The 126,765-nt window shown below is 29.9% G+C and overlaps 15 protein-coding genes across 19 annotated transcripts; 6 read left to right on the top strand and 9 right to left on the bottom strand.

The window, feature by feature from the left end:
• The first annotated feature begins 2,525 nt into the window (after positions 1–2,525).
• Positions 2,526–5,840, top strand: LOC137820645 (uncharacterized). Its single transcript, XM_068624828.1, has 8 exons — positions 2,526–3,120; positions 3,220–3,369; positions 3,548–3,727; positions 4,399–4,490; positions 4,572–4,636; positions 4,740–4,842; positions 5,355–5,465; positions 5,546–5,840. Exons 1-8 carry the CDS (start codon positions 3,003–3,005, stop codon positions 5,675–5,677), a joined length of 951 nt encoding a protein of 316 aa, XP_068480929.1. The 5' UTR covers positions 2,526–3,002; the 3' UTR covers positions 5,678–5,840.
• A 1,188-nt stretch (positions 5,841–7,028) lies between these two features.
• On the top strand, positions 7,029–9,287 carry LOC137820644 (cationic amino acid transporter 5). Its single transcript, XM_068624827.1, has one exon. It carries the CDS (start codon positions 7,224–7,226, stop codon positions 8,997–8,999), a length of 1,776 nt encoding a protein of 591 aa, XP_068480928.1. The 5' UTR covers positions 7,029–7,223; the 3' UTR covers positions 9,000–9,287.
• Positions 9,288–11,579: 2,292 nt separating this feature from the next.
• On the bottom strand, positions 11,580–15,424 carry LOC137821743 (Haloacid dehalogenase-like hydrolase (HAD) superfamily protein). Its single transcript, XM_068626481.1, has 4 exons — positions 15,216–15,424; positions 13,064–13,427; positions 12,616–12,822; positions 11,580–12,078 (listed from the first exon to the last, which is right to left on the bottom strand). Exons 2-4 carry the CDS (start codon positions 13,319–13,321, stop codon positions 11,782–11,784), a joined length of 762 nt encoding a protein of 253 aa, XP_068482582.1. The 5' UTR covers positions 13,322–13,427; positions 15,216–15,424; the 3' UTR covers positions 11,580–11,781.
• A 9,069-nt stretch (positions 15,425–24,493) lies between these two features.
• On the bottom strand, positions 24,494–29,301 carry AAH (allantoate amidohydrolase). 4 transcript variants are annotated; one of them, XR_016515511.1, is made up of 12 exons: positions 28,901–29,168; positions 27,869–27,960; positions 27,508–27,611; positions 27,352–27,436; positions 27,148–27,264; positions 26,852–26,961; positions 26,668–26,773; positions 26,480–26,566; positions 25,903–26,008; positions 25,525–25,650; positions 24,885–25,046; positions 24,494–24,801 (listed from the first exon to the last, which is right to left on the bottom strand). XR_016515511.1 is itself a non-coding variant. In XM_068627623.1 (12 exons), the coding sequence occupies exons 1-12, from the start codon at positions 28,992–28,994 to the stop codon at positions 24,679–24,681; spliced, it is 1,449 nt and encodes a 482-aa protein (XP_068483724.1). In that variant the 5' UTR covers positions 28,995–29,301; the 3' UTR covers positions 24,494–24,678. The 4 variants fall into 4 exon arrangements, 3 of the variants coding, with proteins under 3 accessions (XP_068483724.1, XP_068483725.1, XP_090151282.1); XM_068627623.1 differs by having other exon boundaries at positions 25,766–26,008; positions 28,901–29,301; XM_068627624.1 differs by having other exon boundaries at positions 25,766–26,008; positions 27,869–27,913; positions 28,901–29,276.
• A 20,133-nt stretch (positions 29,302–49,434) lies between these two features.
• Positions 49,435–52,220, top strand: LOC137822695 (polygalacturonase QRT3). Its single transcript, XM_068627640.1, has 3 exons — positions 49,435–50,081; positions 50,179–50,415; positions 50,911–52,220. Exons 1-3 carry the CDS (start codon positions 49,818–49,820, stop codon positions 51,934–51,936), a joined length of 1,527 nt encoding a protein of 508 aa, XP_068483741.1. The 5' UTR covers positions 49,435–49,817; the 3' UTR covers positions 51,937–52,220.
• Positions 52,221–54,943: 2,723 nt separating this feature from the next.
• On the top strand, positions 54,944–61,558 carry LOC137820433 (cellulose synthase A catalytic subunit 4 [UDP-forming]). Its single transcript, XM_068624529.2, has 12 exons — positions 54,944–55,230; positions 55,581–55,779; positions 56,162–56,280; positions 56,375–56,441; positions 56,536–56,686; positions 57,347–57,959; positions 58,063–58,200; positions 58,774–58,899; positions 58,997–59,209; positions 59,316–59,834; positions 59,985–60,335; positions 60,679–61,558. Exons 1-12 carry the CDS (start codon positions 55,162–55,164, stop codon positions 61,258–61,260), a joined length of 3,147 nt encoding a protein of 1,048 aa, XP_068480630.1. The 5' UTR covers positions 54,944–55,161; the 3' UTR covers positions 61,261–61,558.
• A 371-nt stretch (positions 61,559–61,929) lies between these two features.
• On the top strand, positions 61,930–65,384 carry LOC137820434 (Pectin lyase-like superfamily protein). Its single transcript, XM_068624530.2, has 4 exons — positions 61,930–62,369; positions 62,754–62,981; positions 63,958–64,534; positions 64,839–65,384. Exons 1-4 carry the CDS (start codon positions 62,196–62,198, stop codon positions 65,297–65,299), a joined length of 1,440 nt encoding a protein of 479 aa, XP_068480631.2. The 5' UTR covers positions 61,930–62,195; the 3' UTR covers positions 65,300–65,384.
• A 3,460-nt stretch (positions 65,385–68,844) lies between these two features.
• LOC137820435 (RING-H2 finger protein ATL78) lies at positions 68,845–69,522 on the top strand. Its single transcript, XM_068624531.2, has one exon. The coding sequence runs from the start codon at positions 68,856–68,858 to the stop codon at positions 69,354–69,356; it is 501 nt and encodes a 166-aa protein (XP_068480632.2). The 5' UTR covers positions 68,845–68,855; the 3' UTR covers positions 69,357–69,522.
• A 5,867-nt stretch (positions 69,523–75,389) lies between these two features.
• Positions 75,390–80,635, bottom strand: LOC137822059 (choline-phosphate cytidylyltransferase 1). The gene is made up of 8 exons (XM_068626954.2): positions 80,276–80,635; positions 79,873–79,986; positions 78,725–78,820; positions 77,804–77,846; positions 77,342–77,497; positions 77,125–77,205; positions 75,907–76,017; positions 75,390–75,791 (listed from the first exon to the last, which is right to left on the bottom strand). The coding sequence occupies exons 1-8, from the start codon at positions 80,404–80,406 to the stop codon at positions 75,669–75,671; spliced, it is 855 nt and encodes a 284-aa protein (XP_068483055.1). The 5' UTR covers positions 80,407–80,635; the 3' UTR covers positions 75,390–75,668.
• Positions 80,636–82,948: 2,313 nt separating this feature from the next.
• LOC137822058 (S-adenosyl-L-methionine-dependent methyltransferases superfamily protein) lies at positions 82,949–85,722 on the bottom strand. 2 transcript variants are annotated; one of them, XM_068626953.2, is made up of 9 exons: positions 85,353–85,722; positions 85,085–85,201; positions 84,792–84,860; positions 84,670–84,689; positions 84,536–84,588; positions 84,389–84,419; positions 84,197–84,275; positions 83,353–83,492; positions 82,949–83,178 (listed from the first exon to the last, which is right to left on the bottom strand). In XM_068626953.2, the coding sequence occupies exons 1-9, from the start codon at positions 85,519–85,521 to the stop codon at positions 83,146–83,148; spliced, it is 711 nt and encodes a 236-aa protein (XP_068483054.1). In that variant the 5' UTR covers positions 85,522–85,722; the 3' UTR covers positions 82,949–83,145. The 2 variants fall into 2 exon arrangements, with proteins under 2 accessions (XP_068483054.1, XP_090150866.1); XM_090294740.1 differs by lacking the exons at positions 82,949–83,178; positions 83,353–83,492 and having other exon boundaries at positions 84,389–84,436.
• Positions 85,723–86,290: 568 nt separating this feature from the next.
• On the bottom strand, positions 86,291–89,671 carry PDE320 (pigment defective 320). The gene is made up of 5 exons (XM_068626951.2): positions 89,148–89,671; positions 88,494–88,740; positions 87,942–88,305; positions 87,236–87,564; positions 86,291–86,679 (listed from the first exon to the last, which is right to left on the bottom strand). Exons 1-5 carry the CDS (start codon positions 89,405–89,407, stop codon positions 86,482–86,484), a joined length of 1,398 nt encoding a protein of 465 aa, XP_068483052.2. The 5' UTR covers positions 89,408–89,671; the 3' UTR covers positions 86,291–86,481.
• A 1,244-nt stretch (positions 89,672–90,915) lies between these two features.
• On the bottom strand, positions 90,916–93,455 carry LOC137822056 (uncharacterized). Its single transcript, XM_068626950.2, has 3 exons — positions 93,233–93,455; positions 92,227–92,294; positions 90,916–92,134 (listed from the first exon to the last, which is right to left on the bottom strand). The coding sequence occupies exons 1-3, from the start codon at positions 93,330–93,332 to the stop codon at positions 91,217–91,219; spliced, it is 1,086 nt and encodes a 361-aa protein (XP_068483051.1). The 5' UTR covers positions 93,333–93,455; the 3' UTR covers positions 90,916–91,216.
• Positions 93,456–94,710: 1,255 nt separating this feature from the next.
• Positions 94,711–98,911, bottom strand: GCD1 (ribosomal protein L20). Its single transcript, XM_068626949.2, has 3 exons — positions 98,238–98,911; positions 97,947–98,136; positions 94,711–95,134 (listed from the first exon to the last, which is right to left on the bottom strand). Exons 1-3 carry the CDS (start codon positions 98,825–98,827, stop codon positions 94,916–94,918), a joined length of 999 nt encoding a protein of 332 aa, XP_068483050.2. The 5' UTR covers positions 98,828–98,911; the 3' UTR covers positions 94,711–94,915.
• Positions 98,912–103,799: 4,888 nt separating this feature from the next.
• On the bottom strand, positions 103,800–104,730 carry LOC137822053 (uncharacterized). The gene has a single exon (XM_068626948.2). The coding sequence runs from the start codon at positions 104,653–104,655 to the stop codon at positions 103,957–103,959; it is 699 nt and encodes a 232-aa protein (XP_068483049.1). The 5' UTR covers positions 104,656–104,730; the 3' UTR covers positions 103,800–103,956.
• Positions 104,731–114,055: 9,325 nt separating this feature from the next.
• Positions 114,056–121,950, bottom strand: LOC137822052 (copper-transporting ATPase RAN1). The gene is made up of 9 exons (XM_068626947.1): positions 121,063–121,950; positions 118,906–119,520; positions 117,826–118,255; positions 117,333–117,658; positions 116,549–116,607; positions 116,105–116,447; positions 115,623–115,811; positions 115,266–115,523; positions 114,056–114,725 (listed from the first exon to the last, which is right to left on the bottom strand). The coding sequence occupies exons 1-9, from the start codon at positions 121,333–121,335 to the stop codon at positions 114,249–114,251; spliced, it is 2,970 nt and encodes a 989-aa protein (XP_068483048.1). The 5' UTR covers positions 121,336–121,950; the 3' UTR covers positions 114,056–114,248.
• Between the last annotated feature and the right edge of the window lie 4,815 nt (positions 121,951–126,765).

The raw sequence follows: 126,765 nt of genomic DNA, 5'->3' as shown, positions 1-126,765 counted from the left end.
TTATGTGAATAGTGTATAATATGCAAAGAGAATATTAATAATGTGTAATTGAGAAAGTGGAAAGAAAACACATGTGAAGGTATATCTAAGTCATTATTGCAGAAGCGAATTTTAATTACATTAGTTAAACGGCTCAATTCCCTATTAGCACAATTTACATCTTTATTTTCCTATCTAGCACTTTTTTGTTTTTATTTCCCTATCTAGCACTCTTTTATTTTTTATTTCCTATCTAGCACCATTTTAAAAATAAATAAATAAATAATAAATTATTATTTTTTTATAATTTTAATTTTGAATGCATTAAAAAATAAATATTTTTAATGTTTAAAATAATTAGAAATATAATTAATGAATAAATAAATGAGTTTTTACAAAATAAAAATAAAAAAGTAATAAATTAAAAATGTTTAGTTTAAATTTTTTTTTTTTAAAATGAAGAAAATAAAAAATTAAACTCTACAACAACATAAAAGTTGAATCTATAAACATAAATTAGTATTTATTTTTATTATTATTGATTATGTAATCATGTTAATTTCAAGTAAAAAATACATGACATATTTATAAAAAAAACCAAAGTCAATTAGTATTAATTAATAGTGGACACATAAATAATATTGAAGTGTTTACCTAAATGCAAAATTCTAAAAAAAACTAATACAAACGTTACACTTAATGCTTAAAAATGAGAAAAAAAAATGCAAACATAAATAAGTCTAGAAAATAAAAACAACAACAATAAAATAAAAACAAAAACCATAAATAAATAAAGATTGACAGAAAAAATAATAATAACTAAAAACATAAAAGGTATAAAATAAAGGAAAAACAAAATAAGATAAAGATAAAAGATATAAAAAAAAATCAAATAAATCAAAATAAGATAAATATAAGAGATATAAGACGATACTAAATAAGTATATGTTGATCATAAAAAGGAAAATAAATGAGAAATGATCATTCATTTAATATGTTCTTCAATGGTACATTAAATAGTTTGTGCGAAATGAAACATAATTAATGACGAAAAGTAGACGGTCTAGTAATGTTGGGACACGTTCTTTTTGTGTGTCCTAGTGTTTGACAATATTATTATTTTTTCTGCCATTCTTTATTTATTTTTATTTATGTTTTTATTCATTAATTATATTTCTAACTATTTTAAATACTAAAAATATATTTTTTTAATGCATTCAAAATTAAAATTATAAAAAAAATTACTGGATTGTGCAATTCTCGTCATTAATTATGTTTCATTTTGCACAAACTATTTAGTGTACCACGAAAGAAAATATCAAATGAATGATCATCTTTTATTTATTTTCCTTCTTATGATCAACATATACTTATTTAATATTGCCTTATATCTCTTATCTTTATCTTGTTTGAATTTTTTTTATATCTTTTATCTTTATCTTATTTTGTTTTGCCTTTATTTTATATCTTTTATGTTTTTAGTTTTTCTGTCATTCTTTATTTATATTTATTTTTTGTTTTTATTTTATTGTTGCTGTTTTTATTTTCTATACTTATTTAGTTTTGTATTTTTTTGGTCTCATTTTTAAGCATTAAGTGTAGCATTTGCATTAGCTTTTTTTTAGAATTTTGCATTTAGGGTAGACACTTTAATATTATTTATGTGTTCACTATTAATTAATACTAATTGACTTTGGGTTTTTTATAATTATGTCCTGTATTTTTTACTTAAAATTAACATGATTATATCATCAATAATAATAAAAATAAATGTTAATTTATGTTTATAGATTCAACTTTTATGCTGTTGTATAGTTTAATTTTTTATTTTCTTCATTTTAAAAAAAATAATTTTAAACTAAACATTTTTAATTTATTACTTTTTTATTTTTATTTTGTAAAAACTCATTTATTTATTCATTAATTATATTTCTAATTATTTTAAATATTAAAAATATTTATTTTTTAATGCATTCAAAATTAAAATTATAAAAAATAATAATTTATTATTTATTTATTTATTTTTAAAATGGTGCTAGATAGGAAAATAAAAAAATAAAAGAGTGCTAGATAGGGAAATAAAAACAAAAGGGTGCTAGATAGGGAAATAAATATATAAATGGTGCTAGATAGGGAATTGAGCCTAGTTAAAAAGGATTTTAATTAACAATTTTTTTAATTAAAAAGGAACAGAAAGTATGTTAGTAGTTAGTAAAAGTAGTTCGATATTTAAAGTCTTTAATGAAAGTTTGGGATTGGATTTTTAATTTAAGTATGAAATCAGGATTCAAGGCAAAAATTCACTTCCAAGTTAATGGAATGAGTGAGAGAAATATTAAGTAAAAGTTTCAATACTTTCTACACAAAAATATTGTAATTAATTTTACTTTTAAGTTTTGTTTACATCTAAATAACTTTATCATTTTGATTATAACCAAATTCAGGAATCAATTTCAGAAAAAAAAAAACTTTTAACCTTTTAAGAAAAATGTTTTTTCAGTCAAATTATCTTATCTATAATGTGATGTCGTGTCATGATAGTGTGTGCTGCTATGTAGTTTCAAAGATATTTTAGATTGCTTGGTTGGAAGTCAGAAATGAAGTGAGATGTAAGAAAATATAATATCTTTTACAGTTTATATTTCTTAAATGCAAATGAAACAAAATTATATATCATAAAATAAATCTATTTTATTTTATTTTGAAACTCAAATTGTATTCCTTTCATTTACAAAATATGTACTAGAATATACAATGTGAGAAAAAACTATGCTAAGAGTTTAACATGTCTCATATTCAATCATAAATAAACATGTAACTTTGTCAGTAATTTTTTATGTTTGCACTTGATAGTTACCCATAGTTTGAGTTTGATTTTCAGTGATGTTCTTTAAACAAATCATATTGAAAAACTTGATTTCACCTACTGATTATGTCCAAAAGTAATGAGTTTGGATTCTGTTTGATGGTTAATGCTGCTATAATAAGAGTAACCTGTTGAGAGGGGTGAGTTACTTAGAAGAATGGGTGATGGAGCATCAACACCACCAACACCTTCAGCCAAAGTATCAGCCATCTTCATATACCCAGTTAAATCATGCCGTGGAATTTCTGTTTCTCATGCTCCACTCATTCATACTGGTAAGAAATTTTCCTTCTTTTCTTTTTTCCACAACAATTTTGCTTCTTTATTTGTTTATAGTGCAGTGTGTATACTGATAGTTTTGAGTAATGTGACAGGATTTCGATGGGATAGACAATGGATGGTGGTGAATCCTCAAGGAAGGATGTACACTCAAAGAGTTGAACCAAAGCTTGCTTTGGTTGAGGTTGAACTTCCACCTGAGGCCTTTCTTGAAAACTGGGAACCAACTCAAGACTCCTACATGGGTAGATTGCATAAAATCCTAGCATAATAAGTAGTAAACATCATCAGCTTATGGTCTGAATCAATTTTTACTTAGCATGTATTTGTGTTGGTGTGAAAAGATGGGAATTTTACATTCTTCATCATGATCATGGTTGTTTTCTTCCTTAGTTTAATGTTAAGTGCCACTTAATATTACAGTGGTGAAAGCACCTGGGATGCAAGCTCTCAGAGTTTGTTTGAGAAAACAAGGTCAGGAAGTAGCAGATGCTGTCAGTGTATGGGAATGGACTGGATCTGCCTGGGATGAGGGAGCTGAAGCATCTCAGTGGTTCTCAGATTATTTAGGAAAACCCTGTCAACTGGTCCGCTTCAATACTGGTAGGTCTTTGAAATTTTGAAACCTTGGGGAATAAGACAAGGAGAACACAAAAATGTTTAGAATGGTGTTACTTCAGGCACGTTATTAATTGTTAAACGACTAAAGCTTTTTTCATGCACTGATTCATTAAGATTAGTGCACATTAAATTGTCTAGAACTCTTTTAGTTGCTGTAGCATGGTCCATGGAAACAAAACCTATAATGTTGTGAATTAGAGGGCGTTAGCCTGTTCTGGCAGACATTTGTGGAGGAAGGATTTTAGTAGCAGCTGCTGTGGCAACCAAGGAACTCTGTTGACATGTTTTCACATTTAGTATCTTGACTGACCCAAGAGCAAAACTTCACTATTAATTGTTAGTCCTTAATTCACAAGTTACTTATGGTAAGACTAAAAGTTCATTCAGACTCCTTACTCCTAATTCCTGAACTCTTCCAACCTTGAGCTTTTTATGGTGTAACATTCAATAATGTTGTGTTTATGCTTAATATATTTGGAACCTTGGATGATTCTAGGAGTCAATGAGATACTATGTTTTATGTTTTAGTAGGGTTGAAGTTTTTCAAATAAATCTGTTGGCTTGAGAACCAAATTACTTCCAGTAGTAATACATACAGAGTTCGAGGTGTTTACTTTGAGATTAACAAATTTATCTAATGTTTCCAAATGCAGCTTCTGAAGTTAGACAAGTGGATCCTGATTATGTCAAGGGACAACATGATACCTTATTTACTGATGGTTATCCATTCTTACTCGCATCTCAGGTCATTCTAGCTGGGAATGAAGTCTGTATTTTACTTATTTGTAGAATCTTTTACTCACTATTTGTCATTTATGACTTTCAGGAATCATTGAATGCAATAAACGAGCATCTGAAGGAGCCCATTTCTATAAATCGTTTTAGACCTAAGTATTGATTTTTCAAAGTGTTTTTGTTTACTCCTGAAATTGTATTGTTTCATTGTTACACCAGGAAGGTGCTGAATTGAGTTTTTGGGCGTTTCATTGTGCAGTATTCTCGTTGAAGGTTGTGAACCATTTTCTGAGGATTTATGGACAGACATCAAGATAAGCAAGTTTTCATTTTTTGGTGTCAAACTCTGCTACCGTTGTAAGGTACTTTATAATGTCCCACCCATCATTATGCACCTCAAGAACATGACTTATCCTGACATTGTCCATCCATCACTCATCTACTCACTACTCTTTAATGCATTTCTAACTTGGATATTTATCACATGGATTTGACTCTTCTAAAGTGAGCAAGCATTTAAAGTGGGGGAGCTTTGTTAGATATTTTGTTTTTTCTATTTCAATTGTTGAATAAGTCTTTCTAAGTAACTGTTACTAAACTTTAGGCAAAAGCAGTTCAGAGTCATTACTGCAAGTATTATAAATGTAATTATTAGTGAATATCTTATTCTGTTTTATTTCACTTAATATATTTTCCTCTCCTTTTATTCTACAATACCAACAAGCTTGTACTGTTGATTTGAATTGAAGTGCCTTGTTCACTTTAGAGGAGCTAGATTCTAAAATGCACATGCCATGCCAATCTAATTTTTCCTGTAATTTCTTAGTTTTCTTGTTTATCCAACTGGCTTGATTGATTCTGTTTGTATGAACAGATACCTACAATCAATCAAGAGACAGGAATAGCAGGGCCAGAAACAAATGAAATTCTCATGAAAACTAGGTCTGGAGAAATCATAAGACCAAATGATAAAAATAAAAAAAGGGTGAGACATTGAGTCGTCAAGCTTTCAATAAAAGTACTTTGGTGTAATGATGTAAAATGACATGTGAACTGCTTCTGCAGGTCTACTTTGGTCAGAATATGACCTGGAACTGGACGGAATTTTCAGCTGAAAGGAGTGGTAAAATCATTGAAGTGGGGGATCCTGTTTATGTTCTTCGGAAAGTCTCTTCTTCTGCTGAAGCAGCTGCTTGAACTGTGTATGTGGAATGATATAATGATATAAAATGATCAAACATAGTACTAACTCCTATGAAGTTTGCTCTGCGTATTTGTAACTGGATATAAAAATAATTACAAGTTGGGGCATGTATAAGGCTTGTGCAATGAATAAAGAGGTTTTATCTTTCTATTTCAACTAATGGTAAGTGGTGCCAAAGATAGTTTCACGCACAAACTCTTGGTTACTCATTAGTTTCATGAATCCAGCCGTGTATTCTGTCAAAAATCAATGTGGTTAAGTAAAACACAGCTAAAATTGTCTTCAAAAATATCCAAAGAATGAATTGCCAGCAGTGTTGCTTCGTTGATGAATGATTGGATTCTATCGTTTAACTCATCCAAAAAAATAATATAGAAAATGTTTGATTTTGATTTTAGTTTTTTTTGTATACTTCAGGCTACATTTGGTATGAATTATGAAAGGCTACAAAAGAAAAGAGTGTAATTTCCCATGCATTATCGATTGAAGTAAGTTTTTCCTTAGCAGTGAATGTGAAATGTTGTTTGGAGGCGTGCCAATGTTAATACATGAAAGTACCAAGCACTTATTTGTTTTGAAGATGGTGTAGTGTAACACCACTTAGTTGTTTAAACCTCTTGCTTTTGTCTGTTCAAAATAGTAATATTTTGCAAGTTACAGGGTGAAATGTGTTCGACTATCTAACCATGTAAGGATTTATCCGTCAATGCTGTGATGGTGTTGACTAGTAATCTTACAATAATTGAAGAATGAATGATAAGTATTTTCAAACCATATGGCCCAAATAGGCATGACTTTCAGCATCTGGCAAACCAATTTGTCTACGTTCATGCACTGTTAATATGAAGAAAAACAATGGCTAGTCCTTAATTTGGACCAAAATTGTGACAATTCATGCAATCTTCACCTCAGCAGGAATAATGTGAAAACTTCCATTGTTTTTCCAACTTGACTGCTGATTTGATGATGATGAAAATGCCAACTTAGCTTTAGCATGCTGAGACTTTCACAATTATTGCAACCATATGTGGATAAGCTTCTTCAAATACTCATTCCAAGATCCAATTATTAGATATACTCAGCTTGACTTTTGATAAGATTTCTACATTACAAATCAGTTAAAAATTACACCTACTACTTCGTTTCAAATAATAGTTATAACAAAAACTAATATTTTAAATTTTATAAATATGTAACACCCTCTTGTATATCATGTAATGATGCCTCCTATTGAAGAGTCAAATTTCCACACCGACTGACAAAATAATGACACTTGGAAGGACACGAGTCTATACTTCAAAAAGATCTACTTATGCTTGTTTTCCTCTTAAGTCCTCCACTTCCCAAGAGCTCAAGAAAAGAAGCAATATTTTTAATGGCTTACATAAGAGACAAGGATGAGGGGAGAAATTTCCACACAAACTGACAAGAATTTGAGACAGTTGAAAGGACTTTATTCAGAACTTCTAAATATCTGCTCATGCTTGTTTTTCTCCTCAAAATAACTCGATAGCTACAGAAAAGAAACTATATTTTTGAATGGCTACTGCAGCAAGAGACAATTATGAGGCAGAACCTCAAAGAGGGTATTGGAGATGGAGCAAACAAGATTTCTTGCCAGAGGAGTCCTTCCAAAGCTGGAACAACTACGTTTCTGCCCTTTCACAATCATGGCCAAGGTTCAAGGACCGTCTCCTCAGCAGATCAGACGATGCCACAGAGACAGAAGAACTCAAGAAACAAAGTGAGCATGACATGAAACGTTGCCTCAACTGGTGGGACCTGATATGGTTCGGTTTTGGTGCAGTGATTGGAGCAGGAATCTTTGTGCTCACTGGTCAAGAGGCTCATGACCATGCTGGATCAGCTATTGTCTTATCCTATGTTGCCTCAGGCTTCTCAGCAATGCTTTCTGTTTTCTGCTACACAGAATTTGCTGTAGAAGTTCCATCAGCAGGAGGCTCATTTGCTTATCTGAGAGTTGAATTAGGAGACTTTGTTGCTTTCATAACAGCTGGAAACATTCTTCTTGAAAGTGTCATTGGAAGTGCAGCAGTGGCCAGATCATGGACTTCTTACTTCACAAGCCTTTTAAACCGTCCCAAGGATTCACTGCGCATTAAAACAAATCTTCAAGAGGGGTACAACTTGTTGGACCCTATAGCTTCTGGGGTTCTGCTAATTGCTGCAGTAATTACAATGATCAGCACAAAAAAAACTTCATATCTCAATTGGATAGCATCTGCAATCAATACAGCTGTTATTATATTTGTGATTATTGCAGGGTTTGCTCACGCTGACACATCAAATTTGACACCCTTTTTACCTTATGGGGCTAAAGGGGTGTTTCAAGCTGCAGCAATTATTTATTTTGCTTACGGAGGATTTGACCATATTGCAACCATGGCTGAAGAAACCAAGAATCCATCAAGGGACATTCCTATAGGTTTGGTTGGGTCAATGTCCATGATCACAGTGATTTATTGCTTGATGGCACTCTCACTGAGCATGATGCAGAAGTACACAGCAATAGACACTGGTGCTGCTTTCTCAGTTGCATTTCAGCATGTGGGGATGAAGTGGGCAAAGTATGTGGTAGCTTTTGGAGCACTAAAGGGAATGACTACAGTGCTTCTGGTGGCCAGATTGGCACAGGCACGTTATATTACTCATATTGCACGATGCCACATGATCCCACCATGGTTTGCTCTTGTGCACCCTAAGACAGGAACCCCTATAAATGCTACACTCTTGATCACCATTGCAAGTGCCATCATAGCTTTTTTCACAGGCTTGAAGGTGCTGTCAAGCTTGATATCTGTTAGCACACTCTTTGTCTTCATGATGATATCTGTTGCCCTTTTGGTGAGGAGGTACTATGTGAGAGGAGTGACACCAAGGGAGAACCTGGTAAAGCTAGTTATCTTCTTGGTGCTCATTATTGCTTCCTCAATAGGAATTTCAGCCTACTGGGGGCTGAGGCCGAATGGTTGGCTTGGATACACTGTGACTGTTCCTGTTTGGTTCTTGGCAACTCTAGGTATGTCACTGTTTTTGACCCAGCAAAGGGTGCCAAGAGTTTGGGGTGTTCCACTTGTTCCATGGTTGCCATCTTTGTCAATTGCAACAAATATCTTTCTCATGGGGTCTTTGGAGTATGAAGCCTTCATAAGATTTGGAGTGTGCACAGTGGTAATGCTGATATACTATTTTCTCTTTGGACTCCATGCAACTTATGATATGGCTCACCAACAAGAAAAGCTGCAATCAAAAGTTGATCACAGAGAAACCATCAAGAATGAAGAAGGGCCATAGATCTTGCGTATTTGTTTTGAGTATTTTGAATCAGATTTCCCTTCCGCAAACCAGTTTCACAATTTACATGAAATTATTCAAGCTAGTAGTCCTTGAATAGTTGAATCAAAAAATGCAGGTCATAATATTATGTAGCAGAATGACTTTTAAATTCATCTGTACTTGCAGTGTATTTTCTCTGAAGGTTATCCAACACAAGGTGCTACATGGGCACTGAACAATACTACAGGAGCAACTGAAAAAGGATTAAGGTTTTTTAATAAAAATGTTTACTATGTCAATATTCAACATTTCAGTCCAGACACGGTTAACATCACTAAGAAATGTTTTTCCTGCATCATAAACAAATTGCCAATATTTAATGCCAAATATATCACAGCCCTCTAATGGTAGCACTCTGAACAATGTATTTACTGAAAAGACTCAGAAAGAATGTTTCAATAACATACATAATTTTCTTAAAAGCTTTGCATACCATTATCAAATTCATCATACAGTGTATCAGAGCATACTTTTGACAGATAGTAAAATATTACAGTATATGGTTTGGACAGAAGTTAGTGTTATACTGAATTAGGTTGTTTATAGTGTTATACATAATCTTCATTGTCGGATTTAATAAAAGTAAATCACTTCCATGCAACCCCTCTTACAAATTAATGTGAAGTTTATGTGTGACAACAAATTTATTAAGTAATAACTATATTTAAATATAAAAATATTTAGTTACTGTATTAATTAAATTATATATTATTTTAAAAATTAAAAAATTTATTGATATTTAAAATAATTTTTTATTAGTTTTTATTTAATAATTTTTTTATAATAATTTAAGACTTAATTAAGTTTTAAAATTTTCATAAATTTAAAAAAAAAAATCAAAATACTTTTTATTAAATATTTAATTTTTATTTTATTTTTTAATTAAATATTTATCATCAATAGGATGACTTCACAGTTTCAAGTAGAACATCATAGACGACTTAAACAATAACAAAATGAAATTCTTAAACCATAATTATACTTACTAGACATATAAATTAAAATACTGAAACAAAAATTACATCAATCTTATAAAGATACGAAACAATGACGTTTAGTAAAGATAATTAAAGTTCTATAACTTATTTTTTTATTGTTCAAAGTTATGATGTTTTTCCTTAAAACTCCAAAATAAAAAATATCAGGTCATCCCAATTGATAATTGATAGTAGAGACTTTATTAAAAAGGTATAAATATTTTATGCATTCAATAAAACAATTTTTTAGAAGAACTCTATTAAAAAAAGTACTCACATTTATGAGATTTTTCATGTGCTCCAATTAACAATAAAACCAAATTAAGACTCAATTGCAAAATATAAAATTTTAAGTATTCAATAGAATTAATTTTTTTCATATAAACTATTAAAAATACTCTCAAATATATGAGGCACTTAAAATTTAATTAACTCTAAATTTGAATATAAGTATGTTTTTAAGTCTTAACAAAATAATAAAATTTTAATTTTAATTCTTATAAATTTTCTTTTGTTTTTACTTCCTTAAAAATTGAAAACCATTATTTTTATTACTATTACTATGTAATAGTTTATTATCTATCAAGTGTTTTATGTGTAGAAGGAAAGATATAAGCATCATATGATGTTAATATTTCACTCTTTAAAAAAATTAAGAAACATAAAACAAATAAATTTTATTTATCTTTATTAAAATAAAGGTTAAAGGTAAAAATATTGCTTTAAAAATTTACAAAATGAAAAATTATAAAAAACAAAATTAAAACTCACTCATTTACAAATACTAAAATTGTATTTAAACCTCTTGTTACATTTTTAGTTTGACACATTCATCCTATATATGTTGAAAAATAAAACACATTCATCCTATATATGGTGTAACAAAAATTTGAAATTAAAATTAATTATAACCTTAAAACAAAGGTTATTTAATTATTATATCTCTAACCTAATAACTTTAAATTCAATTTGCTACCCTTATTTTTCCTTTTTCAGAATTGTTCCTTTCACTCCTTTCTCTTTTTAAATAATCAATTTCTGGCATTGAACAATAAGTCTACTTCCATAAATAAATTGTCAGAGTTTAATTGGGTAATCTTTTTTAAAAAAAAAGGTTTATTTGAAAAAAAGTCAATTTGAAAAAAAATATGAAACGTAACAAGTGTAATCAGTGAGACCTGAAAAAAGTTGGCATTATGATTACTACAATCCAGCTGCAAAGATTCATCTCCCTCATCATTATTTCTTCAAAATAACAGATACAAAGAAAGATAAACAGAAAAACTTTGACATGATGAGTTTAATCATTATGTGTTACCATTAAAATATAATTTAATCCCTTAAAACTTGATTGCATTTGTTTTTTAAGTATTGTAGAATACTTTTTTATAGGAAATACAGAAACTATTTTGAGGAATTTTGTAGTTTAATAATATTCTCAGATATCAGATACTACCTTGAATCTGATATGTCCTTTTAAGGACCAAATATACCATTCTACCTACAAACTTTTAACATACTTGTAACCAAGGAAAACCACAGAACCCTACGGAAAAGAATGTAAAATAAGAATAAATATTGAATAGCAAATTACTGTTTGAGTTTGAGCTACATCTAACTCTAGCCTTTAGATTCTCAAGCATGGCTCTAGAGAGAAATATTCAGCCACATGCATTTGGTTGAATGTCACAAGGCAAAGTAAATAGTAATATGATTAGGGAGGGGATGATAACACAAGTACTAGTTCAGAAACGTTAGAGCCTCTAGAAATCTGACTCAGCTGAAGAAAGCCATTCTTGTACTGCAGAGAGATCAGGAAGAACAACTGCCCCAGTTTTCTTCCATTCTGCAGCTTCCGGAGTCTTAAATCTGTCCATCAACAGTGCATGCATCCCTATGCTCTTAGCTGGCTCATAGTCTTTGCGTATGCTGTCTCCAATATGCAAAGTTTGTTCAGGTGGAATGTTTCCAGCCCTCTCAAGTGCAATCTCATAAATTTTTGGGTTTGGTTTCTCAATGCCTTCAAGACCAGAAAACACACCAAAGTCCCACTCAGATCCCTGCATCATTAAACATCATACATAGCAATCACACATTATTGTCTATGGGGTAATTATACAGGACAACAAAAAGACCTGTAGTGATTAGTAAGTCTTAGTTCTGAAAAGTTGAGGATGATGATGACAACAACAACAAAACTTTGTCTCATTAATTAATATCAGTTACAAAGATAGCATGACATTATTAGACTTAGTTGAAGACAAACAGAATCCTGAAAGATACTATTCATCATGAGATCCCTCTTAACAATTTCCACCAATGTCTTTCTTGCACTCTCTCTTCTTCTCTTAAGGCTAAAATTCAGGTGCTTCTGGCAGCCTTTACTAAGATCATGAATCAATAACTGCATTGCGTTTCAAAATGGAAGTGTACCATTCTCTACTATCTTTTCCAACATGTGCACTCACATAAATTTAAGAATGTGAAATTATGCTACTTCTGGCTAAGTATCTAAGTAGTCTTTGAATGTTAATTTATCTTTCGATGTCATTTACAGATCTGAGATAGCAAGCTTTAGAAAAACAATGGAAATTTACCTCGTTTAATCCCAAAGCTGGAAGAATCACATCTTGATATCGATACTCAGCATTGCTCACAATACCAACCTTGAGACCCTGTTCACGTAGCCATCTAAGAAATGGTTGAGAGTCTGGAAAGACAGTATATGGGGCAGATGAACCAAAGGATGCATATATGCGTCTGAAAATTTTCTCAAATGTCTCCTCATCATAAACATATCCAGCCTGCCAAAAAACAAACTTTCTGCATGAATTTTCACAGGTGGGATTGCAAATATTATGAACTTCTAATTCAATGCTCAATTTTGGTAGCTTAAATGCAGCTGAACACATCAATAAAGAGTGGAGTTAAACCTTTCTTAGCTCAGCAGAAGACAAATTTAGAACCAAACTAAATACCAAAAACTTAGCTATTATGACATTTAATACATCATACAACCAAAGTAATGACTTTCCAATGTCTTACCCTGACAAAAGAATCTCGCACACAGGTTTTCCACCACACAATGTTTGGCATTTTGGCTGCATGCCCAAAACAGGGATAGTTCTTTGCCATTTCCTTATATGCAAGCTTAAAGCCTTCGTGCATACGTTTGTAGTCTGGGCAAGGATGGCCTGCAGCTTTGGCTGCCATGCAATAATAGTCACCAAGCTCCCCTTTGTAAGCCATCAGGGTACCAGTAACATCTATAGTGACACAGCGTAACTTAGCCAACAATGTCATGGTTTGTTACGGGATTGTTTAGAACAATTTCCGATACAACAATACCAATATAAAATACACTGAACCTAATTTGGTAAAGCAGAGAACTCCTTCAAAACTGACAAGCCTGCATATGTGATTCCAAAATTACCTTGTTAATTTTAAAACAAAATTAAGTAATGAAAGAGCTTACATGATAATAAGACTTTGCAAGTAGTATGGTTGTTTATGAAAAGGTGGAGACAAGAGCAAGGGGAAAAATTGATACTATAAATGATATTATTGTGCAAAAAGAAATTTTCAAAATAACTATTAAGCTTGTGATCTACTAGATAAAACATGATGTGATATAAATATGAACAAAGTCAGGGATGCATACATAGCAGCCAGAAACATAAAGAAATGTATTCAATAGGCTACAAGTGAATATAAGGCATGCATACCAGCAAGCAAGCATTTTCTCAGGAAGGAAAAACCGATTTAAATAAATGAGTATTTTATACAAATATGAAAGTAGCAAAGTTACACCATGATATCCTTGAAAGATACTGTGTTTATGAAGGCAAATGAAATTATTCCCATATATCTGTTACAAAATCTATTGTATATATTTTATTCTTTTATCAGCACAAAAATCTCTTACAAAATCTATTATATATACAGAGAAAATATAAGGAAACATCTCAAGCAGAACTCATAACATAATTTAGAATGAACGAGGAACACACAGATTCAGGAATATTAAAAATATCTAGAATTGAAGCCTTTTTGCAGCTGGAAATGATTTAGGACATTCAATTACTTGCCAATGTGGTAAAACAATAACAAACAACTGAATTTAGTCTTAGATAGTAAAACACCACATTACTTCATCGTTCGATTCAAGCAACCACCACAAGTACCAACCCAAACAGGATCTTCAGATCAAACATTGCAAGGAGTGACGTATATTTGGTCATAATTTCACAAAATAATGATAGTAATAAGTTAGATTCCTGAAAAATGGTAGTCAAACCCAGCTTTCAGGAAGTTAACCGGTTCATTTTGAAGATCATTTCAGAAAAATATCGTACACTTTCATTCATGAACAAATTTTTTTATGGTTGGGCATCTAAGTAATGTCTTAATTTTGCATACAACTCCCATGATGAAGATAATATTTACACAGTTTCCAAAAACTATATTGTAAACTTAAAATCTTTTGTTACAATCTACAATCATCCAACCCAAGTCAAAAAATAATCATTATTTATCCTAAGCACAAGAAGAATATCTCACACAGACCAGCCCAGATTCCTCCCTAGACTCTTCAATCACCCAAGATCCATAATGAAAAGCCAAGATTGTATCAATGCATGTACAAGATTTCTGCAACAATTACCAATTACCAAAGAAGTACAATCTTGAAATCAACACAATCTTAAATTTGAATTAAACCACCCTCTGATTGCTGGTTAAAATACACATCAAAAGGATGTTCACTTCTGAATCTAAACCAATGGATACAATAAAACCCAAATCCTTATTTCTAGGCATGTCTGGCAAGAATAAAAGCAAAATCACAAGTTGGAATGTGTCAAATTGAACATGGGGTAAACACCGAGGCCAAACCAGCTCAGAGGTTAGAATAAGAAAAGAGTACTCACAACTATTAGATTTTTCATTTGTGAAAATGCCCAACAAGACATAAATTCAAAACAGAGCTCTGCAGAACAATAACAAAAGCAAGATCCAATCACCTGATACCACCATTGAAAGAAAAATATTCCATCCAAAACACACATGCAAACCAGAGTGTGCTTAGGTCAACACCCCACCAAACATATCACAAAAAAATTATATCTTTACAATCACCGAACACAAATGATAAAATTCAAATTCTGACTATCATATGCCCAAAAAATAAAATTCTTACCAGAAACTCAGAAAAGTGAAAAGTTCAGAACTTTGTGTCTAAATCATAAATGCTGCAGAAGATGACCGAACTCTCTCTACTATCATGAGAAACAAACATTGGGCACATTTTCATATGTTTTTTTTATTGGTGGGAAACAGAAGAGAGAGAAGCTTTAGCCGGTGATGGTGTTTCTTCCTTCTCAAACCAGAGGATCTTATATATGCATTGAGGAAAATCATCATATCTCAGATTTATTATTTAATAAAAGTTCTGTTCATTTTCTTTTCTTTCTACTTTTTTAAGCATCACTACTTTTGATATTGCCAAAATTATGTGTTAAGCAATTTGGTGTTGTTTTAATGAACTATTTTTTTTCAGAAAAAATGTTATTTCAGATTATAATAAATGTATGTTTGTAGATTAACTATAAATTAATTGAAATGTGTGAATATGAATGATAAAAATAATTAATGCTATTTTCTATTTTAAGATTCCATTTAAAAAAACTTTCAACACTGTTACTGTTACAAAGAGAAAGAATATATCTTTCTATAAAATTTAATTGAATTTAATAATTAAAATAAAAGTTATAGTATTAAAAATAATTAAAAACTATTCTGGTATGAGTTATAAAGTATTTAATATAAAAAAACAATAATTTTTACATATAGAAATTTAAAATTAAATATCTATTGCATACCTAATTTATATAATTAATATGTATATTATTGATTGAATTAAATAAGTGTAGCTTATGAAAAAATATTAATTTATAAAAATAACTTTGTAATAATTAAATATCCCTTCACACCTCTTGATACCATCTTTAATATTTATTAAACTTCATTAACAAAATTGTATAAGTCTCAATTAAATAATTTAAAACACTTAATTAATTAATCACTGATAATGCATTAATATATTTATGAGAATATACTGAAAATATTTCTCATGTAAAAATAATATGAAATTCTTACACTACTTTAAAATTTAACTTAGAATGTTCACTCTCCATGGGATGTTTCATGTTACAATTTGTTTAAGTAAAATACATTGTGCATTATAATCAGATCATAAACTTAAAATTTAAGTGTTATAAAACATTATATTAGAAAATATTAATAAAAATAACTCTAAATATTATAATTAAGACAAAAAAAATAAAATAAAACTTCTTGATATAACTATTGTATTAAAATAACAACTTTATGTTCATACTAGACATGTAACCTGCATAGATATTATTATTTTGATTAACTTACTTTAAAATTTTCATTTTATTATTTATTTCTAAAAACAAATATTATTTCTCATACCTCATCCATAATTTTCATTTTCATTCATCCGATTTTAGTCCTTCTGAAAGAAAAATCTACAATTTCAATTAAATTACCAAATTTACATATATATATAATATATTTTAATTTGATCTAGTTGAATTAATCAAAATATATAAAATTGAATATAGATCAAATTATGAATTATGTAAAAAGATTTTAAAAATACAAAACCAAAAACATATATAAAAAAAAATATAATTTAGTTTTGAATACAGATTATAAAAATATTTTCTTACGCAATTATGAAAAGATAAACTATTCATGTTATTCTATGTATAAAATTAAAATTTATTTCAATTATATTTTCTCATTATTTCCTTGTTGTACTAATTGGTACAAATGGTACTAGTACTAATAATACCAAAAAAAAATATTTTCATTTTTTTTCTTGAAGTTTACATCACTAAAGTATTTAACCATTTAAAAATATTTGTATTAAGTAAATTAATTGTGATATACTATTAAATTAAGTGTTATTAATTCTTAAACTACATAAGCAAATTCCTTCAAGACGAGAATGTTAGAATGGTAAAAAATGGTTTATTAAAGGATGATTAGTGTAAATAGATAAAATATGAAGGACTAGAGAGTAAAACATGAATGGTAGGAGAAAGAAAACCATGTACTGTGGTCGCGGTTTTGCTGCGGTATTTAGTGAAAAAGCAATGTTCGGTGAAAGAAAACCGTTTGCTGCCAAAACCATGACCTAAAGAACAAACCCAACTCTTGGAAATACAAATAACTTTTTGTTTTTTGTTTTTTGTTTTGATTGTTTTCAAAATCTATGACATTTTCACAGCTTTAAATTATTGGTTATCCAATTTCCAAAATGTATTTTCCTTTCCAATTTCCAAATGTTTAACCAAATTGGTTCTCATGTTCAATATTTTTAGGGACAAAAGATTCCGTGTAAAACTAAGGTTGTTATTACCTAAAAAGTTTCTGATTAAGTAAATGGATATTTTTGATCAAATATTATATTAAAGTTAAATAGAAATACACTTTTTTTAATACTATACAGAAATAAATAAAAGATGTAGTCTATAAAATGTTTATTCGAAGGATTTGAGACATATTTTCGTCCTCATCATCACTGCATCTTATGTATTGTTCGTTTTGGAGATGTTCCGTCACAGTTTAGTCTATAAAAAACGCTTCAATGGGTTGAAAAAAGAAAGAATATATAACTTATCATTGAACTCGTGAGATTATATTCACAAAATAAATATATATATATTATTCTCTATTACAAATAAAAGATGCAAAATAAAAATATATTATAGGATTTTTTTTTAAAAAAAATTGCATATTTATAAACATATCTACATAACTTCTTATTGATATTTTTAAAAAATATATTTATCAATACATATATTTGGTTAAGTTAGAAGTTATCATAATCATTATTGTTGTATATTAACAATTATAGTTTAAAAAATACAAATTGGATAAATTAATCATTAAAAATATTTTACATCAAATAATTATATATATATATATATATATATATATAAAAGTTTCAAAAGAAGTCAACTAAAATTTTCAATTCAAAAAATCAAATTTGGTACGAATTGGGTTTATGTTGTTAAATTTATGTAATATATGAAAATGCAAACAATAAAATAGAATTTCACTTTTATGAAAGTAACATATTTATAATTCACTAAAAAAAGCTTAGGATAAAATAATTTAATCAAATTTACAATTCAATTGATCATCTAACTACATAAATAATTAAGTTTCAAACATACCTAATTTTCTTAAAACTCACCTCATTACCTACCCTAATTCAAAATATAAATTAACCACTCTTATGTGAAATCATCTTACTCTCCAAGACATATAACTATAACTATAGAGACAAAAAAGATAGAAAATACTACAAAATTTCTTAAATAACTCATAAAAAGTCAAACATAACAAATAAATATATTACCACAAACCATATTAATAAGAATTAATCTTTCCTAATTGAGCATGCATGAGTCAAATTGAGTACCATATATAAAAACAAAAAGATAAGAGATTTGAAATACAAAGAGAGAGAAAAACTTACCATTCTAAATGGGGAGGTGTATTTTAAATATATATATATATTCACAATTATTAATTAGAAGATAAAAAAAATTAATAATTATAATGAATAATATATATATAACAAAAGTTAAACTCAATTGTCAACTTCGAGCATTAATATTTAATCAATAACTATTTAAATTGATAATTAAGTTTCAAATTAAAAAACTAAACCCTATATCCTAAACAACACTAATTTCTTAGAGAAGTTTTTAAGATAAGTACTGTGTTTGACAAGTCTTCAAATCTCATATCCACTCATCTTTATCCCTTGATCAAGAATTTAAAAGTGGTAATTTATTTTTATAAAAAACTGAAATTTTTTTATAATATATATTGTTTGAGTAGAAGAAATTTAAAAAATTGAAATTTTAAATTTGATGAGAGCAATCGTATTTATTAAAATTACAAATTTTCAAATTTTACTTAAAAGTTAAAATTTTCAATTTTTCATATTTCTCAAATTCATATTACTTTTCTTCACATTTTATCTTTAATTTAATTTTCCTTGGGACTTAACGTGAGGTTATTTTAAGTTGAGAAATTACTTCATAGCATATATGTCAATATTATTCTTTTCTAATAGTTTATTATTTATTTTTTTACCAATACTAATTATGTTTTTTCAATGTCAATTAAAAATATTTTTTTGTCCAAATCAATAAAAAAATTGGTAAAATTAATCCTCAAACCAATGACAGTATAAAAATAAGTAATAAGTTTGATCGATATCATTCTTAATAATTATGGTTGACACCAACTCAGATAAATCTCAACTCTAAATTACCCATTCATGGAAATAAGAACATATAATGAAAAAGAAAGAAATTAAAAAATAAAACTTATTGTGTCTTTTACCATTAGACTTTTACATTTTACCGTTGAAGTTTTATTTTGATGAGTTTTACCACTAATATGTTTTAATTAATGTCATTTGTTTGATGTGAAAAATAGATTTTAAAATATGGTTATCAGATTTTAACTTTTAATTTAAGATTTCAATTTAAAATAATTTTAAAATAAAACTTTCTAAAATTATATAAATATTTGGATTTAAACAAATAATTACTATCCTTATCTTAGCATGAATAACTTATCTGCCGTTAACAATACAAATAATAAACTTTTATTATTATTTTAATTTCTTATAGTGAAAAAACATTATTATCGTATTAAATTTTGTTATTAAAACTTCACATAATATAATTAATAGAAAAGAGTAGTAACGAGTGTATGAGATTAAATAAATTAAAGAAAAAGAGATGAACTTATAAATAGAAAGAGACAAAAAATACAAGGTTGAATGGATACGTCTAGATGATGTTTGCTCTGCTGCTTCTTCATCCTCATCCACCTCCATAGATTTTCATATTTCCAAAAATGCTCCTCTGTAATATTTTGGATTACATAATCCGGAAGTTATTTTTCAAATTTGTAATTAGCTTTCAGATTATATAATCCGAAAGTCTTTTTTCAGATGCATGATTACTTTCCGGATTACATAATCCAGAAGTTTTTTTTAACTTCTGGATTATGTAATCCGGAAGTCTTTTTTCAAATGCATTTCTGGATTACATAATCCAGAAGTTATTCTATGGGGGTGGCACAAGAAGGATAAAAATGTATTTTCATGTTGTGTATGGAGGTGCCAGAAGAAGATATGGAGGTGCAGGAAGAAACAGTCTGTTTGCTCACTAAAGAAAAAAATATTAAGGATGAGAAAGTGGACTGCACTCTGCGGGCCTGCGGCCTGCTGAGAAAAATGTAGGGTATTGTTGGCTTCTTTTTCTTGCACCCATACGTTTTTCTTCCTGCACCTCCATAATTTTTAAAATTTCAAAATTGACCCTGACCTATTATTTGAGAAGGAGCACTGGAGTTTCTTTGCCACTGTTTATCTTCTTCACTCATCTCAGGTGTTGGTGCAGGATTTTTGTAGTTGTGCGAAGCATGGTAGAGGAGTAGGCTACGTTGTTGAAGTGTTGTTTGGGTTCTAGAGATAAAAATTAAGTTTTTTTTTTAAATCATTGGTGATTATGGAGTTTTTGTGGTTACTAAAAATCGAGATTGAGTAATGTGCTATGGATTCATCAATCCATAATTAAATAATGTGCTACGGATTCATCAATCTAGAATATTACCAAAAACAACAATTCGAAATATTACCAAAATTACCAATCCAAAATTTTATCGAAAGCATCAATTCGAGATTTCTGCGGATTTCATAATCCAAAATGTGAAAAAACATATACGGATTCTTTATTTGTTAAAACTACTGGATTGCATTATCTGAAATATTATAAATGAAGTGTGGAAACGAAAATCCGAAGAAAAAATAGAAGTACATATCCAAAAATCATAAGTTCTACTTACTTCAGGTTGTCAAGATCACCCTAAAGCATTAAGAGATGTGGAGTTCTAGAATGGCGTAGCACGAAATGGAAATCTAACGAAAATACAAAGAAAAAATAGAAGTGCATATCCAAAAACCATAAATTATACTTACTTCAGGTTGCCAAGATCACCCTAAAGCATTAAGAGATGTGGAGTTCTAGAATGGCGTAGCACGAAATGGAGACCAGGAGTTTTGGCTGCGTTGGGAAGAAGAAAATGAAAGTGAGATTTCTAGGGGTTTTAGGAATTAGGGACGTTTTAGGGTTTTTAAAAAAATAACAAGTTTTAGTCTTTGCATACCGTTGTGGGGGTGCAGGAAGAAAAACGTAGGGGTGTAGGAAGAAACTTCCTAGATTGTTTATTCCAATTCACTAGCCTGCTTAGGCCCGCCTCAAATAACTCGCAGCCCTTGGGGGCCAAGTGCGGGGCGGGTTGGCCCGCATGATCTCAATGATCAGTAAAACTTAAAAATTTTACAAATTTCTTTTTGCATCCCCATATTTTCTTTATGCAGCCTCATATTTTACATTATGAAATTTTTACTCCCATCTTATCATGTGTCATGAGAATACTATTGTGAGACCATTTACCTAATGCATCTAAATAAAAATAATTAAATTTATTCAAAATTTCTATTTAAAAATTATTTTTTATTAATTTCTAAAAAATTATGTGGATTGGCCCGCACGCTCGTAGACCAACCCTTATGCGGGGGTGTTAGTAAAACCAGTCCACATATTCTATGCGAGTTTGTAGGCCAAATGCGGAACGAGCTAGCCCGTATTGTCATCCCTAAAAAAAATCCTAAGAGATGTTGGTGCAACAACCATAACATCTAGATACTTTTATTAAACAATACTAATAAATTGAAAGAAATGAATAAATTATATATATTTCAATATAACTAGTTATATGAATAGTAACAAAACTTTAAACTTTGACACTTCTCCTTTAATTTTAAGGTTGCATCTTTATAATTTGGTATAATATAAAGCAATTTTATGATTTGATTCTTGAACAAACTTACTAGACGATTGGGACAGGTAAGAGTATTAAATTTTGGAATGATTTATGGTGCTCCCCAATTTGCTTGTCTATTTTTGTAGGTATACCTTATAGGGAGAGGGTCAACTTGGTCTTTAATGTTCTCAAGTTTGGAATGGTAATTCTTGACATGAATTTGTTTCTCTTCTCCCTTTTGCATATCTTTTTAAAGACATGATCATTCTTCAAGATGATGATGTGCCTAATTGGACTTTAGAGGAGAATGGTGGCTTTTCCTTGCAAGTTCCTTTCTCACCCAGGTAACTCTTGTAATTGGGGTAAGTTAATATGGTCTCATTCTATTCCCTCTACTAAATCTGTAATGCTTTGGAAAATTCTTCGTTGGAGGTTTCCCACTATAAAGTGATTTAGAGTAGATCTACTCCATGTGTTCCTTGTGTGAAAAACATGGAAAATCTATTTAGCACCTCTTCTTTGAGTGTCCTATTGTCACATACATTTGGAGTAGGCTTCAACAGATTTTTCCTACTGCTAATTTTTCTTCAATGGATGATCTTATTATGCTTATCAGAAAATTACTTTTAAACTTTCTCATATTTTCAGAGAAGTAGGTTTTATTCATCAGCATGATCAGGTTTGGCATAACAGTATGCCTCCTAGTATTCTTTTAGTGTTTTTTCATAATAGGTGTAAAACTCCTATGTTTCGCTTGTTTAATATTGTATTGCTTTCTTATATATGGGTCTTTGTTTAGTCCTTCCATACTTGCTATGTATTCTTTTTTTTCTTTTTTTAATAATTTTTTTCTCTTCGTATGATGGTGGATAAATGTTGAAATCTAGTGTGTCAGCCTAACATGACAATTTTGATAATGATGTCTAACATATTTTTTTTTTTAAAAAAACGAAGTTGCAACTACGCAAACAATTCCAATAGAATCTATTAAACATACGAATCTCTCTTGTTTTAAAATCTTAATAATTATGTTTACAAACTAAATTTCAGTTCTGCAAGATTTAACCTAGTGATTTATTCTTTCATTAAATGAAACCTTACTTCTAAATTAAATGAAACCTTACTTCTAAATGTTTGATTTTTTTCAGATTTGTTGGATGCCTTGCTAGATAATGGCAGATTTTTCACCTGTAATTCTTCCGTCAAAGCATCTAATCAAACTACATAACATATAATTTTAGAGGCTACAATATATTCAATCTCAAAAGATGACAATGCTAGAAAATGTTCATGTATAAAGGACAAAATATTTTTCATGAATTTCTTTTATAAAATGTTAATGTTAAGACTATGGTATGAGCCTTTGGGTACCTAAGCATTGAAGAACATGGGAGGATATCCAAAGTTTATACTAATGACCTAAGACGAATCCGAATAAGATTTGGTTCTTGTTCCTTTCTTTATTGTGACAGTTACATTTGAACTTTGACCACAAATCTTCATTCCCATTCCTTTATGTTCAACCATTGTGAATGGACATAACTCAATCATTCTCATAAACTATTTTGAACCAAGACAATCCATGGCCAAGAGTTGCACTTGCACATAAACTCTACTTCACAATTCCACCATATAGTTTGGAATCAAATATGGTTTACCTTGTCTTTTTCAATCTCCTCCAAAATCAATTATATCATCATTCAAAACACTACTAAAAAAATCATTAAATAAAAACCAATTTTAGAGACTAAAAATAATTAGTCACTATATTAATTAGATTAGATACTAATTTAAAGACTAAAAAAATTATTAGATTCTAAATTAATTTTTATTACTAATAAATAGTCTTTAAATTAGTATCTAATTAGCTATCAAAGTTTTAATTATCAATTATTTAGATTTTAAATTTAGTAGCAAAAATCTTAATAACTAATTAGATACTAATTTAGAAACTATTTATCAATAATATAAACTAATTTAAAAATTAAATAATTTTTTTAATTTCTAAAATAATATCTAATTTAATTAATATAATTTAATTAATATAGAACTAATTATTTTTAATCTCTAAAATTGATTTTTATTTAATAATTTTCTTGTAATATTTAATAATTTAAAATAATATCTAATTTAGTCAATATAGAACTAATTATTCTTAATCTTTAAAATTGATTTTTATTTAATAATTTTTTTTATAGTATTTAATGATTTTCTTGGGTGAAAGACAAGATTTTTTTAATGATTTGTTACTTTTCTTTTAACTTAAAATACAACAAAATATATATGCCATGAATTTGATTCAACAAAGCAAGGATTAAGAACCAAGCATTTGTGTGGGAACAAAAATCCATGCATTCACCAACATTTTATATTATCATCATCTAACATGAACTCCTTGTGTTTTTACTTTGACGATGTATGATAAACATTCTATAACGATTAGATGACATTTACACTAAAATTATATACCTATTAAAGTAAAAAGTAAAATCAGTCATAAGCTTTTTCCGACAGTGACAAAGAAGATGCAGAACAAGTTGGAGCCGTTTCCTGATAACAGGATAACTAAAACCAAAAATTCAATTACACAACTATAAGAAGACACAAACAACTAAAGAAAAAAAGAGTTAACTCATGAATTAACTCAATAAATTAACCTATAATTACAAGCTATAATATCTATTTATTGCTTTACACAGTTATCATATCACTCATGATAGATTTTCCAGAAATGACAAGGTTGCTAAACCAGCTGCCCAGACATCATTATCTAGCACATGCTCTTGTGGAGAGTGACTGATGCCTCCACGACATCGCACAAACAGCATTCCCACCTGTTCAAATCCTCATTCATTGTCAGATTCTGCAGAGTAAATTACATCTCAAAACCTACAGTCAAGGAACAAAAATGTGTCACCTTTGTTAAGTGGGATATTGCCATTGCATCATGGCCTGCTCCACTCATCAATGTTGGCACTTCATCCTGAATGTCACCCTCCATCTTCTTTAGTGCAGAATAAGTTGCAGACTTGAGCTGAGAACTCAGATCAGAATCACAAATCACAGCACCTGCATCATGCTGAAGTCAACACAACAAAGTCATTGATTGTTGTTAGTTAGGTAGCATAGACACTGATATAATACGGATGCAGACACAAACACAGAAATACATATAATTTCTAAAAAATTATGTGGATAAGTACGTGTCAGATTATTTTGTAACAGAAAGATGTTTTTCATGGTTGGTTTAAAAGGATTTGTTCCTTATTTTTATAATCATAATAAAAATTTATACAATAAGTTTGAGTTCTTAGAAAATTAATGTATTTCTCCTTTTTAAAATTGTGTTAGAACCGTGTTAGAATGGTCAGAAATCCAATAAATATTTTTTAAATTAGACACTTCATCGATATGTGTCTTATGAGTGTCGTACAAGTGTCGGTGTTCAATACGTATGTCGGACACGAACACGCCATTTAAAAAGAGTGTTTGAGCCTCATAGGTTGTTAGTACAATTCATAAAACAAGTGAGGAAAACAAAAGAAGGCCAGCCAAACCTTGTGTTCAATAATGCAGGATACTGAACGCTTGTCACATATTTGGTAAATTTGTTTTGATAAATCATAGATAACAGCTTCACGTCCAAGGTCATCAATTGCTCGAATGTCCACGGTATATGTAACCTACAACAAGTAAAAAATTCAGTCATCATGAGCCTCAACTACACAAATATGAAATGATGAGACACGCCCACTTTGACATTCCAGGGTCAGCGCATTTTAGAAATTCATCGCTTGCCTGGCCTGGAATGACATTACTGGCACTTGGCCATGTTGATATCTCTCCAACAGTACAGACAAGTGAGCTTGACAGTGATTTCACTGTTGAATCACTGCAATGAGCATCATAAGAAAGGAATTCTTCAGGATGTTTACAGAGGCTTTCCAAGACTACAATTTGTTCTGCAGCAGCTGCCATTGGATCCTGGCGCATGGACATTGGCACTGTTCCAGCATGGCCTTGTGATCCTCTAACTGTAACCTGCATGGTTTGTTTATGTATGAATTATAAACCAACATATATAGATATGAAAGTTTATTTAGATACACCAACTTATAATAGGTAGTTGAGTATTGGATTTGACTCCTAAGTGAGTAAGGATACAATGCACAATCTCAGTCAGTTGTTGATAAGAAGATCAATAGTTGATATTCCAACACATTCATAATTTGTTATGCATGTGCATACAATATTAACCATTGATGTTTTTATCAACAACTAAGACTACTTACTTTATCCTCTAATGTGAGTTACTTTAGATGAGCCAAATCCTTGGTTGACAAGTTCAGATCATATGTTTCACACGCATGAAAGATTAAAGTCTTGTTTGTTAGAAAGACAATTTAGCAAATCAGTTGTATCTTGTTGGGTTCACACAGAAGCAACACCACAACTGATCCAAGTAACAATGCACATTAGAACACACGACAGAAAATTTTAATTGTAACATGCCTTCAATCGTGTCTGCCCAGCTATGCCTTTAACCACTCCAAGTGGGAAACCAACTTGTTCTAGCACAGGACCCTGCTCAATGTGAACCTGCAACATGTAATAAACATCCAAGCAAATTTTCATGAGCTTATTGGTGAAATTATTGAGAAAAATAGCTCAAAAGATGAACAATGAAAATTTTATCACACCTCAACATAACCCCAAACGGATTTTGGGTCATACTTGAGCTTTAAAAGACTTTCCTCTGTAATGTCTATCGAGTTCTCCTTAAGAAAATCTTTTATCATTACATCCCTGAAAGAGGTATATGAATAAATATAACGATGATACAAAATTTATTATAAATGTAACTAGAAAGTTGCAAGGTGAAACCTCTTATCAGATATCTCCAATGTTGTACCAGGCAAAATACCAGCAATAGCACCACTGCCCAAGAATGTAGTTTGAAATCTGACACCCTCTTCATCACTAAATGCAATCACCTGAAGCATTAGAAAGATAAGATGGCATCAATAAAACAGTAGCATAGTTCCAACATTTCCATATATATTTCTGACTATCTTTTTCTCAGTGCACATCATTATTACCAAAGGAAGCAATAAATTAATGTGCAGTGAGCACAAACATGTACTCTTTTACTGCAAACTTATATCAGTTACTTGACTAACCTCAACGGGGCGCTTTAGCTTTTCCAGTTTTCCATTGAAATGCATGGCCTTCAAGGCAGATATTGCAGAGACTATTCCTAGGGATCCATCAAACATCCCAGCATCAACAACAGTGTCCTAATATCCATCATTAAAATGGATCATCACTATTGTCAAGGAAAGGTTCAATTTTATTTAAACAAATTGAGGGAACAAAGGCCTCACCATGTGAGAACCAATCAATAAAGCTTCAGCATTTGCGTTTGCACCATCGACTCGACCATGTACATTTCCCATTTGGTCCACCCAACTGCAAAGAACAAAAGTATCAGTCATGTCTTCAGAAAAACTATTGAGAGTTGAAGAAGTTAGAAAGCTAACGTTCTCAAACCAGCATCCTCCATCCATTTACGAATAAGAATAATTGCCCTCATGGATGCAGGACTCAAGAATGTCCTCTCCAAATAACCTTTGCCATCACTCACCTGTATATCCAACAACAACATTAACTTCCAAGAATAAACAATTTACAGTGAAGTGTAAGTAATGAAATAAGCAATATAGATAACATAATGCTGCACGTTTCTTTCAATGATATACTTTAAAACTGACAGACACTGATGTTATCTGCATTTTCCTGTATGGATATGGATCATTGAGGTCAAGAACAGAAACTCATTGATGTATGAGTAGAAATATAAATGAAAAATTATCAAGGTAAAGCTGAGTTCAGATAAGTCACCTTCCCAAGCTCGTAAAGCCTCGCCACTGCCTCGTCTCTTAGAATCTGTGGAAACAAATCATCTCTTTTTTCTAAATCTCCTGTCTCAATACCTAATCATTTCAAATAGGTACTTAGCACATTCACGCAATCAATCACATCCATCGACAAGAACAAACAAAACTACCTTGTGCTTCCCGTTTTCTTTACTCCTTTTTTCTAAATTAACTTGCGCCAGTTACACACAATTTTCACTACAAATTATGAAGAAAAAAAATCCCAATTGCCATAAAAACCAAGATTGTTACATCATCCTCTTTCTCTTTTATATTGACTAATTTTAATTTCAAAATCTGACCGACAAGAGTAGCATACCCCTCCTACCAACACCCTACCCATTTCAGACACAACTTGAACTCAGATGTCCCAATCTGAATAATAAATTATTATAAATCATCTTGTCAACACAAGCATCTCCAGTGAACTAACAAGTGTCATGAATAGACCCATTAGCACCACGCAACATACAGCAACCAAACAAAACACAAATTTTTCTGATCTCACTCTCCTCAGTCCTCACACAAACGCCATCTCCATGTGAATCAGGTGTCAACTCATCCACAGGCCCAACACAAGCCCAGAAAGGCACACCCAGAGAGATGGTCAAAGGGAGAATCGCAATACAAGGACCCACATGAATATTTTATCAAAAAAAAGACTCCTTTTTGCATAAGCTGGCTGAGAGAGATTCAAGGTGACGCCAGAAACGGGAGAATCTCAACCGTCAACACGCTGAGTGTGCCTTTTCTGGGCTCTGTTGCATCGAAATCTGAGAGAGAGAGAGAGAGAGAGAGAGAGAGAGAGAGAGAGAGAAAGAAAAAAGAGATCTTGTGCTAACATCATGGAAACGGAATCTGAATCCTTAAAAGGGTGACTTATGTCTTTGCACTTCATGCAGAGACTCTACCGCAACAACAAAAGCAAAAACACAACAACCTTATTTTTGGTTTTTTTATTCTCTGAGACAACTGTAAAGGAGAAGAAAAGAATTACCAGAGAACATGGAAACACATGAAAGAGCTGAGAGGAGGCAGAAGAGAAGGAAGCAAGAGTGAAGAGAAGTGGTGGTGGTGGTGGTGTAAGACATGGTGGTGGGTGGTGGTGGCGGCTGTTTATGGTTGGAGAAAGCAAAAGCAGAAGAAGCTAAGCTAAAACTGAAGGGTTTAGCTTTAGCTTAGCTAGGCACCAATGCTTCCCAATCTCAAGGACCGAGTGAAGCACAGGGAATAATATGAATTTGTGGTGGAAGTGTTGGCGGCTCACCAACGAACCCGTGACATGCACGAGCGATGTTGCATTGTGGTGGGGCCCCCTCACTCTCTTCTCTCTCTTCTCTCTCTCTGTAACTCTAAAGTGTTAGTGTTGCTTTTGCATCTCCATGTGTTAGCAGCTGCAATTATCCCTTACGTAACTCCTTCAATTATATTCATTCATTCATATTTACTTCAACCACATTATAATTTCCTTTCATTTTTATTACTTCAATTACATTCAACTTTTTTTTTTTATATAACTGTTTATGAGTATTGAATACGTGTCAACACAAACACAAACACACCATTACACATCATTTAAAAGACGTGTTCGAACTTCATAGGTTATATAATAAAAATATAATTTTTATTTTAAAAATATATACATAAATTATCATTAAAATAAGTGAATAATGTATTTTATTACTTTTGGTTTGATGATTTTGTTTCAATGAAATTGTGTTGGATGTAAAATCTATACACATTAAATTTTTTCGGTTTATATTCTTGAATTGATCATTCTGATTTAAACTAATAAGACTACTTAAATTTTAACAAATTTTCTATTTTGGAAAAGGTTTTTAATTCTAAGGAGTCATTCATATCCTAACGCATTTTCTACTTAGTATAAGTTCATACATTCTAATACATTTTCTGTTTTCCTTAAAAAACACATTTCCTATTTTAGTATAATCTATATCAAAGTTAGAAAATAATAAATGAATAAGGTTATGTTCTTAATCCTGAAATGACTTCTTACCTTCTAAAGTTAATAAAAGTAACTGATGGAAAAAAAAGTATGACATACCAAAGTTAAAAATGAGTTTTATTTTGTAAAAAAATAAACAAAAATTTAAGATTAAACACTATAAGAAAAAATGATTTTATAAATTAATTTATTAATTTTTAAAATAATAAAATTCATATTAATTTAATTAAAGATTAATTTAAATATATACCGGTTGGTATTGTACAAGCCATTCACTTAGCTTCGGTGACCGACCGACCACATTGATATGCATTAAAGATGCTAAATAAATGACAACAATAATAAATATGAAAATTCCCTGTGAATCGTGATCATATCTCATCAAATCCGGTTAACACCTCTCGAGAAATCAACTAACAATGATTTAGTAAAAAATATTAACTCATTACAGATATTCTAACATTATCCAAATATACCAAAATATCTTCTTATGAACCAGGGATCATGCTAGAAATCAGCAAACACTAATTCGGTCAATTACAGGAAAGGTTCATAATTAAACACTATAAATTAATTCTTTAGAGAGATGTAACACTTTAATCAGTTTTCATTATACACTCTTTACACAAAGTACTTATTTGATCGAAATACCTTTTTCAGGTCAACCCCGACTGAATACCAACAATTAAAGGAAGAAACTTGAAGTGAGGAATGAGAAGCTAGCCGTCATATCAACAATTGTACAACAAGTTCCAAATACTATCTAGACTCACTTTGTCTATATAGGTACAAAATATAAAATAGTAAGTAACTAAAACTTGATAAGAAAAAATTAATAAAAAAAATAAAATATAAAATGTTAGAATTTTTTTCAAAATTAAAAAAATTATAAAATTATAAATAATTAAAATATTATTTTTTATTGAATTATAAATTGTAACGTAGTGAAATAAACATTTTTGTTTTATCAGATAAATATTTTTGTTTTAGTAAAGTGTGTGAGGTAACTTTTCCTTAAAAAGGAAAGAAAAAACTATAAAAAAAAGTTAGTTGGAACACTGCCCAATGGTAAAAGTTACAGAAATAAATTCTAATATTAAATAATATTTTTTACTTTTATGGAGACTTTAAACAAGGAGTGGAGGAAAAGGATTTAACAAAATCTTTCAATTTTAAACAAATTTAAGAAAACAATAAAGAGTATATTAAATAGTATAGGTGGGCAATATTTTATTTTTATTATTATTATTATTATTATTATTATTATTATTATTAATTCACACTCTTATACACTTTCTTTTTAAATTAAATTTAAGTGAAGTTCAAGCTTTCATTTTTCAATTGGTAAGTCTCATTCCCAAATTAAACGAATAATGTAAATTTATAATGTCGTGATAGAGATTGTGTTGGTGACGGTTTTTATTACACTTTAATTTAAATCACAAGAAGTGTACAAATATTTATATTACTAATAAATAAAAATGGCCATGCATAATAAGATTATTAAATTTTATATTAAATACTTTAAATCTCATGTTTAAAATAATTTGTAATTGAATAAAAATGTAAAAATCTAAACTTTGTATTACTAATTAGATTTAGCGACCTCAATAAATACTTTTTAATGTATCAATAAATAAATACATTGAAAATAACACTATTTTTATAATCTTTTAGTTGTAGGAAGCATTTTTATAAAGAATGTAATTAATATATATTTTTACAATTTATTAACTTATTACTCATGTTTATGATATATTATATTAATTAACTATTTGTTCTCACACGCGCTCTCATAAAGTTGTAATTAGTGTTTAGAAAGAAAATAGTAATTTGTATTCTCTTTGTATTATTTATGAAGCACACGGCTGTTGAAAATAATGTTTCTGGTCGCGTCTTTCTAATTATTTGGTGTAAAAATTTGTCCGTTAGTGGTAGTTAGGTTAAGTTTATAATGTTATATATATATATATATATATATTATTTTTTTTGATAAATTTTATTTTCTTTAGTTTTACAAAATATATACTTTAGTAAATGGACATAAATATTTAAAATCCATTTAAATAATTTTCAGTTTTATTGGATGTAAGATAATGCAGGTGAATATTGTGTATTTTCTTTCGCTTTCTTTTTATTTATTTTTACTTTTCCTTTTCGATTTTTAGTGGATTTGTATAAGGATTGAGATAACTTTAAAGTGAAGGTTACGTGTAATACTAAAAAATATGTCTTCTATGACAATAGGTATTTGATGTTAAAAAAAAATACGATAATATTTTCATAAATAAAAAATATATATTTGGTTATAAATTATAGTGGCAGTAGCAGAAGGAAGGTTTGTTGTGAAAAGAGAATTTAGAAATTGGGACATTATTGCATGAGGAGAGGGAGGGGACGATAACAAGCATGAAGATGCTGACTTTTGATTTGGAGGATTAGAAATAGTGTTCAAGATTTTTTTTTTCAAAAATAAACTCTCCATGATGTAGTTTCTCCAATGATTGGGTAGAAATCAACCTTACAATAAATATAGAATCTCTAAAATAATTAATATAGAAAAATTATCTTATAGTAAAAATGTAAGAGGGTATGGGAAGAAAATGTGTGGTGGTCGAAAAGAGTTGATGTTCGTACTAATGAAGAGTTAAGTTATTGATGATTAGAAAAGACGATGGTTCTAACTATTGTTGGTTAATATAGAATGTAATGTTTTATATTTTTTTTTTCTTGCATGTTGGTTTTCTTTCTTCTTTTCATATTTGATGTTGCATGAAAGACTTCTATAAACATGATTTTAAATGTTGTCCTTGCACCAGTATTGATGTAATTGGTTTATTGTTGGCGTTGTTTGTCATGTTCATCGTCATCGTTTGTTATTGCTCAATTATTTGTCGTAATAGTTTTGTTCATTGTTGTGCTACTACCACCATTATCACACTACTAGTTCGTCTTTTGACATTTATTTGATCTTTGACTTTTATTTGATCTCTGGCTTTCAACTCCGAGCGAAAAGTGTATTTGAAAAGGTTATTTAACGCTTAGATAAGTTATCATATTTGGATACAAAAGTTTGTGATAATGATGTACATTCTTTTTGACAATTGTGTTTATCTATAGGATCTTGTTAGACTCTATTACCTTTGGACGTGACTAACATGTATATGAGAATTCTCATTAACATTACCTAACTTTTTGTAGAATTTATCTTACCTTAATTCGTATTATCTTAACATGAATTTTTTTTTATAGAAGTCAATCAATAAAAATATGTCCTAAAATCATCATATCCCAATCAATACAAGTACTAACAAAAACAGATGATTCTTATAGTATGGTTAGAAAATGATTTATTTAATTTAATTTTAAAATTTGTTAGAAACATTTTAAGATATAGTATACTATTAATAGTAAAATAGTTTAAATCAACAAATAAATATATGCTTGCAAACATGTTTTTAGTCACTTGAAGAAGGAAAATGGCTGGCGTAAAAACACATTGTTATAGATCATAAATATTCCAATACCCTCAACATTAGAAAAGTGAAGTTTATATTACACTATAATAAATACACCATTATGTATACAAGTTAAAGTAGTCCCCTTCAAAGTTCATAAATGAAAGCCTTGTCCATTCATTTTGGTAGTTAATGTATTTTTTTTTATAAATAAAATCAACAAATTAGATATCATACATGTTTTCAAATAATGACACAGTGGATTGTATCAATTATTTAAATAAATAAATAAACTGAATTTTTTTTATAATTATGATTTGAATTTTTATTTTATTTTATTATAATAAATATAGAAAAAAAATGTTAAAGATATAATTAATTAATCATATCATTATTATATATGTCCTCAATTATATTTGTTATGTTAAAGACATAAAATATTTATATTCAAATTTTCGTATAAGAGCGAAAAAAATTAAATTTTATTTTTTCTTTCTATTTAAATAGTAAAATTGCGGTTTTTTTAATTATTATATCGAAACAGTCTTAAATGGTATTAATGAATTTTATCGTAAATTTATTGTATTAAAGAAATAAGAATATTTTATTGTGGAAAGGTAGTACTGGAGCAAAAAATAAAAGGACATAATCGAGGCACAGTGTACTGTTTTTGTTATTAGATTAAAAAAATGATATAAAAATGGTGTAAAATAATAGTATAATAAAAAAATGATTTATGGCATGAGAGGAATATGCATGTTGACGCGTTTTCCACAACCGGAATCGGTCTGTTGTCAAATTCCTAAAGATACGAATGGACCTACACAGTTTATTCATCTCTCACTTCCTCCACATATTCATATTCATATCCTCATCCTCAACTTTTCATTCACACAATTTACTATTTTAGAGCCTTTCTATAATCACTATCATCTCCACACTTCCTAGATAATCTTCCATCAAAATCTATTTTTTTTTTATTTATAAGAAAATTTGTAATTAGAGTTTAGAGTTTAAGATTTAGGATTTTCGATTTTCGTAAGTTTTATATATGTTAATATAGTTTTATAGTCTTATATTGCTTAGGAACTGAGATTGAGAATAATTTATATATTTTTTTTGTTCTTTAGTCTACTGTAGATGTTTTGTGACAGAGCACCGACAGTCAAAACAGATAGTATCTCATATCTGATAATTGACCCTAATAATATTATCTTTTAGAATTGTGTTTGGAACAACTTGTTTAACACATTTTTGAAAATTTCAAAATTTATTTTTTAAAGATAAAATTACATTTTTAATCATAAATTTAAGGTGTAGGTGGATTGTGTTAAACAACGAAGTAATTTTGGATGATAAATTTAAAATCACAAATCTAGAATAATGTTTTGGATGAAGTAAAAATATTTTTCTATATTAAAAAGAATTATATTAGAGAAATGTTTTATAATGAAAAATAAAATAAAATATATATATATATATATAAGTTGAAGTGTAAATAAAATATAATATATAATGAGATTTACTTTTGTAAATTAATATAATATATTGCAATGAGAATGAAAGTGGTCTAATTGAAGTAGTATATATAATATTATATGATGTTATATATCATTGTGTTTCTCTAACAAATGATGACTTAGGTGTTATGAAAGAATTTTAATTGGTTAACGTTATTTATAGAAAATACTAATATGAAAAAAAAGTAAGAAGCTAGAAAATAATTTTATAGTAAAGTTGGTATTATTAAAATCACATTTCAATATTTTATTATTAAAATAAAAAATTTATAAAAATAGAAAGATCAGTTATTCAAGTTTTATTTAAAATAATCATTGTTTTTTTAGAAAAAAAAATTCTTCTCGATTTCCTCTCTGAATTTTTAACTCAATCTTTCATTAGATTGATGAACGAATGTCACAGTTGGAGTCTTGAAATTGAATAAAGAAAAATTGCCTAATTAGATTTCTGTTTAGAGTAAGTTTCTTTATGCTTCATTTTTTTTTGGAGTTAGTTTTGAGTTGACTAACCTGGTAGACATACTTTGGATGTAATGTATGTGACTTCAGAATTAGCCTTTGTTGGTTCAAATCGTTGATCAGAATTATGTGGTGCAAGTTAGGATATTCCTGATCTCTTTAGGAGTTGGATCTTTTTGTGAGTGTTAATCCTTCTAATCATGTAAGGAAAGCTAATTTTATATTTGAATAGAACTCTAGGCTAGGATATGGATGTGAAGGTGACGTGGTCACAAATGTTCTTTGATAAAAAAAAATGGTTTGGAGTTAAACAATTTAATAAGTGGTTGATTGTTTAGATTGATTGTGAGAAGTATTTTGAAGTTTAAGTCTTCAATTTACTTGTAAAAGTGTAATTTAAATGAGATGTAACCTTATAGATTTTAGCAAATTTTTACTTTTGAAATGCTCTTTGTCTCAAATTTGCTCAGCGTCAACTTTCTGCACTTAAGCGAAATGAGGTGCAATATTTTGAGGTGCTCTCTGCCTCAAATCCGCTAAACGCCAACTTTCTACGCTAAAGCAAAATGAGGTGTTCTCTGTCTCAAATCCTCTCAATGCCAACTTTCTATGCTTAAGTGGAATGATGTGTAATTCTTTTGTGTGCTCTTAACCTCAAATCCACTCAACACTAGCTCCAACTCCCTGAGTTTGAGCCAAATTACTAACTGTAGTCATTTTTGTGCCTCTTATTTTTGTATGGGTTGTTTGATGATTATTTATTTATTTTATTTAAATTATATGTAAATTTGAATTATACATGTATTTAAACATTTACATTAAGTTTTTATGTGAATTTCTTTTATACTTTGAATTTTTGTTAAAAATATAAATTTTTGAATGATTGAGTGGTATTTTGAGGTGTGATATGAAATACAAATCATGTGAAATTATGACCGAGACATGGTATTTTTAGAAAAGGAAAAGAGACGATCATGACTCTTCTGGTACATTAAAATCATATAAATAAAGGTGTTCAATGGTTGAGAGTTGAAGAAGGTTCATATGTTTTATCATATGGTGTGAATGAAATATGTATTAGGTGGATCATAAGGAATTTACCAATGTCATATGAAAATGGATTTTCTGATGTTGAGACGATATTGTGGAGACAACTTAATGATATGATAGGTACATATCTCTAAATTTAATTTTAATACACGAATCTTCTGAAAGTAGAGTCAGATGTTTGTTGTTGTATTTTAGTGGATTTCTAACATGAATGTTGAATGTGATATGAGAATTAATAATAGACACCTTATTGCTTAGTACATCGGAATTGATGAAGTGTGATGATTAATATATTGTGATGGTGAGTGTGATATGAGAATTGATAATAGCCATTTGATTGTTGAGTAATGTGTTGTGATGTAAATTAAGAGATATGATAAAATCATTGAATGATTATTAGTTATACAATCATTGATTGTTTATGTTTTTTTTTTAATTTATAATCATGTTTTACACCAGATAAAAAACTATATACAATGAATATCAACATTAACGTGTTGAGAAGTAAGTAGAGAAAATATTTTATTTTTTTAATATATATTTAAAAAATTCTTATGAAAAGGATAATATATATTTTATTTTACTCTTTAAGATACATGTTTTTTCAAGTTTTGTGAGTTTTATATTCTTAAGAATTAGTTTTTCATCCATTTATAATTATGGATATTGTGGTCTAGTTTTATTTTTTTACAAAACTTTAGTTTTAATCTTTTAGTTTATTTTGATTGTTTGATCTGTAAAAATTTATTAACAATTTTTATCCTTGAAGTGTAGGTCGATTTTGTTTCTCTCAATTTATAATATTATAATTTTATTTAGTCATTTCGGGATATATAATTATAATAATTTTGTTTCATTAACGATTAAATTAATCCAAATTTTAAAACATGACCCGACTAAAAGACTCCGAATGAACCCTAAAAGTAAAATTGATCTGTTTTTATTTTATTATTGATGAAAATATATTTGAAATAAAAAAATGTTATAAATCTTATTTTTTTACTTATACTTTTGAGATTATTAGCCAATCGTTTTGTCTAATAATAAGACAAATAATTTGATTAGTGTATAATAGCTTTTGATGGTCAAAGATTAGAGCATATTATCGAAAAAGGACACGTTATTTAGGATTAGATCGTGCTGCTCCAACCATCACTCCCCAATAGGGGGAAGTGGATTCTCTTTTTTCTTTAATTTAATATTTTTTAAATTACACATTGATGCAACCATTAATTGATTTTAATTTAATGTATCAATGTCTTTCTAAATGTAAGAAATATAATATAAAGTAAAATATTTTATTATATTATTTGTGTTTGAACGTGACTGAAGTCAAAAGAACGATTGTCTCTTTTCTTGATCTTCCTTCCTTCTCAGAACGGTTTACTTACTCTCTTTTCACTCTGCTCCTCCTTTCTGTAAACTTCAAATTTGAATGGTACTTGCAAAAGACACTTCAACGTTCAAATGAGATCTCGTGTTTGATGTTATTAGTATTCAATAATAACGTATCTTAATCTATACTTATTTATATGATTATTATAAACTTTTTGTTATTAGTATGAAATGAGATTTTGAAACGTGATTAAAAATATATTATCTAATGTTTAATTATTCATTAATTTTATTAATTTTTTATTTAAACATAATGAATCTACTCGTATCGGTTACCAACTTTTCGTAAGGACCCGATCAATCAGTACATTATTATTCATGAAAAATATTCATTAACTCTCTTGTTAGGAATCACAAATAATATTCGAACTTGTCCCAAATATAATATTCAGTATGTTACAATGGTTACCATTAAGATGATGAATCTGTCTGTATTTTGTTTCATATTCATCTTAAATTATTAAAATATTCTATTATAAAATTTATATAACTATAATTATAATTCTTTCATTTGATATTGAAAGATAAAAACATGTGTCTTTTAACATTAAAGTCTAAAATTAATTTTTATAATAATGTCCAAAGGACATAATTTATGAATATCTAACAAATTTAAATTGACATTACAATAAAAATTTTAAATAAAAATTAATTTTAAAGATAAAAAATAATTATTTGTTACACTGACTAAATTAGAAATCATTTATAGACTAAAAAAATTATTAATTTTTAAATTAGTTTCTATTATTGATAAATAATTTTTAAATTGATATCTAATTAGTTATCAAATTTAGAATCTAAATAATTGGTACTTAAACTTAGGTAGCTAATTAGATACCAATTTAAAAACTATTTATTAATAATAGAAACTAATTTAAAAATTAATAATTTTTTAATTTTTAAAATTTTAAAATATTTTTTAATTTAATTAATATAACAACTAATTATTTTTAATTTCTAAAATTAATTTTTATTTAATAATTTTTTTAATATGATTTCTAAATAACATAACACTTCACTGTAAAATTGATCCCTAATATTTACATTTGAGTGTCAAAATACTGAAGTTAATAATATATTGTAATACTTTCACAGAGGATTCTTTAGAAGAACTGAATAAATATTATTTTTAAAGATTAAATTAATAATACCTATATTAAATAGAGAGATATATTTTTTTAATTATTTTCGCGTTATTTTTTAATAAATAGAAAGAATTATTTACTTAATAAAATACATATTCTTTATTTAAGAAAATAACATCGCGTATTCTTGTAACCATTGTCACAAAATTATATTTTATTTTTCTCGAATTGTATTATTTTAATACAATAAAAATGTAAATATACATCCATGTTGTTTTTTTTTCTAGTTTAAATGAACCATTGATGAAGGAAAATGAGAGATAGTGGAGTATCTTTTCAAAATAATTATTTTATTTCTTATGTTCTTCTTCTCTCTTCATTTGTTTTCCATTACCTCATTGATTATGCAAGAGAATACTGAAAAGGTGGAAGCAAAAATGGCCTTGGACCTATAGAAGACCATGGTCAAATGAAGCATGCACTTTAATTCTTTGATTAATAATTTTTAAGATTAAAAGATACAATTAGGACCCTTTTCATTGGTCAATTTGTCAATAAATTTAAATTACATCTTCTTTTTGTCTCTGTGAGCTCACTGTTTAACTAGTCCAATCCAACTTGAATGCGTAGTGCATGATCACGGACTTGTCCTTCTCTTATATTATAAAACATTTTTATTAAAAAACATCATTGACCCCACAAAAAGCACAAAACAAAAAATAATGATAAATTCACATGTGCTGTGTAAAATATTATTTTTCTCTTTCTTTCTTGAACACAATGGTCCATTGCATTCTTCTAAATTGTGCCCATTAAAAAAATAAATATCTGCCGACTTAAAAGCAACAGAACAATTAGTAAAATAATCACTTTTTCTTTCTTTCATTAAAAAAAATAATCAATGGTTGGTATATTAGATTGTCAACTGTTCATTATAGATTCTGGGATCATTTCTACACTTAATCTTAATATCTACCTAAGCATGTTACTAATTATTATATAATTATTGAACCATCCAAAATTTACGGTTAAATATATATAACGAGTTTAATCCATAATTTATATTATTATATTATTGATTCTGTTATTATTTTTATATAATAAATTTAACTTTATATGAGTATATATATCAATTTTATATTTTATATTTATTTTCTTATTTTTAACATGGAATCTAGAATTTAGAGTTACTGTTCATTGTCAGCCGTCATCCACTGTTATCATTGTCAGAGTTGTCGCCGCCGCACCGTCGCCGGAATCTCATGTTTAAGATATTTATAGTGACATTTAACATTTTATTAAGTGAAAAGTGTTAGGTTATTATATATTTATATTCTTTAGAATTTAACCAACATATAAAAGTGGAGGTGCCCACTTGAGGAAAAAATAAAACATGGCTGAGTTGTTCAAGGTGTATCATTCATTATTGCGGAAAGTGGATTAATTTATTTGCTTGAGTGAATCCAAATGTTTGATATCATTTGGAAGAAAAGTTAAAATTAATTTATAACAGAATTAAAAATGTATAATATTGAATAAATTTTATTAACATATTTGTTATGAAGTGGACTTTAAACCTAACTCAATCTTATAAAATTGGCTCATGAGGTTGAAGTTTGCACCATTTATATATAAAATGAAAGACTCTAATGCGTGAGACTATATATTATGGGTAGTCTGATAGCGGCCCGATAGTGGGTGGCACGATAGGCTCGAAATGACTCTGATACCATGTTAAGAAGTGGACTTTAAACCTAACTCAACTCCATAAAATCAGCTCATGAAGTTGAGGTTTGCACCCACTTATATACAATGAAAGACTCTAATACGTAAAATCTCCAACAATATTTAAAATATATATTATTAATTAATATGAATTTGAACTTTAGTTCATTATATAAGATAGTAATGGTTGTGAGATTTGATGATTGGTGAGTAGAGCAATGGCAAATTCTGAAAGGCAGGGTTGAAATTATCTTCAGCCAAGATCCACCCAGCAAATAGGGTTTCAAGCAACTAGGGTTTCAATTTCAAGCATGTTCTGATAATGCAAATGCTTGGAACAAACCAAACTATGGCATGTTACATGAATCATACTCTACTCTACACTACTCTACAAGATCATAATCATAATCACAGCCACAACAAATGTGTATGAGAGTCACAACTCAGCAAAACCACAAAATCACTTCTCAAAAGCATTCCATTGGCCATGAAAAGCTCCTGTAGGGAATGCTGTCTGGGACAGCACCACCTAAAGATCCACCTGATGAAAGCCATAAATCAGAAAAAGAGAAACATCACCATTCATTATGATGCATTAATTATGGACCTTCCCTCTTGTTACCATCTTGGTCTTTCTACAAAGTCTCAAAACCATTCAAGCAGAACATTTGTGAAAAAGGTGAACAAAGTTTCTCCCTCCTTCTGCTGAACATGATTTTCGCTTTCAAGAACAAAATGTTCATCATTGTGGTGAAACCAGGTATGAAAGACAAATTCCTGCTTTTGGAGGGAACTAAGGAAGGAATCATACCTGGTGATGCTACACTACCATAATACAACACAAAACCATCCTCAAGTTTATAGATATCAATGGTATCACAGTAAAAAAACATAGATAGTGATCATTTTTATGAAAATGACAGATTATGAAAACTTTTAAATTATTAGGTATACCAAGTAAAAGTTAAAAAGATAAGACGTAATATTTGACTTGCATAACTTGAGATCTTATTGAAATCTGGATCCTAAAGGTAGGGAGCAATATTTAATTAGAAGTTAGGTCTGATTAACAACAGCTTAATTAAGCTATGTGACCACCTTCCAATACTAATGTTTGGAATCAACCAAGAGCCAAAAGATTTTAAGAAGTTTTCTTTTATATAAATTCTTCATTTAAGACACCATTATATAACTTAACTTTTTCTTTTGATAAAAGTTTTAAACTATTATTATGCAACTTAAGATCTCAACTATAATTTACGAAAAAAATATTATTAAAAAAATATGGAAAGATTAAACAAAAATTCATATATTAACAAAAACGATACATAGACCGATCTTGACATTTTAATTAGACTGAAATCTCAATTAGATTGATATCTTAATTAGACTGACAGCCTAAATAACAACAATCATCTGACATATAAAAAAATATCATTAAAATAAAAAAATGAAAAATAATATGATAAATACAACCAAAGTCATTCAAATATTGGCATCTGTCACCTTCAAAAATATATTGGCATCTGTTTGTCTCATGCATGATGAAAATCAATCAGAAAGAATCTTCAAATGGTTTTGTTTTTCTCCTTCTGTACTTTTTAATTTTTAATTTTAGGGAGTAAGAATCTTTTGTTGAGAAAGGTGCACATACAATACAAAATGAGTTGCTTTGATTAAGAGACTAAATCATCTTGGCATAAAAAGAGACAATAAAATATTGAAGCAATACAACTAGTAGTAATAACACATTCTAATGTGTTTTACACACTTTTTTTTTTTATTTCTGGTTAGAATTTATTAATAATTTTGTGACCTTAATATATTTTAACCAACAAAAAAGACATACATGTAGAAGAGTTTGTTTTATCAGTAAACAAATAAATAGATAAGTGATATATTAAAAGACTAAAAAAAATTAACATGAGACTTATAATCCATGAAAATCTCTACTAAGAAAATAATTAGTAATGTCATAAATTTAAATTTTATGCCAAAAAATACTCATTAAAATAATTATTTAGTGATAATTATATTTAATAGCAGCACCAGGTTTAATTCCAGGGATATTTATTCCTGACAAGCCTGACTTGTATTACTAATGATTCAGTGAATGCATCACTTCATGAATAAGTAAGGATATCATTAATAAATGTCACAACAAATAACATTACAATAAAATCACTTAATAGTTTCTGAAAATATTTAATAATAAGAATCAAGACTCATCCAAACAAAACAAAGTATTAAAATATTTATAAAAAAATAACTATCTCTAGATAGCCATTTATTATATAATACATCAATAATATGATGATTCGTAACAAGTTTTTCTTATAGAATACATTCTAAGTAAGTGTCAAAACATTTACATATAAGTAACGCTGATAAAAAAAATAAAAATAAAAATAATAATAATAAAATAATAAAATAATAAAAAAAAAATAATAAAAAAAAAATTTACATATAAGTAACTGGTTATCTAAATATTTTCCTAAAAAGTAACTATGCAAATGTAAAATTCTCCAATAAATGTCAAAAATAGAAAGTCTCGTTAACAGTTACAATAAAAGAGATATTAATATTTTATTGATTAGTATCTAAATCCATGTGACAATTCTGATCGACACATGACTGCTACTCTTGTGATTTTTATATGTTACCATCCATCATTGTTTTGGAATTCAATGGATTATTCTGTTTTGATAAGTAAATATATTGAAATTTCATTGATGTTTGATTATGTTTTTGAAAGGGAAATGAAAGAAAAAAAATATTGATGTGAAATGTTTTATATCGATAGTAAATATAGGTTTAATTTTTTATTTGATTATAATTAATTTATATTTAATTTTTTATAATTATTAAATTTTATTATTTATTTTTTCTGTAGCAATATTGAATTCTTTTAATTCTTTAGTAATAAACATTTTTAATGAATATTTTTAGAAAAAAAAATTGTATGCAGACTCGTGGACTATGCATGACGAGACAGAGAAATTAACCTGTGTTTACTATACGGGGCGGACCAACCCGATTCGTATTTTACGGGTCAAACACAGAACTATGTAGAACGGATCAATCCTCATTATCATCTATAATTTTCATATTTTTATTTCTAACTTGGGTATTAACTTATTTTGTATTTTTTTAAAATTTGTTTGTTAGTTAACTTTTCTAGAAAGAGAAGAACTGAGTTAATCAATGAGTTATACTCTCAAAAACAAAATTAAACAAAAATATCATGACAATAAAATAAAATATATTTTAAACATATTATTCAACAAAATCAAATGATAGAATATTTAAAATTATAAAATAGTATCTTAAATATTTAATAAAATAATTTTCTTTAATAAAAAATTGAAAATATAATTTAATGAACTGTCACGTCAAATTTATTATAATATTTAAAGAAAATATCTTAAACTACACCTATTTATTTTATGTCGGAGTCAAAAAGCATGGCCGCAGCACAAAACTATAGAAAATTACGCAGTCGCCCTGCACTTTCTAAGTTAAAAGCAATCGCACCTTTTCTCATCAAATTTTCTGTGTCTTTCACCTTGCTTTTCCCCTTTTTTAATTAAAAAAATTAAAAAATCATTTTGAACAAAATAGATACCCAATTCATAAAACAATAAGTCAAAATCCTTAAAAATTAATGTCATTTTGAACATAAAGATTTAAGCTGAACCCACAACGACTTATCTATCCAATATAAACCCTGTGTAAGAAAAAAACTAAAAATAGTCATATTTTGGTTTTGAAAAAAAGTAAAAAAATAATAAAAATATATATTTTTGAATAAATAAATAAAGTATTAAATTTTATTTATTTATTTTTGTTATTATTATTATCATTATAAAATAACAATCATATATATTATGATTATTTATTTTATATATGTATAAAGTCTGAGAGATAATATGAGGTCAATTATCACATTGGGGTATTATTTATTTTGCAGGTTAATGTTTTGTCACAGTTTTATCTTTAAAAGATGTCTCGTTGAATTAAGAAAAAATTATTTAAACCGTACTTGACCTCGATTTCTAAAGGATGTGAAACTATATTAATCTTATTGAAAAGATTATTTAAAAAAAAAATGTCTTATCATGGTATTTATGTTTTTTAATTAAAATATTCAGACTTGAGTATTTTTGTCTATCGTGGATGGAAAAGATAATTTTGTAAACTTTTACTTTCTTTTTTCTGTTATCCTCTTATTCTAAAAAATAATACTTATCCTTTTAAAGTTTTTATCATCTCTAATTCATACAGGTGATTATTTCATACTTTTAACTTAAGTTTCATGGTGATTATTTTTAAGAATGCATAAATGATTAATAAGTTATATAATCGATAGATTATAATTAGTTATAATATTTAACAGAAAATCATACTAACTGCTATTAAAATAAAGATAATTGATTATATATTATAAAATAATTAGCTAGACTGTCATATAATAAGTTATTTTAGACCATATAATTTGATTATTTGTCAAAAATACTAATTTTTCACATTGTTTATAAACGGATAAGGCCCATGGGCCAATTCATATTTCTCAACTCATGTAATAACATTTACTTTCTTCACCCTTATACTTTCTTCTCTCACCTATGACTATAGTGTTTTTACTAAAATATTTGTATCTACTGTTTATTAAGAAACATATTATAGATTTGTTGTTTTCAGAAGCTTGAAATTATTGTTTAATAATTTAAACAAATTAGATATTCTATTAGATTTTAAATTATTAATCCAAAACTTATACATTATAAAATATATTTCAAAATTACATAATTCAAATCTACATTTTCCTTATATTGAAATGCATGACCTAAAATTTACGTAATCAATAACCATATTTTGGATTCTAAAATATATAATTTGAACTAAAATTCTGAAGTAGGGAATTTAAAATAAGAGTTTTGGACTTTAAAATCTATAATATAGTTTTGAATTATGTAGTTTAAAATATAATGATTTAGGAAGGTTATGAGAAAGAAAGAAAATAATTTTTATATTATAAGGATGGTTTTACATTTATCTTATTTAAAAAAAGACATAAGAAAAAGTGGTTGACATTAATTCTTTGTTGGATGAAACATTGTAAGAAGAAGTAGAAGGTTTGTCTCACGGCTCTTCCAATATAGGTTGTTGCGTAAAATGAAAAGGAAAGCAGCGAAAAGCATGATCCAATTGTTTTCAACGGTTCTCTAACCTTAAGGAATCCAATCTTTTCATGCTTCTTCTCTCTCTTTACATGTTTTTTGTTTTTTTTTATAAAAGTTTTCTCTAACATCTCAAATCTCAAGTAACAACAATCATTTGTCATCACGTAAAAAATATATTATTATTAAAAAAAATATAAAAATATTATATTAAAATTAAAAACGATACATACTTAAACTATATTTATTTATAAAGAATTCTAATAAGAGACTAGATAAAAATCGATTAAATACCAATAAAATGATTATTTATGAAAAATCTTAAACATATTTTTCCCACCGTACATGTTTTATATTCTTACTTTTTTATCTATTATTTTCCTTTCTTTAACAAAGAAAATTACACCATAATTTCAGATTAAGCTAATCATGCTAACTATTTCGAGATTATATTACAGAGATTGCATTTTTTATGAGACCAAATGCATTTAAATATGATTTATTCTGATTAAGCTCTTAATAAATTCTAACTAATCAGCATGACTTCGTTTTCCTGGATATCCTAGACGCGGTGACAACTATATATATTCTAAGAAAATGATTAAATAATAATTAATTTAGAGAAAAATAATAATTATATATATATATATATATTTATATTGATTAAATTAAATATCATTTTATAAATTAAAAATTTATTAATATCTAAAATAATTTATGTTATTAATATAAATTTATTAAATAATTTTAAAATTAATAATTAATATTAATTATTTTAAATTTTAAATTAATTTTTATTATAAATTAATAATTAATTTAAAATTTAAAATACTTAATAGTTAAGATTTAGGTAACTAATATTCAATATCAATATATAAATTTTTATTAATAATAAAAACTATTTTAAATATCAATATTTTTTAAATTTATAAAATAGTATTCAGTTAATATAAGTTAATATAGTAATTAGTTATTTGTAATCTCTATAATTAATTATTATTTAATAATTTTTTAAAATGATATAGATAATTAATTTTCACCATTCATTGTATAGATGTGTTTAGAGGTCAAAAGTATGATACTCAGTTTTCAACCACCAGTACAGTGTTTGGTATACCATTAATTAGTATTTTATTAATTAATTTCTTAATTAATACTTTGTTGATTCCCGCAAATATCTTTCATTCAAAAATAATATTCAATACCAAATATTCACAACCCTTTATACTAAACCTAACTCTGTCATGTTAACCTATCATGCTAAACCTCTATTAGTATAACTCTCTCTATCTAATTCATAGTGTAAAATTACAGGGCGAACGCCCAATTCCATACGTCGGTTCATTCAGGTTGATCAACTGATATTTTCGGTTCAATTACGTTCAATTAAAGTCAGTAAAATTAAACCATCACTATAAATTAGACAATACACCTTTAAACACAACTCACTAAGCTCAATAAGGTAAGTCCATTAAAATAATATAAAATAATGCATATTTTAAAAAGATGGTACGTCATTAATTACCATACTCTGACATCCGAGTGTCGAGCGCCCTTTCTGATTTGAGCGTCAGAGTGCCTTCTGTAGATACCCCATTCGACATTTCCCAAGTGGCCGAGAGATCAAGCAACCGAGACCCCCGAAAGAGTAGTAGGAAGACTGAGAGTATGCTGAAGTGTGAGCTGACCGATCGATAGAAAAGAGAAAAACGAAGTCAGTCAATAGTTCTTTAGGTCTCATCTTCCTAGCAGAAACACATAAATATCAAGGCTTTAATTTAAATTTCAAACTTTGTTAGTCACCAAATAGTTTTCTAGCGCATATTTTACTCATTTTAAAAATACAAAAAATCATTAATGTGAAAAATAAAAAATTAAAGTAAAAGAAATCAGAAAAAATAACAAACAGTAAAAATAATAGAGCAATAATTATTATTTCTATATGATAAACAAAATTACGTAGAATAAATAATAATAGTTTCGAGATTTTCTTATTTAATATATCTAACTTTTCTTATAACTAAGTTATTTAATTTAATTTTATTATTCCTTATATTTTAATATACTTATTTATTATTTTAATTTTTTTACTTAGTATTACTTATTTTTAATTTAAAAAAAAAGATAAAAACATTTTTTCTTTTCATATTTTAATTATTACATTACAAATTGAAGTAACTTAATTATGTTTTATTTACGATGCTATATGGAAATTACACACAATAAAAATTATAAAAAAGAAACTTATATTATACAATTGAAAAATAAAAAAATAAATTTATAAAAATGAATAAAAATAATTTTTTCTTATTAATGATTAAATCTACTAGTAATTATTCAAATATAAAAATGTAACTTTAAAAAAAAATAGAAGCAATAAAAAGTCTAATAAGAATTTAATTATTTATTTAAACAAATTAAAAATTATGGTTACATAATAATATATTGTTGACAAAAAAAACAAACTTTATTTATCAAATAAAACTTATGTATTATGTTTTTTTACGTCATTTTGCATTTTAGCAATTAACTTTTCCGTTATTCTCCTAAACACTATCGACTTAGAAATTATAAGCTAAGAATTTATTAAAAGTAGTGCAATAATGTTGTTTATATAAAACTGAAATTATAGATAAAAAAGTTAAAGATAATAAGAAATATATTAAATTAAAAAGAATTAAATAAGATACAAATTAATGAAATAACTTATAATTTATAAGCTAGGCGAGAGACAAATAATTCATTAATTAGTCTCACTAAATTTAAAGTTTTTAACGTGACACTCTGGGTTTAACACGTACGCGTTTGCATGTGATTTTTGCTTAGTGCAATTGCACTGTGCTACTTCACGTAAAAAAAAATAACTTAAATGCAGAACTTATTTCACGTGCTTAATTCTTGTTGGAGATTTTAATTATGATAAACTTTATTACAAAGTGAATTTTAAGTTTAACTCAACCTCATAAAACCGGTTCGATGAGGTAAGGTTTGCACCCACTTATATATCATGAAAGACTTTAATCTCTAGTCGATGTGGGATCTCCAACACACTCCTCATGCTGAGAGTGAAAGTTCGTGCGTGTGACTATATATTATGGATGGTCCGATAGCGGGTGGCACGATAGGCCCACCAAATACTCGCTAGGATAGGTTCGAAATGACTCTGATACCATATTATGAAGTGAACTTTAAGCCTAACTCAACCCCATAAAACCGGCTCATGAGGTTGAGGATTGCACCCAGTCGAGGTGGGATCTCCAACAAACTTATTTCACGTTCTACAAAATGATATTGGATAGAAATATGCATGTTAAACCACACATAAAATAAATAGAAATACCCATATGTAATATTTTAATATCTTTATTTAGATATAATATTTGTATAAAAGTGCTTATTACAAACATACATATATATATACACTTGAGATTGATCTAACAAGTACATTGCTGAATTTCTAAGGTTTACCCTGCTTTCTTGGTAAACCTTTTTCATTTTCATTTTCAGTTCTAGCATTGACATAATTTCTTGGAAAGTACAATAGTCCTTTTTATCACAGCAATAAATACATACCTAACAATTTACAATTTCCCTAGTGTTACCATCATGAATCAATGAGAGCTCTGTGGACCCCCTCAAGCCAATAATTCCACACTGCATAATTTAAGATCACCACAGGTGTGCTTTCTTCCTAGTCCAAAATACCTTTTACACAATGTAAAATTAGTGAAGGTTCCAAAAGTAAGAAGTTGGTAAGTGCTTACTTTTGTACCAGGTCAGGGAAAATGAAAAAGTTTCATGAAAAGGTTACACAGCAATCTTCTCTAATATCATAATAGTCCAAATGATGGAGGGTGTCATGTGTATGATCCAATATCAAAATGTTCCTACACTTTTTCTCATCAAGACTTAGCTACCTCACTTTTTCCCTTCTCTTCCTATTAATCACCCTTCTTTATCTCCCTCATCAACCTTTTCCTCTGTCTTATTTAAATGTCCACACAACTGGAATGCTTTTCTCCAACATGTTAAATTTAAGAACCTCAAACCTCTCTTAAACAGCAGCAACAACAACAATGACAACAATGGCAAGAACATGTTTTACCTGCTCCTTGCTTTTGGGGATGGCTTGTTCCATAGTAATTGGTGCATATGAAGAGAGCTTGTATCCTAGGAAAATTTCTAGGGGCAACTATCATGAGGCAATACAACGGTTGCAGTCATTTAAGGCCTCTCTAACTACACGTGATTCCATTGCTTCAGCACCATCTTCCTTATCACCCTTCTCAAGCCCTCCTGCTCCTGCTCCTGCTCCTTCTCCTTCTCCTCTCTCACTTCAGGTAACTCAACTCAACTATGAACACACCCTTTTAGTCTTTAGTCCATTTTCCATTTTTGTGGTAAAATATCAAATGTTTGATATTTTTTGTGATGCAGGGAGTGAACTATCCACGTGTGTACCATGTCACATCTTATGGTGCAGATCCAACGGGTAGTTCAGATAGCACTGAAGCACTCCTTGCAGCCATAGCAGATGCAGCCAAGGGTCCCAGTGAAGGATATTTGATGCAAGGCATCAAAAACCTTGGAGGTCCCCAGATTAATCTCGAGGGTGGAAATTACTTGATCAGCCAACCACTGCGGTTGCCGGTGGCTGGAGTGGGGAACCTTATGGTATGCCTTCAGAAACCGTTCTAGTTGTTAACTTCATTCATGAACTGCTTTTTCTATGACAAATATAACTACCAATAAGTTATTTGTTAGTGTAAAATATGAAAAGTATCTTCCAAAAGTTTGAATGCTTGTCATATTTTGCCAATTGGCACTTTGTTAGTGTATTGTAATACTTTATGGCTGGGCCAAATTTTAATTTTTGAGGCTGCTGGTCCATATTTTGGTCATGATGGTGAAGCAGTTGGTCTAACTTAACCAAGAAAACAAGATTTTTGAAAAATAACTTTCTTCTTCAACCGTTCCTTTATTGTCACTACTTTCTGTTTTTTTTCTGAAATGGTTTTTTCTTTAGTTTCAACCAATGTATATATTACTTTAGATTGCAGAAAAGTCATGGAAAACAGCACTTTTTTCTATTTTGTTTATTTAGTAAGGCATCCATAAAGAGGCCACAAATTTTTGACAGCTTAGTTTGTATTTTGATGTAAAAAACAGATACATGGGGGGACTATAAGAGCCTCAGATGGTTTTCCAGCAGATAGCTATATCATTGATTTGTCACCCTTTTCCAATGAAGGAAACCGAGAGAGTTCTTCAACATCCTACAATTTTGAGTACATAACTTTCAAAGACCTCTTGCTGGACTCAAACTTCAGGGGTGGAGGCATTTCAGTCATAAACTCACTTCGGATTAGCATAGACAATTGCTACATCACACATTTCACCACCAATGGAATTTTAGTCCAAGGTGGCCATGAAACCTACATCAGAAACACTTTCCTTGGTCAGCATATAACTGCTGGTGGGGACAAAAATGAAAAAGACTTCTCAGGGACAGGAATAAACCTCCAGGGTAATGACAATGCTGTCACAGATGTTGTAATTTACTCTGCTGCTATAGGAATAATGGTTACTGGTCAAGCCAATGCTTTTTCTGGTGTACATTGTTACAACAAGGCCACTGGCTTTGGAGGCACAGGGATTTATTTGAAAGTACCAGGTTTGACACAAACAAAGATTGTGAATTCTTACATGGATTTCACCAATATTGTGGCTGAAGACCCGGTTCAATTCCATGTCTCTAGTTGTTTCTTCCTTGGTGATGCCAACATTGTCCTAAAGTCTAAGAATGGGGTTATAAATGGTGTTGATATTGTTGATAACATGTTCTCAGGTTCAGATGATGGGGTTGAAATTGTTGAGCTGGACCAATCCAACAATCCTTTCCATCAAATTGAACAAGTCATTGTTGACAGAAACAATGCAAGAGGGATGAAGTTAAAGGCCACAGTTGCAAAAGGGTCCATGCAAGGGAATGGAACCTCATGGACTGTTGATTTTAACAATGTTTTGCTTTTTCCTAACCTTATAAAACATGTTCAGTACTCTGTAAGCACCCCTGGCAGCACCTTCCCAAATCATATTCTGAGGAATGTGTCTGAGAATCGTGTTGTGATTGAAACAAACAAAGCAGTGCCTGCCAGTGTTTTTGTTTCTGTGGATCAAAGTGAGGCAAGTTGAAGAAGGTTGGAAGCTGGTGACCAAAGTTTTTGGTCAAGAGTCTTCTTCACTCAAAGGGAATTGTGCATACCTTAGTTGTGAACTCTTTCTTTCTTTGGATCAATTTAAAGTAATAGCATACACTGAACACAGCTATAAGTTTAGAAGATTGTAATTGAATGAAAAGCATACCATAGAAGTATACCTTTTCAACACTTTGTTTTTGTAAAACTAGGCTAAGGTTGAATCTGTACCACCATCTTTTTCATATTAACTATCTACTACATGAGATTCATCCCCTCTAACGAGTAATCAATTTTTTTAAGTTTGAAATAAGTAAAAGAATAACTATAAAACTTGATACTAACAAATTTAAGAAGTGTTTCGGGTAATTTAAATAGAGTCCCACATTGTTTAGGAATCGAAATTAAAGACAATTTAAATACATTTTTTTTCCTTCAATCTTCTAGAGTGTTTATTAAAAACAAAACCATGACGACTTTGTCGCAACAAGAACAAATTAAGATATTTTCTATTTTTCTTGAGAAGTTAAGAGGAAAAGAGAAGGACAAACAATAACTTCATTTTGATACATTGTTGATTTAAAAAACTTTATAAAGTGAATAAATCACTTCATGTTCTTTTAAGAGAAAGTACACTCTATTGATCAAGTCACATATTTATAGTACTTTATTGGATTTTTACTTTTTATATCTTATATTTGTTAAATGTATTCTTAATATTTTGGACTTATCCATTAAGTTTTGATACAATATCAAAGTTGTTTTAGTCTTTTATATTTTTTTATTTACGTTTGATTTTGTGTGAGATGACAGTCTCTTGATTTTTCGATATTTCATATAAGCATTTCGAATTTTATTATTGAATTTTTCCTACACATCACACTTCATATATAATTTTTGAAGTAATAATTACAAATCTGGATAACTTTTTATTATATGAGAATTCCAATGTGTCTAATTTTTTTTTAACTTTTATTTTTACAAATTACTTCTTTACGAAAATTAATTTATATTATACAAAAATATAGGGTAAAAACTACTTTTTATGGTGTATTTTGATTCAAATACGTGATAGCAGTTAATATTATTCATCGACAAAGACTAGTTTTTGTAATGCATAAAAAAATTACGTTACAGAAACTAGTTTCTATAATCTAATTTTTATATTATAGAAATTAATATTTAAGTGCAAGATTTTGTAAAACGAAAATACTTTCCATAGTCTATATACATAATCGAAACCAGTTTTTGCGAAAAAAAGTCTTTATAAAAAGTAAAAAGAAAGAGGCTGTTCAAATATCAATCTCCAAGTTTGACAATTGATGTGTGAAATTTAGGATTACGTTATCTAAAACAACCATATTCTAATTTATAACTTTATTTTAAATTGTAGAATTTGAAATATTATATAATCCAAAATTTTGTTCCATATTACACAATCATATAATCATGTTACAGGTTACCCAATTCAGAGTATTATTCTACATGTAATTTGGAATAAAAATTCAATATAGAAGATGTGATTCAGAATTATATGTTGATTACATAATCTAAATGTTTGACATTACATATATGGATAAATTATGATGCGGTATATACTTTTTTTTTTTTTTTTTATATTATAGGGGTGGGAGAAGAAAATAGGGAGGTGGAGAAGGAATAAAAAAAGGCTATTTCTTTTAGCATCCCAAATTTTGGCAAATTCTTCCTACACCCAATCATTTTGAACCTGCTACACAATTTTAAATTTCTGAAAATGCCCTTCATTCACTACAAGAAAATCATGAAATAGAAACCAATTTTTAGAGACTAAAATAATTAGTTGCAATAGTAACTAAATTAGAAACCATTTTAGAAACTAAAAAAAAATTGGTTTCTAAATTAGTTTCTATTATTGTTAAATAGTTTCTAAATTGGTATTTAATTAGCAACAAAAATTTTAACTACCAATTATTTATTTTCTAAATTTGATCTCTAAAATCTTGGTTGCTAATTAGATACCAATTTAGAAACTATTTAACAATAATAAAAACTAATTTAGAAACCATTTTTTTTTTTAATTTCTAAAATGGTCTCTAATTTAGTTACTATTGCAACTAATTATTTTGGTGTCTAAAAACTGATTTCTATTTCATGATTTTCTTGTAGTGATTCCAGAAGGAAAAATCCTTGAAAAAGTAGATTCAGAAGAAACTATTGTGTTCTAGAAATAAAAATCCAAAAAAAAAAAATTAAAATTCCATTCTAGATAAAAGATCTGTAATACAAAAAAATTGTTCCGAAAAAAGAAATCCAGAACATGTTCCGAAAAAGGGTATTTTTATATATACATCCATTTTATATAAGGACATTTTCGTCTTTTCATAATGTAATTGGGTACTTATGGTGCAGAAAGTAATTGCCACAATTTTTCCTCCACTTTCATCAATGAGAAAAGTCCAAATTGTCCATGGACTAAAAACATTTTAGAATATAAATTTTTAAAATATATTTAAATTGCATAATCTAAAATTCAGAAATATATTTTAGATTTCACAGTGAAAATTTAAAAAATTCCAAATGTAGATGAAAAAGTGATAAGGTTAGAGGAAGAAAGAGCCTAAACCGAATTGTACTCTTATACCATTTGGACCATATATTTGAATCTCAAAGATGCAAGATAAATAATATTTTCCAACAAAACTAAAACAGTACACATAACACAATTCCAAATGAGTCACAAAGTGACATATATGAAACATTGGATTGACTGAATGTCCAACAAATAGTATTGCGTTTTGTTGTTAGCTTTGGAAATTTAATGTGACATTGGAAGTGGTGCAATGTGTAGCATGTGGATGAACATGTTAGAACTAGAAACATTTGAGATGTTACATTGGGTTTAATGTTAGTATGAAGTTGGACGTGACATGATAACCATCTGGTGTGAGAAACCAAACATGCACCTAACTTGATGGTGTCACGTATTAAGAACTACAAAAGATGGTTCTCCTTGGAGTCGAAGCAAACAATGAATATAGGAAAAGCCCTTCACACCTATCGCTCCTTCCATGACGTCTCTTAGACTCAAACTCACCACCCTCCAACTCAAGGTTTGGTACACTCTCCTACATCTCCAACCACGACCCTGATGTTTCACTCTCAACCTACCATTTCTTATAAACCACCTTCTCCTATTCCACTCTTCCCCACCACTCTTTAACTTCCCTTCCCTTGCCTTGCCATGGCCTCAAACTCCATGGCTGGCTTCATCACTGGCTCTCATGCTCATTTCTCACCTGACTCCGATGAGGTATGTGCTCATCTTTTTTCATTATTCTCATTACATGTCATCGACTAGAGATTAACATATTTCAATTATTTATAACTGAACTTTACTCTGTTGAGTTAGACTTAAAATCTACTTACTTCTTAATATTGTTGAAGATCTCACATTCTTTATAAGTCTCATAAACTGGTTTTCTTAACATTGTTGAAGATCTTACATTTTTTATAAGTCCCATAAACTGATTTTATAAGGTTGAGTTAGGCTTAAAATTGTACGTCTTGATAACATGTTTTCCAATATTTGTTTAACATGAGTGAACTAACATGTTCCATGTTGGTGGTTGCTAACATGTCAGCTTATGTTATTTTTTGCAGCATCAGGCCCCTACTCGTCAACCTTCATCAAAAACATGTCGTGTCTGTGGTGATGAGATTGGATATAAGGAAAATGGAGAAGTGTTTGTGGCTTGTCATGTGTGTGGATTTCCTGTGTGTCGACCATGTTATGAGTATGAGAGGAGTGAAGGGAACCAGAGCTGTCCTCAATGCAACACTCGCTATAAGCGCCACAAAGGTTAGCTTAGTTCGATGTTTTTGTATGTGTTATTGTAATGGAAGGCTTCACATATAGTGTTTCTGATAGTTTTGATTAAGATTGTTCTGATACTTTTAGTTTTTCCTATAAAAATTACTGTTGTTTGGTCCCATAAGACATTTTCTCAAATGAACTTAAGAAGTTATAAGAGCAGTTACAATTTTGTAAAAACATAATATTCTGAAAATTTTCCATGACATTATGTATTTTTTTTAGAAAGCTGTAGACCTTTATTATGACACTTTGATTACTACTGAAGTTCCAATTCTGAATTTAGAATAACAGAAAAAGAATCTAAACTCATTTTGTAAGTTTGAAATAACTTGGTTTTGCTAAAACTTTGATGGTGGCTTCTGTGTAGGTTGTCCTAGAGTGGCTGGAGATGAAGAAGAGACCTTGGATGCTGATGATTTTGATGATGAGTTTTCAATTAAGAATCACCGCGAAGATCTAGATCGGCAACATGATGCTAATCATGTGGTAATTTCTTTATACTTAATGAAGCTTCTAAAATTAAGTGAATGTGAAAATTAATAATCTTTTATGTATGAGAGACATTTTGTGATTTTTTCAGGGAAATGGGGATTATAATCAAGAGAAATTGCATCCCAATGGTCAAGCTTTCTCTTCAGCTGGAAGTGGTAAGAAACTTGTTAAATTGCTAATTATCCATAATGATGATTTTTCTTTTTGGGGTATTCTGTTTTGTTTATATGTTGATCTATTGTTCTGTAGTTACTGGCAAGGATTTTGATGGGGAGAAAGATTTCTACAGCAATGCAGAATGGCAAGAAAGAGTAGAGAAATGGAAAGTCAGGCAAGAAAAAAGAGGGCTTCTGAACAAAGAAGATGGAAAAGAAGAGCAAGGTGAAGATGATGATTACATGTAAGTGATCACTTTCTTCGATTGCTTTTTCCAATGATAACAAAAGCCTTAAAATGTGTACATGAGATTGTTTCCTTATGTTTCTTTTGTACATGAGATTATCTATATGTAATTTTTCTAAAAGAGATTATTAAAACTTCCACCCTAAGTTTAAATATTGCTGTTATTAGTAGAAAAAGTGTCCATTTGGAGCAAAAACATTTACCATTTTGTTCATATTAAAAGCAGAGGATTTAAGAAGAAAACAAACAAATATCAAAACTAAATGTTGCACATTGTAAAGTGAAAGCTCACTACGGACACTTCAAAGTGAGCAATCATAATGAACTCACTTGAGTCACATGGCTCCTAAAATATACAATGCAAAAATTTTGATCTTCATGTGTATTTGTTAAGGAATGTACACAAAAATAATGTACTTTTGTTGTCGCCTTACACCGAAGGAAAATGTTACTTTCACAACTCCAAATTAAAATGCATAAAATGTTACTTTCACAACTCCAAATTAAAATGTACTAGTTTACAACAGTGATTTGATCAATATAATTTTAAAATTGTTTCATTTTAGTACATAATTGTTTCTCTTTCTAGTTTCAACATATCATCACTCTTCACACAGCATATTTTAACTGGAACTGATGTAGTTTTGTGACCTTACAGTTTGGCTGAAGCTAGACAACCATTGTGGCGCAAGGTTCCAATATCTTCAAGCTTAATCAATCCATATCGCATAGTGATTATTATGAGGCTGGTCATCCTGGCTTTCTTCTTTAGATTCCGAATCTTAACTCCAGCAAATGATGCATATGCCTTGTGGCTAATCTCTGTTATATGTGAGATATGGTTTGCATTGTCATGGATTCTTGATCAGTTCCCCAAGTGGTTCCCCATCACACGTGAGACTTACTTGGATCGCTTGTCCTTAAGGTTTGAGCGTGAAGGAGAACCTAACCAACTAGCTCCAGTTGATTTCTTTGTGAGTACTGTGGACCCTTTGAAGGAACCTCCCATTATAACAGCCAACACTGTCCTTTCAATCCTCTCTGTTGACTACCCTGTTGAAAAGGTCAGCTGCTATGTCTCAGATGATGGTGCATCTATGCTTCTGTTTGATTCCTTGGCAGAAACTGCTGAGTTTGCAAGAAGATGGGTTCCCTTTTGCAAGAAGTATAACATAGAGCCAAGGGCTCCTGAGTATTACTTCTCTCAGAAAATTGATTACTTAAAAGATAAGGTGCAACCTACATTTGTGAAGGAAAGAAGGTCCATGAAGGTGGGATATACTTGAGATAAACAAGTTGTTTTTGGTTTTATTTTTCTAGTGTCAATGTGCATCAGAGGCTTGTGATAAAACTTGTGTGTTTGCTCCACTGCAGAGAGAATATGAAGAGTTTAAGGTGAAAATTAATTCTTTGGTGGCAAAGGCTCAAAAGAAACCTGAGGAAGGGTGGGTGATGCAGGATGGAACTCCATGGCCTGGGAACAACACTCGTGATCATCCAGGAATGATTCAGGTTTGACTATTAAATCCTTAAGTTAATACGACACGGATACGGATACATTGATACGACACGGATATGGACATAGAAATATGTATAATTTCTAAAATGTAGGATACGGGGAGATGTATCTATATATTATATAATTATGATTTATATAAATTGATAATAAAGATTTACGTGCATAAGCATGTTTTGTTTTTTTTTGTAACAAAAGATGTTTTTCATGGCTGGATTAAAAGGATTTGTTCCTTATTTTTATAATTATATTAAAAATTTATATAATAAGTTCGAGTTTTTAAAAAATTAATGTATTTCTTCTTTTTAAAATTGTATTAGAATCGTGCTAGAATTGTCAGAAATTCAACAAATTTTTTTTGAATTGAACACTTCACTAATACGTATTCTACTAGTGTCGGTGTCCAATACGTCACCATTTACATTTAAGAGACGTGTCGAGCCTGATACTTCTTTCTTTTATGTAAATTTTCGTTATCTTGTTATAAAGGAACAGAACAAAGCAAAACAGAAATACATTGCATTTATGCATTGTCATCAACTGATATGGCTCCTGCACTTGCTTTGCAGGTATATTTAGGAAGTGCTGGTGCACTAGATGTAGAAGGCAAGGAATTGCCACGACTTGTGTATATTTCACGTGAAAAACGACCTGGATATCCACACCACAAGAAAGCTGGTGCCATGAATGCTTTGGTAAGAACAAAAACTTGATATTGTATTGTTTAGCTCTAATAGACCCAAATGTTAGAAATTGATTTTTAACTCTTTTACTGTTGTGTATCCTCCAAAGGTTCGAGTTTCTGCTGTGCTTACCAATGCACCATTCATGTTGAATTTGGATTGTGATCACTACGTCAATAATAGCAAGGCAGTAAGAGAGGCTATGTGCTTTTTAATGGACCCCAACCTTGGGAAGAAGTTGTGCTATGTTCAATTTCCACAAAGATTTGATGGTATTGATCGCCATGATAGATATGCTAATCGCAACACTGTGTTCTTTGATGTAAGTATCATTCTCCTAAAATAAAAACTAACTTCACAAATATGTGCAAATTTCATCTCACTGGCTGATTTTGAATGGTTTGTCTTCAATGTTGCTTTCATTATAGATCAATATGAAAGGGCTTGATGGGATTCAAGGTCCAGTATATGTTGGTACTGGAACTGTGTTCAACAGGCAGGCATTGTATGGTTATGATCCACCAGTGTCAGAGAAAAGACCAAAGATGACATGTGACTGTTGGCCATCATGGTGTTGCTTTTGTTGTGGTGGTTCAAGAAAGTCCAAGGCAAAAAAGAAATCAGGAAAAGGTCTCTTCAGTGTATTCTCCAAGAACAAGAGCAAAAAGAAAATGATGGGGAAAGACTATGTTAGAAAAGGATCAGGGTCCATGTTTGATCTTGAAGAGATTGAAGAAGGGCTTGAAGGGTATGAGGACTTGGAGAAATCATCCCTCATGTCCCAGAAAAGTTTTGAGAAACGATTCGGGCAATCACCAGTTTTCATTGCTTCCACCTTGATGGAAAATGGAGGACTTCCTGAAGGAACAAATAGCAATTCATTGGTCAAGGAGGCCATTCATGTTATAAGTTGTGGCTATGAAGAGAAGACTGAATGGGGAAAAGAGGTAAAGCCATTAATCTCAAAACAATGCAGCATTTGGATTTTCTTTATTCTTTTACACATTAAATGGGCTAATACATTTTAGTTCAAACTATTCATTTCATCTTTATATTGATGTCCCTGTTAAGTTTTGGCAAATGTGTTTCTTCTACAGATTGGGTGGATTTATGGCTCAATCACAGAAGATATTTTGACTGGATTCAAGATGCATTGTAGAGGATGGAAATCAGTATATTGCATGCCAAAGAGAGCAGCTTTCAAGGGATCTGCCCCAATAAATCTATCAGATAGGTTGCACCAAGTTCTGAGGTGGGCTCTTGGTTCTGTTGAGATTTTCCTTAGTCGCCACTGCCCCTTGTGGTATGGTTATGGAGGAAAACTTAAGTACCTAGAGAGACTAGCTTACACTAACACCATTGTTTATCCATTCACCTCCATCCCTCTGCTTGCGTACTGCACAATTCCTGCTGTGTGTCTTTTGACTGGAAAGTTCATCATCCCCACAGTAAGTACCACACAACACAACTATGAAGGAAAAAACTTACATGACGTTTCTTAGGTGTCTTTTGGTGTTGCTCTCCATTAGATAGATTGATCTTTTATGCAATCATATATTATGAAAATTACCATATAAAACTTCAACTTTTTATTGGAGAATAGTACCAAAGATACCTATAGAATGCATCTAGTTTTGTCCAACTAAAAATTGCTTGTGATTACTAAGATTGATCATGTGCTTTCACCTAAGATTAACATAACATTTAAAAGAAGAAAATGGAAGGGGAAACAGTAATGTTTCCATTAGTAATACATATTCTGAATATGAGCTTGTTTTTTCTTGTGTACAGCTGACCAACCTTGCTAGCGTTTGGTTTATGGCTCTTTTTATCTCCATCATTTTAACAAGTGTGCTTGAGCTCCGATGGAGTGGTGTTACAATTGAAGCCCTGTGGAGAAATGAGCAATTTTGGGTCATTGGAGGTGTTTCTGCTCACCTTTTTGCTGTGTTTCAAGGTCTCCTCAAAGTTCTTGCTGGAGTAGACACGAATTTCACAGTGACATCAAAAGCAGCAGAAGATGCTGAATTTGGAGAGCTCTATCTCTTTAAGTGGACCACTCTTCTCATCCCTCCAACAACTCTGATAATCTTAAACATTGTTGGTGTTGTGGCTGGAGTCTCTGGTGCCATAAACAATGGATATGGTTCATGGGGACCTTTATTTGGGAAGTTGTTCTTTGCCTTTTGGGTCATTGTTCACTTGTATCCTTTCCTCAAAGGTCTCATGGGAAAGCAAAACAGGACTCCTACCATTGTGGTGTTGTGGTCAATCCTTCTAGCATCTATTTTCTCATTGATTTGGGTCAGGATTGATCCCTTCTTGCCCAAGCAAACCGGTCCAGTGCTAAAACAATGTGGGGTGGAATGCTAAGACTGTGGATGCTCCAAACTCATTTGATGAGTAATTGCACTTGTGTGCATCATTTTATTTTCTTATTGCTATTGAGTGGTTTGCTTTGATGACAACAATTATCTGTGTACATAGTCTTCTTGAAGGACAAAATTGAGTCTGATTGGAATGTGTTCATTTCATGATACAACACAGAACCATATATAACCATGTCATTGTTTGGAAAAGCATATATTGTTCAGTTTTGGTTCTAGTAGTTGATTTTTCATCTATTAGAACTTGACTATTGAGAATAAGACTCAGTTTTTTGCCAACTTCATATGAATTTGCAGCAGAGGGTCAAAGCAAACTCCCAATTATCTTTTCCATCATTTATATCTGAATTAATGATGAAATCCTATGTTTTAAAAGATTACTTAATCCTAGTTTTCATTTTTCCATCAGTTGGCACACCTACTTCATCAATGTAATTAATTAATACAATGAATGAATGGACAAAATGGTTGCCAAGTGATGTATTTTTTATTATTGTTGTGTTGCGAATATATTTTTGCTTTAGTTTTATTTTCAATTTTTTATAAATGAAATGATAAAAATAATACTCAAATACTCAGATTGTTATAATAAGATTGTATATACAAAAATAAATTTTTTCAAAACTGCATAACTCAAGAAACAATAAATTTTTCTGGAAGAAAGAGCAACTTACAGTTGGAATGGTATGCATTAAATTGTGAAGCATGACTATTAACTTTGGGTATCCGTGTCTTTATAAAGGCTCATGGAGAACATGCAGACAGAGACAGCTAATTCAAAAGCATATTATAGAAAAGAGGAAGAAAGGAAGTGTCTTAAAGTGCTTATACCTACCCCTTCATAGCTTCTATCTGTTCCTCTTAATATTTGTTTGACAAACCAAAATCTACATTGTAAATTTGTTTCCACCATCCAAAACTATGAGATGCTCAATCTTGGTCTTTCTCTTACCACTGATAATAGCACCAGAAGTCACATGCTTCAACAAACATGCACCACCATTGTCCCATTTCAGGAACAAATTTAAGGATAGAATGGCCATGGCCATGGCCATATCATCCCAGCCACCCTCTCCATCTCCATCTACCAAGATGGTATGTTACAATATTTCTTTCTTTCTTTTTGTTATGTTGAGGAAATATAGAGTATACACATATTATACAGTGAAGAGAAGTGATATTTGACAACTTGCATCAGTCTACCATCTCATTTCTTTGCTTAAAATTTCAGTCTTTTTGTATTAAACAACAAAAATATTCTTTCTTCATATCATGAATGAATCACAGGTTATATACTGAATCAGGTTGTCAATGTATCATTACTCTACCAACCTGGATCAGGTTGTCAAATGTATCATTACTCTACAATCAATGTCAGTTTGACAGTGTACAGATTTTGGACTGAAAGCATAGAAAGTGGTTTTTTTTATGTAAATATTTTGTGATTATTTGCATGGTGGTGGTTTTGGATGTGATTAGAGTGGGAGAGTGGTGTATCCAGCTGAGTATGGTGCAGACCCCACAGGGGCACATGAGAGCAGTGATTCAGTTATGAAAGCTGTTGAAGATGCTTTTGGGATTGAGAGTGAAGGTGAGTTGGTGGGAGGAGTTAGAGACCTTGGAGGGGTTGTGATTGATCTGCAAGGTGGAAACTACACAATCAGCAAACCCATCAAATTTCCTTCTTCTGGGGGTGGCAATCTTGTGGTCAGCATCTCTCTCTTCTTCCTCTCTTCATGCTTCACTTTTTGGTATACTTTGCTGCCATTCTTCTATTCTCTTCATTTGGTTACTGTCATTGAAATGTATGAAGCTTCCATTAGCATGAAACAAAATTGAGAAAAAAGAACCATACAACTTTTTGTCAAAGGATAGTTCAAACCAACCATTACATTTATTAAACTATAAAACACCTCTAAAATAAAAATGGTAAAAGGTATTACTACTTATAATAATGTCACATTTTGTTTGACTTTTGTAGGAATAAAGGAAAACTTTATTATTAATTTCACTTTATATATTGCTGATAAAACAATAAATGTTTTTTATTATAGTGAGAGAAATTTAATTAATATAAAAGACAAAAATATTTATTAAAAAATGATAAATAATATTTATAAAATCTAAAGTATTAAGAACATATTTTAATTTTGATAAAAAATTAAAATAAAATGAAATAAAGGACGTATTTTTGAAATACTTTCTTTAGAATAGGTGTTTAAGGTTTTTATCACAAGAAATAAAAATGTAAGTAATATTTTAATTTTTCTAAAAAATTAGTGGGAAATTTTCAATATATACCTCCTTCTTCAGAGACATTTCTTTTCATTTTTATCATAACATAATAAATTATTAAGAACATAATAAGAAAAAAATGAGCATTCTATTGATATTATAGAATGATTTCTTTTACTAAAATATCAAATAAAATAAGACATTAAAAGTAGTTAGTTTAAATTTTAGAAAGTCCAAAACTATTATGATATAGAAACGAGTAAATTATTAAATGAGCAATTAAGATGATAAACTGTTATCTTTCTTTTTTCAGAAGGTACTTATAATATATAATTACTTAACATCACTATATAAGAGGGAAGTTAAATTGAAGTCATTTTCCTTGCTTAAAATGTTGCAGTCCTATGCTTAATCTTGTTGCTAAGCATTTACATAAATGATTAATCAGGTAAAAGGAGGAACATTGAGAGCTTCTGATTCATTTCCCACTGATAGACATCTTGTTGAGTTATGGGCATCTAATTCCCAAAAGCTTTCAAAAACATCAGTTTTCAACAGCATGAAACTTCAGCAACCTAATGGTGTTTACTATGAAGACATAACATTCAGAGACATTCTCTTTGATTCTGGCTACAGGGGTGGAGGGATATTCATTGTTGATTCTGTGAGAACAAGGATCAACAACTGCTTCTTCCTGCACTTCACAACAGAAGGGATTCTGGTTGAAGGTGGCCATGACACCTTCATATCAAACACCTTTCTTGGGCAACACTCAACAGTTGGTGGAGACAAAGGGGAGAGGAATTTCTCTGGCACAGCCATTGATCTTGCCAGCAATGACAATGCAATCACAGATGTTGCAATTTTCTCTGCAGCCATAGGAGTTCTCCTGAGGGGCCAGGCCAACATACTCACAGGGGTGCATTGCTATAACAAGGCCACAGGTTTTGGTGGCATTGGCATTTTGGTGAAACTAGCAGGGAATTCACAAACTAGAATTGATAATTGTTACATGGACTATACAGGTAATGGTTATTATATTCATATACTCAATTTCACTTGTTATAAAACTTTCATGTTCGATATTACTGATATTACCGTACAAATTGACATCTCAGTTATACTGACACCTCAAATAACAACAATCATCTGTAAATTCAATTTCAATCATCTGTAAATTCAATTTCACTTCTATATATGTAACTTTCATTCTTATTTTCTTCTTATACTCAAACTATCATTTGTCACATCACTGTTTTTCTTTCTCTATCTCCTTATTCTGCTCTCACACACCAAAATTTGGGTGTATGTTTAACTTTTTCCATACAGCAATAGTGATGGAAGATCCAGTTCAAGTTCATGTCACTAATGGATTTTTCTTAGGAGATGCTAACATAGTTTTGAAGTCAGTTGAAGGAAAAATTTGTGGTTTGAATATAGTTGACAATATGTTCAGTGGGAACCCCAATAACAAGGTTCCAATTGTAAGTCTGGATGGGGAATTCAGTAACATTGATCAAGTGATAACTGATAGGAACAGTGTGATTGGTATGAGGCTGAGATCAACTGTTGGGAAGTTAATTGTGGGAGGAAATGGCACAAAGTGGGTGGCTGATTTTTCAAACGTTTTGCTATTTCCCAATAGGATTAGTCACTTCCAGTACTCATTTTATGCTGAAGGGGAGACCAAGTTTTTGGCACATTCTGTGACCAATGTGACTAACAATGTTGTAGTTGTGGAAAGTGAGAAACCAGCTCAAGGGGTTGTTTCCTTCTTGGTTGAACAATGAGTTGTGTAGGCTTTTTGGTTATGTCCTTCTCTCATCAATCAAATTGTGATTCACCAAAACAAAGGTAACACATTTTTTTTATTGGAAAACATATTGTAGTGTTTATAGAAAAAAATAATCCATAAAAACAATCAATTAACCACTCTAAATCATCATGAAAATGTTCAATCCCTTATTATGTATATACATACATGCATACACACATACATACGCAAACATAAACGTGTATACACGCAAACACAGACATATACGCAAACAAATATATTTGTGTACACATAAACACAGACATAAACACCAAATTTTCAAATTATAACTTGAACAAGGAACATTGATGATAAGACTTGATCAATAATCATTTATTACAAATTCAAGCGATATTTAAAAATTACTCAAACAACAACTCCATACTCAAACAAATACTCAAACAACAACTCCGCATTCAACCAAAATATGAAAAAAATAATAATAATAACACACCTTATACATAGTCTATATCTAACAAATTCTAATTTATCTATCATTATAAAGGAAATGATTTTGTTAGACAAAAAAAATAAATATACTTGATAAAACATTGTAATAATATAATAATATTTTAAATTAAAAAATAATTAAAATATTAATTTATCTATTTGTGAAGAGTATACTACCCTAATATAAAAATCCAAAACGACTTATTTTAATTATGTTTTCATTATTAAATTAATATTCAGTATTTAACAACAAACGATAATAATATTAGTATATTCATATTGGCATGACACCTTATTGTAGTATGATCGTGTTAATATTTTTATTTCATATTAAATAAAATTAATAAAGAAACAAAGAAAGATTACATAATTAAAATAGAGAAAAAAATAAAATTTACAAAAAATACTTAATTTTCAATTAGAATACAGCAAAAGACCAAATATCAGGACAGGATACCGTACATTTTCAGTTAATTATAAAATTGAATGAATAATTTTATGACGTATGTTAATAATAAAGTTATTTGGAGGGAAACTTAGATTATTCATAAGTGTGAAGAAATTTTGGCTGACCAAAATCATAAATTTATTCAATGATTTATCAAACCATTAACTTGTAAATAAGGCCATAAAGAAAGCACCCAAAATAGATATAAACTATTTACTGATTTTACCGTACGAAAAATTGGCAATTTTATTAATAATTAATATTTAATCAATTTAAAACTTTATTTAAAAAAAAACTCAAAATTCAATTCTACTCATCATGTCGCAAGTAACAATTGTAACAAATACCAACGTTAAAAAGAAAACTAGCATTGATACAATCATTTATTTATTTAGTTAATCAGTACTTAAATTCAAATTCTTTAAAGTTAAAAAACCTTTAATTTTGATCTTCCTTTTAATTAAAATTTTATTAAACATCTAGATTTAGAACATTTAACACTTGATGTAAACTAATTTCTTGGACGATTTTATGAAATCTAACTTGTGAATTTCATCATTAAAGGAACAATTATTGTTTTATATTTTTTCATGAGTTTTTTTGGCATACTTTATATAGTAATATACATATAAAATTTTCTTTAAAAAAGTATTATAAAATAATCAACTTCAATCCATTTTTTATCTTGAGGAAACTGAAATCATATATCATTACTATTATTTTTAAAATTATAATTGAGCTTAGGTGAACCACAAAATACTTGAATCCTTTTGAAGCCTTATCTTTAGTAAAATTTGGTCACACTCATAGACAATCAAATTAATTCCAACCATTAATCAGATAATCACGCGGATAGTCGAGAAGGCCGACATGTCTGAATGGTCGGGAATGTCGAATAACTCTCTTAATCCAAACACAACTCGTAAATCGACAATTAGTCAATTCAGTCAGTTTAGTTGTAGGCTCTCTTTTGAATCCACGAGCAAACCTATGATAGCTGAGGCCCATCTAAATGGTATAAATACCAGAGGAAAACACCAGAGGTAATTTTTTTCTTTCGACTCACCTGCATATTGTACTCGGACTAACTTGATCGTTGGAGTGTCTTTGCAAATTCTCCCCACTCATTCGACAAAAAGAAGAACCAATCGGGGACTATCACACCTCGAGGTCAGAAAGAATGGAAGCAGAAGACAAAAAAAAGTCACTATAAAAGGAATCCGACCTTGTAAGAACAACTTATACAAAGCTAAAATCAATTGAAAGGATATATCAGAAGAAGGAAATGGACAACATCACTTTTTTTTAAGATAAATGAGACAAAGAAGATGATGATGAGAACATTTTATGAATATTGTACAGAATTATCCACTTCAATGTCTGATATATCAGAACCTCAACATTAATGAATGAAGTGATAACCTAGACTTCAATTCATGGTTCCTCCACACACACATAGAACAAAATAAGAGTTCATAATTTGACTTATGAGAGATATAATCATTCACGTATCTTACTAGACAATGAGTCCAAGTGCACTAAAATCCGCAAGCTTAAAATTCATATCATGGAACCAAGGAAAAATGATGAGTTGCTTTTTTGGTGTGCTTTCAAACGCATAAACATAAAGGAAGACAGTGGATTATCAACTCAGCAATATTCCATGTCCTTCCCTTGCCCCACCAATCTCCACCCTCTCTTTAATTACCATTCCACCACTCATTTATCTTAATTAGATGATAAATATATTAACATTGTAAAGATGTACAATTTTTTCTGGAGAATTAAGGCTAAATATCACTACATGGAGGGTGTTTGAAAGCAAGATTCCTACCAAAGTCAACCTGGAGAGACGAGGGGTTCATATTGATAACAATCTTTGTTGTTTGTGTAGGGTGTCAAAGGAGTCGACAAGTCATCTGTTATTCGGTTACAGAATCACTTGGCTAGTTTGGAATCTTTGTTACACTTAGTTAGAAGTGAATTCGATAAATCTTCTCTCTCCTAGGTCACATTTCGAACCGTTTAAAATTCTTGATACGATCACTTTAGTTAATCTTATTTTGGGTAATGTTTGGATTGCATTGGTAAGTGATATGAGATTTGGAGACATAAGAATAATTTTTTATTCAACGGAGGGATGATAGACTATTCTGAAGTCTTCTCCTTGACACATGTTAAGGTTTGACCTTGAATCTCCAAAGGTACCATTAGCGAGTTTCTCGTTCTCTGATTGGTGCTTAGAATCCCTAATATGTATGTATTCAATTAATAGTTGCTCATAAGATGACAAGGTTGGTCTTTGAATTTTAAGTCGTTTTTTAGCTAGTTGTAACAGGATAGACAGTTGAAGTTTTCTTGAGATGTATGTCTCTTTTACTCTTTAGGAGGGTTGGACCACCCCTAAAGTGGATCACATTTATTATATTTTTTCTTATTGATCAAATTAAAAAATTGTAAAGTGTCATTGGAAACACAAATCACTCTATCCTAATATCACTTTTTCTTTGTTATATTGTTTAACATTTGTATATCATTTAGTAAATTTGTAATGATTGTAATGTAAATATTAGTTTATATATATATAAGCTACATTTCCTTGAGGTGATGGAATGTGTCTAAAAAATTGTGAAAGATGATAGGTGAAACTGAGGCTGAGAGTCCCTTAGGTGCACCCAGTATGAGCCCTATGACAGCAGCCAAACCATGCACACCATCTCCATCTGAACACAGCATCAATTTGATGGTTATTTTGGCAGCCATAGTGTGTGCTTGTCTTTGTGCTCTTGGTCTGAACACAATGTTGCAATGTGTGTTCCAATGTGCCAATCGTGTTCTGACTCAACCCTTTCAATGGATTGCCTCAAGGAGACTGAATTCTGGCCTGAAGAAGACAGAAGTGGTGGCTCTGCCAACCTCAACCTACACCCATTCTGGTGGCTCTCCATGTAACTGTGCCATTTGCTTATCAGAGTTCTCTGATGGGGACAAGATAAGGTTCCTCCCAAACTGCAATCACCCTTTTCATGTTCATTGCATCGATAAGTGGCTGCTTTCTCACTCTTCTTGCCCAACTTGTAGGAACTTCCTCAAGTCTACTCATTCACTACACTCCTTGCATATTCTAGTATCATAGTTTCATCCACCTTCACATCTTTTGATACTAGCTACAAGAAAATTATTAAATAAAAATTAATTTTAGATATCAAAATAATTAGTTACTATTTGAGTAAATTAAAGACTATTTTATAAACTAAAAAAATTATTGGTATCTAAACTAGTTTCTATTATTAATAGAAAATTATAAAATAGTTTCTAAACTGTTATCTAACTCTTATAGTTATCAAAGTTTTAGCTACTTACTATTTTATATTCCAAGTTAGTCTCTATTAGTCTTTTAGAGACTAATTTAGAATCTAAAATATTAGTAACTTAAACTTTACTAAACTTAGATAGCTAATTTATATATCAATTTAGAAACTATTTTATAAATTTTTATTAATAATAGCAACCACTTTAGATATCAATAGTTTTTTAGTTTCTATCTAATTTAGTTAATATAGTGACTAATTATTTTTTGTCTCTAAATTTAATTATTATTTATTGATTTTCTTGTAGTGTTTGGATCACTCTTATTCATGAGTTCAACTCATAAAATTTGAGAGAGTTTTTTATAAATTAAATTATGTTGTCTTATTCATGAGTTTAACTCATAAAATTTGAGAGTTTTTTATAAATTAAATTATGTTGTTAGAAAAATCAAGATGAGTTAACAAGACTCACATGGCAAACTTTTTTTAAAAGGTGTATTCTTCTTTCCTTATTGTGAGATGTTCTTTATTATTCTCTCATGAGTGTGTCTAAAAAAAATTATACACTTAAAAGTTGATTGAAATATGAAATAGATAAAAAAATATATTTATTTTTAAATTTTTTAACTATTTATAATATTTTAATAAATTTTTAACTTAATAAAGGTGTTTAAGTCATCTTAATACTTGAGCATATCTAAAAAATAATTTTGGTTTATGAGAAAAGGTTAGTTTTGGTTTTTTATTATTTTTATATGATTAGTAGGAAGACTTAAACCTATTACCCTACATAAACCCTATGATAAAAATCCTATTAATTAAGATTTGAGTTTAATATATTAACAAGAGTTTTGGGAATAGGATGAAAATGGACAACATTGATGAATGTTTGGTTAAATTAATCCTTACTCTTAAATTAAAAATCATATTTATATTTATGTCTCATTCTCGTATCTACGGAATCATCTATGTTTACACTGTCTTCTCTATTGTTCTAAATATTAATTAAATAACTTTATTACAATATAAATCACTGTAAAGAAAATATGTCATTAAATAATAATTATATATAATTAAAATTTTATAACAATTACAATATTTATTATTTTTACAATTTTGAGAGGAAAATTATTTTAGGAATTTGAGTGACTTTGTGAATATGGAAAGATTTGAATCTTTGGAAGAGACAATGAAAATTTGTGTATAGAATGAATTCTTCAAGTGAAATAAAATTAAGAACCAAAGAAAAAAAGAAAATATACAAATTTTATGTTACCTAATAAACTAAAGGTTTATATAATTTAATTCAATAAAATTATAGTAGTCCCATATTTTTGTATTTTTTTTTAATAATATTTTTTTTCATGTGATGGTAGATGATTGTTGTTACTTGAGGTATTAGCCTAAATGAGATGTCAAGTTGCATAGTGATGCTTAACATGAAAACTTTTTTATAATACTAATTCAATAAAATTAGAGTTTACGTCTATTAGAATGCAATACATCGTTTGAGAACAAAAATTACACAAAGATTAAGTTATTCATCCTCATATCCAATTTAAAACATTTGGTATTACTCATACTTATACATTTATGTAATTAATTAATGAAAAAAAAATTCTATCAAAATTGGAAGAAATTCAGAGAATATACTTAAGGACAAATGTATTTGTCGTTCGTATTCACACAAAATGCTTTATGTCATTGGAATACCATGGTATTCTTATGCTTCATTTTTATATGTATATATTAAAATGTTAAATATAGTTTTACTCTTTATGATTATAATTATTAAAAAAATTACTTTTAGTTTTAAAAAAAAAATTATTATTCTTTAAGTTTACTTTTTTTTCTAAAAATGTTTAGTAATAACTTACATTCTAAATTTAGATGCATATAATTTTCTCAGTAATTACTCTTTATTAATAGGATGTGTAAAACCCAATTAAATACAAGAAAATAGAATATTGAATTATTCTATCAACACACCAGATTTCAAATCTTTTCACTTAATATTTATTTTTATCTCTATAATGTTGTTAGTTCGTTCTTAAAATACTCAACCTGGTTTATTATACCTATGTCATACGATTCTTTATTTTATATTAAATAAAAGTAAAGTAAGTTTTTTCTAATTAGTGTTATCTGATGTTAAAAGTTAGTTTATAATTATTAAGAAATTGGTTAATTTAGTTAGTAATATTATATTTATTTGTAAATATAATATTTTTTTTTTCAAAATTACTCTTAAAAATATAGTGAAAAGAGAATAATATGAGTGGAGATTTATTTTTAAAACTTAACTTCTCAAATTTTCAATTCTTAAGAAGAGAAAAAATATACCATCCATAATATTTACTATTTATAAACTAGAATAATTAAGGATACTTTGATTAAAAAAAATATAAGTTTAAATTGCCATTTGACCCTTATATTTTACAAAATCTACAATTTTAATCCATGATTTTTTTTCCTCTACAATTCCATCCCCTTAGTTTTTAACCATACATAATTTTCGTTTCTAATTTTTTTTACGCAATTTTGATTCTTTTATTTATTTTAAAATTATATGTAAGTTTGTTCAATTATCCATAATTTTATTCCCTCAATTTTTCTTATTCATGACTTTCTTATATATTTGGAAAGGGCGTCAAGTTATTTAATTTAACAATAAATGTATTTGTGAAACTAAATATTGAGTAAAGTTATTCTTAAGAAACTCAAATTTCAATATTATAAACACTTATATATTATAAATTTAATTTTATATTTTTTCAATAATTATAAACAGTTAAGATATTAAAACTGTGTGAAAAAAATTAAAACCCAAAACTAGAAATAATTAAAAATAAAAAGAAAACCTAAAATATGGGGAAAAATTTGGACCAAACAATTGTACATTTTATAAAATATATGAACGGAAATTACAAGCCAAAAATTAATTAACGAAAAAATATAAAAAATGTCATACAAAAAGAAAAAAATTTAAAATAATATCTTATCAATAGAAACAAAAGATATAAAATTAATATTTAAAAAAATAAAAATTATTCTAAAAACAATTAAACAATAAAAAAATATTGAAGCACTGAAATCATAGATTCTGTATCTAAACACCTACAAAGATATAAGCCCCATTATTCATTTAGTTAAATTTTATTTAATTATACTTTTTTTTCATATGTTTGTAATGCCTCATATTTTTTTATTCTAGGTTTCATAATTATTCAAATTTAGTCTTTAGGTGATGCTATCATTGATTCGTATAAATTAGCAAATAAAAAGGTGATAAATGCTTACAATTTAAAAGCCTGTTGAATTTTATTATATTTGAAGCATCCAATATGTTTTAAATACTTTTAACACTCTAATAACAATTATAGTTGATAAGTAAAAAGGAATATTAATTAAAAATGATTTAATAATTTAAGATAATATTTATTATATTTTTTATTGAAATCCTTATTATTTTAAACTAGTGGACGCTCCCTACCTATGCATTCGCATTTTTTTATTATATATATTTATATTTATCTAAATAAAATATATATTTATGTGCTTCTGTATGTATGAGAGATACAAAGAGAACATGAGAGTCATGTTATTGGGTTTCAAGAGATTTGAAGAAGAAAATAAATAAAGTGAGTAAGAGCGAAGAGAGAAAAAACGGTGATAAAATTTCAAAAATTTAAATTGAAAAGCAGTAACTATCCGCGAAAATTGAAAAAATGGAGATATATTTCAGAAAATGAAATTAAAAAAAATGTTTTACATTCAAAACTGACTGTTTTAATATGTTTTAGAGAAAATAGAAAATGATGCAATGTTCATAATACAGTAAAAAAATAAATACTGAAATAAGGATAAAGTAGGAAAAAAATTTGATAGCAATTAAAGAGGAGAATCCCCTGTATAAATATATAGGGATAGATAATAGATAAATTTGAAAGAGAAAAGTTGAGGTATAATTTTAAAGTGTGTAAACTTGCAAATTTAGTTGGAAGTGAAAAGTAGGTTTTATATAAAGGCAATAAGAAGATATAAATTATAATACAATATTCTCATCTCTCAAGTAAGAGTATTAAAAAAACCTGAGTATTCAAAAAGATATAAATTTCCCAAAGAATCTAATCACTCTTAGAAAAACTTTAAAAACAAAACGTAAAAATAGTTATACTTTTTTATTTGATTTAAGTTCAATTTAATTTTCCATATTCAAGTTTAAATACACAATGCATACTTTTGTCTATTTTGTCACTCCTAAACCTAAAGAATCAATAAATATTTTTTATTTGAATTAAGAATATATTTAAATCAATAACTCATAATTATTTTTTTAAAACACATTTTTATCTAAATAAATGTTTTTTTCTCATAAATAAAAAACAAAAATTAATCAAAAAGTATATTGTGGTCCTTATCTCTAAATGCATATTCTCATTTTGTAAATGCATATTCTCTTCCGACATATCCAAGTGTGTGATAAAGCCACATTTGTCCCATCACTTTGTTCATTTCGTGCCTTTACAACAAAACTATAATTTACAACTTACTTGTGATAAATAGAATTATCATGTGCCCCAATTGTTTCAATGCTTTAATTTGTACAAGAGTTTAACAGTGTTGTAAAATAATAATAAATATTCTTACAATTTATAAGATTATTCTCTATACAAGGTTATGTCTCAACTTCACACTTCCTGTTTTTCAATCAGTTGACTTCTATTTTCGATCTCTTCTTCTTGATCAAGAGCGTACGGGTATTTAAAACAAGTATTTCAATGCTAAAGTCAGATGTAACTGAATTATGTTATATATGAGAATAAGAAACTCATTACTTTACAAATTAAGGGTGTTCACATCTTTATAATTTTGGTTATAGATCCCTACTATAGGGGAGGTTAGGACAGGTCCATGGAAGTTCATATCTTCTTAATCATGCTTTAAGAACATAATTGAGTTATGTAGTCACTAATCATTTTGGTACACTTATTTGATTAGACCGAGAAATCAAGTGATTATTCTTACTTGTTAACTATTTTGTTTAGTTGATGTGCCGAGGTGTCATGAAGATTTCACTTTACCACTCGAGTCAGCAACTCGATCTACTTGGTAATACAATAAAAATATTTTTTATGTATCTAATAATATTTAGAATAAATAAAAAAAATTATAAATTCTATTTTAAAACATTCAATAGTTAATGTGAAAGGATCAAGTCCAATCCAACTAAGTAGTCTAACCAATAATGACAATATGAAAACACAACCAAGAGATAAGTATTCGTTTTTAATATTATTAAACATCATATTATAATAGTAGAACTTTTTGAAATTGAATTGCTTTAAGATGATGATCCATGAAAGAAAAAACTAAGAGGAAAAAAAAAGGAAATTAAGCTAAATAACAACAAACAAAATTTTATAATATGCTTATTTTGATTTTTATAATCTGCTTATTTTCAAGCAAAAACTACCTCTTAAAAGGAAAAATTATCTAAGTAGTATTCATTTAAAATTATCTTCTTAACATGATATTAATACACTTAAAGTCCTCCTCTTCTTAACATGATATTAATACACTTAAAGTCCTCCTCTTCTTAACATGGTATCAGAATCATTTCAAACATATCTTAACAATAATATATAGTTCCACGCACAAGTTGGTAACCTCGACATGAGAAAGGTATGTTGGAGATCTCACATCGATTAGAGATTATAACATTTCATAATATATAAATGAATGCAAACCTCATCTTATAAATCAATTTTATAAAAAAGAAACAAAAACCATGTTCCTCGTTCAGAAACTAATACTTTTAATAGATGTTAATTCCTTGTGAAGAAACACACGTGTGATTTCCTTCCTTGTGAAGCAACCCTTATCATAGCAAACAGAAAACAAAGAGTAAAGAAAGGTCTCATTGAAGGTGTACCAGCAGTATTATAAAAGTTACCTTCTGGTTAAACAAGAAAATATAATCAAATCAAACTATGTACAAAGGAAAACAATGTACAAAACCATCTTGCATGTATGACAATCCAGTATCCTTCTAGTAATTCTCCTTGCAGAAAGGGTAGCTTAGTTACATATAGGAATGATCCTTAATCTATAAACACACAAGTTTATTTGCCACTTTAGTCGGTGTAGTATTCATCATCATATAATGAATCATCATCATCATCCCACTCATCATAAAGAAGAGATTTCAGCTGTTGTGCCCTTAATTGTTCTTGTATTCTGTCTCTGATTGCTGTTCCCTGGGATATCAGTAAACTAACCAAATTAGTACATTACACATCAGAAGATCACATGCAAAGACTAGTCATTTGTTATTATAGTAAGATATCTATTGGAGAGGTAAAAGAAATCTACCATTTTGTGGCAGCCTTCTTCAAACATCTCAAGAAATCCAGCAACCAATCGATCTGCATTTTCAACCCATTCATTAGGGTGCATTCCAGCAATTTTTCCCACCGTTTGAATCTGCAAAGTTCAACATCATAGTCATCCTGCGAGAATTACCAGTATATTGAATAGGAAAATATGCTTATTTAGAAATGTTCAAGTCCTATATCAACCCCAAAATAATATATATAAGTGAGAGAACAATCTTGTCCTGACAAATTGATTTTATAAAGTTTAGACTCAAACTCTAGTAATAATACATAGAACAAAGATTATAATTATTACAACAATTTGACACGTTTTACTGTCCCTTCAACAAGGGGCAGAAAAAAAAGGACAATAATGTATATAGTAGATTGCTGTGGTCTAATGAGATTTAAAACCTCTAAAGTGAAGAGATGTGTAAAGTGAGAAAGTGATGGCCTATCCACCACTAATTTAAAGAAATTTATGCTTACAAAATGCTTTAGTTTAAAAGAATATTGGTGGATATGGTCTCACTTTCTTTTACAGATATAACTTTGCCATAATATTAGCGTATCACCAATCACTTCAGTTCTCCTCTGATCTATAGAATGTATTTACACATTAGTTCTATGACGAGAATAGACCTTACTAATGACAAAAGATGTTTGGCACAAGATTCCTAGAATATCATTTGAACATTAGATAATTTATGTAATTTTCATTGTGATAATTTCTTGATTGTATCAGTAGAGAGATAATATTTGGATAGTCTAGGATGTTTTAATTTTCCACTTTAAAAAAGCACAAGGTTCAACATTAGCAGTTCTATACGCTTTTGTAAAAATAAAAGGAGAACTAAATCAAGGTAATGAAGAAATAACTAGCACTTCTTCAGAGGGTTCCTACAATTTGACACCAACCATCCAAGGAATATCCAACAACAATCCGAATTCAAAAGGTAGTTAATAATGTTTCCGTTGCGTCTTTACAAGTTATTTTTGAGTCTCAAACTTCTTCATATATTGAATTAGAGGGCGGGGAGATAATCAAACATAGAAAGATTTAAAATTAATTAACTGTTATACAAAGATAAAAGCAAAACAAAATTAAGAACAAGTAACCTTTTATGGCCGATGGCAACCTCACTCAAAGACTTGGCAAACAGTTACCAATGCAAATGCTAAGATTTAGTAGGATATTTCAATGATCTATTGTTACCTTTTTTCCCACTTTCTCTTGTTCTTTCTTCACTCTCTCCTGCAATTTTTTAAGTCCCATGTTCATTCTCAACCTCTTCTCCTGTGAATAAGAGATTTTGTAACAAAGATAATTTCCCCCACTAAGCAATAAAGCAAACCAATGATGAAACTGAATACTAAAATTCATGAAGAATTTGAAAGAAAGCAAAACAAAGATGCTAACCAAAAGAACAAACCTTGACATAGCTGACACCTAGCTCCTTTCTTGAATAACCACGGTCCAAATTACGTATTACATATTGATTATAATCTTTGATAATTCTCATTATAATATCAGAAGTAGAAATTCCGTCAGTCCGCTTTGTTTCCTTAAATTTTCCAACAGACTTAACCTAGATAAGAAATTAAAAGGCATAAGATCAAAAATTGCAGCAGAAAAGTTTAATATGGTTACAAGTAGTCTTAATTTGATAAAGAATAACATGGTTAAAGATGTAAGAGGAAACTGATAAAAAATCAAACAAATAAAATGCAGCCAGCTATAGGCCAATCAGCATATATTTGGAGAAAAAAAAATGCATAAAGAACTGAAAGATAGGAGAAACAGATGTGAATGCTGCCAAACAAGGGGAAGAGGAAGAAAGAACATTCAATTAATGGAAACTAAATTAGAACATAATTCTATCGCTTGAACTTACATATTCATAGACATCCTTTCCAGCTCCACTTGCATCAGCATAACTATGACAATAGAATAAGTGATAACATATATGAGAAGAACTTGAAGAAAATGGTACCAGTCAGAATATACTCAAGTGTTGCAATCCAAGCAGAACAGAATCACATGGATAGAACAGAAGCATCACAAGACAACCAAGTGAAAATAATAATAATATCAACAAGAAGTCAACAACAGTGTAACAATGAAAATTCTAATACACAGATATTTTTAATATGGCAACATATTCATATTGTATGGTGGCCTCCACATTAGAACTTGGGTTTGTTATATTCTAAACCTCTTTTTTCTCTTCAATAGAGATGAAATTATTATTATTATAACTGAAATGATGGCATTTTTATTTAAATTTGACTATAATAATGTTTTATAATAAATTCTAAAAAAGATTAAAGGGTAGGAAATATGTGATAATGGTGAAAAATCAATATAAAAACCAACTATAAAAAGAAATATAAAGAGAGAGAGAGAGAGAGAGAGAGAGATAAATTAAAAAATATAAGAAATACATAAATATGATTATATTTTATTTAACATGCATTGTTGTACCCAAATCTTAATTTTAAAATATTAAGTGTTGAAATATACTTGATACTTGTATCCATATCAGTGCAACATAATGAAAGCAAAAATACCCGTCCAACAAAAGACCTAATTTCACCATAGATGTAAGCAAAAAATTGATTAAATTGTCTGTGTCTTGCATTGTATCCATGCTTCTAACTTAAAATCCCTAAACTTTTCACATCACAGCTGCAAGAACCAAGAATGTCTGCACATCCATTCAGTGTAAAGTTATTCTATTCTGGTGTTGATAATTTTTCATCAAGTCACAAATTTTAAACCTAGATCAAAATAGCCTGGGGCTGGTTAACCTTACGGAAGACTATCATGTGCCACATAGTCAATTTGATGCTTGTCAAGGAACTCCTTGGTGATGACCCATGGCGCATCTGGAATAACTTCATCAACCCACCTGGAGGAAGTACAATTCAAATGCTTCACACACTCTAATATATAGAGAAAGCAATAGGATTCAAAATGCAGAGGTCTAATATTAATGTAATCAGGAATTCAAAACCAATTTAAGTGAGATGAACAAATGGATTGAATTTTATTTTTATTTTTTTAAGATTTCAAGTTTCAACCACCAGTTAGATTTTAGGAGACAACTGGAAAAAAAACTAGGGAGCTTATCCAGGATGAAGCCAACGATTTTCGAAGTAAAATGTATTTGAAGTCTATTCATTAGAATAGGTTCTCATACCATCTTATAAAAATGGACTTGAAGTTTAACTCAACATTACAAAATGGACTTTTAAGGTAAGATTTGCATTCACTTATACATTATCAATTGGTCATATTTCTAGTCGACGGGAGCTCTCCAATATAAAAGCACCAAAGAACTTGGACACTACAAATTAGCACAATCACAATTGCAATCAATTAGGCAGCCATATGAGTTAACAAATACTAGTTTTAATAATGGAAACAAAAACTTGACATTGATGACTTGCCTATACTCTAAAATCAAAACTATAACCTTGTATGCATACTTTTAAAGTTCCAATCTCACCATTCATCAGATTACTCTGAAAAATAGTCAACAAAAGTATCATATTCATAGTCAGAAACCATACAATCAGTTTCCCAGAAAAGGGTAATGAAAGAAAGGGCAGGTAAATTTCAACAGCAACACATGCCATCAAATTATATACTACCAAAACCTGACCTGAAGCAAGTATAATTCATAACTGTAAAATCTATGCACTGACACTGTAAAGAGAGTATCAACGACATCAACAAATTACAAATCATAGTAGAAATGATTTTTAAGATTGTAAATCCAACAAAATTGTCATACTTGACAATTTTTTATTGGTTGACTTGACACCCTTCACAGTATATTTATAATTTACCCGTAATTCTTTGATAAGAAACAAGCTTTCTCAGCAAGTGTACAGTAAAAGTGGGAACATACGCAAAAACGAGTCAAAATTTAAACCGAAAAAGAAAAGAGAACAAAACCTGCAGTGGCGAAGGGACTCGCAGCGTTCCTTATCAGTCATAACAGTTTTGCCCTTATACTTATGGGTGATCTCATCATTGCAGCATCCAACAAGGAGATAAGTGTTTGGAAACCTTCGATCAAGAAAAAAAACTAAGTCTGAACATTTCCTCTCAGACAACAACTAAGTCTAAAAATAGAAAAAAGAAAAGTAAAAAATAAAAAGACTGATTCAGCAAAACACACAAAAACCCCGTTTTGAAGTGGGAAAATTAACCAAAATGGGGGTTAGCAGAGTGAAGTGAAGTTTAGTCCATGAACATGCACCAACCAACCCAAAAGAAAAAAAAACATGGTGTTGAACTACAAGTCATAAAAACGTGTCCTTTTCAGATGAAAAAAGAAATAGAGAGTATGAATTACAGTTTCTTAGCTTGCTCAAGAGAACGGGCATGGCCGAAGTGAAAGAGATCATAAATCCCATCAGCATAAACTCGAACAGGAGTTTCCTTGCACCCCTTTTCCATAACTTTGAGTTCTTCTTCTTCTTCCATCACTCTCTCTTTCTCTCTTTCTCTGAGTCTGAACAGTGAGCTCCAAGATCTGTCCACGATCTTATCAACCGTTCGTCGGACCCGCCTGAGACCCGCCCGACCCGATAGCCCGAACGGACAGCAATCGGACTTTTACTTCAGCTTTGAATGTTTCTTTGATATAAGAAAAAAACAGGAAAGAGACAAACACTTCTTTTACTTTGTTTTTCATTTATTTTAAATTACTTTTAGCTTTTTTCTGTTACACTAACAAAAAAAGTCTCATGTAACACAAAAGTTAAGGTTAAAAACTACTAATATATTTCTTCCTTTTTTTTTAAATTGTTGGAGGCAATTTTAAAGATCAAATAACAAATATATATATATATATAAAGCGAATAATATTTTAAATATAATTCACTCAATGTTATCTTAATATATTTAAAATTCAAAATTAATATATTTAATATTGAAATATTAGTGTATTTTTCTGCTTTTAGGTAGAGACTCTACCTATGAAACTCAAACACTTCTCTTAAATGGTGTGTCGGTGTCGGATACTCATATCGGACACTGACACTCTTATGACACCTGTATGACACGTATTCGTGAAGTGTCCAATTCAAAAAGTATTTATTAAATTTCTGACAATTCTAGTACGGTTCTAATACAATTTTAAAAAGAAAAAATACATTAATTTTTTAAAAGCTCAAACTTATTGTATAAATTTTTATTATGATTATAAAAATAAGAAACAAATCTTTTTGAACCAGTCATGAAGAATATTTTTCTCCTCAAAACAATAATCTGGAATATACTTATGCACATAAACTTTTATTATCAATTTATATAATTCATAATTATATAATATATAGATCCGTGTCTCTGTATTCTACATTTTAGATATTATAAGTATCTTCGTGCTACATAAGACTCTAACCAATAGAATTTAAAAAAATTAAATAATTTTTTTGTTGATGGTCAATTGGTGATTTTTTTAATTTTTAGAAACTTGAGGTATACTTGAGACTTTTAGACGTGTTTGACTAAGTGGTTATAGTTAGACATTTTCTAGTGATTGTGTTTCAAAGAAACTAAACTCAAATTATATTCTTTGTCTTTTTTTTCCAAATTCTTCCTATACCCAGTATATTTCAACCTACATCCAACACAATTTTAAAATTTCAAAAATATTTATTATTTCAAAAATAAAATTAAAATTTAAAATAATACATTTCAGAAGAGCTTTTTGTGTTTCAAAAATAAAAATCCAAAAAAAAATCAAAAGTTAATTCCAAACAAGAAAATCTGCAATAAAAAAATAATACACTAAAACATTTTTCTTTTCTACTAATATATACAAATAAAGATTTTTTTTATTGCTGTGATAATGATAATAATAATTAAATAAATGAAAACACAAACTTTGACTGTGATGGTAATTATTTTAAAATTATATTAAGGATTTTAAAAAAGTAACAAAGTGGTTGTGTGTTTTGAGAAAGTTAAGGAAATATTGAATTGTAACTGTAAAGTGGAAAAAAACTCGAATCATTGTATTTATGCCTTGGTTCCTCTGTAATACTACTTCTTCTATTTTAATGTTATAATAAACAATCTGCAAAATAGTAAAATCCCAAGATAAAGAAGAACTAAACTTATTGAAATGGAATTTTAAATACAAATTTATAATTGATAATTACATTTCTATAGATTTTGTAGTTATACACGAATATCATCAAAATATGTACAAATTTATATTTTCATTTACATTTTGTTCAATTTCAATTATTTAGGGATTTCTCTTTCATTTAGAGATGTATAAGGGTTATTGGATTCATTATTCAACTCAATCAAAAGATTTTAGTTAAGTCAAATGGGAAAAAAAGTGAGGACTAGAAAAATGACTGCTCAAATTAGCTAAAACTTGTGAATTATCTTCAAAAATAATTTTTTCAGTTCAACTAAAATTATCTTCAAAAGGATGAGAAAATCTTAAATGTGAGATTTGAAGTGTATCTAAGAAACAAATTAAGAATTTCATACAAAATTAAACCCACATGATAAATTATTGTATAAATTATTGAAAAAATGCATACAAAGATTCTATAATGAATTAAAAAATCTTTAAACACGTGTTTCTTTTCTTTTCTCTCAATGCATGTGTTCATATATTTCTTATTTTTTCATTATTTAATTAATAAGCTTTTTATTCTCTTATAGATAAAACACATGTGTCCACTTTTTTTCTTACAATAACAAAAGATAAAATAATTATTATTAAAATAAAAATATCTTAATTTATCCATAAAAAGTAATTATAAAAACTAGTAAAAACATTCGTTATTCTGTGCATCTATATTTACATTTGTATTCCGTTAAAATATATATAATTTTATAATTTTAATAAATTTATTAATAATAGCTTGAGATTTGGGTGGCTACATATGAAAAAGCCCATAATAATGAAAAGCTTAAAATATGATACAATAATGGCAACAGTTAACTGTAAGAGAATTTAGAAGAATAATAGATTGGTTCAGTTAAGAAAAGAGTCATGAAATAGAATCAATCAAATTTGAAATTAAAGAAACTTTTGTCTTGATATCACACTGAGAGATCATATTAAATATTGTTGCATAGAACAAGTTTTTTCTTTGGAAACAGCATTACAATCTCTAAAGATCAACTACAGTAAAAAAGTGGCAACATGAATTTGTAAATAGTGAAAATGCAGGCCTCCTTCTGTAATAAGCTCAATCATGCATTTGTGTTTGAATTAGCAGAAATTTCCTGACAGAAGCATTAGAACAAAAATGGTTAGTCCAAATGGGCAAAGGATGCACTGAACTTGAGTCAGAAGTCTTAATTACAAAACATGAAGATTAGTTATTCAAAACAGTGACATGTGACATGTATTTGACCAATGACATATAATAAACATAGGCACCATGAATCATTGATTACCTTAGTGCAAATATATATAAAATGGACATCAGGACTCCTTCCTAGGGTTTCCTCCACAGAGCTTCCATCATCATTGAGAGGAACAGGTTTTGTCAGCTCCCAAATTGGTTGATCAGATTTCTCTTCTGAGGCAAGTTTTTCTGCATATACCATGACAGTGGTTATAGTCTAGGACTTAGTTTACATACCAATTTTTAATGCATAAGACTAAGAATGCATAATACACTTTACAAGGGTAGCAAATTGGCAATTTAGAAAGGAACACTTAAAAGGACACTGTAAGGGGAAAAGACTAAAAAAGCATTTGCTACATATCTAAAGCCAATTGATAATCCCTCATGCTTTTAACCAGCAAGACACCAAGATTCAGTAAACTTCTAATCCCAGGATATTTTAGTTTACAAGCATTATTGATAAGAAGCTTATGGTCTATTTAAATCAAATTTCTCATTAAACACTTGTATGAGAAGAAAATAAAAAGATAAAAAGTGAACTAAAAGTTTCAAATATCATAAAATTAATTTATGTAGAAGTTCAAAACAAGAAAGCTAAATGATAGTGTTTATATATCAGTTGACACTTAACTAATTTTAACTTACAGCATAAGTTTAATTCATTTTATTCTCTCTTTTTTCCTCTCCTATAAGTGCTTATTTAGAAGTTTGTCCAAACAGAGCCAACGTCTATTCTAAAGTTTGTGTTATTCAAGACTTCTGAATTACAAAATTAAATGACAGAAAAGGCAAAACTAGAAGCCTGTAGTAGACACGTATCTGAGAGATATAAGACAGAAAGTGTGTAACTTGGAATACAAAATGACAATGAGATTAAGATTGAAGCCAACCTATGACATGGAGTTTTATTGTCCATGAGCATGATTCTCGAAGCAAATGTAGGCGATATAGTGGAGCTCCATATGTCACCTACAGATTTTACAACCATTCAAGCCTGCTCAAGTGAAATGCAAAGACACATGCTATCCATTGGAGAGTAAATCTGAATGCAGATTGATGCTTAAATAAAGAGGTGCAATTACCAGAACATAAACTCCTTTATCCTTGAGGACCCTATAGTGTGTCATCAACTGCTTCAATAATGGTGAACAGATCAAGAATAAAAAAAATCCAAAATAAAACAGAACCTGTAAAACAATTATAGACTTTTGTTCATGGTTTTATTATACCTCCAAATCTCCTCAAGCATTTTTGTAGCGTTTTCTCTTGACTTATTTCCACACTACAAACAAAAACATGCAAAGACCAAACTATAAGACTTGTCAAACATACTAGCATTTCAATGAACCATCACTACACCCACCAAGATAGAGTCAAGAGTCCCTGAAAAGCAAAACCAAACAGTATCAGCACAATTCATTGTCCAATATGAACCTCTTATAATAAAAACAGATAAAAAAAACTAAAATTAAACAGTAAGCACACCTTTGTCAATAGCAGCACCAAAAGACTCTGATTCAAAATCACTCATATCTCTCACATCCATTTTCATATCTGGTCAATCATTAAGGATACATCACACTCCACATTATTACCATCTTTGCTAAAATCTATAAAGTTCAATACTTTATAACGAATTTATTGACATTTTCAATAACTAACTTAAAATTGATAGATAATGTAAAAAATTATCCATAGACAGGTGCACCATTAAACTCTTCAACGATTCCATAACATGTAAAATTGACACAGATAAATCAAAAAAGCAGAAAGGATACATTTCAATTGGGGACAGTCCTGGTATTTGCTTTTCATAGCTTCAATAACCACTGAGGATATATCAACGTTGACAACATCTGTGTAACCGCCATCAACCACCATGCCTTCGCTGAAGGCTGCAAACACCGCAAAAAAATATTTTTTTCAAAACATAAAAATCTATTTTTTGATTGAATCCAAAGAAAGAGGCATGTACCCATGAAAGAGATCTGAATAAAAGAGGAAAAAAAGAGAAAAGGAAAAGAGGGGTATGAGAAGAAAACGTGCCTGAGTTGCCACAACCAACGACGAGGATGCGGTGGGTAGGAGGGACATAGAGGTTGATGATGGGAGCCAAAGTGAGGTACTTTTGGTACCAATCGAAGGGACCAGGTTCGTTGGTGTAGCGGTTGTCCCAGTACCATGGTTCACCGTAGGCTTGGGTACTTGACGTCATAACTCTCTGTGTTTGGAAATTGAATGATGTTAGTAAAATCCAATGGGTACGAGGAAGATGTTGCAGTCACAAAGTTTGTTCTGTTACAAATCTTGAAATGGAAGACTTGTGATGGAAAGAAAGCAACTTATACTAGCCTAAGGTGCCATTCAATCATGTCTCCTTTTGCATCACCCAAATGCAGTTTCAATTTTTCTTTCTTAGTAAATAAATTATTATAATCATCATGTTTTAATACAGATTAATTCCTTAAGTTCATGTAAATTTTGTATTTTTTTCCTATTTATGAAAATGTTTTTTATTATATTCCCGAGAAAATAAAATATAATTTGCATATGTTTAATATAATCATCCAAACTTTGATTAGTTAATAGTTGGGTGATTCACGCCATGTTTTTCTAGCTATGTAATAATATTGTAGTAATGACATCCAAAATGTGTCTCTGTCTCGCCGATAATCACGAACAGTTTGCCAATAACAGGTAACCAAATGTTATTGGTTTGACCATTTGGATGTGATGCACACCATGTGTCTGATTAATGTGCCCTCTGCCAACACACAAATTACGACAACCAATGCTTCCTTCTCATGTCAATCTGGAGACTTCTGTTGTTTGGTTGTTGAAAGCTAAGGCGTGTCACAAAGTAGTTAAAGACAGTTGTTTGGTTAATTTGGTTTTCGGTATAACCAGTTTCATCTTGATTGCACGTTATAAATGAAATTGAAAACTTTCAATGATTATGCATGCTGAGATCAACCTTAGCTGAATTTGATGCCCGGTAAAATCGGGAAGAGAAGAGTTTCACGTAAGTTTTGCAAAGAATTTGTTGTACAAAATGTTTACATTGAAAATCCCGGAATTCAATGAAAGTTGATAGTTCTCTTCTTACAATTCCAATAGAGGTTAGCTTTTGCAATTTAAGGAAAAGATATTTCTATAGTGCCTATTGGGCTATTGTTTATGTTTCAAAGAAACGAAGTTCTGCCATAAACTCTTGGCGTTTGGGGCAATACCATGCAACTGCTTTTGCTGAACCAAGTACTTGCAATGCATATTCCAAAGCAAATACAGGTTCCTGTGCACGAATAGGCAAATCAGGGTTCTTCAGATCAACTGTAATTCCAGAATCAACTCTAAAACTGACAGGACCAACAATCTGCAAGATATAAAGTGTTTTAGTTAACATTCCAGCAGCATTGAGGACCAAATGCTTGAACAATTTGCACCGCATTATTAGAAACATGAGATCAGAAAAAGCATGGATAGAATCAATGAGGTTAGACCGTCAGAGACAAGGCAAGATATTGAAAATTTGATTTTTTTTAACATACATTTACTTATGGACAAACAATGGGAAACCATATAAAGAAGAAGAACCCTGTTTGGATAGAGTTTTTCATAAGCATTTATGGGAGGAGAAAATAAGAAGCCAAAATGACTTAAAGTTGAACTTTTCCTATAACTTAAGAAAATTAAACTTTTATAAAAGTTTTCTTATTTAACATCTTCAAAACATGAGGTAAATAGTTGAGTTTACCTTAGGCCAGAAGTTCAATCCATTTCACCTTTTTACTTTCTTCTCTTAAAAGAGTTTATAGAAAAGTTTATTCCAACAGTGCCAAAATGTCCTTTCGAGATAAAGCTTACTAATCTTAAGAAGTTTTAAAACATTGAAATCTTGCAAATTTGTGAAATAATTGATTGGGAGGTACCTGCTGCTGAAGTGATAGTGTAGCATTGGGTAAAATCGCCTGAACAGCTTCCAAGCTGGGCTTTTGAGAATTGAGAAGATCTTGAGTTAGACCAGTTGCAGCTGAAAGAAATTTGAAACCAGAAGGGAAATCCAGCCGGGCCTGAAATCGGGTAAGATCTAGAGCAGGTCTCTGGAAGTTTCCATATTGAGCAGTGAATGAAACAGATGCAAACATATCTGCTAGAAAGGAAGACTTTACTCCGGAAACCTGGAGAAAATATCCTGGACTACCATCTTCTATTCGTGCTCTTGCCGAATTATCCCCAAAAGCAGCGGTTGCAGCAGCACCTTCCCATTAAACAATTCAAGGAAATAATAAGCATACTCTAAAAGCATCCACAGCTTCAAGTAACATGGAAATGCTCCATATCATAGATCTTTGTGATGTGATCAGAACAAATGTATTTGATAAGTTGTGACACTACACTAGTTAACTTCTTTGCATCCACTATCTTAAGTAATACATACATAGCAGAGGCTCTAAAATCCGTTCCATTTAGTGATAACAATAACATGCATGTGAAATGTTAAGAAAATGTCAAACAGTTTCCTCACTTCTTCGCTAAGAAAATGTGTGGTTATCTAAAGATCACTGCTAAGCATCCTTTCTATCTGGACTCTAGAATGTGTCAGCAAAAAACGTTACAAACAGGAAGAAAATTTACCAATAATGCCTGAGGCAGAAACGTGAGAATTTGAAAGAAACACGTCATACAGTTGCTCCAATTTCAACTTTGGGGCTTCACTTCTCCAAATATCAACTTTCTTCCTGCAAGAAAAGGCACTTTTGAAGGCCAAGCCAGGAAGTAGAGTAGGTGGTACTCTATCAATATGGTTATGAACATTTTCAAACTGCTTGGGTGACCCTGAAGTGTAGTGTGCCGACAAATGATATGCGGTGGAAGAGTCACAGGTAGTCACAGAAGCAAGATCAACTGCAGTTGAAAATGGAACATCCCAGTAATTACCGGTATTATCAACAAAAAGACCAGGAGAAACTGCCTCCACTCTTAGATCATGATCGGGAAACTACAACCACACACCAATAAAATTTTGTATGAGTAAAAAGACCAAAATCTAGTTCAATTTCATGTCAGGAAGTTACTATACAACAAAAGAAAGTAGATCGTTGATGTAAACCGAATCAATGTTATGATCAACTGAGAATTACAAAATTCATCTTTGGGATGCACAAGAGGATACACTCAAATGCTTACCTTATGGTGAAAGACAACTTTCCCACGAGGCTTTTCGGTATCATCATAAGCATCTAAGCCAAAAAGCAATGTATCATCTTCCCCCAACTGGAACTCTGAAGAGAAGCCCAAGGCATACAAGGACTTCTGCTGCAAATGTCTCCCAAAGGTTTTCAACCAAGAGGAAACCCCCTTTGGCTTCTCCTCACTGCTCTTAACAGAGGAAACAAACCTCTGCAAATTGAACTGACCCAGTAAAAATAAAACCCTGCAAAACTCCCAAACTGAATATCAGCCACCAGAATTGACACACACACAGAGCTCACTTACAACAACAAGAACAAAGCCATGTCCCACAAGGTAAGAGCAAATACAGACCAAATCTTCAGAGATATTATATACTAAGAGATCCCTTCCTCCAATGTCTTTTTCACACGACTAAAAACCATACAATCTACACTCCACACAAGCAATAATTAACGTAACTAATTGTTAAACTAATGAAAACAGTCACCGACTTAATTGATCATATTTATAACAGCAATACCATCTAATCTAAAATGCAAGACAAGTGGAGTACATTAAACAGATAAAAATATCCAACACGCCCAGAAACGAAAAGGGGCGAAATGCAGAAAAAGATTGAATCTTTGGTGGAGAATTGAGTTAGCATACCAATTATCAGAAAAGGGTAGGGAGATAAGACGGTGGAGGGAGAGGCCACGTGTTTTGGCGTAGGAGGGAACGAGAGGGGCATTCATGAAAAGGTGCATGAATTGGAGTTGTCTTGCTCTGGAAAGTCTTGTGCCTCGTGAGAGACCCAAGGGAAGAGGGTCTCCGGGGACGGCACAGGCCACTCCATCAAGGGTTTGAGGAGTGGAAATGTCCAAATCCCAAAACCCTCCTCCATCCATTACCCATCTGAGTTTCCTCATCACAGTCCAATGGAATGAATCAATCAATCAACTGGGTCTTCTTGTTCTTGTTCTTGTTCTTCTTCCTCTTCTTCTTCACTCACTCAGCCACTAACTTTTTTCACACTCAATTTGCCAAAGTCAGCCACACAATTCAACTACACTCATCATGTTATCAATATTTTCAAGTTTAAACCAAAATAATGGGAAATGGGAATTTGTACTCAAACTAACTACCAAAAAGAGAGATTCTAATATGTCACACACTCCAATATAAACATAAACAAATTTTAATTATGATTTCAAGTGAGAATTTTGTAGATGAAAAAAATGGTTGAAAGAGAAAATATGATTAATCTAGTTCTTCTTCACGATTATTCATTATTAGTCAAGCTTTTTTTACTACATAAGTTTCCCAAAGAATCAATAGATGGTGAGTAACCCAAAGTTTTTTTTTATCTTATTAACCATATTTAATGTCAAAATTTTGGGGGAAATATATAAATATGTAAATTATTCCTAGCCAAAAAAATTGAAAAAAAAAAGTCTAAAGAAATAATTTAAGGACAATAACTATAAAACATATATATTTTTTATAAAATAAACTATTTTATAGTTTATTTTATAAAAAATATAAAATAGTTTATTTTAAATATTTGAAAGTAAATTATAAAAATATTAAGGAAAAAAAACTACAAAGTAAATTGAAAATGACCCAAAATGACAGATTGAAAACAATGTGTATAAAAGAAACAATGTATATAAAGGAACATGACAGAATGAAAACAAGAAACAAAATTTAGTAAAGGAAAATGACTGAACAGAAGCAAAATTACTAAAAAAGAGTGTGGAAGGTAGGGATTGCTTGAAGCATTTGAGGTTTGAAGGAACTAAACTTTATAAAGTGTACAGTGAAAGAGAGAAAAAAAAAAGGACAAAAGGAAAAGAAATATTATATGAAAGAAATCGAATAAAGTAGGAAAGTTAAATCCTTGATTGAAGTGATTTTTGTCAACTTAACACCAAAATTTACAGAACAAACAAGCTGATCTTGCATTAATGATACAGATTTATACTACTCTTGTCAACGATTAACTAAACAATCCACATAATCTAACAAAAACTGAAACCACACAACCCTCTCCTTTACATGATTTGCAATGAGACTTTGGAAAATAGTCATATGGCTGCAGCATGCATGTTTAAACAAACATTTGAAAACCAATAGAGTTTGTGCTAATAACATCTATGTAGAAAAATATACGTGATACTTGATTCAGTCAAATCTTGTTAAGGTTCCAACATTATCCTATGCTTCAGACCATCTAATAGTTTAACATCGTTTAATAGTTCAAATGCATTTGTCTGATGGTATCAAGCCGTCTATCTTGTATCAGACCTTTTCTCTCATTAGAAAAGTTTTGTTACATAATGTTTTAAGCTCAGAAGTTTATGTGCCTTTATTAGTTTAAACGTAATTTATAGAAATTAGTTATAGCAATTATGCTGTATAAATAGAACATTGTCACTGAGAATTCTAAGTTCAACTATATAACAAAGCATTGTTATTGAGCAAGAATTCCCTAAAAGAAACTTCGTAATTTGTGTACATGACTTTTCCCATTCATTCATTCCTTCGTTTGCCTGAACTATTCCACAGCAATCTCAATAGTATCAAAACTGCTAGTATACACATCTGTTTGCTCTTTTTGTGATCAAGAAGTTTCAGTTACAACATTTTGCCTATAGTTTCACCCATGATACTACTAAATCAGAAGTATGATATTCAAAACCATTCTTTACATCTACACATCTTTTACAGTCTAAGACTCAATCATCATCACTGCCAGAGATAGAAAATATTGAACCCTTCATCTGAGATTTTCCCTGCAGTAGTTTTCTATCTTTAAGTATTCGGAAAGGAAGTTTAGGATCATGCTTGGTGATAGAAACCCCAAGATCCTGTGAAGCTGAAAGCAGACGTGCCCCTATTCTCAATTTTCTACTTTGGCTCCCTGAAAAAGAACTTTGACCAGCTTTCAATTTTCTATTTTTGCTTCCTGATTTTTTGGAAACCAATGGAGTATGCAAGACACGTGGAGATGTTTTGGGAGTGAATTGTGGCAAGGAATCTCTCTGTATCTTCAAGCAGCCACGTTCTCTGGTGTTTGATTGAACTTCAATCTCACTATGAACAGCTCTAGAGGTAAGATCTGAGTTTGCAGAGCTGCTAAAATTGTCAGTGCCATTGAAACTTGAAAAATATTTATTGATTATACCTGTGATTGATATCAATTGTGTTGACATCTTACTGTGACTGCCTTGTATTGAGTTAGCATGCAACTCAACCAGATTTTCAAATTTATTCTCTGGCATTACATAGGAAGTCTTAGCCATACTAGTAGGTTTGTCTCCAAATATGCAGGGATGTCTTTCTGACATTCCAGTGGCTTCATTTTGAGCATGATTTTCATGAGAAATTTCATTTCCCTCCTGCTTCTTTGAAACAAGATTAGTGATTTCATGCTCTTCCTTTTCCTCACTGTTACATTTTGCCTTATCACCTTTACAGATCATTAAGTCCTTATGTTTTGATAGAACATCTTCATCACAGGGTGAACGAGGAGTACACAAGCATTTTAAATGCTTAACTTCCACATGAAGAAACCATGTTCCTCGCATCGCAGGGAAAGCAAACTTTATAGGAAAGGCATCAGGCAGGTAGTAGAAGAATGATTTTCGCTTCACCTGGAAGAATATGAAGTAACTTATTGAGCATAAGCTTAATGTTACAAAATTCATAAAAGGATACATAGATACTGAAACAGAAAGTAAAGTACCATTAATCCATTAACTTGAATCTCTCCAATATCTGGTAAACAACTGAGGTGTGCTTTCTCAAAGTCTCCTGCAGAAGAATCATTGCATCGATTATCTTTCATGTCATAACCTAACATACACCAAGTTGAACTACAATTTCATCAATGCCTTTTTTTTTAAGAATAATGACCATGGTCAAGAATCGACAGTACTCCAGAACATTAATTTATCCAAAAAAGGACTAACCAGCATTGGAAACAAACCATTTCATGGAAGACTCAAGCTCAAAGAAAACTAGATTTTGAACATGCCCCGTGAATCCCCCACCTTTATGAAGAAAGGGAAGACCATCTCATAAGAAAAAACACAAAACTCAAGAACTCTGTCTTGTCTGATTAAAACAAAGTCAGGACAAGCAAAATATCAAGGAAGTCTGCATTTAGACGTCAACTAATTTGGAATATTCAAAACAGTTATACAGTTCTCTCTATAGGGGTCAAATGCTTTTAGCTTTCTCAAACTTCAGCTGAGCAAAAAGAGAATGATAGTAATACATTCATCTTGACCCTCCAAACTGAGATCTAAACATTGAAGTTCATATCAAATTCAATTCAATATGCTGAGCTTCTGCCACTAAGTTTCATCTTTTATTCTCAAACTTAATTGGAATCTAGCGGTAGGCCATGATGGTAGAGAGAATAAACGGATTTTGAGTACAAATGGAGATTGAGACAAGTTTCATTTCAACAAACTCCGCAATAGTTACCCTAACAATAAATGAAAGGTAACGATATAAAAAAAATCTAAACCCTTGCAAAAGACCAGCAGCATTGTCATCATAAAACATGCAGAAGAAATACACAACTTTCTTCAAACAAAGCGATAGATGGCAGCAAAGATTGCATCTTGCAAGTGAAAAACACAGCCCAATAGCAAAATCTTCAAATGGGTAAAACATTTAAACCAAGAAGCTGAAGGGTTGAGGAAAAAAAGAGTCTTTTTTGGTTTGAAGTGTTGTGGACTTACTTTTGAGAGATGCGGCTGTAATGTCAGAAGGGGCATTGAAGGCAATGCGAGTGCCTAAGTTTGTGTCGGCAAAGACTGTAACTTGAGCTTCGCCGCCCATTGGGCGTGGCTTGTGGCGGTGTTGTTCGGAGGTCCTAAGATGGTGTCGTCCTCAGTTCAAGTGTTCAACCAAACCAATGGGAAAAATGTTGATTCAAAACAAAACAATGAAGAAATTGAAGATGGAAACCTGAGAGGTCTTTTTCTTTTATTTTTCAATAAAATATAAGAATTTTAAATTTTATCACAAAATTTCTACCCAAAAAGAAAGAAAGAATAAGGGGTCCTCATAAGAAACAAAGGTCTTTATTTGTACAAGCAATTTAATTATGTAATTGAGCACACATGAAATTTTAACACAGTTTTTTTTCCCCCCTCAATTTTAGTTTTTAATCTCTAAAAAAATATTTAATGAATATTGGTACTTAAACTTTTATTTATTAATAATATTTGTGGTCTCAGCCGCTAAAACTCATTGTCAAATGATTATGTAATCATCGTATTATGACGTTCCAACCATATATAATTGTGGATCAATTTTTGTTTTAATTTTTTTATATTTTTACAAAATCTATTTTTTGTGTCTTGCATTTTGTTGACTACTTTAATCCTTCAGCAATTTTCGTACGAGTCTTGTTCTCTCAACTTATGTATATGATTGTTATAGTCTCTCCTATTAAATATTATATTTAATCTCTCAACTTTAGTTTAATGTAATAATAATGTTACCAAAGCAAAATATGTTGTCATTCTAAAACACTATGAATTTTGTGCTATATAAAAATCTTAAGAACTTGTTCATGAGAGTGAACTTAAAAATATACAATTAACAACTTACTATAGGGATTTCATCCCTTTTGATAATAATGAAGGTAATGAGTTTATAAACAATAAATAAATTTGTATACATGAATATAGTCTAAATTAGTTAGATATAGAGAATACTCAACTTTTTAGATTAAATACAATAATACGCAACTTTTTAGATTAAATACAAAGACGATAAAGATAAGTATGTCCACATTCCTCCTTTTATATTTATTTTTATTTTAAATCATTAAATTATTTTTAATTAATTTGATTCTCTATCCTTAAATTTATACAATTATAACTTTTTATTATTACTTAGCATTGAAAAAAATATGTTCTTGTGACATTGAATTGTTTATAATATTATGTTTTCTTTACTTCTCTTTTTATTTTCATAAAAAAATATTTAACAAATATTTAAACAAATCCAAAATACTTGACAAATGACACAAGTTTCATATTTTTTTAATATAAAACGAGAATAGATATAAATTTTTAATTCATGAACACTAATGTATATAACCAAATTCATACATATCCTGTTGTCATCCAATTTGGATTGCTTTTTACAATATTTTAAAATTAATAAAAATGAGATAATTGAGGAAAATGTAATTTTGGGAGGCATGTTTGACAGTGAGAAGAATTAAAGGAGCTTCATTCTCCACAAAACGGTGAACATGAGAAGCGATTAAAGGAGAATGAATTATAAGCATCACCATATGCTGAGCTTTTCCAAAGAAAAACAAGAGAAAAGAAACCAAAGGATTGAATGCATTGGTTACAGAATGTAATTTGAAGAGCTAACAAAAAATTCAGAAACTGGTAAGGTAATCAAGGAAGGATCCTGCGTCGGGGGCGTGGAGTCTCTCGCCTCACATACATTTTCTCCATCTCATTAAGTGGTCGGCTTGATCCATCTGCCATGCTAGCAAATTTCCAGCCTCCACCACCTCCACGTTTTCCCCTGGATCCCAATTTCTCTATTGTAAAAGTCCATCCATCTGAAGGACGTCGTCGACTATACTTGTGGCATTTAACCTCTCCAGCCATCTATACACAACCAAAAGAGATGTGACCATTTCATCAACTATCAGATCATAAATGGCAATAAAAAACTAAAAGAGATAAGTGAGAAATGGTTTCCAGTAACAGTGCTAAAGTGTATATTAACTATCAAGATAACAAGCAAATACAAAAAGACTAAATTGAAGAGGTAACTTAATTGCATAATATTCTGCAGGAAATTGGCAGGGGAGTTTGATTTTGGTTTTATGATCGAAGGCCTTAATGTCAAATAGATTGCACCTACCCTTGCAACCCTACTCAATGTAAACAGAATCTCAAGATTACCCATGGAATCACATGATTCCACAATTTTGCAGTATAGAACTGTTAGATCACAGGCGGTGAAATAGCAGAATCAGTGAGATCGAAGTACTAGCTTGCAAAAACTGTAAGATAGTGCGAGTTGAGCAAGCACGGAAATGGTTCTGTTTTTGCCATATTAAAAATGGGCTTTGGATTAAAACCCAAGCCCAATGGGTAAAAACACTAAAAGAATTAAAAAATTCATATTTTGTGATCATTCATCTCTGTACCCACACACATGAAACAGTTCCCATATTTTCTTTGATTGCTCCCCCTCGACTCCTTGAAACCTCAATGACATTTCTTCTCTACTATGCAAAAGGCCCACACATTATTCTTCTACAAAAACAGTTCAAACCTCCCTCAGCCTCCTCAAGTACTTGTCTTCTCTTCTCTCGGGCATTCTTCTTCTATGCAAAAGGCATGCATGTTTTCACTAATTTATTTTGACAGAACCTTCTGTTTTCACTCATTCGCTTGAAACATGTGTTCCTAAGGTCCTTTCAGTGATTCAGTTCCCTCTTCAATTCTACTTTGTTGCACCATTGATATGGCTTCTGATTCTCCTTCTACTACTACTTCTGTTAGTGATGGCAACATTTACCCACTCTAAAACTGCCAAAAAAGTGCTCCTGGCAGTAATACACATGTGGCTTGGAGGCATTGCATATGTGTTGATGTTGAGGTCTTAACCGGAGGGGTTAATTGCTTGAAGCACCAGTTGGCGGTAGCTCAAAAGAATATAGGTGCTTGCAAAAGTGTGACTGATGAAGTAAAAAAAAGATGTTTTGAAATAGTTGAGTCTTGAACAAAGATTAATGAAGAAGAGAAGCTATAATGTTGAGGATGATGATTCACATACTGAAAAGAAAAAAATGACTGAAGAGGAGGATGTGGACAGCACTAGAAATATTTTCAAGAAGAGGGGAATAAGCTCACATGCCACAATTACTTAAGGATCAAAGAGAAACTGCTTGTAAAGATGTTGCAAGGTTTTGTATTAAATGGTATACAATTAATGTGGCAAGGAGCAAAGAATTTTGGGAAATACTTGATTTAGTTTCAAAACATGGCCCAGGATTTGAGCACCCTTCATACCACAATATCAGAGTAAAGAATTTGAGGGAAGGAGCTTAGGACACAGAGCTTTGGGAGTTCACAAGAATGCATGGAAGAGAACAGGTTACACCATAATGACTGATGGGTGGACCAACAAAAGGAGGAGAACTATACTGAACTTCTTAGTAAACAGTAAATGATGTTTTTATGTCATGGTTAATTCAAAATTAGCTGAAAAGGAAGGTAGAACTTAGAAGATCACTTGAGTTTGAATTTGATGATATTCCACTCTATGATGAGTGGATTATGTTGAAGGAGACAATGAAAATGAAGGTCTAGATGATGTTCCAAATTCAAAAGAAGATGATGAACACTTGGTTGAAGGTCAAGCCCAAATTGGAGAGCAAGAGGATGATGTTCTTGCCGTGCCACCTCTACAAGTGGAGGATGTTCTTATTGATGTGCTTGGCGAAGGAGATGGAAGTAATGGAGATCCTTGAGTTTCAGGTTTTAATTTGAAAGATTTTTACTAGACATTTACTGTTTAGGCTTTAGGCTTCTATGTGTTTTTTGTCTTGGACTTGGTAGTTGGTATTTCATAATTTGGCATTTGGTAGTTATGACTTGGTTGACATGCTTTCTTTCTCATGGTTTATGATGTTTGATTACATATTTTTAAAGTGTAATACCGAAACATGTTTTTATTTATTTGTTGTTTGCTTGGTATACATATCATGTTTATGTAGAAGTAGAATGTGCGATCTGGGTTATAATTCCACGATTTATGATCTTGTGAGCCCTTCAAAGTCCCATCCATAATCTTGCTTTTGACAACCTTAACCCTACTTGATGGACTTTCATAGGGCAATGGGAGGAAGATAAATTAAAAGAAGACCCTAATTGTGGCATTGACACAGAGCAAAGGGAATACCATCTACTTGTGAATCACCATCTAGTTACTTTTCAATCAAAGATCTAGGATCAAGTCTATTTCAATAATATTCAAAGAAAAAGGGAAAAAGGCTGCCCCTCAGACAGAAAAAGTGAACCTTACAGAGCATAAAATGGACATAGACAAGCAATGTGATACACTGGTAGCTAGTGGCCTAAGTGCAAGCAAAAACCCTTTTTTCTTTGTTCAGAAAACAACCAAAATTTTCATTACTCCATTAACAACAATGGCACAACTTAGTTTTGATTTAAAATACAGGACAGGAGAAAAACTCTTGGTGTTTATTTGGGATCTGCTCCTCCAAACCATGCCCATATAGCATTTAATTTCTAGGACGAGGATATGAAACACTTCTATTAATCCACAAAAATGCCAACAGAAAGAAAACGACATACCCACCAAACAATGTACACCCTCGACACTCCAATTCATATCATTGACCCAAAAACATTGTAATATAGATCAAAGGCCAAAAGAACTTACTTTCTTTTTGTTGAAGTTCATCTTCTCGACAAATTCTCGATACAGCATATCATCCTCCTTCTTGGAGATCTCGTAATGCACTTCATCCATATCTTTGGTAATGCCATCCCACCCCTCCGGCATAACCTTGAAGTCGGGCTTATACGGAAGAGACGCAACATGAAACTCCCTATCATGTGAATTAAAAAACCTGCAACCACAAAAAAAAAAAAAAAAAAGAATTCACAATTCACAATTCCTAACACCACACAAATCTTAAACCCCTAAACCCTAAGAAATCGAAACACCGACTCGGGGAAAGAATCGAGCAAGAGCTCGATGGAATCATCGAGAGGGCGACCGAGTTTCTTCTCCTCCTCTTCCTCGATCTCCTTGAGCCACAGAATGGCGTGAACCCTCTGCCGCATGATCCTGTAATCCTTAGCGAGCTTCTCCACAGTGTACACCTCGGGGTTCTGCTTGTGCAACCGGTACATCTCCGCCTTCTCGGAGTCCTTGAGATACGAGCCTCGCGCGCCGGGCTCCGTAACCTGCTTCATCAGCACGCTCGTCTCCGACAAGCGTCTCCCCCAGCTGTCCACGAACGCCTTCCCTCGGCGATTCTCCCCCTCCAGTTCGCGCATTCTGTCCTCCGTGTCCTGCAGCTCCGCAAGAGCGGCCGACGGGGAATGCGAGGGTTCGCCGTTGAAGTGGTCGCCGGCGAGCCCAGTCGACCACGACGAGGTGGTGTCCCATTCGGCGTCGAAGGCGCCTCCTCCTCCGTCGCGCGAATTGGTGGAGAAAGAGAAGATTCTAGAAGATGCTGGGGGAAGAAGGCTGTCGTGACTCAGCGACGCGGCGACGCGGCGCGTGGCGAATGCGAAACGGTGAAGGGCTTGCATTGTGAGCGTGGAGCGGCGACTAGTGAGTGAAGTGGCGGAGAGGTTGAAATTTGATTAATTAGTTTTGCTTATGTTAGAGAAAATCACTCATTTCGTTTTGCAACTATTTTTTTTTATACTTAATTTTTTTTATGTATTTAAAACTAATAAGAAGTTAATATTTTAAGATATTTCTTTCAATAAATTAAACCTCTTCAAAATCTATTAGATAATGTGTTTAACATTTTTTTTTATGCATAATAAAACAAAAGCCTAGAAGTTTTAGAAGAGAGGTGGTAGCTTGTAAATAGTTTGCAAGAAAATACTTTAACCATTTTCAATTGTTTTGACACAATTTATTAATATATATATATATATATATATTAATTTTTAAAATATCACAGTTATTTAAAAAAAATGTATTGATATATGATGTTTATAAATTGATCGGATTTAAAAAAAAAAGTCTATGCATTTAAGCATTTTGAAAAATAAATTCTGTTAAAAAGAGATTAACCATAATTTTTTCTAGTTTAAATATTTATAAAAAATAATTTTTTTCAATTTTCTAATTTTCTAATTTTATCTTTTATTATTACTATTATTTTAATTAAAAACTCTTTTTTATAATTTTATAATTTTTCAAAAATTAATAATCCGATTCCATCATTATTTAATTAATTAAAAAAAATATTTTTTTAATTTTTTATAAAATTATTCCAACGAAATTGAATGTTCACACTTTATTTTGACACTTATTCATTAACTCAAGACTATGAGTGAGTTACTTTTCAGAGACACTTCTTAGTAATTTACAAACTAGCATTGAAAAAACTTACAAGCTGCAAGTACTACAAAATTTTGGAATTCAATTGTTAATTATTTTAAAAAATGTCACCATGATAAGTCTAGTCAGTCTCGTAGAAAATGTTATTAATATTCAATTTAATTGAGTTACCATGATATCATTATAAACAATTCATATCTTAGTAACAAGTTTCATGATATCATACAAGGATTTACATCTTATTAACAAATTGTTATAAGTTCCATGTTATTATTACATGAAGAAATGTTGCATTATTTGCCTTAAAAAAACAAATAGAATGTCATTTGTGTTCTTGTTAGTTGGCAATCAACTATTAGGGTTTATTAGGATTGGGTTTATTAGGATTGGGTTTATTAGGATTTGATTCATAGAATTTGACTAATAAACTAAGTTTGAGTTGACGTTAGAAATAGAATCTCATGGTATTCTTATATCGTTATTGTTGCATCTACAATAGAGAGATTTTGTAGACAAATATCTAAAAGTTATAAGCATGTTTGTGGATGAAGCTATCTTGTAAAATAAGTCAAAGAAAATGGAGAATATCTTCTAGTAGTTTCAAATCTCAAACCTAAGACCAATGAACATTTAGAAAGGATAAAGTTTATGAACATTTGAGAATAAGTTTGAAAGCAAAAAAGGATGTGCAATCACTTAATATTATCTAATTCATTAATTCATTGTACAATATGTGATTATAGAATTTACTCTTACTTTTGATGGTCATATTGTGGCTAAACTAGCAACATGTCAAGTGCCTTCGTGATATATATTACATAGTTGAGATATGGTATCCTATGGGACACAAATTCTTCCAAAAAAATGAGAAAAAATTATTTACTAATGATCCTATAATTATAGGTTAAGGTATAAATCTCGTAGATAAATCATTAAATCTCATTATTTGTAATAAAAATAGTGATGTATGATTGTATATACACATGTTTAACGTGTTAGAAATTACATTGGATAACCAAGAATCAAACATATCAATTTTATTTAAACAATATTTATTTATAGTTCTAATAGTTAAATGATTGATTATACTTATTATTTGTTAGGTATATGTTTGGATTATGAATGGATGGAAAGAAACATCAAGTATGTGGTTCAGGATTCTCAACTCCTTCATTCCTTCATCAACAAAAAAGTTCAAACACAAATATGCATCATCCATTACTTTAATTTCAAAATGAAATTGATATAGTATGCTTCATATATTCATAATTAAAAGCCTTTTTTTAGTAAATCAATTATAGGTGATATTTTTTTTAAATAAAAGTTTTTATGTTATGCATCACTATGCAACTTAACATCTGAGTTATACTGTCACCTCAAGTAACAACAATCATTTGTCATCACGTGAAAAAAAAGTATTATTAAAAAATAAAAAATACAAAAATATGGGGGACTAGACCAAAACTCATATGTTAACAAAAACGATACATAGGTAGACTATACATATTCATAAAGAATTCTAAGAACAAACTAGATGGTAGCCTATTATACCAATTAAAAGATTATCTATGAATAAATCATAAATTAGTCAACTTATCAACACACGCATTCCCTTCACAAGAATTATGAGTAACCTTAAAATTGATTTTCCCACCGTAATTAAGACAAGTATTTCATCGATTACGAAGTATCCAAGAAACATTGGTCCTAACAGTAAACGCAACACAAATCAAAGCAGAATCACATTCCAGCCAAACATTAGTAAGCCCCATCTTTTGAGTTTCCTCCATAACATGTATAACCTCATAAAACTCAGCAAGCATAGCAGTTTGAACTTCAAGAAACGCAGAGAAAGCTCCAATAAATTCCCCCATACTTCCACGGAAAATACCTCCACAAGTAGCAAGACCAAGATATCCTCTAGCAGCCCCATCAATGTTAATTTTAACCCATCCTGGTGAAGGAAACTCTCATCTAACAGGAAGAGGACGAAGAACTTTACCAATACGAGTATTAATACCAAAAAACTTGATCACGTTGAAATCCAACATATCATTCTTCATTGAAGCTTTAAACGAATTACCCACTAAACGAGTTAAATTTTTAATAACTGAAATAGCCCTAGAAACCTCAATTTTATCCTGAAAACAAGCATAATTCCTCATAAGTCATATCATCCAAATAGAAAAAGTTATCACAACAAGCTTAATAAATTTAACCAAAGGACTACCATCACACTTAATAAAAGAGAGAAAATCATTCTTATTTAGAGAAAATGAGAAGTAGGGAAAATCTGTTGAACCCAACTCCAAATACGCAAAACATTAGAACATTCAAAAAATAAATATTGAATAGATTACTCGTGCTTTTCACAAAGCATACACATAGAACAAATATATCAAACCTTTATTTTAAATATGTTGATTTGTAAGAAGTCGCTCATGGAAAACTTTCTAAAGAACAAAAATTTTAAAAGATAGAACATTTAAACTTGTTGTAATATGCAATGAATGACCTTACACTTTGTGGGAGTGAAAATTATTTATTTTTTTCTCTTTGACCAAATAAGTTAACTATTTCTAGTTTATGAATTAATGTGAAATTATTATGTATTAAAGGTTTTCATGCAAAAACAATTATTTGACTGTGAAACACTTGAATGTATCATATTGACACGAACATTGCTAACTTTTATAACACATTAAAGTGATTGACATTTTAGATTAGTTTTTAGAGTTCATAGTTGGTTAGTTTTATCTCTTTTACAAATTTTTTATGTTTTAAAATAGTTGACAACTTTGATTTATTTATAATATTAGAAAATTTTGAGTTAATGTCTTTGACTATGAAAACAATTATATTATTTTATAATTATATTCTGTGAATGAAGTTTGGTTTTAAGGTAACAAAAAAAAATCAAACTAATATTAAAAAAATAGAAAAACAATTACAGTTGTGACCTCTATTGTCATTGCATCTATATTTATATCTAATGGATTAGAATTAAAAGAAGGAGACATCATGTTAGTCTTAGATTGCTGATAAAAAAAAAAGATGTCAGTGTCATCAATATTATTGAAACACAAAGCATGGTTATATTTCGATGAAAAATATCCAGAAGTCTCAAAATAAATTACATATTATTTAATTCTTTTAATAAAATTTTATGGTAAGCAACAATTGAATAAGAGTAATTAAAATAGCTACTACTCAAACTCAACTTAAAATCTAAATCCTCTAGAATTTTTTTTATCAACAATAACAAAATATATAAATAATAAATAAGAATTAATTTAAGAGAAATCCAACTCATGAACAAAATCAGATAGAAATGATAAATTGTTAATTTATAGAGACCTCTGATTGCTGCATGTTTTTGTAGTATTGTCTTTATTATAATTTTGTGTGTGATTTAACCTTGTAACAGAAAAGATAAGAACAAACTTGGCCTATAGCAAACATGGGTGATGCAGATGCAGCCAAAATCAGCCCAGGGTTTGGTCCCAGTGAAGTGTCCAAAACTCCAATTTTGCATCACTCATCATATCAATAATCAAACCCTTTTGTAGGATTCATACTTAGATAACTAACATATCTGACCATTTCTTGAATGATATGGTCAATATATATATATATACACACACTGCACCTACCCTGGATGTTCCTTCACGTGCTGGTTGGTGATGACCTGTGATCAACTCAAGATTTCACGAATTGAAGGTTTGAAAAGAAGTGTGAGTAGGTACTATAACTAGATAATTTGAAGTTGATGAATATATATTGAGAGAGATGTAGAAGAAAGTGAAGAATTGTTTTCTAAGACAACATAGATTCTGTACAGAAAACAACTTTGCTTGAACCAGATAATATAGACTATTGTTAACAGTAAAATTGTCTTATTTATGACTCAGAAACTTCATTTATGAACCTGCAACCAAATCCAATGTGCCAGTTTATCCAAAATAAGTCGAGATCGCTTTAACTGCTCATGAATTAATACTCAATTTTGACTTTTGAAAAGCTTCATTCAGATCAGAGTTTTGATCATGAACTAGTTATAAACAGATAATATAAAAAAGTGGGAGGAAGATAGGACCTGCACACATTTCAACTAAAAGAAATTGTTCTACAAGAGAACAGTGTTTAATCAAGGGAACTCACCTTTGAAAAAGATTAGAGGGAAACAGAGAGAGAAAGAGAATAAACTGAACTGAATGAACTACTATTATGAATTATTGTTTCTATAAAAGCATGCATACATATGAACTGAATATAACTAAACTCCACTTTTGTTTTCTGATATTAACAGGGTTCAATAACTGAACCCTTTTATAATTAAACATTTTCATCACATGAAATATATCTATAATTCATTCTTGTAAAAGGTATCATTGGGGAAGGCATTCATAGTTAGATCAGACAAGCTAAAATCATTATCCAAGAGCAAACCGTCAGAGACATCCATGCTAGTGCTAACTGAGTAACCACTGCTCTTCACATAATCAAAGGAGTAACCACTTTGTTGTTGCAACAACTGCTGCCGAGGTAGTTGTTGTTGTTCCTGGTGCTTCTGCCAAGGAAGTGATGCAGGAACTTCATGAAGCTGGTTGTTGGTGGTGTTGTTGTTGTGGTAGCTTCTGTCACTAAATGGTAGCACTGCTCTAGTACTTGTGTTATGGTGAATCTTGTGCTCACTGCTTCCTTTTTGGAAGTTCAAGGTAATAGGACCCTTATGGACCCCTAGTGTGGACATGGCTGTGGTAGGACACCCTGTGAATTGTTGTACTAATGCTCTAAAATTGGTGGTGTTGGCATTGAGGAGTGTGGTGGGGGTTCTCTTAGACGCTCTAGACCGTCTTCTTATTGGTTTGCATACATTACCCTTTGGTGTCAATTGGGAGGAGATGCTATTTCTCTCTGATGAGGGCATGGTGGGAGGTGGACTAGTTGTGTTTGGTGGCAGAGCATGATCATGGTCATGATCATGCGCATCCATTAGAGGTTGTTGATAGAACTGCATCCATTGATCAGTAGTTGCAGTCATGGTCATGTTATCCCTCATGTGGGTGAGAAGGAAGTAGGTGGTAAAAGGTGAGGATCAGTGATCACTCCCTCACTCTATCACACATTTCTTGATTTAAAGAAAGAATCAAAGTTGGCTCTATTATGAAAACATGGTCAAAGTAAAAATGTCCAAGTTTTGACTATTCTTTGATAGGGACTGCTTAGAAACTTTGATAAAGAATGGTGTGCTTCCACGAAATATCGTGTTCATACTATTCTCATCATTTTGACATAAACCACAAATACCTCTACAAACAATCATACTCAAATTAAATAACATCATTATCTCTGCATCTGCATACGGGGTTGGAACCAAAAGAACGATTACCCTTTTTCTCGATTAGTCGTTCTTTTTCTTTCTCTCGAATTCACTTCCTCTGCTCCTCTTGCCTCGCCTTCGTGAACTCCAGACCTGTAAAAGGCACTCTGACGTTCAAGTAAGACTTCGACACTCAGTACACAGTGCAATTAGTACTAGATGATGACATACCTGATTCTTGGGATCTGTGTTTATTTATATAATTTACCGTGGATCCTCTATTATTGGACATGATTAAGGATTTAATTCATGATTAGGAATGTATTATTTAATGTTTGATCTTTAATTAGTCTCATCAATCTTCTATTTAGGTGTGATGCTTTCGGTCGATCTTGATCCAATGCTGGATTTCAACCGTAGGGACAGCCACACCAAGTATTCTTGCTTATTTAAGATTAAAGTTAGAATTGGTGACAAAGTTGAAACATTTTCCTAGGGTGTGTTCATACTTATGACGACATGAAAAATTGGATTGACATCATTGTTGGACTGGTTGTTTGTTATGTTGGAGGTTTTGTAGTGATGTTGGTCAGAAAATTGTGTAGTGTTGAGTTGAAAAGATAAGATGCACATGGTGTGAGCCACCCACCCACCATACCTTGTTCATTAAATTTTGCTGTGTTTTATGAGATGAGCATGAGCATGTAAGATACTATGTTAGCAATTCAACATGGAGTCGGCACGTGTTTTTACTAGAACACAGAGTCTCTGTCAAAGTGATATATACAAAGCAGAAAGAAATTAATATCGAAGAACACCACAGTTATAAGCAAAAGTCTTCGTTGACCATAGTTTAAGTGAAGGGACACACACTTTCGATATCAAATTTATCCACTTATTAGATGATAAAAATTCTCATATAATATTTTAGATTTTCAGTTAATTTAAAATATCATCTAATACCACTTAACTCATCTATTCAAAACTAAAACCTTTATTTTATTTTTTAATTCTAAATTTTATTGTGATTTAACGTCTGAAAAAAAATGATTCATAAAAATCAACCTGATAAAGAAAATGATATAAAAAGCAAACGAAGAAATGTTTGATATTTCGTTCTAGTTTTGTTCGAATTTGATGTGATCGATTATTTTTAAAATAAGTAGTTTCAAAATTTTAATTGAGATGATTTTGATACTAAGGTGTATATTTATAAAAATAATTTGAAAAGAATATAGTTTATGAGAAAGTTTTAAAATCAATTAAGATAAAATTAAATATTAGGATTTAGAAAAAAGATAAAGTTTAGAAAAGTTAAATTCCTTTCTTACATTAAAGAAATTACTTTGTCGTCTTATTGATTTAAAGAATCATTTTTGTCTAATTCTAGACATTTCAATAGCAAAATGAATTTTACCTTCTACAAATACTAGAAATGTAATCAAATATTTAATTTTCCAATCATTATCAACATCTATGATCATTTCTAACTATGTTTTTCTTATAAGAGTTGCTTAAAAATAAAAAGTATTATTTAAAATATATATATATATATATATCGTTTAAAATTAAAGAACATTATTTACAATTAATAACTGTTTGAAATTAAAAATATATGCTTATAAATTAAAAAATACTTATAATTTTTTTTAATTTATATAATTTCCTTTAACTTTAACCAACTTATACGTAATGTATTTAACCAATTTATAACCATGAATTAAAATAATATATTTATTTATAAGCCTTTTTTTATAAGTAACTCACCTTAAAAAATATCTTTCAAATTAAACACTGCTACAGTTTTAAAGAAGAGCCGGTCAAATTAATCGCACATACAATTATTTAATTAATTAAAATATTAATTACGTAATTAAAGTCCCTTGTGCCTTCTGTACTGACTTTTAATTGCGGCTAATTTCCTTCCAAAATCCAAGGCAAAGCAAAAAGCATACCAACAAAAGATCTTTTAAATATATTTAAACTCACATTAAAATAAGTATTTTATTCTTACAATTTTCAAGTTTATTTTGAAATTTGAGGTTGAATTTGGATCGATGATGTTAATGTTTGAATCTTATTTTTTAAATAGTATAATTAGATATTAATTATAATTATAATTAATCATTGTATTATTATATTTAAAATATTATTTTTATCTCAATTTTATTTTTATCAGAATATTAATAAATATTTTTTATAAGTGATTTTTACTTAAAAAAAATCAATTAAAATTTATAGATAGTAGATTAAGTATTCAAATGGGAAAAATAGTTATAATAAGAAGTATTAAACAAGCAATAAAAGTGAAATAGTTAGGGTTTTGATAGTTTGAGTGAGAATTAAGAAACCCTATTGTTCTAAATTATTTGGATTCCGAAAATCACAAAAGGGTATATATGTAGTGTGTGTATAATTTTTTATTATTAAAAAATTTAATCTGCAATTTTTAAATTAATATGAATTTGAAAAGAAGTAATTTAGCTATTAACATACTTTACTTGAAAAGTGCAACTTTATTTGTGGGTGCCTTTAAGGTGGAAGATTTGGCGACAACACATGTAACATGTTCTAACTTTATACGAAATTCAAAGGACTTAACTAATTAATCATTAATAATATCACGAACTTGTCATTTTCTTAATTTAATATGTAAAATGTGCGCGATAATTAATTATATTTGATTAACTATAAAAATTCAAATAAATCTACGTTGCGTATGCTATCAATCTTAATTGTTATTATAAATTGGTTAATATCTTAATTATTAATATATAACTCAGCAATTGAATCGTACACGTGTTTTCTTAAATTTAAATAATAAAATAAAATGCTCCATTATTTATTATATAAGCTACCTTGATATCCACGTGTTTTCTTATAATTTAAATAGCGAAATTTCCACATATTATATTAATTTGCAATATGTTGTGGATTTTTCTTGTTGTACTTATGCATACATTATAAGGGTAATTTTAATTGAATATTTTATCCATTACTTCATCGAAATTTAGGATTTATTTCAAAAACTAGTTTACTAACACTTATAAATTAAAAAAAAAATTATGTTTATAAACCAACTATAACTAATCCATTTATTTTAGAATTTGGCCTGGATTTAATTTTGTATTATATAAACAAAGTGAGCATAAATTGTACCTTAGATTGACTGTAACTGTTATTGTTGGTTTCGTTCACTCGGTCACATTTTCTTGTGTTCTTGTACTTTAGTGCTTGATTGATTTGTAAAAGGTATTTCGACGATCAAGTAAATACTTAATATTTGAAGTATATGTTAAAAATTGATTAAAACGTGCATTACTTCTTTGTAAATGATTTATTTATATTATTTGATCATGAACTCTTTGTTATTATGAGCCGAATCTATCAAAATATCAGTGTTAACTTATTTGTAAGGAGATTAACTGATTTCCCAAAACTTTATCTAAAGTTGGTGGAATGTGTCCATGATTCTTAGAAGTCTGTGTAACTGTTTTAACTATTTGTTTTAAATATATTATAACCTAATCACGAAAGTCAAATAACATGATTTATCCGATATTGATTAGTAAATACTAAAGAGCTTGCAAGAGGGTTATTTTTTTATACATTTTATATTGATTATATATATAATAATAGAATCTTTAGCTCAGTTACTCATTTCTTTCTGCGTCGAAAATTAAAATAAAATGTTTGATAACAACAATTTTAACAATTTATCTTATTCGTAACAATAATCAAATAAACTTTCATATTACTTAGAATAAACTTAAGTTTGATTTAAAACTTCAAACCTAACATAAAAATATAAGATACACTATCACCTTACACGTACTATATATTTTCATCATTTCATATCTCACAATGATGTGTAAGTTCATCATTTATGGGTTAGAGTGCAATTGATAACATTAATAAATTATTTCCTAAACTAGCTTATAAATTAATTTAATTTTTATAAAAATATTTTATTTTAAAAAATAGTTATAAATTATAAATTAATTTAACTAAATTTTTTACTTGCAATTCTTCCATGATTTTATATTTTAATATATTTTTCTTAATCTCTTTTTAATTATTATTAATAAATAGAAACATTACAAATTTAATAAGAATTTAATGAATTTTAACAAATTTAAATTAGAATTACATATATCTAAAAGATACAAAATTTATATATGTAATCAAACTTATAATTTGCTAATAACTAATAAGTTAACTTGTAAATTTATCCGCCGTTACTAAAAAAATATATAAATATTGATTGTTTATAAGTTATTACGTCTATTATTAACCGACTTACATGTTATCGATGTAGAAATTATATACATATTACATTGATTGTTAATTGATATAATATATAAATATTATATATTGATTTAAAAAGATATTAGAAAAAAAAATAAGACCTATTAAATTGGTTCTTGCACTAACTAACTGATGTAATTTGTTTTTTTTTAGTTTCTTATATTTATTATTTTTCCAAATAGATAAAAAAAAAACATACATTAATAAACGAAAAAAAAGGAAAATAAAAGAAATGTACCACATAATGGATATATATCCTCCTCGAAAAAACAAACTAAAAATTTTAGTTTGATAAGAATCAACAAACGATGTAAAATAAAATTATTAAATAAATTTACATTGTAAATGATGGAACAAGTACTTTAGTTATTACACTTTTACCACTACACCTTATTCTACACTAATTTCAAAATAAAATGTAACTATTATAAGGAATGTGAAAGATTCGGGTTATTGAGTATACATTATTATTCTTAATAATAACAATTACGAATAAAATGACTTATTTAATAAGTTTTATTAATGAACAATTATTTATGAAATAATAAATAATAATTGTATAATTAATATAAAAGTTTTTACTCAAAAGATCTATAAATACTTACTTTCTAAAAAGTATCATTTATTTAATTTTTTTTACACTAAACATTTCATATTCTTATTCACAAATATTTTATATTTTTTATTGACTTAAGTATCATAGATATTTTTGTATGTAAACCTCTCAATTTTTTTCTTATAATCAATCAACACTACAAAACTTAGTTCAGAAAAAAATTATGAGAAATTATTCCACTTGACCACCTTAAAACTCTCTTAATCAAAGTTTTTATAACAACATAAATGATGTAATATCTCATAGAAACTCTACTACACATCAAGAACTGATTTATTAAAAAAATTATTTCATAGCAATTAATTCATAAACTAGTTTTGATAAATACCTTTTTAAATTATAATTGTGAAATAATATTGCAAGTTGTTTTTAGTTTGAAAGAGAAAGTGTTAAAGATTATCCTTTCAGTATGTGTGTTTATTTTATGTAGGGATAGGTGGACGCGTGGCAAATGCTCTTTTGCTTATCTTTTACACGATAAGGATGCAATATAATACTTTAATAAGGTAATTAAATTAATGCATATACGTGAGAAGAAGAGGGCAAAATAGAGTGCCATATCTTGAAAAAGTTAAAAAAAAAAATTAGTGTAAATAAGTTTTAAATTATTTAAATTTTATAGTAAAAAAAATTGCTCAATTGAGTGTTTAAATATTTTTTTTTATTTTATATAAATATATATTGTTGTTTTATTTTTTTCTGAACGAAATGACGTACTTTTGTGTTTTATCTTCAACTCGTCAATTAATTTGGTCTTTTTTCCCAATATATTTTAAGTTATCGGTCAACTTACTCTTAAAGAAAAAAAATTAAAAAAATAGCTAATTAATAAGTTGGAAAACAAAAAATAATCATCATTTTTTATTAATAATAAAAATCAAATGATATATTTTAAATACTTAAAAAAATGAAAACTTTTAATAAAAGCTCACTTAAAACTAACTAATTAACTAAATATATGAATTACATAAGACTTAAATAAAGTTTTTTTATTGAATTATTTATAATAAAAAAAGCTCTATCCCTAAACATGAATTAATATACTACATAAAGCATAAGTTATAGAACATAAAATTATATCCAAATGAAAGGAAGGAAAAAGAAATTACTTCAAAGAGTGATTGTTTTACCAAGTAAACTGTTCTTCTAAATCTTATATTATTAATTGCACCTGTATAGAAAAATAAGTTCTAAATAATACTTGGATTTGTTGTATAATAATTGACATGTTGATGATTTTCTCGTTTTTTTTTTTTAAATTTCTTTTTCAAATGTTGATGTTCACTTGAAGTTAACTTGAAAAAAGTGTTCCGACGATCAAATAAATACTCTGTATAAGGAACTGATTAAAGTGTACCTTGCACCTCCACAAATGGTTTATTTATAGTGTTGATTATGGATCCTTGTTGTGATGAACTGAAGATCAGTTATTCACCGATGTGCATCGTGATCCCTGATTTGTATGAAAATATATTAGGTGTATAAGGTATGTTGAGATATCTGAAGAATATTCATCTCAGTTCATCAGTGTTCAGTTTATTTGTCTGAGATGTTCCCGCATGTTTTAGAATATGAATACGACTCGTTAAATATTTTTGTAACAATTGTTGTTGTCATTTATTACATACTTTGTAGTGTTCTCGTTCTTTCGTCCGGTATCCATGGTACATTAATTATTTTTTTATATAATTTTTTAAACTACTTTCTTATTAATCTCTTGGTAAGCAAAACAAATATTTGAATATATATTTAAACAAAAACTTAACCTATGCGTTTATAATATTATTAGTGTGAAGTGATGGACTGAAACAAAAGATTGAAGCTATATATATATAGTAATTGTAATGCTCGAATAAAGGAAATGTTTAATTGTTGTTGATGTTAGGTTGGATGAAACATTTGTTACGGCATAATAAATATATTTTATAAATGGTCAAACATAATTTTCCGTACAGAGAGAAAAAGAGGAAGGGAAATCTGACTTGTTCAATTCAACGCACGCCACTCTTCAAATCCAATCATATTTCTTTAGGAAAAAACCCTCATACATTATTAACACACTAAATACCCACCCTAATTCCTAAATTTTAAATTCTAAATTTTAAATCTATACCCTAAATAGTATATACATATATTTCACACTATAATGAATTAATATTTTATTTTATTTTATTTTATTTTATTTTTTTTATTTAAATTATATTATATTATTATAACCCATGTTAAATGTATGTTTTTTTTCAAATAAACTTTTCTCTTAAAAAAATCGAATATATTAACACTGTAAACAGTGTATACATACATTTCACACCAAAATAATATTATTAGGTTTTAAGCTTCTAGTTTGTAGTCAATCACTTACATAATAGAGAAAAGTTTTGTTGATATGACCAGTAAATAACATATATTTATTATAATAATATAATAATATCTTTAAATTAAAAATAAAATAAAAATGAATAAAATATTAATTTATTAAAGTGAAGTGTGTATTTTTATTGTTGTGGATGTTACAACATCCTAATTTATAACATGTGGTCTAATGTAGAGTCTTGGTCGCATTTAATAATACAACTACTTTGCTTTTGAATAAGGAATGGAAATTTATTGATATTACAACTACAAAATAATATTCCTCCTACCAACACAGATTAATACTTGACAAAAAAATTATTGACTCTAATAACAATTTTTCATGGCCATTTATTGATTATTCATCTGGCATATTCACACACATAATATTACAAAATATAAAACAATGGTTATCAAAATTCCATTCATTTAATTTTAAAGATGGATAAAAACAATTCTATTGTTTCTCAAAATCTAATTTATCTTCTTTATCAATACTAATGGATCAAAATTATTCCAACCAATTTCTTTATAATTTTTTTTTCTAAATTCACCTTTTTTAAAGTTTTCAAAAACTATATTTTGAATTTTTGGTACAACGTATAGTTTCGTATTTCTTTTAAATTTTTTTTAAAAGGTATGACTTTAATGAAGATTAAAGTATTCAGAAAAAAGTTATTGGTTAATGGATTTTATAGATTAAAATGGATTTGTATTAAATAGATAGGAATAGATTTTTTTTAATTAAATTTTCAATAAATCAAAATGGACTAAATAGATATCCAATTCTTTTTTAATCAAAATAAAATGTGTCCCTTTCATCGCGATAATCCAATGTATGTGTGAAACATTGAAAAGAAGGGTGTGGAAGCTATTGTGTATGGAGTTTTGGTTTCACTCTTGCATGGAAAGAAGCTTGAAAAGAGGAAGAGCCTAATCTTTTATTATCCATCCAAAATTAAAAGGAATGGAGAGAAAGTGACGTTCTGAAAAAAAAAAAACTTTTATTTTTGCCTACTTTTTTATTGAGAATATTTGTTCAATATAAAATCAAATGAGTGATGAAAAAAATTATTGTTCTTTTATTTTAGAATTCCTTATGTGTGTTTGGATTGGGTAGTGAATTTGAAGGAGTTGATTTGAGAGAAAAGTATGAAGAAAGTGAAGTTGTTTAGATTAAAGTATGTTAAAGTGAATTTGTGAAGAAAGTTTATTGAAATTTGTCGGTGATAATATGATGATTGTAAGAAATTTTTTATTTATTTTAAATGTATAAAAGATAAATTTACACATTTATCCTTATTTTAAAAAATATTTAATAATAAAATATTAGATATTTTTTTATAAATTTGAATTAAGTAAAAACTTTTATTTCAACTATAAATAAATTTTAATATAAAATACATAATTTTATTTTCTTTTAATATTATTATATAAATATACTGATTATATAAATATTTATTTTATTATTATATTATATTATTATAATAATTAAGTATAATATATAATTTATTATAATATATATATATATATATATATATATATAATATTTTTTATTGTAATATATATAATAGTGTTATTTTACGTGTATAAAAGAATGAGGGTAAAATTGACTTTTTGTGTGAATTCCTTTAACTTAGTTTTTTTGGGAGCTGAATTTATCCTTCTCCCACAAATCATTGCATTTCTTTCCTTGCATTTGAATGGATGCAAACACTTATTCTTTCCTTTTCTATCCGCATGAACAATATTCATGTGGAAACAAGCAGACCTTAGGAGGTTGGAAAGATCTCATCAACTACACATTCAAATGGCTCCATGGAAGAAGTTGAGCATAAATAAAAAGTAGTGAAAGTGTGGTTGTTTTTGTAGGGGGAAAGTGCTTCATCAATTACAATCCAAGTACAATTTACAATTAATTGGTGGCTACAGTTACAACAGCATCTCCCAACCCAAGGATGCAGGAAAAAAAAGAACCATGCACAAAATTGGAATTGCAGATTTGGATCCAAATTCATTTATACCCTCACAAGCTAAAACCTATAATGCTTTCTTGCTATTCTACAACTATTTCAAGTATTGCAGTAAGTCTGGGTCTTCTATATCTTTTAAGAAGCAAAGAAGAGCATACAACACTTACAGAAGAGAGAGCCATGCAGGCACCAGCAACCCACGGTGGTAGCTTGATCCTCAGTGAAGGGTAGAAAACACCAGCGGCAACTGGTATGGCCACAACATTGTAAGCCATTGCAAATACATAATTCAATCGAATTCGAGAGAAGGTCTTCCGGGAAAGATCAATGGCTGTGATCACATCTTCTAAGTTATTTCTCATCAGCACATAGTCTGCGGCTTCAATTGCAATATCAGTTCCAGCTCCGATAGCCATACCAACATCAGCTGCAGCTAATGCAGGAGAATCATTGATGCCATCACCCACCATTGCAACTATGCTTCCATCTTTTTGGAATGAACGAACAACATCAGCTTTTCCTGCTGGCATGACCTCTGCCCTAACATCTGATATGTTAACCTGTCATACAATACGTTTTTTAAACACGGGTTTGACAACATCAATTTCTATCCCATAATCAATTTTTGTATAAATTTCTATCCCGTAAAATTTCTGATGCAACTCTGTACAAGTACTAATTTTGCTTCAGACGGACAATTTGTTAGTTGAGTTGAGTTATAATTCACAATGGAGAGCTAAAGAACCCGGTAACTAATGACTCCATATTTTAAATAAGACCAGTGTTTCAACTTTTACCATTGTTGTTATGAATTAAGAGTACCTACAGAAGGCCTTCTCAAAAAGGCCAGTATTATAAGTTAAAACATTTTTTTCATCCCTGGATCTTAAGTATGTCTTTTCCACTTCCCTTGATTTTAAACACCAAAATTACAAAAATATTTGAGTGGTTATTGATCTTTTTATACAAGCAAAAGTACAGTTGTTGAATGCTGATCCTAGAAGAATACCCTTTGAATATACACCCTAATAGTTATAAGAAGTCAGAACACAGATTTTAATGGTAAATATAAATAAAACATAATACAGAAATATACAGACCTCCTTAGCAACAGCACGAGCTGTTCTCCAGTTATCTCCTGTAACCATAACAGGTGTGACACCCATTTTCTGGAGACCCTCTATGACTACAGAAGCTTCTCTCTTTAGTGGGTCCGCAATCCCCAAGACTCCAGTTAATATATCGTTATATGCTACCAGTATCCCTGTCTTAGCACTTTCTTCGAGCTCTACCACAAAATTTTCCACCTCTGTTGAAATATGTATGCCATTTTCCGCCATCAACTTCCTGTTACCAACCTGTTGAGGACAAATTGCCATGGTTAAGACTCTCTGGAAAACAAGAAGCAAATTCCAGTTTGTAGAGATCAAGACGACCATGATAGTAAAAGGACATACCAAAATAAGCTTTCCATCTATGAAACATTGAACGCCTTTTCCAGGAAGAGCAGAGAAGTCTGAGACATCAAAAAGCCAACCAGTTTTCGCATCATTCTCGGTACCGGTATCAGCAGACGAGTCATCAAAGAAATGAAAATGGCGTGCATATGCTAATATTGCATTTGCTAGTGGGTGTTCACTGCTAGCCTGAATCACAAAAATTAAATGAAATATAACAAGTCATAATTGGTTACCCTAAAGGCATCAGACAAAACATAGAAGGGTGTTATTTTCTGACAACCAAACATATAAGAAACTATTATTCATTAATCTACTCTAAACTTGCTAATCATGCCATAACACTATTCAAGAAGTTAAGCAGACAAGAGGGAGGGAAATGTGGAAATATCCTCTATAAGTCCTCTATAAACTCACCAGAATCAATGCTCTGAAGACAATAAGAAGAAAAACGTAACAATCATTTAGAAATTAAAATTCACCTCAGCAGAAGCCACCAATTTAAGAAATTCTCCACGTTCCATTCCTGTGAAAGTCTTGGCAGTAGTAACAGTAGCTTTTCCCTGAGTCAGAGTGCCTGTTTTATCAAATATCACATACTTAACCCTCTGGGCCCTTTCCAGTGCATCTCCACCTTTAATTAACACTCCATTGTTAGCCCCAACCCCTGTTGCCACCATCACAGCTGTTGGTGTTGCCAAGCCAACGGCACAGGGACATGCAATCACTACTACAGATATTGAGAACATCAGGGCAAAAACAAAGTGATTCCCATTTTCTGGCAGCCACTCTTCTGGGTAAGCTCCAATAGCCCCAGCAATGTACCTAAAGATAATGAACCAAATTTAAAGAGAAGGAATAAGAATTCCAATCACAGTAGTTATCTAACATTTATTAATATGCCCAAACCAGTTAGGTGACCTTACCAGCATAATAATGTCAATAATGCCAAAGAAACGACCAAAGGAACAAATATGCTTGCCACCTGCAAACCAAGAGAATAGAACTTAAGCTAATATCTAATATATCTTCACTCATCTATGGACCAATAAACTACTCTGTATTTTCTTTTAAGATGATGCCACTTTCAAAAATAAAGATAGAGACTACTTTCAGAAAATGATGAACAAGCAAAAACGTCCCCAACATTTAGGATGAAAGCCACAAATTGGAATAACTAGATTTCATTTAACAACCCAATTTTCAGATACCAGAGAGACTTCAAAAGACTACCCCAGCTTTACAAGCTTAACCAAATTAGCCAGAAAACAGTCAAGGAACAGACTATATGATTCCTTCTGCTAAATGTATCTTTTATTAAGATAAGGGTATGCCAAATTCCACAAATTTTCGCTTAAAAAATAGAGAGAGTAACAATAACAACCACAGTAGAACTACAATCCATCCATCATGAACCAAATATAGCCATAATACCAAGTTCTGTCCGGGTGAGTAAATATAACTTAACAATTGAGATTACCAAAGTAAGAAGAATTGCAACATTTGAAAAAATATAAATTGGTTGTCAAGTGCCAGGTAACCTTGAAACATGAAACAATTGGCTGAACTGAAGCACGGTTTCACAAGCTAATCCTTTCTTTAAAAAAAAATACTCCAAACAAAAGGCATTCACTATGAAAGTAACTCCAGAAAAATATAGGTCAGCCTGAGGGCAACATAGGCAAACACAACCATGACCAATATACTTACATAATCAGCAAACTTCTGAATAGGAGCTTTGGACATCTGCGCTGTCTCAACCAAACTAATAATCTGGCTCAAAACTGTATCAGATCCTACTTTGGAAGCTCGAACATGAAGGACACCATGAAAATTTATTGTGCCTCCAATAACAGGAGCATTCACCTCCTTCAAAATAGGTACAGATTCACCAGTTACCATGCTTTCATTTACATAACTTGAGCCCCAAGTAACAATACCATCGGTAGGGATCTTTGCACCAGGAAGAACTTTCAATGTGTCCCCAGGTTGAACAAGCAAACAATCAATTTCCCTTTCTTCAATACATTTACCACCTAGATATCAATATAATTTTAGTTGTCATCATTTTCATCCAGAACATAACAAATGTGATCAACTTAATTAATGATATTTCAATCTACATATAAGATAATCAAATCCAAATATGGTTCATGTTCCTTCAAAAAACCAAAAAAAAAAAAAAATTGAAATTGATGCGCACCTTTATCTTTGACAACTAGTAAAGCTGTTGCAGGAGCAAGTTCTACTAATTTCTTGATAGCATCAGATGTCTTTCCCTTGGCAAGGCACTCCAAATACTTGCCCAACAATACAAATGTTATGAGCATAGCACTTGTTTCAAAGTAAGTTGGAGACCAAAATCCAGTAAGAGCACCATATAGAAGAGCACAAACAGAATAAACATAAGAAGCGGTAGTTCCCACTGCAACCAGGACATCCATGTTTGTGGAACCATTTCTAAGAGCTCTGCCAGCTGCAATATAGAAGCACTTACCGATCACAAATTGGATCAGACTCACCAATGCCCATTTCAACCAATCACTCATGAGGAAAGGCCCACATCGCCGAAGTAACAGGGAATACATGAATGGTATATGAGGACAAACTACCCTCACGAAGAAGAGAGGAATCTGAGACAAGCATCAAGTAAAAATATATTCAAAAAGTCTAACAATAACTAAAAACACAAGGGAGTGTTAATACACAGACTCAAATTTTGAATAGAACTATTTTTCCTTTCAGCAATATCAAATCTTGTATTTTTTTCAGTATGTGTATTTTTCATGAAAAGAAGAGGATACTAAGGTAGAACACCTCTTCTTTCATGTGAAATTAATGAATGGATGAATTCCCTACAAAGCATATCTTTATGGGATTTGACAATTGCAGACTCTCCAAAGATGGTAAAAGGCCTTAATTTTTTAGAATACAGAAGCAAAGCAATAAATGATATCTATCCCAACCGCCCATAACTTCTTTGCAGTTCTAATTTTCCTTCCTCGAATGCAATATATATAAGAATCTGTTTCTAAAAATAGACAAGACATTGTTTCTGTGTCAATGAGTTTTCAGGATAAAGCACAGTTCACAACTTAACATAAATAATATGTAGCTGTTTCAGAGCCAGAACATCATCTAACAAGAACTTTGACATGTATACTATACTACGTACCCATAGAGATCACAATTAGATGGAAAGGAAGGCAAATAAAGAAGACAAGGAAATACAATGAAACTATATGATCATTATATGATTTGAGATTAAAAGAAAAATACTCACACTAAGAAACAGACTGGAGATAAAGCGCCGAAATATAGTTGAAATCTCTTCAGCGCCTTTAGAAGTCATTCTCATATGAGGGCTTCTAACATGTAATTTGAACTTCCCATTGCTTCCCCCCTGGATTGCATCAACTAAGGATCTAGAACTAAGAACTTCAGGATCAAACAGAACATCCAATTCACCTGAAATCTGGTCAAAATGAAACTGCCTGACTCCTTTTATGCTGCTAATAATGCCCTCTAAAACTTGTCCATCAATCACACTGTACACACCAACCACCCCTAAAATTATTTTATCCTGTTCATTGCTTTGTAAAAATGAAGCATCAAAGCCGGAATCTTCAATCGCGTTGACTATATCATCTTTACTAATTACACTGGAATCATATTCAACTTCACCTGACGAAGTAGCCAAAGCTACCACCGCCCTCTTGACCCCTGGAAGCTTTCTTAAAATGCCTTCAACTGAATTTACACATGCTGCACATGTCATACCTCCAATTGTGAACTGTCCCACCAAGGTTCCATGTGGCATCTTTCCAACGGTACTAGATTCAGGTAATATGTCTGCTTCAAACCCAGCATCTTCAATTGCATTTTTAATGTCTTCATCCTGGAATACATGACACAATATCTTATCAAATAAAAGCTTCGAGTACTAAATCACTTGAAAAAAAAATGTTCTTATTCATATTATATAGGACTAACGGACTGGCAAATCATCACTTAATATGCATCAGCCAAACAATAATCTTCCAATCAAGTATACTGTTTATATCTCATGATGACTTCAGTTTAAGGTTTTTTTTTGCATAGATTAAGAACGATAGTAAATATATCACTTTCTCAAATAATATTTACTAAAATAACTCTACTCATTCAATAAATGTGTTACTCTTATTGAGACAGATAATTAATTTGGGAACAAATTGGGAATAAGAACATTAATATTTAGTTGAAAACTGCTAACATTAGTCATATAGAATTTTGTTTTAGAAGGTTAAAGTGGCAATCATTTTGGGACAGAGGGAGTATCATCTTTCAGTAGTAGCAGAACCAGATGGTTAGGATGTCCGCTTTAGTGGCCAAATCATGATATCTGAGCACAAAAATATTTATACCACTAAAAAGAAATAATAAGCTCCAAGAGAATGAGTTAATGAAAGGAATATAGATATCAGTTGAAGTATTATGACATAAATTATTTTAGTCTACATCTTAAGAGAAAAAACACACACAGGGATCCACCTGTACCAGAGGACCCCAAAAAATCTGGATTCATATCCAACTATAAGTAACCCCACACTGAATATTGGGACAACAAACATGGAAAAATAACAAAAATTAAAAAATCTAACACAGTTATAACTAACAAAAACAATGTAATCACCATTCATACTTTAAAAGCTGAGGTGGAGAATTTTTGCTAGATAAAAGGTTATATATCAGTATTGACAGGAACACAGTATATAAATGTCCACTTAAATGCAATCACCAGCGACCAAAGCAATAAATATAGAAAGCAACTTTAAATAACTGCAATAAAAAACACAACAGCAAAATTCACCCGGAAAAACAGCAAGATTACTGATTTAAGGAGAACGCATCTCAATTCCAGACGTAATGCACGTGCTCACGATTGCCCAAATGCAACCAATAAAGGCCAAAAAAAATGTTAAAACACCAAAATAAAAAAACCATTACGGAAATACACTCTCGATCGATTCATCAAGAGATAATAATAATTAATCAATTTTTTAGTAGAGATCGTTTCAAAAGAAAATAAGTGATTAATTATCTAAAATACGTTAAAACAAACTAGAATTATGGTTTAGATAAACCTCTCCATAAATTGGGAGGAAAAAATAAAAAAGGTAAAATTAATTAATTTTCTCCCTAAACTAAAATTAACTTACGACGCAAACATTTTCTGAAAGTTAAAAGAAAAAGCTTCTGTATAAGTTAGCACAAGTTCAATTCAATTTAACTTATTTTCTTCTTAATTTTCTCTGCTACAAGTGCTCACTGCAAAGATTTATATCCAAACAGAACCTAACTAAAACGTAGTGAGGCTAAAACTTCAAGCAAGTTAAATTTTCATAATAAGCAATAAATAAAAGATACAAAAGTAAGTTGTAGAGAGAGAAAGACGAACCTTGAGCAGAGCCGAGTTGAAAACTACGTCGGCTTTGTTCTGAAGCAGTGCGACGGAGGCGCTGATAACTCCGTCGAGTGATTTGAGAGCTGATTCGACGGAATTGGAGCAGGCGGCGCAGGTCATGCCGGTGACCGTCACCTGAATCCGCCTGGCTCCGGCATCGATTTCGTCGTAGGAGTCCAAGAGCCGCACATCCTCGAGGTCATCGGAATCAGAGGCGGCGGCGGCGGCAAGGGAAGTGAGCTGCAGGCCTCCGACTCCCGGCGCCATCGCGTGAGAAACAAAAACAGTGAGATCGTTAAGGCAAGAGACACTGAAAAGAATGTGAAATGAAAAAGAAAAAGGGGAAAATATTTACGATTACAAATTTTCATAAATAATCAGTTTTATTTATTCTATTCACGCTGTTTTTATTTCCTATTTTGCCCTCAGACTTTTGTTGAATTCCAATTGCCGTCCATTGTACTTCCACTCACAGGATTTGTACTGCACGTTACGTAAACCGTGTCTCTGTAGCAATGCAACTTGAAACAATTATTTTTTTGTTGAAAAAATATTCATTGGTAATTTTTCATAGAACTAAATTAATTAAAAAAAATGAATATTTTAAAAATATTTTAAATAACATAAGCATGTGAAATTTTGACTAACTACGTTGAATTGAAATAATATAAGATTGATGTTTGTTCTGAGGAGGGTAGAATCGTGATTTGAAATAATACAAGTGTGACCTTTGTTGTCAGGAGCTTCACAAATCAAAATTGTTCTTCAAAAACCCATTCAACTTCCAATTTTCTTCCTTTTCCCTGTTCAAACTATTTTCGTCATCACTTGTCTTCGTTTTCTTCCAAAGAGACACCCAATTTTTTTTTTATGTTCTTTCTTGAAAACAACAAAGTGTTTATTGGAACTATAAGTGTTAATGTCATTTTACTTTACCTACACAAATATCATTAACTTTGATATATTGATATAAGTAAGAGTTTATTGGTTTAAATTTAGTTTCATAAGTATCTCAACGAGTTCTGTTATTATTCTCGACTTCTGAAAAATTTACTCGATCGCAGACATTTCTGGAACACCTCTAACAGAGAGACAAATAGTCCATTTTGAAAAAACTTATTATCAACCTCTTTCAGATATGAATATACCTGATTCAGAAGAGAAAAACTTGTATCAGTATCTCAATTTCAATTCAAACATAGATTGGATTCACACTCCATGTTCTGAGAAATATTTACCATCTGAAAAAAGGAAAAAACGGAGTTCTTGTCTACAAAAATGCCTTGAGCATGTAAAACTAATGAAAGTACTGAAATCCCTTCATTGAAAATGAGAATTTTTTTTTGGAACTCGGAGTTTTATTAATGTTTTGTCGTTAAAACACATCTTGACGATATATTTAAAGTGTAATTTATCTCAATTTGAATGGAATGAGACTATTGGACGTACATTAAAAAAAAAGTAATTTATTTTATTTTAATTTTAAATAAATGAAATAAATATAGTGAAAAAATGTATGGCATAAATGTTGTTGGAAAGATGACAATTCTCTCCACTATATCCATTTTGATAACTTTGTAAGGAAGAAGACAGAAAAATAAAGGAAGATTTCCACTACTTTGAGCACTACTGAAAACTAAAACTACCATCTCAATCAGGTAAAAAGAAAATGTAAAGGAAAACCACATAAAACAGTGTCTTCCACCAATAACAATGTGGCATCCACAAAAGCCTCTTTTCTTCCTCACTCATTGCTACCATCCATAAATGCAAATAGCTAGAAAGAAATAACATGGACAACAAGGTTCATCATTATTTTATATCAATGGAAACATAGGTCATGATTTTAAATAATGCATGGGAAAAAAAAGGAAAACACGACTATTTCAGTGTTATTATTATTTTCTAACTTTGAAAACTGTGACTTTTATAACAAAAATGGAAACTGTCAATTTTTCAACCTTCGTGGGACTTTCACCCCTTTTGCCGTTTCTAACTGTACTACACACTCTCGTAATGTACAAGGATGTTATCGTAGTTTCCTTCTCTGCTTCATAACCATTTTTTTTTTAATCCAGAGTATATAATAATAATGTGTAATGTAATAATTATATATTAACAAAAACACATATGCTATGTTAAGAATAATTTAAAAACTATAAATGTTCTCGAACAATGTTGGAATTAATAGAACGATTTTCTTCTTTTTCAATCGGTTTATCTTTCTCTCTCTCATCTCGGATGAATTTTTTATACTGTTCTCTTTTCTCTATTTCTCGTCTTCGTGAATTTTGAACTCGGATGGTACCTGCAAAAGGTACTCAAACATTCAAGTAAAATTTAAGTATTCGGCACTCGGTGCTATTAGTACTGAATGATGATGTACCCGATCCTTGAAAATTGTGTCTATTTATATGATTATTATGGATCATTTATTTTTGGATTGGATTAAAGATATGGGTCGTAATTAAGAATATATTACCTAGTATTTAATCATTGATTGATCTCGTTAATTCTCTTTGGAAATGATAGTTTCAATCGACCTTGACCGGAAATTGAGTCTCCATCAGTCGTACGAACTTAACCGGTACAACACAAAAACAGTTATAAGAAAATATATCAGTAATATAAATAATCAATGCGCAATATAGTTATCGTTTGTCAAAACATAGCTCGTGGTTTACGAAAAAAAACAAAATGTTATATACAACGCATTTTACACGTTTGGATATTGCTAGTAATTTAGCAGAAGACAAAGTCGAGTGGATTTTCAAAATATAACTATAAAATCAAATTTTGAACTAAAAGAAATAAGGTGACAAGTAAATATTGGTGATTATTTAATTTATATAACTGGTTTTGGTATGAAAAAAAAAGGCAAATGATTGTTTCAGAAATTGTTCTTGCTTATGGAGAAAAAATTTGAATTAGGAATAAACTACAATTTGAGGAAAGTTGAAAGCAAAAGTGGTTTTGGTGACCTAAACCAGAGGAAGAAAAGGTCACAAAACAACCATGGGATTCTGTGGGCTTGCAATGGATATAAAATTGAAGTTTCTGTTAACTTCAAAACATCATCTTCATTTTATTTTAGTACAAAAAAATCAATTCACTGTGTATCTTATTGTTTCTTTGGCTTGTCTTCACTCTCACACACGTATTGTTATAAATAATTACTATAATGTTGATTAGTTTTTTATAATTCATGTTTAATATTATTTAAATTTATATATTTAATGTATAATAATGGTAAGTAAATGATGTTATTTAATGTTGATTAGTTTTTTTTTTAATTCATGTTTAATATTATTTAACTTTATATATTTAATGTATAATAATGGTAAGTAAATTATGTTATTTTGAATGATTTGTGATCTTTAAGATTATAAGTTACATTTGTATGTATAAATAGAGAACTTTTTTTTATGAAAATAAATCAGATAATTATTTCAATTTATTTTCTGTTGTTCTCTTGTCTAAGTTGATTTTATAATTATTATTGTGAACTGTTACTATAGTTGTTAATAAAAAAATTTAAACTTTCTAATTGGTTTCACTCCCTCTTTTTATAAGTCAATGCAGTAATATATAATTCCTACAGTAATGGATGTGATTCAGATCATGCTTGTAATAAATATGGTTTTGAAGGATCTTATAAAAATATTTTTTTATTAGAAGCTAAAAAGTAATATGAAAAAAAAGGCAGGAAGAATAGCGTAGAAGATGAAAATATATGTTATCATGATAAAGGTTATTGGTCTCCTACAAGGCATACACCAAAACATTTTGTTTAACTTTACTAATTATTACTAGAAAAATATAGAAACACGTTTTTGCTTGTGAATATAGTGATTTGGTTCATACGAAGTGACTACCTTTATGTTGCTTATTTCTTTGTTAATTCAAATGAAAATTAATCATCTTAATGAGAATATTGAGAAATTAAATATAATAAAATATGTTGAGATCTCATCGGATAAGATGAAAGGTAAGCTGAAATAAATCAACATTGACTATGACAAAACTTACACACAATGGTCAACAATTTACATGGAATGAAATAAGGGAAACTAGTTTTCAAGAGTTGAAGAAATATATTGTGTTTCTTCCTCACTCTACGAAAAGATCGAGATATATTGTAATGTCTATGGACAAAAATTAGGATGTGTATTGATACAAGAATGGAGAGTGATATTCATGACAATTCAAACAACAAAAAGTTAATTATCCTATACATGATTAGAATTAGTTGGAATGGTTTTCATAAAACCATGAAAACATTAATTGTACGATCCAAGGTTTGAAATCTTTACCATAAAAACTTAAAGTACATATTAAGGATTACGAATTTAAGTTGTAATATCATCCTATATAAGTAAATATTATGGCAGATGCTAAGTCAAGAATCTCTACTTTCATATATGATGATAGTAAGTGAATTGGATTTAATATAATCATTTATATACTTGGAACTAAGACCCAAGAGTTTGTATTTAAGAATGTTAAAAATCTCAAATGATTTTTTTGAACAAATAAAAGAAGCTCAAGAAAGGAACAAATTGTTGTAAGAAAAGTTGACAACAAAAATAAAAGGAAATAAATCATAACTCCACAAGGATTACAATGGAATCAACAAATTTAGATTACAATGGAATCAACAAATTTAGAGATAGAATTTGCTTATCGGAAAGAAAATACATGAGAGAAAAAACATTGAAGAATCTCATACAAATATTTAAAGTATTCATCTAGGTGTCATAATGATGTATCAAGGCTTGAAGAATATGCTTTGGAGGTTTGGGGAGATGAAAAGAATGGTGGAGATTTTGCACATTGTTTAGTGGGCCAAGAAACAAAATTAGAATATAAAATTCCTTATGGTGTATTATAGTCTTTAAATGTTCCAAAATGAAAATGGAAAAGTATATTTATGAACTTTGTAATATATTTACCAAAAGTTATGTTTGGTCATGATGCAATATGGATAATTATGGACAGTTTAACAAAATCTTATCACTTTACACCGGTTAACATTACATCTATTCTTAGAAAAATTAGCTAATTTGTACATAAAGAAACTATTTAGAATACATGGTGTACTTTAACTTCTCATAAAGATTTTCGTTTTACATTTATTTTTTAAGATATTTTACAAAGAGTTCTAGGAAAAAAAGTTAGACTTAGTTCGACTTATCACCCTTAGATTGATTGGAAATTTAAAATAACTATTCAATCTTTAAAATACTTGTTAGGGCTTGTATTTCATAACAAAATGGAATTTGGGACCAAATTATTTAATTGATAAAGTTTACTTACAACAACACTTTAACATATGAATGACTCCATGCGAGACTCTATATGGGAGAAGATGTATAATCTTATTGTGTTAGTATGAGAATGAAAATCCTTTATTTTAGGTTTAGAAATAATTCAACAAAGCGTTTGATAAGATTGAGATGATCAAAGACAAGATGAAAACTTCTCAAGATAGACAAAAATAAATAAATTATAACACAAAGAAAAATCCTTGAGATTCAAGAATGCAGTCATGTCTTTTTAAAGGTTACGTTTGTAATTAAGATTAATATAACTCTCAAATATACAAAACTCTCACCCAAAATCATTATTCCTTATCAAATCCTTAAGCAAGTTGGTTTCATCACCAACCAAGTACCTTTACTTTCTAACATTTCAAAA

The sequence above is a fragment of the Phaseolus vulgaris genome, chromosome 9, assembly GCF_051622355.1.
Source record: "Phaseolus vulgaris cultivar YP4 chromosome 9, ASM5162235v1, whole genome shotgun sequence".
Lineage (NCBI taxonomy): Eukaryota > Viridiplantae > Streptophyta > Magnoliopsida > Fabales > Fabaceae > Phaseolus > Phaseolus vulgaris.
The sequence above is the reverse complement of the archived record's forward strand: the minus strand, read 5'-3'. Positions and strand labels throughout refer to the sequence as shown.

Bases quoted from the DNA above. Each gene is read 5' to 3' on its own strand.
- LOC137821743 (XM_068626481.1), bottom strand. From the start codon at position 13,321: ATGACATTGTTGGCTAAGTTACGCTGTGTCACTATAGATGTTACTGGT. The intron at 12,823-13,063 runs GTAAGACATTGG...GTTTTTTGGCAG, and splicing joins TGCGAGATTCTTTTGTCAGG to GCTGGATATGTTTATGATGA. The intron at 12,079-12,615 runs GTAAATTTCCAT...TTAATGATGCAG, and splicing joins CAGCTTTGGGATTAAACGAG to GGATCTGAGTGGGACTTTGG.
- LOC137820433 (XM_068624529.2), top strand. From the start codon at position 55,162: ATGGCCTCAAACTCCATGGCTGGCTTCATCACTGGCTCTCATGCTCAT. The intron at 55,780-56,161 runs GTTAGCTTAGTT...GCTTCTGTGTAG, and splicing joins TCGCTATAAGCGCCACAAAG to GTTGTCCTAGAGTGGCTGGA. The intron at 59,835-59,984 runs GTAAAGCCATTA...TTTCTTCTACAG, and splicing joins AGACTGAATGGGGAAAAGAG to ATTGGGTGGATTTATGGCTC.
- LOC137822058 (XM_068626953.2), bottom strand. From the start codon at position 85,521: ATGACGTCAAGTACCCAAGCCTACGGTGAACCATGGTACTGGGACAAC. The intron at 84,690-84,791 runs GTGTGCTTACTG...TTTGCTTTTCAG, and splicing joins TGGTGCTGCTATTGACAAAG to GGACTCTTGACTCTATCTTG. The intron at 83,179-83,352 runs GTAATCAATGAT...TGCTTCTGTCAG, and splicing joins TTATATATATTTGCACTAAG to GAAATTTCTGCTAATTCAAA.
- LOC137822059 (XM_068626954.2), bottom strand. From the start codon at position 80,406: ATGGAAGAAGAAGAAGAACTCAAAGTTATGGAAAAGGGGTGCAAGGAA. The intron at 77,847-78,724 runs GTAAGGTTAACC...CTATTGTCATAG, and splicing joins GTGGCACATGATAGTCTTCC to TTATGCTGATGCAAGTGGAG. The intron at 77,498-77,803 runs GTAAGTTCAAGC...TTTCTTATCTAG, and splicing joins GAAAGGATGTCTATGAATAT to GTTAAGTCTGTTGGAAAATT.
- LOC137822052 (XM_068626947.1), bottom strand. From the start codon at position 121,335: ATGGCGCCGGGAGTCGGAGGCCTGCAGCTCACTTCCCTTGCCGCCGCC. The intron at 118,256-118,905 runs GTGAGTATTTTT...TGCTTGTCTCAG, and splicing joins TCTCCAGTCTGTTTCTTAGT to ATTCCTCTCTTCTTCGTGAG. The intron at 117,659-117,825 runs GTGCGCATCAAT...ATTGATATCTAG, and splicing joins ACTAGTTGTCAAAGATAAAG to GTGGTAAATGTATTGAAGAA.
- AAH (XM_068627623.1), bottom strand. From the start codon at position 28,994: ATGTCTTACACCACCACCACCACCACTTCTCTTCACTCTTGCTTCCTT. The intron at 26,774-26,851 runs GTTTCACCTTGC...TACCTCTTTCAG, and splicing joins TTGGAGATATCTGATAAGAG to GGATGTAATGATAAAAGATT. The intron at 26,009-26,479 runs GCATGTTACAAT...CAAACCATGCAG, and splicing joins CTGGGCAGACACGATTGAAG to GTTACAGTTAGAGGATCACA.
- LOC137820644 (XM_068624827.1), top strand. From the start codon at position 7,224: ATGGCTACTGCAGCAAGAGACAATTATGAGGCAGAACCTCAAAGAGGG.
- LOC137820434 (XM_068624530.2), top strand. From the start codon at position 62,196: ATGAGATGCTCAATCTTGGTCTTTCTCTTACCACTGATAATAGCACCA. The intron at 62,982-63,957 runs GTCAGCATCTCT...ATGATTAATCAG, and splicing joins CTGGGGGTGGCAATCTTGTG to GTAAAAGGAGGAACATTGAG. The intron at 64,535-64,838 runs GTAATGGTTATT...TTTTCCATACAG, and splicing joins TTGTTACATGGACTATACAG to CAATAGTGATGGAAGATCCA.
- GCD1 (XM_068626949.2), bottom strand. From the start codon at position 98,827: ATGCAAGCCCTTCACCGTTTCGCATTCGCCACGCGCCGCGTCGCCGCG. The intron at 98,137-98,237 runs GTCGGTGTTTCG...TTGTGGTTGCAG, and splicing joins TTGCTCGATTCTTTCCCCGA to GTTTTTTAATTCACATGATA. The intron at 95,135-97,946 runs GTAAGTTCTTTT...GGTTGTGTATAG, and splicing joins TGAACTTCAACAAAAAGAAA to ATGGCTGGAGAGGTTAAATG.
- LOC137822056 (XM_068626950.2), bottom strand. From the start codon at position 93,332: ATGGGCGGCGAAGCTCAAGTTACAGTCTTTGCCGACACAAACTTAGGC. The intron at 92,295-93,232 runs GTAAGTCCACAA...ATTCTTCTGCAG, and splicing joins TACAGCCGCATCTCTCAAAA to GAGACTTTGAGAAAGCACAC. The intron at 92,135-92,226 runs GTACTTTACTTT...ATATTCTTCCAG, and splicing joins TTCAAGTTAATGGATTAATG to GTGAAGCGAAAATCATTCTT.
- LOC137820645 (XM_068624828.1), top strand. From the start codon at position 3,003: ATGGGTGATGGAGCATCAACACCACCAACACCTTCAGCCAAAGTATCA. The intron at 3,728-4,398 runs GTAGGTCTTTGA...TTCCAAATGCAG, and splicing joins ACTGGTCCGCTTCAATACTG to CTTCTGAAGTTAGACAAGTG. The intron at 4,491-4,571 runs GTCATTCTAGCT...TATGACTTTCAG, and splicing joins CATTCTTACTCGCATCTCAG to GAATCATTGAATGCAATAAA.
- LOC137822695 (XM_068627640.1), top strand. From the start codon at position 49,818: ATGACAACAATGGCAAGAACATGTTTTACCTGCTCCTTGCTTTTGGGG. The intron at 50,082-50,178 runs GTAACTCAACTC...TTTGTGATGCAG, and splicing joins CTTCTCCTCTCTCACTTCAG to GGAGTGAACTATCCACGTGT. The intron at 50,416-50,910 runs GTATGCCTTCAG...TGTAAAAAACAG, and splicing joins CTGGAGTGGGGAACCTTATG to ATACATGGGGGGACTATAAG.
- LOC137822053 (XM_068626948.2), bottom strand. From the start codon at position 104,655: ATGAGGGATAACATGACCATGACTGCAACTACTGATCAATGGATGCAG.
- PDE320 (XM_068626951.2), bottom strand. From the start codon at position 89,407: ATGAGGAAACTCAGATGGGTAATGGATGGAGGAGGGTTTTGGGATTTG. The intron at 88,741-89,147 runs GTATGCTAACTC...GGAGTTTTGCAG, and splicing joins CTACCCTTTTCTGATAATTG to GGTTTTATTTTTACTGGGTC. The intron at 87,565-87,941 runs GTAAATTTTCTT...TTTAATGGGAAG, and splicing joins TTCTGCCTCAGGCATTATTG to GTGCTGCTGCAACCGCTGCT.
- LOC137820435 (XM_068624531.2), top strand. From the start codon at position 68,856: ATGATAGGTGAAACTGAGGCTGAGAGTCCCTTAGGTGCACCCAGTATG.